General features: G+C 47.5%; 11 protein-coding genes, 2 long non-coding RNA genes and 3 pseudogenes across 19 annotated transcripts; 10 read left to right on the top strand and 6 right to left on the bottom strand.

Moving 5' to 3' along the window:
• The first annotated feature begins 8,449 nt into the window (after window positions 1–8,449).
• On the top strand, window positions 8,450–14,530 carry LOC120707449. The gene is made up of 5 exons (XM_039992353.1): window positions 8,450–8,705; window positions 8,857–10,982; window positions 12,079–12,139; window positions 12,218–12,441; window positions 13,970–14,530. Exons 2-5 carry the CDS (start codon window positions 8,938–8,940, stop codon window positions 14,022–14,024), a joined length of 2,385 nt encoding a protein of 794 aa, XP_039848287.1. The 5' UTR covers window positions 8,450–8,705; window positions 8,857–8,937; the 3' UTR covers window positions 14,025–14,530.
• Window positions 14,531–31,672: 17,142 nt separating this feature from the next.
• LOC120707448 (probable GABA transporter 2) lies at window positions 31,673–35,883 on the top strand. Its single transcript, XM_039992352.1, has 6 exons — window positions 31,673–32,037; window positions 32,141–32,371; window positions 32,691–32,788; window positions 33,558–33,744; window positions 34,550–34,680; window positions 34,976–35,883. The coding sequence occupies exons 1-6, from the start codon at window positions 31,926–31,928 to the stop codon at window positions 35,600–35,602; spliced, it is 1,386 nt and encodes a 461-aa protein (XP_039848286.1). The 5' UTR covers window positions 31,673–31,925; the 3' UTR covers window positions 35,603–35,883.
• A 2,389-nt stretch (window positions 35,884–38,272) lies between these two features.
• On the top strand, window positions 38,273–40,080 carry LOC120707446 (hydroquinone glucosyltransferase-like). Its single transcript, XM_039992351.1, has one exon. It carries the CDS (start codon window positions 38,347–38,349, stop codon window positions 39,826–39,828), a length of 1,482 nt encoding a protein of 493 aa, XP_039848285.1. The 5' UTR covers window positions 38,273–38,346; the 3' UTR covers window positions 39,829–40,080.
• Window positions 40,081–43,379: 3,299 nt separating this feature from the next.
• LOC120707445 lies at window positions 43,380–50,448 on the top strand (annotated as a pseudogene).
• A 457-nt stretch (window positions 50,449–50,905) lies between these two features.
• Window positions 50,906–57,997, bottom strand: LOC120709927 (annotated as a pseudogene).
• A 4,024-nt stretch (window positions 57,998–62,021) lies between these two features.
• On the top strand, window positions 62,022–68,346 carry LOC120707442 (protein SEH1-like). The gene is made up of 8 exons (XM_039992348.1): window positions 62,022–62,236; window positions 62,807–62,918; window positions 64,505–64,605; window positions 64,946–65,023; window positions 65,185–65,340; window positions 66,056–66,168; window positions 67,390–67,516; window positions 67,787–68,346. Exons 1-8 carry the CDS (start codon window positions 62,093–62,095, stop codon window positions 67,925–67,927), a joined length of 972 nt encoding a protein of 323 aa, XP_039848282.1. The 5' UTR covers window positions 62,022–62,092; the 3' UTR covers window positions 67,928–68,346.
• A 2,093-nt stretch (window positions 68,347–70,439) lies between these two features.
• Window positions 70,440–71,983, top strand: LOC120707443 (MYB-like transcription factor ETC3). 2 transcript variants are annotated; one of them, XM_039992349.1, is made up of 4 exons: window positions 70,440–70,745; window positions 71,346–71,396; window positions 71,478–71,565; window positions 71,658–71,983. In XM_039992349.1, exons 1-4 carry the CDS (start codon window positions 70,679–70,681, stop codon window positions 71,740–71,742), a joined length of 291 nt encoding a protein of 96 aa, XP_039848283.1. In that variant the 5' UTR covers window positions 70,440–70,678; the 3' UTR covers window positions 71,743–71,983. The 2 variants fall into 2 exon arrangements, with proteins under 2 accessions (XP_039848283.1, XP_039848284.1); XM_039992350.1 differs by lacking the exon at window positions 71,346–71,396 and having other exon boundaries at window positions 70,473–70,745.
• On the bottom strand, window positions 71,972–76,144 carry LOC120707441 (chitinase domain-containing protein 1-like). The gene is made up of 8 exons (XM_039992347.1): window positions 75,805–76,144; window positions 75,591–75,664; window positions 75,154–75,234; window positions 74,992–75,073; window positions 74,542–74,639; window positions 74,375–74,462; window positions 73,287–73,641; window positions 71,972–72,517 (listed from the first exon to the last, which is right to left on the bottom strand). The coding sequence occupies exons 1-8, from the start codon at window positions 76,072–76,074 to the stop codon at window positions 72,267–72,269; spliced, it is 1,299 nt and encodes a 432-aa protein (XP_039848281.1). The 5' UTR covers window positions 76,075–76,144; the 3' UTR covers window positions 71,972–72,266.
• Window positions 72,517–73,798, top strand: LOC120707444. The gene is made up of 2 exons (XR_005689005.1): window positions 72,517–73,159; window positions 73,258–73,798. It is a non-coding gene; the product is annotated as an uncharacterized LOC120707444 (long non-coding RNA).
• Window positions 76,145–76,220: 76 nt separating the features above from the next.
• On the top strand, window positions 76,221–81,364 carry LOC120707440 (polypyrimidine tract-binding protein homolog 1-like). Its single transcript, XM_039992346.1, has 11 exons — window positions 76,221–76,358; window positions 76,458–76,665; window positions 77,307–77,516; window positions 79,026–79,088; window positions 79,207–79,280; window positions 79,357–79,452; window positions 79,654–79,711; window positions 79,804–79,893; window positions 79,973–80,051; window positions 80,134–80,246; window positions 80,415–81,364. Exons 2-11 carry the CDS (start codon window positions 76,483–76,485, stop codon window positions 81,123–81,125), a joined length of 1,677 nt encoding a protein of 558 aa, XP_039848280.1. The 5' UTR covers window positions 76,221–76,358; window positions 76,458–76,482; the 3' UTR covers window positions 81,126–81,364.
• A 9,324-nt stretch (window positions 81,365–90,688) lies between these two features.
• On the bottom strand, window positions 90,689–92,245 carry LOC120707439 (annotated as a pseudogene).
• A 15,183-nt stretch (window positions 92,246–107,428) lies between these two features.
• LOC120707437 (ATP-dependent zinc metalloprotease FTSH 9, chloroplastic/mitochondrial) lies at window positions 107,429–113,264 on the top strand. Of its 2 annotated transcripts, none has more exons than XR_005689003.1 (13): window positions 107,429–107,588; window positions 107,721–107,840; window positions 107,984–108,034; window positions 109,462–109,523; window positions 109,807–109,864; window positions 110,438–110,563; window positions 110,647–110,727; window positions 110,837–110,966; window positions 111,256–111,404; window positions 111,513–111,794; window positions 111,867–111,956; window positions 112,360–112,492; window positions 112,601–113,264. XR_005689003.1 is itself a non-coding variant. In XM_039992344.1 (13 exons), the coding sequence occupies exons 1-13, from the start codon at window positions 107,469–107,471 to the stop codon at window positions 112,739–112,741; spliced, it is 1,464 nt and encodes a 487-aa protein (XP_039848278.1). In that variant the 5' UTR covers window positions 107,429–107,468; the 3' UTR covers window positions 112,742–113,264. The 2 variants fall into 2 exon arrangements, 1 of the variants encoding a protein (XP_039848278.1); XM_039992344.1 differs by having other exon boundaries at window positions 112,439–112,492.
• Window positions 113,265–113,586: 322 nt separating this feature from the next.
• LOC120707438 lies at window positions 113,587–114,140 on the top strand. Its single transcript, XR_005689004.1, has 2 exons — window positions 113,587–113,817; window positions 113,925–114,140. It is a non-coding gene; the product is annotated as an uncharacterized LOC120707438 (long non-coding RNA).
• Window positions 113,813–117,331, bottom strand: LOC120707436 (phospholipase A1 PLIP1, chloroplastic-like). The gene is made up of 2 exons (XM_039992343.1): window positions 116,489–117,331; window positions 113,813–115,521 (listed from the first exon to the last, which is right to left on the bottom strand). Exons 1-2 carry the CDS (start codon window positions 117,125–117,127, stop codon window positions 114,154–114,156), a joined length of 2,007 nt encoding a protein of 668 aa, XP_039848277.1. The 5' UTR covers window positions 117,128–117,331; the 3' UTR covers window positions 113,813–114,153.
• Window positions 117,332–119,003: 1,672 nt separating this feature from the next.
• Window positions 119,004–122,200, bottom strand: LOC120707435 (transcriptional-regulating factor 1-like). Of its 2 annotated transcripts, none has more exons than XM_039992341.1 (2): window positions 121,761–122,200; window positions 119,004–119,223 (listed from the first exon to the last, which is right to left on the bottom strand). In XM_039992341.1, the coding sequence occupies exons 1-2, from the start codon at window positions 122,138–122,140 to the stop codon at window positions 119,211–119,213; spliced, it is 393 nt and encodes a 130-aa protein (XP_039848275.1). In that variant the 5' UTR covers window positions 122,141–122,200; the 3' UTR covers window positions 119,004–119,210. The 2 variants fall into 2 exon arrangements, with proteins under 2 accessions (XP_039848275.1, XP_039848276.1); XM_039992342.1 differs by lacking the exon at window positions 119,004–119,223 and adding an exon at window positions 120,221–120,448.
• A 6,632-nt stretch (window positions 122,201–128,832) lies between these two features.
• On the bottom strand, window positions 128,833–132,237 carry LOC120707434 (DEAD-box ATP-dependent RNA helicase 25-like). Of its 4 annotated transcripts, none has more exons than XR_005689002.1 (6): window positions 131,792–132,179; window positions 130,731–130,837; window positions 130,586–130,641; window positions 130,269–130,401; window positions 129,716–130,179; window positions 128,833–129,548 (listed from the first exon to the last, which is right to left on the bottom strand). XR_005689002.1 is itself a non-coding variant. In XM_039992339.1 (6 exons), exons 1-5 carry the CDS (start codon window positions 132,088–132,090, stop codon window positions 129,952–129,954), a joined length of 789 nt encoding a protein of 262 aa, XP_039848273.1. In that variant the 5' UTR covers window positions 132,091–132,237; the 3' UTR covers window positions 128,833–129,548; window positions 129,716–129,951. The 4 variants fall into 4 exon arrangements, 1 of the variants encoding a protein (XP_039848273.1); XM_039992339.1 differs by having other exon boundaries at window positions 130,765–130,837; window positions 131,792–132,237; XR_005689001.1 differs by lacking the exon at window positions 131,792–132,179 and adding an exon at window positions 131,290–131,773 and having other exon boundaries at window positions 130,269–130,641.
• Window positions 132,238–139,023: the final 6,786 nt, after the last annotated feature.

Genomic DNA, 139,023 nt, shown 5'->3' with positions numbered 1-139,023 from the left:
CACCGTCCCACCGGTGCGGTGCCATCCCTGGCAAGCAATGGCCTTGTCTATGCTAGTGAGTGCTAAAAAACTTTGACCGTTAATTACGCTGTTAAATAAAATTAATTTATAAAAAAACTTCAGAACCTATGCGTTAGAAATTCTGAAGAATCTAATGAGGCATTTGACCGCGTGATTAGAGGATGATTATTGTAGCATCACTGGAGCCAATAATCGATTAATTACCATCATTAGATTCGTCGCGAAAAATTATATTCATCCCTAAAAAAGTTTTACAAATAGACTTCATTTAGCACTCCATACGTGCGAGATTCCTTTCTCGGCTTGTGTGCGCTAGGAGAACCAAACAAGGCCATTGCATTTGCCTTTACATATGAAAAAAAAGTCTATATCACCCCCAACTATTGGGGTTGGACTACATAACCCCTCAACCTATGAAACAATCTATATCACCCTCTGAACTTTTCAAAACAGGTCAAATCACTCTAAAGTGGTTTTAAAAAATCATAGTAAATCATAGAGAAATCATAAAATGGAAAATCCAATTGTATTAGACTCCAAATGAATAGATCTACACAATGAACATATAATACGGTATGCTTTAGTAAAAGTTTTTACAGCTATAAAGAAAAATATAGATCTAAAACTGTAGCAAAAAATATATTAAAACATACCATATTATATATTCATTGTGTAGATATCCTCATTTGGAGTCTAACACAATTAGATTTTCTATTTTATAATTTTTCTGTGATTTATTATGATTTTTTAAAACTGTTTTAAAGGTAATTTGACCGATTTTGTAAAGTTCAGGAGTGATATAGATCATTTCATAATTTGGGGTTATGTAGTAACAGATGAGGGGTGATACAGACTTTTTTTTCTTCCATAGTACTCTATGCATTGACCTGACCTCGGGCACGAGCGGAGAGCCGGAGAGGACAGCGGCAAGAGCAAAAGCACCGAACCTCGGCCATGTTTGGTTTAGATGTGAAAATGTTTTAATGAGAGAGAAACGATGCTTTGACCACAAATTAGGGGTATTAAATAAAGTCTAATTACAAAATTAGCTCCACAACTATGGTATTGTAGCAGTTGCTCTATCTGACCACAAATTAGGGGTATCAAATAAAGTCTAATTACAAAATTACCTCCACAACTATGATACTGTAGCAGTTACTCTATCTAATGAGGTCTTTGACCGCACGATTAGAGGATAATTGAATGCGGTTACTGTAGTATCACTGTAGCCAATCATGATGAAACTTGGCTCATTAGATTCGTCTCGAAAATTTACACCCATTCCTAAAAAGGTTTTGCAAATAGACTTCATTTAGTACAGAAATAAAGGGTGTGTTTAGATGAAACGCAAATTTTTTTTGCGACGGAATCTTCCTAATTTGAAGTACTAAATAAAGTCTATTAATAAAAATTTTTACACAGATGGGTTGTAAATCACGAGACGAATCTAATGATGCTAATTAATCCATAATTAATCAATAATTAGCAGATGTTTACTGTAGCATCACTGTTGCAAATCCTGGCTTATGTAGGCTTATTAGATTCGTGTCGAAACATTCGATGCAAAAAATTTTGTAAATAGACTTCATTTAGTACTCCATATATGTGTCGAAACATTCGATGTGATATTTTTTATTTACGGGGTTTATGGGGTGGGAACTTAACGGAGCCAAAAGCCGGGGTTGAAAATTCAAGATCAGATATTGGGGTGGGAAAACAGGGCCAAAAGCCGGGGTTGAAAATTCGAGATCAGATATTTTTTTAAAAAAAGAAAATTCGAGACAGAAAGCTGCGCTCGTGCACGCGCCTTTGGTCCGAACAGATCTCAGGTACAGGAATCTCCATCGTCCTGCTACGAGTACAAGGAAGCGGGAAGGAATGCACGGCTCCAAAATTCAACAACTCGTAACAGGGACGGCGAGAGCACGCCCACCGGCCAAACGCCCTGGAACACCAAAAAGGGCGGACACGCTCCCTTTTTTCCTTTCTTTCTGATTTGTTGATTTTTCAAAATGGCAAAAGGGTTTCTAGCTAACTTGGTTAGATGACTCCAATAGCACTCTTTAGATCCTAATTTTGATTTTCGCCTCTCGTTGGTCAGTGAAACCAGAGTTATACCAAGAAGCCTAAGTCGCTTCCTCGGCCTTGTTTAGTTCACAAATTTTTTTGAATTTTGGTATTGTAACACTTTCGTTGTTATTTGGTAATTAATGTCTAGTTATAAACTAATTAGACTTAGAAGATTCGTCTCATTATTTATAGTTAAACTGTGTAATGAGTTATTTTTCAGCTGCAATTAATGTTCTATGCATATGTTCGAAGATTTGATGTGATGAATACTATAAAATTTTTTTGAAACTAAACATGGCCTGCCGGGGCGGTCGAGTTTTTTTTTTACTGGCCAGGTGGAGTTTTTCGATGGGTTCGGTAGCGAACGCCCTGAAACACAAAAAAGGGCAGACACTGCATCGAATTAATTTTGCGTACGATGCCCTGAACGGAGCAGATAATCCAACCTTTCACCACTTCAGGATGCGGTGCGCAGCACACTAGCTGGCTTTGCTTGCCGGTGCCGGGACAAGCAAAAGATTCAACAAAGCAGAGGCTGGATTGTAACACCTGCCTCTCGCGGACGGTCCGCTCGGGGCCGGCGGACGGTCCGCCAAGGCAACGCCCAGATATTTATCTGGACGGATGTGGGACCCACTTGTCATTCTTCTCTTCCTCCTCACTTCGTTCAGAGCCGAGCGGAGCTCGAGCGCTCGTGCCGTCGTCGCCCCCTTCCGTCGATCTCCCTTCTCTGGCCACCAAACCTCGATTCCTCGCGCGAGAACGTTCCTCGGCACCTCTTCCACCTTCCCAAACCCCCAGTCCGGCTTCTTACGGCCGGAATCATCCCCCGCCACCGCCGGTCACCATGGGAAGTGCTTGAAGTTTTGCTCCACCGTCGATCCGCCTCTCCGGTCGTCCTCCACTCGAACCGACCGCGGGAATGGATTCGTGGTGAGTTCCTCGTGCTCCCCGGTCTTTTTCCCCTTCCGTGGTGTGTCGCCGGCGCCGGTGAACGGCCGCCGCCGTCGCCGCCGCATTTGCTGCCGCCTGTGGCGCGGGTCAAAAGTTATGCATCGCGGACGGTCCGCCTGGGAGGTGCGGACAGTCCGCCGGTCAGATTAGATTTCGTCCAGAGATGATGTTGTCTCTGGTGGTTTAGCAGAACTGAACTGCGGATGGTCCGCTATAGGGGAGCAGACGGTCCGCGTTGAAACTTGGAATTGTCCAGAGACGATGTTGCCTCTGGTGGGGTTCGCAGGATTGAATTGCGGACGGTCCGCTATTGGAGAGCGGACAGTCCGCCGTAGAGTCTAGGATTTTGTCAGAGACGTTGCCCTCTCCGGTGGATTGGATACGTGAACTGCGGACGGTCCGCCAGGGGTGAGCGGACAGTTCGCCGTATAGGTTGAAGTTTGTCCAGAGAGGTCATTGGTTCTGGTGGGTCGGTAAAATGGTATGGCGGACGGTACGCCACTTGGGCGCGGACAGTCCGCAGGGCATTCCAGTTGAAGTAAAATAGTCACATCATTGAGCTGCACTCATTTTTTTCATTTGCATACGTGTAGCATCCGCAGCTGAGGGCGCCGTATTTGAGGTGATTGCGGCACCGCAGGAGCAGCCGGCGCAAGCCCAGGAGGAGATGTGTGAGCACCCGGCCCAAGGCCCGTCTGACCCCAGCTCTGTGCAGCAGCCCGAAGGCAAGCCCCGGTGCACATTCTATTAATTTAAATTATGACACTTATATATGTATTTATTACTTATGCATTATGTTTAGTAGTTGTTTGAAACCCTAGTTGCATGAACCCTAGGTGTCCTTGAGTTGTACTAGTATGCATAGGACGATAGAAATACTATGCTAGATAGGGTTCGGTAGAAGTCGAGTAATTCTTGGTTACTCGCGAGATTTAGGATAGTTTTATATTTCTAGATATGAGTTACTAATTTATGGATGAAAGTCTGGGAATGAAAGAAAGAGTAGAATCTGAGACCGAGCGGGAAAAGTGTAGTTCCGCCTGTGTCGGTTAAGGACCGAGCCGTTGTTGGCCCTGCTGATCATGTTTGAACTGTACTAACCGCATGCCGGGAGCAGGAGGTAGTCGAAACCGGTAAGGCTAGTACTGCCTCGTTTCGAAAGTACAGAACTTCATCACCACCCCGTAGGGCGAGTCGAGTAGTTGCGGAGAAACGGGATGCATATGTTTACTTTTGGTGGTCTCTCGTTGAGCTCAGCTACTATATGAAGGTGGGGTGGTTCTGTAATTCGAGGCGGGGAGGGGAAGGGTTGGTGCGTGTGGTCCGACGGGGCTAATGTGTGCCGTGTTGGTTAGGTCCACCTTGCAAGGTTAAATCGAATCGATTCGCCGTCAGTCGCTCTCGGATATGAGCACCTTGGTTACTGTGTCGCAGCATAGTGTTGTGATGGAATGATGGTTGTACCTATATTGATGAACATATGAATTATTATTTATTGCTCCACTTGTTTGCTCTAGATTTGGTTATGTAAATATTAGACTATGTTATATATATATATATATATATATATATATATATATATATATATATATATATATATATATATATATATATATATATATATATATATATATAACGGGCTAAAATAAGAAAAGTGAGGAATTTCTTTAGTAGCAGTTTTCTGCGAGATAACCACCAGCCAAAAGCTTTGCATGTCTAGATATGTGGGCTAAGTTATACCCACTGGTCGGGTAAGTCTGGCTGAGTATTAGTATAGTCAGGGTTTGTTGCCACCATTATTTCAGGACACGCAGACGTAGACTTCTGTCCCTGCTGCGTCAAGTTCATCCGTCGGGACGCAGAGGGATGAGAGGTTGTGGAGCCAGACATTTAGTTAGGGACCCTCCGAGGTTACTCTTTTGGTAGTTGTATGCCCTTTTCTCTATTCGAACTCTAATTTCGGTATTGTAAAGTTTACAAACTATGGATGTATTCAAATGGGGTTTGTAAAACTTAAGGTGGAAGTGTATGTATATTTTGTTGTATTTTCAAATATGTGTCGTGCTTGTACCATCTGCGCCCACCTTCGCGTGGGACTATCGGTGATGTTTCAATCGGGACGTGGGTTGAGAAAGAATGGCCAAATTAAGCCGTTAAGCTAATGAGCCCGATGTGTTCAAATGACGGCTATTACGCTTAATTAGAGTTTTAATTTAACGGTTCCGTCACATGCATTTACAACATCAACTTTTTCTTTTTTTTTTTGTTCGTTCCCCAGTCGGTTGATCGCTTGCGCCTCGCGTTTTTTGTTCCATTCTCTCGTGTCAATTCTCGCTGACCCCGACCCGCTGAAAGCCAAGCGCCGGCAGCATCGATCGAGACGGCGCAGCGGGAGAGCATCGGTGCTGGTGGCGACGGAGGGAAGATGCTTTTGTCAAGGTTAAGCGGCAGGGATCTTGGTGGCCGCAGAAAAAAATCGCTGTTCCACAAGGCAAAAGGACTGAAAAATACTAAACAGCGTACGGCCTCTCTTAAGGAAACGGTTCATCGATCGTAGTAATTAGTACTGTCAAGTGTCAAAGGTTTCACATTACAAACTCTTAGGCCTCAAGCCGTCGAGCGTTCTTGGCTTCTTGCATTGCATGCTCCATAAATTCTTTTAGGACCTCCGTCTACGGACTGCCGTAACATAAGTAACTTGGGATGAAGGAAACACTGAAACATTGTTTGTTCAGACAGGCACATGCCCAGAAACGCTTTTCGTTAGGGCCTTTTAGTTCGTGAATTTTTTCTGAATTTTGGTACTGTAGCACTTTCGTTATTATTTAGTAACTAATGTTCAATTATGAACTAATTATGTTTAAAAAATTTGTCTTGTCGTTTACAGTTAAACTATGTAATGAGTTATTTTTTCAACTACATTTAATGTTCCATACATATATTTAAAGATTCGGTGTGATGGGCAATTGCGGCGCCAGGGGTATGCCCCTGTATGGCTAGGCATACCCAAGATTTGGGAGAAAATACTAATATATATTCATAGATATATACTACTCCTTCCGTCCTATAAAGAGTGTAGTTTTAGAAAATTTCAGACACATTACTCAATCAATGAAATGACTTTGTTACCCTTAATTACTTCTACCAATTGTGATTGAAAACCGTGTTATTTATTTGGTTTTCCGGATCCTCAATGAATGCATACACATTGAAACTAGAAAATTAATATGTACTAAATATTTGATTGGCTCTATACGTTTTTCTATGCAATGCTTTCTTAGTATTTGGTATTGCGCTTTAATTAGATGGATCTTATGACAAGCTAAAACTACATTACTTGTGGGACAACATTTGAAAGCCAAAAACCACACTTATTTTGGGACAGAGAGAGTATCATATACAACTTATGGTCCCAGTTCAACAAAGCTCAGCAAGAAAGCCCAAAATGCAAAAGAATCGCTCTCTCTATCTCTTTGCTTGCGGCTCGCCCCCGTCCCATGGCTTCACGTCTGCCCCAGTGCGCCTCCGACCCTCGGCTCTCGGCCCTTGGCCCTCTGCCTGTCCCCAGACTGGCGTCCGACAGTTCGGCTCCCTCCTCCCGACCTCCCCATCTCGGCAACGGCATCGGCAACGGCAACTCCGGCAGTGGCAGACCCAAGGCGCCTCGCCGCCCCAGCACCACCAGCACGAAGGAGGCCGCCTATTATAGATTTGTTATGGCTGTTATAACTTAATCATTCATTATATTGCGTATTAGCTTCGATTTTTTTATATTTGGCATATCCGGCCGTAAATTCCTGGCTCCGCCACTAGTGATGGGTACTGTAGATTTTTTTTTTGAAAACTAAACAGACCCTAACTGACTCGCTGCCAAGTACAATAATCAGTGTTCTAGGAGTAAGGGCGTGGAACTTGAAAAAAAAGAAGGAAAGAAAGAAAATGAACCCTACTCACGCACCACCACTATCCTCCCGTTGTCATCCTTTTCCAGCATCCTGCACGAAAAACTGTGGTACAGCTGCGAAAGGTCATGGTACTCAATGTTCATGTCGAACGGCTCACATGCGAGCTCCACTCGCGTGCATATGGCGGCCCTGCACAGCACATGCTGCGCCCCCACTCCGTCCCGTGAGAGCCGTGGCACAGGACGGTGTGGTCCACTGAAACATGTTGCCTCCTATAGCGGCTTTAAATGTGCAACGCCGTAGGTCGCAATAGTAGTCATTTTGGCTGGAAAGTTAAAGTTCTTTAAAAAAGATAATAAGATGCTAAAGATTTAAGTTACATTTTGGAAGATCGATTTCCAGTACTTTTTTTCATTGACAATTGAAATGTACTCCCTCCGTTCCAAATTATAAGACATTCCAACAATCTTGGAGAACCAAAATTTTTTATATTTGATGAAATTATATAATAAAATAATAATATTTATTATATAAACTAAGTACCCCTTTCCCAGACCCCGCACAGTGTGGGAAGCATACGGCACTGTGTACGCCTTTTTTTATATAAACTAAGTACCGTTAGATTTTTTATTAGTTATATTTTCATAGTATATCAATTTGATATCATAAATCTTTATATTTCTCTCTGTAATCTTTTCAAACTTAAGATTGATTTGACTCTCCAAGATTCTTGGGATTTCTTATAATTTGGAACGGAGGGAGTAATTAAACAGTGGACGGGGGCGCCGGAATCTGACTCGGATTCGGCTGTTTTATCAGCATCCCTTTTGTTTTCCTGAACATGGGTGCCTGGCGCGTACCATTTCTCCGGTAAACGGCATCATACGTACAGCTACGAATCCACTGTATAAATACCTAAAAAGGAGAGAATCCACTGTACAAATCAGTACAATGTGAGCGCTATTATGCCTCCTCCAACGCCCAACCAACACATGCAAGGAGGGCAAAGGCCCCGAGTCCCTTTCAGTTGCCGCACCCGTATTCCCTCCTCCTCCAAGCAACCCTCTATTTAATCCCGATCCCGTTGCGACGTTTACGCTAATCATGGGGGAAATCGCAATCGTTACCGAACTGGTAAAGGCCGTACCACGCTAACAGAGACCACTGCATGATCATGTTCGTACCATGGGAACCTGATTATAAAAAATAATAACAAATAAACTATGAGATTCTTATTATTTTCTTCTCGTTGCTTAAGCCAGAGAGAGAGGTTGTGAGAAGGAACCGAAGCCGCCGGGGCCAGGGCTCCGCCAGCTGTGCGCCCGTGGCCCACCGCGGGCGCTCGCCTCCAGGTGGGCCCGCGGATTTGACCCCTCGCGTCAGCGGCGCGGCCCGGATCGTTCCAATAGGCAGACCACATCCCCACGTAACTCCGCGCCGCACGGGGGCGGGGCCCTGCGGGAATCCAGATATAGCGAAAAGGTCCCTGGGGAGCCCGCGGCTATATAGAAGCTTTCTTTCACTTGGCTCCCTCGTCGTCGTCCCCGTTACAATTACAAACGCGCACGCTGCCGCCGCTCCTCGACAGAGTGCCTCTGCTCCTTGCCTCTTCCTCCTCCTCCTCTCTCTCTCTCTCTCTCTCTCTCTCTCTCTCATGGCGGACTCCTCGAGCTGTGGAGCGAAACCCTAATGGAGAGCGGGCGGCGCCGCCACGCCCACGCGCCGTAGCCTCACCGCAGCGAGCTCCGTCGGAAGGTAACCGCCGTGCTGCATCCCCCGCCCCTCTCCCCCGCGTACAAAACCGACAGATCTTACTCCATTCCCCACCTCCTCGGGAGAGGGGGAGGCCCTCTGATCTGTTCCTCCGCCGCCCTAACCCACTGCAAATTTCGCGCGGCTCGTGCAGGACGACGCCGGCGCTTAGCGATCCGGGTGGGATTGCGGGAAAAAGTGGGAGGAGTCTCCCCTCGGCGGGGAGGCGCCCGCCATGGGGAGCGATCTGAAGGAGTTGAAGTACAGGAGGAGGATTGGAGTGGAGGAGCGCGCGCAATGCAGCGACCCGAGGGGCGGCGCGGACTGGGCCGCGCTGCAGCAGGACCCCGTGGAGCTGCTGCGCAAGCTGGACGAGCTGAGGGACCAGATCACGCGCTCCTGCCATGTCGTCGGCCAGCCGCGGGATCACCGCAGGTTCAGCCGCCGCGCGGTCTCGGTGCTCCCCGAGCACCTTGAGCCACCACCTCTGCCGGGGTACCACCGCTCCCGCTATGGTGGCCGGTATGGGCTCGGCTTGCCACCGCCCAGCCCACACACCCCGCTGCGCCCTGAACATGGGGAGAGGTATGTGAGACAGTCTAGTGCGCACTACCGCCAGTACCCTGGGAAGCAGTGGGAGAACGGTGGGATAGGGCCTGGGAGCTATCATCACTATGGGTGTGCCTGTCCGCACTGTCTGCACGGGCAGAGGCCTGTGCCGCAAGAGGAGAACATCCCGATGGCGAGATACTTTGCTGGGCAGCATGAATCCTACCGGTTCGAGAGGTCACCATCCGTTTCGTCTGATTATGATCGAAGATCTGTGGCATCCTCACTTTACTCTCATCGGTCGGTGTCGAAGAGGAGGGCAGAGTTCTTCAGGAAGAAGGCAGAACATATCTGTCGTCCAGTGGATGGTGCTGCACCTTTCGCAGTATGCAGTTCATGTTATAAGCTACTGCAGATGCCTATGGAAAAGTGCATAGGGAGGAAGAGGAATCAGTTTCAATGTGGGTCTTGTTGTCAGATAATTAGTTTGAAGCTTGATGAAGGAAAAGGAATTCCCTTGGTACCATCATCATCCTTATATGTGCCTGAAATGGAGCAGAGCTCAACTGATCAGATGATGCAAGATTCCACCTATCAGCGCCACAAAGATTTCAATTATGCGTTCTACAATTCAAATGAGCATAGCAGCATGCAATTCGACATGGATTTCGCTGATGATAACTCACTTTCTTCTACCACTAGTCATGGCAGGACCGACAAAGAGTATGGGTCAAACAGGAGCATCCAGTCAAAAGCAGAGGGTCTCTCGTTCTCTCCAAGAATGTCTCTGGAAATTGGGAGCCCAAAGGATATATTGTGTGAAAGAGATACAGGCTGTGAGGCAGAGCCTTTAGTACATGGTCCAGTTACCCCACGATCTCCAGTTTTGGAGGACAAACTTGTTGACCCATTGTGCACCCAAGAAAAAGGTAATGATGAGGTGAACCAAGGGATTGCTTACATATCAAACCTAACTTGCAAAGGACAATATGATGTTAATCATGAATATGATGAAAGTGTTATTACAAGAAGCAAACATAATGGCAATGAAGATGATAAAGTTGCCACTGAAGATGAGAGCTCATGCAGCAGTTATGAACAGAAGAGCAAGGAAGATAACTCTTGCAACCTTGAAGATGGTAGCAAAACACACAAAGAGAATAGTGCAAAAGATGACACTAGTAGTCTTGAAGATGAAAGTGAAAAGTATGAGTGTACAAACATTAAAGATGACATCAGCCCTGGAGGTGAGAACATGAATAATAAATGTGAGCTGAAGACCAAAGGAGATGAAAAATGTGTTCCTGGAGCTGAAAACATTAGCAACAACTGTGAAGAAAACAAAAAAGACAGTTTTACCGAAGCTGGAAGCACAAGTGAGAGACATGAGGAGCTGAAAATGGAAGAAGATCATGTGAAATTGCAGCAGCAGCCATTTACTGAAGATGCCAATTCACCAGCAGAGAGTGGGTCATCAGTTAATGGGCGCACAAATTCTGGGTTTTCTCGTGGTTCATCAGAGGCTGGGTTAGATGAAGATCAGTCCTCAACTGGAAAGAGTGGGGACTCATCATTTTTTGCTGGTTTATTGAAGAAAGGTTTCGAGGACCTTTCTTTATTAAATAAGTCAATGGATAGTGCTAAGGTTTCAATTAATGGTCATCCAATCTCTAAAAGAGCCCTTAAGAAGGCAGAGAAGAAAGCAGGTCCTGTCGACCCTGGTTCATACTGGTAAGTGTTTGCTATAGTAGACTAACAGTTTGCAATATTTGTTTTTGTTTGCGTTGCTTGGACTAGTTTATTTTGTTCTGGAGTGACGTGGATTCACAATTAGGGGAAGCAAAAACTTTCACCATCTATTTAGCCAGAAGAAAATCTGATTTGTTTACAGAAAATTATGATGAAGGACATCTGAAAGGAGTTATTATGGACATTTAGTTCTAGAAGACTAGCAGCTCCTTCCAAAACTCTTTCCCAAGTTTACAGCACATATTTTGTTTCAAGTCCTTAGTGTGGATGTGCCTGATCTTGGTGTTGCTTTCTACACGTATTTCATATTTAATCTGTAGACATGCAGGCTTTTTACCCTCCTGCTTTTTGCTAGAGGCCCATATTACTGGTGAAAGCTTCATTCCTGGTTATGTTGCTGGTGCCCCCCACCACCCAAAACTAAATGCCTGTAGATCAATGCAATACATCATAAAACCTGCATATTGATCCCCTTCCCCCTACTATGGATTATGTTAAGAACTTACTAAGTGTTGCATTAGCATATCACTGCTTCTTGTCACCAAGCATGCAAATGTTTGCTTGGATGCAGTGTCTACTCTTCTTATTGTCTTAGCCGTTACCTCCTGCAACATAATTATCTTTTTTAGCAAGCTGAAATTAAATTTGCTAAGCATCAAATACAGTTGCAATAATCGTGTTGTATTTTCAATATATTCTGTGCAGTTATGTAAGTAGCTGTTGAGATATCGTATTTTGTCAGCATTCCGAGCTTTTTACCTTTAGCCTGATCAACTGTGACACAGTTCACATTAACAGCAGAATGGATGTTTACCCGCAACTGTTGAATTTGCATTTGTAGCTTGGCTAGAGAATTGTTTTGGCAATGACAATGAAAACACATTGATTGTATTATTGTATATTGATTGTATTATTGTATATAATCTCTAGCTTGTGTTACCTAGCTAATTATTTATTGTGTGGGGTGTTCTATTGAACCCACACGACAGATGCTGTTGTATGATTAACTTCTGTTGGTGCTTTTGGAATTTCTTTTGTTTGAGAGAATGCTGACATCTCTCTTCTGATCATAATTTAGGTATGACTACCATGCTGGTTTTTGGGGTGTCATGGGCAGAGAATGCATTGGCATTATCCCTGTAAGATGAGTTCTTTCTATATATGGCTGCTCTACTGCTTCTAGATAAAAATTGTACTCACTTTTTTTTTATTTGCAGCCGTTTATTAAAGAATTCAATTATCCGATGGCCAGAAATTGTGCTGGTGGGAATACTGGTGTTTTTGTCAATGGCAGAGAACTTTGTCAGAGAGATTTAGATTTGCTTGTAGGAAGAGGACTGCCACGGACATCTGGGAAGTCATATTCTATTGAGATATCTGGAAATATAACTGATGAAGCAACTGGGAAAAAACTGCGTAGTCTTGGAAAACTTGCTCCCACGTAAGTTTCTTTACATGTTTTAATTCTGTGCTAGTGTGGAAAAGTTAATTTTTTGTGGTTGAACATTTATAGCTCCATTTGTTCAACATTCATTTTTTTGCCTGCTGCAATTTTCTTGGATACGAGGACAGCCCATTTCCATTATATGAAACAAGAATACAGATATCCTTTGGTTCAGGGAACCAACAGAAGAAAATAATGGTAGACAGACAGGTGTACTCCCCCCTAGGCTACTACCTTACTTCAACCTAACAGCCTAAGAAAGGTTTTAAAGGTTCTGGCCTATAGAGCAGGCATGATACAGATGCTTGTTGCATGTTATTATATACGTGAAACTTCTTTATATTTTTTAAAGAATAACTAGGAGCTTCATGCGGTCTTGCTTCTAAGGTCCTTAATTTCATCTACCACCAGAATTGATGTAGTGGCTTATGTGAGAAGAAACATCTGATGGGTCCCAGAAAACAACAGAACTTACATTGCTATGAGTTTCTCTTTTTTTAGAACATAATCCTTTTGATCTTGTAACATTCCCATTTCCTCAGATTTATGATTTATTAGAATGGCTAGTGTCGATTTCTTGCCTGTTTGAGTCCAGGCCATGAGGCACAACCGCACAAGAATGTCCTGAAACCAATTGATCATACAGACTCAACATGATGGAAAGTCTCACATATTTGGACATGGATTTCGTTATTAGTCTTGGCGAAACCAACATACTCAAGATTGCCTTCCACTTAGAATGCCTCTTAAATTATGATGCACTCTAACCTATATCTGCCAGATAGATCTCCTTACGAATTATGATAACTTGATTAGCTTCCAATCTTACCCTTCCCTGCACACAAGCTTCCATATTCAATGCTCCATTTCACCTAGAACATACATTTCACCTGTCCTCCAAGTCTTCAACCCCAACCAAAAGAATTAACTTTCAAGTTTTATTTCTAGCTAGCACATGAATTCTTTGTAGGTTAGAATTGTTGGATCGTAAAGGGCCTGCTGATCCAAAAGCCAGCCATTAGATGTGGTCTCCCCCAATTTTAAGCCATATCTGCCAAAACCGTTGTGGGGTTTCCTGTCATAAAACAAAATAATCATTGTTGGCTATTCCAACCAGTCACCAAGCCCAGCCTCACAAGTGATGATTGAATCCACTGTAGATGTGCCATGGCATCTGCCTTGCCAACTATGGAGAGTGATCTGTTCTTCGAAACTGATATCTTGATATCTAATATCTATTTTCCTGTAAAAGCATATGTACACCATAACTCAAGATCCTTAGATCAGTTTGTGCCAACTATGGAGAGTGATCTGTTCTTCGAAACTGATATCTTGATATCGAATATCTATTTTCCTGTAAAAGCATATGTACACCATAACTCAAGATCCTTAGATCAGTTTGTGCCAACAATTTTCTGAGGCCCTTGGTTCTATCTATTTAACATTTGGCACATGCATGTATTTATTTGTCAGGCTGCTTCCAATATGGTCATACACTTACAGTTATCTGCTTTCTATTGAATAGGATCGAGAAGTTGAAGCGTGGTTTTGGCATGCACGTCCCTGAAGAGTTTAGATAGATGGCTCTTATCTCAGGGAGTCAGGGTCTTGGTTTTGCTAATAATGCACTGTTCAAAGCTGACCATGGGAGGACAAATCTGTGACTTCTGCGGGTTATGATATTAAATCTCAGATTTCTCCAAGCTGGTTGGAGTGGAGCTCTACAAGTAGTACTTAAATCCTTGGTGCACAGAAAATGGTGCTGATCAAGAAGCAGGAATCAAATGGTTTAGTGGTTTTAACTACCAACATTCTCCCTCGTGCTAATTCCATTTCTTTAATGGAAGCTAAGTTTACTAGTTACTCGCGTAAATCAATCAGGCAGCTCTAACTTCACTGCTCTCTGCCTGTACATGCTATTCCTCATGTGTTATTATTGTCAGTACATTGCCCCATCACAGGCGCATAAGTATTTTAGATGTATGAGCAATTATCGGCTTGTAATGTATTGGTAGAGAGCTATTCTTCCCCTACCATATGTGTATATATTTGCTCTTGATTCTTGAGATTCCTCTTGCCGATGTGATGGAAACTCCCCTCAGCTTATTCTGTACAGTTTGTGCTAATGTCCAGCTGCAATTCTGATGCCTACTCTAGCTTTCCAGACCACGTCCATGGCTGCAGCTGCACAGGCACAAGTGTACACCAGATCCTATTGTATATTAACTCGCTTCACATGATTGTGCCCCTTGCAGCTATGCATGAAGCTGCTGGATCTTCAAAATTCCTGGAAACTGTACTCGGGAGCTGATGGGCCAGTTTACTGAGAAGCCCATGTTTCCTTCACCTGTGGACTCGACAACAATACGAATCATGCAAGTACACTGGTTTCCGGTGATGAGCGATGTTGAGTGCCAGACCAGAATTGACGTTGTGGTTTGGATGCCGTGGGGAACAGCCTATTGTTACTTTTACTGATTGAGCCGGAATTGGATCCATCTTGCTACCTCTCCAGATAAGCCTTTGTCCCTCTTGTGCCTCCTGCTACCTCTCCAGATAAGCCTTTGTCCCTCTTGTGCCTCCACTAAGATCGCTGTCATTATATTCCAGTGAAGCAACTAACGTCGCTGGAGGGAGAATTTTTGCAGGAGTACTCTGCTTCGTCGCCGCTCCATTGCAGATGAGCAATCTCATTCTCACCTAGTAGCACATCGACAAGTCGCGGCGAAGTGCGGTTCAACTGATGGAGCGAGTGACCTCTGTGTTTAAAGAACGTTATCGGCCGGGAACATGGAATCGCCGTTTTTTTTTCCCCACGGCTGCATGCAGGTAGTGCGGGCAGATTCGAAATCGCTCGCTTTGCCACCTCCGGTTCGGGCAGGGTCAAGTCCGGTGGAAATACGCGCCCCATTGTCGCTTGGCAGGGATTCTTCTTGTCACCGTCTGCTCATCTTTTGTCCGAATAGCTTTCAATCCACGAACAAAATTGTCCACGCATGAATCAGCAGTGGGAGGTTGCATTGTCGCACTCAGGACTTATCTCATTAATTTCCTCCTAAATGGTCCTCTTCCATCCCCACCAAACTGAACAAGCTTTACAGAGTGAACACGTGATAAAATTTTAATGGAAGGTGCCTAGGTGAGCTCTGAGCTGCGCTAAGATGAGACATACAGACAATGCCTGTGTATCTCAAGAGAAATGTGATACATACTGTAGGTTATATTTGGGGGGGGGGGGGCACTTCAAGGGTCTGACACCCTTTGGATTGTGACCAGTGAATCCGCCCCTGCCAAAATATTTCCAGCTTTTTAAGAAGAAAGTGCTTCTGTGTCAAGCTCTTTTGACGTTCGAATCTACAATTCTACATAGTTCCAGAAGCGCAAGTAACACACTGGATGTCATCGGTCTAATACATCCAAATAAAAGGTATAATTGGTTTGCTTCCAAAATGTGCTATACCAAAATGTGGACAAGCACATAAATTTTGGCACCCGTTTGGTTGACGAAAGAAAAAAATAGGACACCAAACCAAATGCTATTCTAAACCTGTCAAGATTTTGGCAAAAAAAATTTGATATACTCAGATTTTGGCATGCCAATATTTTAGTATGCAACTAAGCAGGCCTAGGGTTCATAGAGTTCATGGTGGACCGAAAGATTACTTCACCCCACTTGCTGAGCTGCTCTTGTAATGATCAACCAAATTTGGCAGCTGATTTCAATGTTGGAAACAGAGGTAGTTAATTTCAAGACCAACAAGGCAACAAAAGCTCAGTTGCAGTTAAAAGACTATTGTACAGTAGAGCTACCGGCAGGCGGACGCCTAACTGGGACCATGACTCCACGAGACTTACTGATAACACAACGCGTAAGGTACCACTAGGTTGGTTCGGGCTTCTTCGTTCACCGTACAAATATAGACTGACTGAGGCTAATGTTGAGACGTACACCACAATAGTGTGCACCTGTTTCCTTCGATAGAAGAACCAAGATACAGTGGCCTAGAAGTCTTCTTCAACCTTTGTCGGCGTACCGACCCGGGGTCCGGATCCCAACTAGTAAATGCTGCATGTTTCCTCGTCCCAGATGTTGATGCAAGAGGCAACACAGTAACGCACGGGTTTATCCTGATTCCGGCCACAGGCCCGTACGTCCAGCAAAGGGTTGTGCGAGGGCACTGTATTATCTTGCACCCGGAGTGCTTGTAGTAGGGGGTACAAGCGATGCGAGAGAGAGAGGGAAGCTCCCAAGTCACTGCTAGAAGAGGGGTTGAGCGTGGCGAATAGCGATGTCGGAGCTCGGAGCGAGTGCGTGTGCTCTGAGTGTGGTGTAATGCCTAGAGAGCCGATAGACCCCTTTAAGGGATGCCTGCCTCCTCCTTTTATAGACACAAGGAGGGACGAGTACATGCACAGGGGATCGCGGAGGTTGTCGTTTCTCCCCGAGTTGCGGGGATACAATGGTCGAACATTGTAGGAAGTACACTGTGGGGCATGGCGTCGGGCGTGGCGGTCGTCCTGGATATCGTCCTTGGTCTTGCGGAGATCGCACCGGCGTCCTGCCAGCCCCAGCAGGCGGCGTGGTCGTCGCTGTAGGGTGTACTGTCCTCCAGACGTGGCGTGATGGCGTTTTGTGGGCCCTGCAGGTCAGGATCTCGCGTGCACCGATGGTGGCGGGGCACGCTGCGGTCCCGGCCCCCTGGACGAAGTGCTGGCGTGCACAAAGGAGGTCCGAGGGTTGCGTGGAGGTCCCGAACGGCCGGAGTTGGCAGAATAGTAACGGGAGCAGTGTCGAACGCGTCTCGTCCCGCGTCGCAGGTCTCACAGTGCTGCCACAACGTCCGGGATGGTGGAGCAGTGACCGGAGTTGGCGGATGGGATTCCGGTCACAGCCACTGTGGGGAATGGCGGCCTGACGCCGTCTGTCCTGAGCACTGTAGAGGAGTGGTTGGCATTCAATGCCTCCGTACGGCGGGCGGTTGAGCGACAAGGCCGTTTGTCCCTTATGCCGAGGGGTGGCCTCGAGCGAGGCAGAGATGAGTTACCTGCTCGAGGGAGGTTCGCTGCCCTCGAGCGAAGCGGAGATGATTTGACCGTTCGAGGGTAGATTCGCTACCCTCGAACGAGGCGGAGATGAGGGGCGCAGTTCGAGGGTCCCGATGGGAGCCCTCGAGCGAAGCGGAGATCGTCCCGCGGGCCCGAGTGGGGTGCGAATGGGCCGCATGTTGGGCTTCTTTTGAGTCCTTTCCTTTCTTCCAGATTGGAAGGAGGCTGTGGGCCTTCGTGGGCCCGGTTGCCTGACATGTGTTCGCGTTTGTCTGCGTGATCTTAGTACCCTGATTAGGGTCCCCCTAATCACGGTACCCGACAGTAGCCCCCGAGGCATTGGTTGAGTCAAGGGAATCGGCCAAAGGGTATTTCGGCGTTTTCCCCCCTTGATGTGATCGGTCGGTGCTGCGCACCCGCCAGATGAACCTGGATGCCAATCCAGCGAATGCGACAACTCATTGGTCGGGGTAGTGCGCCTGCGAGGTAAGTTCTTCGAGGCGCGTGCCTTTTTTGGTTTGTTCTGGGGACGAGACGTGTCCGTGCGCTGAGGGGGCTAGGGCGACGATGGCGCCTGCTGCTCAGCAGCTGGCGCTTTCATCGTGCTGTCCCGCGCTCAGGGCCTTGGCCCGGCTTTCCCTGGTTGCCTTGCGTCACGCCGTTCGAGGGCGGTCGGCCTGAGCCGATGCTGTGCCGCTTAGCGTCCAAGGGCTCAGCTTCGCTTTATTTTGTTCGGTCGCGTCTCGGCGCGGTAACCGAGGGCGTCCTTTGCTCGTGGAGTGCCGCTCCATCACGGGCGGTCCAAGCCCTTGTCCTTTGACTGGCTTGAAGCTTGGCGACCGACGCAGTTATAAATATGGGTCGTGGGGTTCCCTTTCTTCTCCAACTTCCCTGCCTTTTCTTCCAGCATCGCCTAAGTCTTGTAATGTTTTCCTTTGCCTTTCGTGACCGGCCCCCAGATGGGGTGGCCGGGCCTTTTTAGGCTTTGGTGCTAGAAGAATGCTTGCGAGCGGCGGGGGAAGACCGGAGAGGGCGTGCGCACCATCCCTCAGCTTCAGTGAGATCAGCAGAAGAGCATTGGGCCCGTGGGGTCATGCTCCTGCGATGTCCCCTAGCCTGAAGAGGGATGGAGATGCCTAACCATGGCATTAGTGCCAGGTTTGGTGGCTGTTCTTCGCATCGTCCCCCCCGGCAACAAGGTTGCTCGCGGGGAGACGGTGCGGAGGGTGCTGTCTGCCAGCTCGACCCCCCGCATAGTCTTCGGTGGAGGAGATGCTAGAAGAAAGCTTACGAGGAGAGCATCCCGCTGGACCCGTGAGGTCTGGGGGCTGTTCCTCGCATCCCTAGCAGCCTGGCCGTTGCGCCAGCCAGGGGCTCGGTGCCTTTCTTCATCGCTCGCTCCTCCCCAAGACAGGGAAAATTGCCACGCAGGTGGCAATGTGTTTGTATTTTTCGACGGCTTCGCGCCGGTAACCCTTTGTAATCTTTATTTGCATCGAGCAATAAAGTCTCTTTCTCCTTCTCGAGGAGGATGATCAAGGGTATAGGGGTATACAGAGGGTTTCAGCCCTCGAATATGTGTGAAGTTTCCTCCGTAGGGGCGCGTCAGCGCACCCGCGGGTGTAGCCCCCGAGGCCTTGGAGGAGTGTTTGCACTCGTCCAAGGGTTATGTGCGTCGCCCCGCTGGATTGCTTCACTGGGGTGGCCGCCCAGCGTCTTTTTCAGCCGGCATCGGCACTCTTTCAGCCGCCCTCGGCATTATTAGTGCTGGTACAGCGACCCGGCGCTCAGCTTAACCATCAGGCGGGCGCTCGTTAATAGTAGGGGATTTGGTTGGACACGCGGAACTTCACAATCGATAGTTATCCACTTATTCGAGGGTGCGGCCTAAGCCGTGGTGTGCGAGGAGCCCCCGAGCCCAGGCCTGCATGAAGGCGTTCAGGGGTGCCCTCGACTTTGATTACGACCCTCGTCGCCCTTTCGCAGGGAGGAGGGATGAAGCGCACCATGCTACCCATGCCCGGGCCGCGAGCTATGGCTGCTTCGGTGAGCTATTAGCAGGTAGTTCAAGCGGACGTCCGTGCCCCGTTCGATGAGGGTCGGCTCGTGGTCCATGGACACGTCACATAAAGCGCTTGCGAAGGTTCGCTAGGCGTGGCTCGGACCCGTTCGATAGGGTTCGAGGACTCGATGCTCTCCCTCAATGGGATCCCCCTACTAGGTACCCTCGACTGGCCTTGAACACTGCGTAGGATGTCTCGAACTCCGCGTTCGAGGGTAGCTTGTACGACACATCCATGTAGTCCCTGACTCTGGCGATCTGGGGCGCCTGTCGAACCCTCGACGGGCCAGGCTTCGAACCCCTGATCAGTAAGGCCTCGGAATGCGATTCCTTCGAGGGTAAAGAGCCCCTGGGAGGAATATTCCGTCACGATTCGAGAATGGCGCGGAGTCGCGAGTCACGCGCGTGGGTCTTCCGCTGATTGTGGGTGACGTGGCCCGATTCGTGCGGTGCGGGCGTGCCTTTTCAGGCGGCAGCCTCGGGCAGACGAAGCGGCGTGGGCGGCGGCTGACGGATGGGACAATGCAACAGTCGCGCCGCGCCCGCCGGTTACCATGCCGCAGTTATTGCTGCGTGCGCGCGTGGGAGACTTTGCGGTTGTGGGGCCCCAGCCGTCAGCGACAGCAAAATCTACCGCATTCAATGCGGTAGATTCGGGTTGTGGCTGCGGCCCCGCCCGTCGTGGTGAATAAAAACGAAGAGGAAAGGGTTGTTTGGGCTCACCTGGCTATTCGCCATCGTCTCACTTTGCCTTCTCCGCCTCCCCTGCATCCTGAGCCCGCAGCCAAGAGCGAAACGAGGAAGAGGAAGGAGAGTGAGAGCGCACCTTAACCGTCCCGGAGCCCTCATTCCCACAACCCCCCGCGACTCGAAGAGATGTCGGATGTCCAGGAGCCCTTGCCGTGGGGGAAATCCTCCGCCACCGTGGCGGTTCTGGAGCAGTTGGTCGCCGATCGACTATTGCCGCTGAACCCCGACTCGGGAGCGCCGGCGTGGATCTCCCCGCTGCCAGAGGAGACCGAGTGTAGGGTCGAGATGGCGGACTAGAGGGGGGGGGGGTGAATAGTCCTTTCTAAAAACTAATTACGCCGGCTAACCGAAACTTATGCGGAATTGAAACTATTCGCTTAGCCAGGACTTCACCTCTCTAACTATGACTCTAAGGCACCTCCAAAAAGATCCTACACAAAGCAAATGGAGTGCCAATCTAGTAAGAGCTCTCCTAATAATTCTAATGCCAAGTCATACAAGCCTAAGCACTAGTACTTCACAAACCGGGGGAGCTCATACACAATTCTAATGATCAAAAGCACAAAGCCAAAACCTAAGCTCACTAGATGCTTCAAGGACAAGGATACACAATCCAAATCCAAGAGCTCAACTTGATTAACAACACAATCTAAGCAAGAGCAACTAATTAAGCTACACAAGCTAACTAGTTACACTAGGATCTCTACTTCTAGCTACACAAGCAAGAAGATGATTTGCAAGCTACACAAGCTAACTAATCACTAGAGAGCAACTACACAAGCACAAGATATATATGAATGTAAATATAATGCTTGTGATTTGGAGAATGCAAACCACCGAGAAGAGTAGACAAAGTTGACACGTTGATTTTTATCCCGAGGTTCACTTGGTTACCACCAAGCTAATCCCCGTTGAAACAAGCTCCAAGGTTGCCGCCGATCCTCTTGCTAGTGGTGACTCTCAAGTCACACTCTCCCACGTGGAGTGCTCACACCGAGCTCTAGCACATGATCCGGCCAAACCACTTGTTGCTCTTCACGTCTCGCTCAACTAGAGTTGCTCTTCGCGGCTCCCGCGGGGTGAGCACAATACCCCTCACAATCTCTTCTCCGGAGCACCGCACAATCTTCTTGCGGGCTTCAACGGAGCCTCTTGCCACCAAGCCGTCTAGGAGGTGGCAACCTCCAAGAGTAACAAGCACACCGGCTTGCAACACGATCACCTAGTGCCACTTGATGCAATCTCTCAAAGCAATCGCACTAGAATCGCTCTCTCACTCGATCGGATGATTACTATCAAGTTAGAGTGAGTAGAGGGCTCTCAAGCACTCTCACACATGGACACCAAGTCCCCAAGGTGCTCTCACTACTCAAATGGCCGGCCACACCCTCTATTTATAGAGGGAGGCCCCAAACTAGCCGTTACACTCAAATCCCGTGAAAACTGAGTTTTCGCGGACTGTCCGCCTCACAAAAACCGGACCGTCCGTCATTTAAAACCAACGGCTAGAACTGCAATGATTATGTGTCAGAGTCGACCGTTAGAGCCCCGGGCGGACTGTCCGCGCCCCTGGGGCGGACTGTCCGCGGTTCAAAACTTCGAACCAACCGATTTGCAAACGTCTCTGACTAAATCTGGAAGTTACCGGCGGACTGTCCGCTTCCCAGGGGCGGACTGTCCGCAGTTCAAAACGTGAGCACACACAGAAACCGCAGTGTTTCTGTCCCAAAAATTTCAGTAGGAGGCGGACCGTCCGCCCCCAAGGACCGGACGGTCCGCAGGTCATTTTGGGCACCCAAGACAGAACAACCAAGTTTCTGCGCCCGTTTCAGTTTTTAAAGGCAGACCGTCCGCCCCCATGGACCGGACGGTCCGCAGGTCATTTTGGACCACCCACAGAGCAAAAAACGGTTCTGTTTGAGCTCAACCGAGATAACGGCGGACCGTCCGCCCCTGAAGGGCGGACCGTCCGCAGGTCTAGGGCGGACCGTCCGCAGGTCTATTTCCAGCAGAAATGTACCTCGGTAAAACGACCATAACTCTTAGCTCCGATGTCCAAATTAGGTGATCTTGGACTCTATGGAAAGCTAATTCAGAGGGCTACACAACCCAACTGAATTCTTGATCCAAAACACAATGAATCAAAGCAGTATTCACTCCAAGAGACAACCTAATTTCCGGAGAAAAACAAAAGACCTTTCTTGCTTCCCAAAGTTGATCAACATCAACTCCAACTCTTTCTCCTTTGAAAATGTGCCAACACAACCACGTGAACAACACCATGTGCATGTGTGTTAGCATTTCACAAACATTTTCAAAGGATTTTCACTTGATCTCACCACGCCACTCGATCCTAGCAACATCGCAATGTTAGATCGCTCAAGTGACACTAGATGACCGATATGCAAACAAGTTTGCCCCTCTTGATAGTACGGCCATCTATCCTAAATCCGGTCATGCACTTCTCTACACAACCTTTGACCGGTGAAATGAAATGCCCTACAAGTCATACCTTTACCTTGCGCATTCCATTTCATCTTCCCAAATGTTGATGCCACACAAGCACCAAACTCCATCAAGTCTTTTGATCATCATTATGAGTCAACACTTGGCTTGATCTTTCTTAAATGATATGATCCACTCCATATCATCACATGACCTCTTTGGTCCATCGATCTTGACCTTGCTCGCTCTTCACCGTTGCCTCGGTCCATTGGTGCCAAATCTTGCCCAAGATTCACCGCCTCGCGGTCCCTCGCTTCAAAGCCTTGACTTGCCGTTCTCCATTGCAACCGGTCCATCAAGCCAAGCCTTGTCTTGATCTTCTCCACTTTGGTCACATAACTCCATGTCATGTCTCATATGCAATGAGCTCCTCGATCACACTATATGAGCATAGCATCAACACTTAGCCATTTCTCCTCCATGGCACATGTTGCTCATACTAGTGTCTTTGTGTGGACTAATCTCTTGTGTATCTCAACATAAACACTTATTAGTCCACCTAAGTTGTCACTCAATTACCAAAACCAAACTAGGGCCTTTCACCGAGCCGAAGCCTCCGCAGGGCTACGTTGTAAGCTTTGTGCGTCTTCATGAGCGAGGCTTCGGCGTCCCCGTCAGCAGGTTCATGCGGGCGTTATGCGAGTACTATGGAGCGGAGCTGCATAACTTCAGCCCCAACTCCATCTCGCAGGCGGCGGTCTTCGTCGCCGTCTGCGAGGGGTACCTCGACATCGAGGCCCATTGGGATCTTTGGATCCATCTATTCCGCGGCGAGCTCTTCGTCGAGAACGCGCGGGGCCAGCCGAAGCGGTTCGCGCGCGCCGGTGGCCTGACGCTGCACGTGCGCCCGTACCGGAAGAATTTGTACATCCCCAGCAAGATGACGACGAACAACGCCGGGTGGAGTTGAGAGTGGTTCTACCTTCGGAACTACAGCGGCGCGCTCCCGGCGTTCACCAACAGGGTACTCCGGGAGCGACCACCTAAGTGGGACTGGGGGGTGTCGCCCCCAGCACAACTGGCCAAGCTCGGAGTCCTCACCGACGCGCTGGCGCATCTGGCGAAGAAGGGGTTGACGGCGGCGGCCGTCATCGCAAACTTTCATCGGCAGAGGGTGATCCCTCTCATGGAGAGGGCCCTGCCGATATTCAAGCTCACCCCCAGGACCCAGGCTTCGGGCTCGAGGACGGCGGTCGAACTGCTTTCCCGCACCGTCGCCGCCCGGAGGGCGAGGTACGCGGTGGCGGAGTCCCCCCACGACCCCGAGGATCTTTGGAGGATCAAGATGCGCCCCGAGCCGGGGTACATTTCATTGGTGAGTTTCGATTCCGAATTCGTTATGTCTTGTGCGGCCCCTTTCCTCGCCCCTGACTCTGTCTTGGTCGTATTTTGCAGGGGTTAAAGTGCCACCCCCTCGAGGCCTCCGGTCCCGGAAGAACGCCAGATGAACCGCCTGCACGCCGAGAAGTTGAAGAGGCAGAAGGACGCGGCGGAGGCGAAGGCCGAGAGGAAAAGGAAGAGGAAAGCGAAGACGACAAGGCATGCAAGATTGCATGCTCGGAGGGGAAGCCGCGGCCTACCACGCCCGAGTCCATAGACGAGGAGGAGGAGGAGGCCTCGGATGCCGAGGGCCACCTTTTGGGGGACGACGGGGCGGCAGCGGGTGCGAGCTCCCCGCCCACCTATCAGTGGGATGCCGACGAGGGGGCGTTGGAAGCGCCGGAAGAAACAAGGACTGCGGCGGAGTCGTCCCCTCCGGCGGCGGGTAAGGAGACGCCCGTGCCCCAGGTGCGGATTCGTGGCGACGAGTCTGCGGCGGGCGCGGTGGCGCCCGTGCTGACAGCCTCGAATTCGCACCAGGTCGACCCGAGGGCGGCGCCCTCGGGACAGTCTTCGAGGGGCGGCGCGGTGCCGCGGGCCCAAAGAAGCGGTACGAGAAAGCGGAGCATGCACGCTCGATCCGGGTAAGTGGACTTGGACTTTATTTCTATCGTCTGTTTGGTCGATTTCTCGATCCCGTTGTCCTCAGCTTTTGTTCCTCGATTTGCAGCCCCGGGGCCGTTGCCAAGGATGCGGTCCAGCTCGCCCCAACAAAGGCCCTCAAGACCGGGGCACGCAGTACGCCGCACACGGCGCCGCAGCCCCTGCCTGCCGTGGACCTCGTGGCGGAGGCCGCGAAGCTACGGGAGGCGATGGCTCGAGGGGCCTAGGCGGCCCAGCAAGCTCGAGCACAGAAGGAGGAGGCGACGTCGGCCAAAGCGGTGCCGAAGCAGCCGCTCAGGCTGACGACGTCGAGGAGACCGGCCGGGGCGGTGCGGATAGCGCCGCCCGACCGGTTACAGAAGGAGAAACTGGTGGTGGTGCGCAAGAGCGCCCCACCGACCATGTGGAGGTGGAGACCCTCGTCCTCGAGCCCCCGAGGGCTGAGGTCGAGAGCGTCGCAGAGGAGGAGACGGCGCTAGGGGCACCGGGGGTGGAAGGAGCCCCCGTCTCGGAGCCCACCGAGGCCCGGGACAAGGGTATCATCGCGGTGGTGCTGGTGGCAACGGCGCAAGGGAGCATGGTGCCGGTGGTGCAGCTGCCGGACAGCAGCGAGGAATACGGGGATTCGATGGACATCGACCCTGCTGCTGCGGCAAGCGCCGCCGCGCACATCGCCGAGTTCGCATCGGCCAGCGCGGATGTGCTCGAGGCGGGGACGTCCGAGGGGCCTCACCACGGGGCGATCGTCCCGTCCGGGCTCCCCTCGGAGTTTCTCCGCAAAGAGCAAGAGGAGGAGGAGGCCTGGAACGCGCAGCTCGACGTCGGCCGCGAGATCCAACAAGCCCTTGACTGCGCCTTCCAGCTCCATCAGAGGACGGATTACCAGGTCAGCAAGGTAAATACTTTCCCTTGAGAATTGCTCGGATTCGATTTGGCTTTAACGTGCTTTTACCCACGCCCTCCGACTTGCAGCGGCTTGGGACAGCTTGGGCAGCACAACGCCGAGCTAGTGCTCAAGAATATCGAAGCCAACACTAAAATGGCGGATCTGGGAGCCCGTCAGTAGGCGCTTGAGGAGGATTTGGCACGGGTTGCCGATGAGCGGGACGTTCAGAGGGCCGCATCAGAGCAGAAGGCTCGGGAGGCCGAGGCGCAGGCTGCTGAGCTGCAACGCCTCCGGACGGCGCTCGAGGAGGAGGCTCGGGAAGCCGAGACGCAGTACACCTCGCTCGAAGAGGCCGCCCGAGTCCAGTGGGAAGAGGCGCAGAAGAGTATCACGGGTAAGTACCTTCGAGTTTTCGTTGGTTTGTTTCTTTTCGCAGCTTACGTTGATTTCCTTTGCTCAGAGCTGAGACAGAAGGTGGCGGATGAGTCCGCGGCGAAGGAAGCATTCCACACCACACTCACGGCGGCGCAGGTGGAGTTCGCCAAGCTGGAGCAAACCGCCCTGAGCTCGAGGGGGAGGGTGCTGTCTCGGGCAGTTCGGTGATCAGCCGCCTGCGAGCGCTAGGCGGTCGAATTGCTGAACACGCCAAGAGCACCTTCTGCCTCGGTGTCCTGCGGGTCCTCGCCGTGGCCTCAACAACTACTCATGGATCTCCAGAGGGTGTCGTCGGGGTACGTCGTTCCCGATGACGCTGATGCGGACGCCGCGTCGGCCATTATGGACGATGCTGACGCAGCCGCGGAGGAGTTCGCCACAGTCCTCGCCGGGAAGCTCGAAGCAGACATCCCTCCCATCGCCGAATTCGACGCCACTGAAGACCCGCAAGGGGGGGATGGTAGCCTGTAGGAAATCTGGGCCTCGAAGCCCATGTAATAGATTAGCGTTTGTTGTAATAGTACTTTGCAATCGTGCTTATGAATATAAGAAACTCGTTTTGGTTAAATCGACTGTGTGGCCCATCGAGGCCTTGTGCGTTCGAGCCTTCGTTTTCTTTACTTTATTTCCGTGTTCTCGTATGCGACTTAGATAAACTTCCGCGAGGAATTTCACGTTCATAAGCAACGTAGGCGTGGGGTGGTGAGGGGGGTGCCGTATCCCGGAGGCGTAGGCGGCCCCACGACTCGGCTGGCCCCGTACCGTAGTTGCTTACGCCTCGTGTAACACCCCTGACCCCTACGCATGCATTTTGGTGTCCGCGCGTCGAGCATCCTCGCCGGCGAGCGCGTCGTGGCCACGCGCCAGCCATCCGCGGCGTCGCCCGTCCTCATCCTTATCTCTGAGTCGGCGCCCCGGATATTTTCCTTCTCTTCCTCTCCCTACTTCTTTCTTCTTCCTCCTCATGCTTCCATTAACGAGCTCAAGCTCGACCTCGCCCCGTCGCCAATACTCCTCCCACAAGCCACCAAAGTTCGATCCCTTGCACAGGCAGCAGCCCCACGAGCTCCTCCTTCGATGCCCCCACCCGGCCGGTCGAGCCCTCGCCGGAGTGGCTTCCCCAGCGACCCATACCTGTCTTTGATGGCCATTACGCTTAATTAAGCCGTTTAACTTGGCGGTTCTGTCACACCTCACGTCCATTTTTTCCAAGGATACGAGAAGCTTAGGGGCGAGACGGAAATATTTCGAAAAAATGTTGGCGATTTTTGGGGACGTTCGGGGGTTCCCCCCGTAGTAGCCCCCGAGGGAGGCTTGGCTTTGCCGAGGGTAAAGCCAGGCGTACCTCAGTGTTCGTGCGCATCCGAGCCTTCGAGGGTCCGGAAGGTTCCCAAAAATAAACAAGTAAAGCGTACTTCTTTATTATTTCGGGAAATCGAAAGTGCGAGTACAAACGATGTACAAATAGCTCGGAATTCTAAGGATAGAAGCGACGTAGCTGTTGTATGTTCCAAGCGTTGGTGAGGGCTTCGCCTTTTTCGTTCGCCAGCTTGTACGTGCCGGGTTTGAGCACATCGGCGATTATGTACGGTCCTTCCCATGGTGGTGAGAGCTTGTGGCGGCCCCTGTTGTCCTGTCGGAGCCTCAGCACCAAGTCCCCTTTGTCGAGGTCTCGGCGCCGGACTCTCTGCGCCTGATACCTTCGTAAAGACTGCTGGTAGCGCGCAGAGTGTAGGAGCGCCACGTCTCGAGTCTCGTCCACTTGATCCAGCGAGTCCTCGCGGGCTCGCTGGTTCTGCCGCTCTTGATATGCCTTGAGCCTCGGCGACCCGTACTCCATGTCCGTAGGGAGTATGGCCTCGGCGTCATAGACCAGGAAGAACGGGGTAAAGCACGTGGCTCTGCTTGGGGTCGTCCACAAGCTCCAGATAACCGAGGGTAGCTCCGTGAGCCACCTCCAGCCAAACTTGTTCAACTTGTTGAAGATTCTCGGCTTCAGTCCTTAGAGGATCATGCCATTGGCACGTTCCACTTGCCCATTCGTCTGTGGGTGCGCCACAGCCGACCAGTCCACACGTATGCGGAAACGGTCACAGAACGCCAAGAAATTCTTGCCCGTGAACTGGATGCCGTTGTCGGTGATGATCGAGTTTGGGACCCCGAACCTGAAGACGATGTCGGTGAAGAACAAAACGGCTTGCTCGGATTTGATCTTGCCGATGGGTCGAGCCTCGATCCATTTGGAGAATTTGTCGACTGCCACCAGCAAGTGGGTGAAGCCCCCGGGCGGGATCGTAATCCCCCTCGTTGGAGTCCTCAGAGCAGGTGAGGCAGTAAGCCGTCGCCAGCTGGAACGAGCGGAAAGCGCCGTGGGGAACAGCCTATTGTTACTTTTACTGGTTGAGCCGGAATTGGATCCATCTTGCTATCTCTCCAGATAAGCCTTTGTCCCTCTTGTGCCTCCTGCTACCTCTCCAGATAAGCCTTTGTCCCTCTTGTGCCTCCACTAAGATCGCTGTCAATATATTCCAGTGAAGCGACTAACGTCGCTGGAGGGAGAATTTTTGCAGGAGTACTCTGCTTCATCGCCGCTCCATTGCAGATGAGCAATCTCATTCTCACCTAGTAGGACATCGACAAGTCGCGGCGAAGTGCGGTTCAACTGATGGAGCGAGTGACCTCTGTGTTTAAAGAACGTTATCGGCCGGGAACATGGCATCGCCGTTTTTTTTTCCACGGCTGCATGCTGGTAGTGCGGGCAGACTCGAAATCGTTAGCTTTGCCACCTCCGGTTCGGGCAGGGTCAAGTCCGGTGGAAATACGCGCCCCATTGTCGCTTGGCAGGGGTTCTTCTTGTCACCGTCTGCTCATCTTTTGTCCGAATAGCTTTCAATCCACGAACAAAATTGTCCACGCATGAATCAGCAGTGGGAGGTTGCATTGTCGCACTCAGTGGCGGAGCTCGAACAAAGATCTAGGTGGGGCGCATTGCAGATAAAATTTTTTAATGACATCGAAAGGACACACATCAATAACTAATCTGTGGCAAATTCAGATAATGATTGATGATGGCACCTCTCATTTGAAGATAGTAGTCCATTAATTCAATGAAGACCAACTAAACAAGAACAAGTGTCCAAATTAAAGACCAAAATTCAACAATCCAAGAGCTAACATAGCTGTAAATTTGAAGAACAGATCAGTTAGTGACTTTGTGTGTAATATTTGAAGATGAAAATTCAACAATCCAGTGCCAACATCACCCACCTCCTCCATCAGAGATTCAGAGCAGCAGCCTGCACTGCAGCCGCCAGCAGCAACCTGCTCAGCCTGAGCGCCGGCTGGACCCTGGCACTGGCCGGCGCCCGGGCACCCGGCTGCCTGCCTTGGCGCCTCCCTTGCCCCTTTCGGGCTCCGGCCAGCGTGCGGCAGCTTCGGCGCGTCTGCCCAGCCTTCGTCCTGCGCGACAGCCACGAGCACCGCGCGGGCAGCGGCGGCGCGCAGCGCGGGGCAGCTGAGGCGAGGCGAGCGGCGAGCCGGCAGCCAGCAGACTGCAGGCGGCAGCAGCACGAGGCGGGCGAGCGGATACGGCGAGCAAGCGACCAGCCACGCGGCGTGGAGTTCCTAGTGCGGTGGCGGTTGGCAACCCCGAGCGCTCGCTAGAGCTGGACAGGTTGTCGAGGTCGAGGTCGAGGTTGAGGTCGAGTGCCGCTGGGTATAGGGTTGGCCTCTGCCGGTTGGGGGCACTTCAACTTGGGGCGATTGGGCCTTATTGGGCCCTTCTTCCTTTCCTGAATGGCTGTAGGCCGAACTGCTGAAGCGTATTTCCTTCGTTGGACGCGGACGGCTGTGCTCTCGTCTTCTCGGCGCATCGAACGCTGGACGCCGCCGCTCCTTCGTTGGCCGGAGGGGAGGAAGACAGAGGGGTACTAGGGGATCTACTCCGGCGGTAGGTGGGGCAGCTGCCCCACCGTGCCGTATGGGGAGCTCCGCCTCTTGTCGCACTCAGGACTTATCTCATTAATTTCCTCCTAAATGGTCCTCTTCCATCCCCACCAAACTGAACAAGCTTTACAGAGTGAACACGTGATAAAATTTTAATGGAAGGTGCCTAGGTGAGCTGTGAGCTGCGCTATGATGAGACATACAGACAATGCCTGTGTATCTCAAGAGAAATGTGATACATACTGTAGGTTATATTTGGGAGGGGGGGGGGGGGGGGGGGGGCGGGGGGCGGGGCACTTCAAGGGTCTGACACCCTTTGGATTGTGACCAGTGAATCCGCCCCTGCCAAAATATTTCCAGCATTTTAAGAAGAAAGTGCTTCTGTGTCAAGCTCTTTTGACGTTGGAATCTACAATTCTACATAGTTCCAGAAGCGCAAGTAACACACTGGATGTCATCGGCCTAATACATCCAAATAAAAGGTATAATTGGTTTGCTTCCAAAATGTGCTATACCAAAATGTGGACAAGCACATAAATTTTGGCACCCGTTTGGTTGACGAAAGAAAAAAATAGGACACCAAACCAAATGCTATTCTAAACCTGTCAAGATTTTGGCAAAAAAAATTTGATATACTCAGATTTTGGCATGCCAATATTTTAGTATGCAACTAAGCAGGCCTAGGGTTCATAGAGTTCATGGTGGACCGAAAGATTACTTCACCCCACTTGCTGAGCTGCTCTTGTAATGATCAACCAAATTTGGCAGCTGATTTCAATGTTGGAAACAGAGGTAGTTAATTTCAAGACCAACAAGGCAACAAAAGCTCAGTTGCAGTTAAAAGACTATTGTACAGTAGAGCTACCGGCAGGCGGACGCCTAACTGGGACCATGACTCCACGAGACTTACTGATAACACAACGCGTAAGGTACCACTAGGTTGGTTCGGGCTTCTTCGTTCACCGTACAAATATAGACTGACTGAGGCTAATGTTGAGACGTACACCACAATAGTGTGCACCTGTCTCCTTCAATAGAAGAACCAAGATACAGTGGCCTAGAAGTCTTCTTCAACCTTCCATCGTGAGCGAGAGCACCTTCGAGCTCTGTTAGCAGCGATTGTCTCACCGTCTCGTTGTTCAGTTGTCTTCACCGTGTCCTATCCTCCTCCGGACATCACGTCTTTCCTCCCAAAGAGAGTTCTCTCTAAACCTGGCAACCTATTGAACTCCGCCTCCTATCTACTCCTAATCGAAAAATATTTGATAGAACAATGTCTTCAAAATCATATTGTTCTCTGAATAAAAGTCATGTATTTGTACCTGGACGGAATGATTTGAGTTGTCAGGCTTATTTCAGGAGCCAAGATCAACAAACAGGATGACTAGTCAGTAGCGAAGTAAGAGCATCTTCAAGAGCTCTTATATCCTAGATGAGTTAGCAAAGGGGGGCAAACCCAGCGCATCAATTCAACGACCGCACTACCGGCAGTTGGCCAAGGTTTTCCCCGAGCCGCCGAGGCCGATCGCGACAGCGCGGCGTGCCCCAGGCCCGTACCGCGGCCAGCCGCGGCAGCCCGGCGCGGGCAGCTTAAATACGGGGGCCAGCGCCGTTGCTGCCCCGCCCCCACAAAACTCCAAAGAAACTACCAGCCTATACGGCAACGGAGACCCCCACGCCACGCACACTCATCTCCTCGCCCATCAGCCGGTAACCAATCAGGCAATCACCCCGTCGGATTTAGATTCGAACCGGATCCTCGCCTCGCCGCGCAACCGACTGCTTCTGTCTGGTGTGTGTGTGCGCGCGCGCGCGCCCGCTCACAGTACAGCGCCGGGCCCACGCGCATCGAGCGCGGCGGGCGAGGCCATGGCGCCCGCCGCGTCCGACGCCGAGGCCGGCGCCACCAACGGGCACGGCGCCAAGCCGGCGCCCGCGGCCGGGGCCGACGCCGGCGCCGCCTTCGTGCTCGAGTCCAAGGGTACGCATGCACGGCAACCCTGCTCTCGTCTCTTCCTCCCGAGTTCGTTCCACCACCAGCTGATTGAGGATCGGATCGGGCGCCGGTGGGTGCCTACCTGCAGGGACGTGGTGGCACGCGGGGTTCCATCTGACGACGGCGATCGTGGGGCCGACGGTGCTGACGCTCCCCTACGCGCTGCGCGGGATGGGGTGGGGCCTCGGCCTCACCCTGCTCTCCGTCATGGCCGCCGTCACCTTCTACGAGTACTCCCTCATGTCCCGCGTCCTCGACCACTGCGAGGCCCGCGGCCGCCGCCACATCCGCTTCCGCGAGCTCGCCGCCGACGTCCTCGGTACGTACGCCCTCCATCGATCTCGATCGGCAACCCGACCGGATCAACCGCCGCCCATCCACCGCACGTCCCGCTCGGCCGCTCCACCCCCGCATCCCACCCCACGTGTCCGGCGCATCGCCGCCCCACGACCACGAAGTGGTGGGCGCGCGACAGCGGCATCAATGCCGTGCGCCCGCTCCCCCCCACTTTCCTCCGATCCCATGGTGTCTGCGTGCACGCCATGGGCACGGGGCACGGCACTGTACCAGCAGCTTTGCCGTGCGTTGGTGGCCGCTGATTGAATTGCGACTTGTGTTTGGTGGGCGTGCGCGTGCAGGGTCCGGGTGGATGTTCTACTTCGTGGTCACCGTGCAGACCGCCATCAACACCGGCGTCAGCATCGGCGCCATCCTGCTCGCCGCCGACTGCCTCGAGGTGCGCCGCCGTTGCAACCGAGGAATCTCATGCTCACAAATCTGTCAGTTCGTGCTAGCTTGCAATGTCGGATTAGTTTACTGTTCTACTTCTAGTAGCGAGCTGTGCAATTTGTGGTGTCCTTTTGCTCGTCGTCTCCATCCATCTTGGACAGAAGTATCTAGTACAGTCAGCTAGAGTAGCCCTCACTCTCTTTAAACTAGAGATATCCGGTTGCCGTCCGGAATGTAGAACTGGTCGTCTTCATCCGTGTGAACGTGCAGGATCTGCGATAGGTTATCACGCGTTTGGTTAGTCCGCCTCAAATGGCTGGCTCTGCTGAGTCGGCATCCGTTGCTTCAGAGAGGATCAGCTCTCTGTATCCCCACTGCTGCATGACTAAATCCGCACGCACAAACTTGATGTGGGAAAGTCAGTTCACACCGGAAAAAAAAATGTTCAGAAAGTTCACACTAGAAAAATCGGGACGGAGGCTGTTCTTGGACGCAGGAGTGACGTGCCAACGGTTTGGCACACTGCAAATAATGCCCTGATTGGCGTTGCTTGTGGGTTCTGCACTTTGTAGCATGCCCTCTGATTGGCACACTGGCAGAAAGTAGTTCACTAGTTGATTCATCACATAGGTGTTTTTTTTTCAGTAAATTTTCTAGCCTGAGAAAACAATCACTAAAATTATTGCATTATAATCCTTAACTTATGTCAAGAAATTGAAACAAAAAACCTGTTCTTCTTTGTCTGCGCTTTCTAATGTTTCATGGTGCCCAAGCAGATTATGTACACGAGCCTTGCTCCCCACGGCCGCCTAAAACTGTACCACTTCATCATCATCGTGGCCGTGGTGCTGGCCTTCCTCTCCCAGCTACCGTCATTCCACTCGCTGCGCCACATCAACTTCGTCTCGCTGCTCCTGAGCTTGGGCTACACCATCCTTGTGGCTGCTGCTTGCATTCGTGCAGGTAATATGGCCTGAACTCTCCCTGTTTCGTTGCAGACTCTACAATCGAATCCCGTATCTTCTAGAGAACCATATGATCCTGATGGAGGAATTAGATTCCTCAGAGGCTAAGACTACTTAAGACTCACACAATTGACGAATCAGATGCCTTAAATCTACCTGTAGTACTTCTTGTTGTGGTTTAGGTGTTCCTTTGCGTCTGACAAATTAAAGGAAACAAATTAAAGACAAGATGCTATTTACAGCCGCAGCTTTTCCCATTATGCTTTGACGCTTCATCTGCATAACTCACCTGCAATGGTATGCCGACACCTTAGCGCTGTCTCACAGGCTTCAACAAAACACAACTGCGATGCTTACTGATGTACTAGCTATTTACAGTGGTCATCGACGGGAATGTCTACGTACAAAATCGAAAGTCCTACACGGGAATGCTTTTAGCATGATTTGAATTGAGAATTAGGGAGGTTTTCGGGGAACATAATTAAGGAGGTTCATGCCTTGAAATCAATAAAGTTTCCCTTTTTCAAAAAAAAAAGGAGGCTCATGCCTGAGATTTTAGGTCTCTGAAAAAATTATAAGAATTTAGCCATTAGTTGTAGTTCACATTTTTGAACTTCTGCCAGAGTATCTCAGGTCTCATTGGTTGTTGCAGCTCTGGGCGTCTGAGCACCAGTTAGAATAACGTATTTCAGATTATTTAGCTTTTAGCTTTTGTTTTGCTAAGTAAAGTGTACCCCATGGCAATCGTTAACTTTCCATCCTGGAGTCTGTTTAGTGTTTAACTATGTTCACATTATCGACAGGCTTGTCCAAAAACGTTCCTCCGAAGGACTACTCGCTAAGCTCCTCCAAGTCCGAGAAGACCTTCGATGCTTTTCTATCCGTTTCCATCCTTGCCTCCGTCTTCGGCAATGGCATACTGCCTGAAATCCAGGTACTTAATACTGCACATTCTGAGCTACTTCTTGATTCTTCCTTGTTAGAAAATTAAATCAAGATCTATCCATAATTTCATTGCTTTCTTGCCAAATAAATACATTTCTTGTCCCAAACAGAATGATATTGGGCTGTATGTAGTAAAGCTGACATTACGGGCTCGGCTCCTAGTGTGCAGTGCATCGAGCTTCCATCAGAAATAGGCCCATAAACAGAGCCCAATTAGTAAATAAATCTTCACTACCAGCCCAACCGGCCCAACCGGCCCAACAAGTTTGAACTCGTTTCCGCAGGCGACGCTGGCGCCACCGGCGGCGGGGAAGATGGTGAAGGCGCTGGTGCTGTGCTACTCCGTCGTCGTCTTCACCTTCTTCCTGTCGTCGATCACGGGGTACTGGGCCTTCGGCATCCGCGTCCAGTCCAACGTGCTCAAGAGCCTGATGCCGGACACGGGCCCGGCGCTGGCCCCGACGTGGCTGCTGGGCGTCGCGGTGCTCTTCGTCCTCCTCCAGCTCCTCGCCATCGGCCTCGTCTACTCCCAGGTGGCGTACGAGATCATGGAGAAGGGCTCCGCCGACGCGTCCCGGGGCCGCTTCTCCCGCCGCAACCTCGCCCCGCGGCTGCTGCTCCGGACGCTGTACCTGGCCGTGTGCGCGTTCGTGGCCGCCATGCTGCCCTTCTTCGGCGACATCGTGGGCGTCGTCGGGGCCGTCGGGTTCGTCCCGCTCGACTTCGTGCTCCCCGTGCTCATGTACAACATGGCGCTCGCGCCGCCGCGGCGGTCCCCGGTCTTCCTCGCCAACACGGCCGTCATGGTCCTGTTCGCCGGCGTCGGGGCCATCGGCGCCTTCGCCTCCATCCGCAAGCTCGCGCTGGACGCCGGGAAGTTCAAGCTGTTCAGCAACAACGTGGTCGACTGATGACTAACACTTTGAACGCAAGTACGCAACGTGCATGGTTGTCGCGTCGAGATGTGTCTAGATTTTGCTATGCATCTAGATAATTATCTATCTAAAAAAACTAAAACGACTACCAGTATAGGATGGAGTACCTCTCTCTACCTCTTCCCCTAGATACCTAACTTTGAAAGCTCATCATCAGATCCCTACACACTGCTGGTAGAGAAGAAGAGGAAAAAGAGGTAGCTGGGATGTATGCAACTTTCACTGGAGCGAGGAATAATAGCTTTTCCTATCACGAATAGCACTCTCGCGCACCTTCCATGCCGTGCCGTTATTGCATGATCTCGAGTCCCCGAGGGCACCACGTGCGTGGATGGAGAAAACGAGAGCGATAGCCGGTCGACAGGGCAGCACAGCACTACCACACAATGCACCATACACAGCAGGCAGTGTCCAATGCGCTCGTAGCAGCAGTCTGTGCGTAGATTCGAGGTGCGTCTCTTCTTCTTCTTCGAAAATGAAATCAAACCAACCTCTTATTCCTCAATCATCAGTGCTAGCTGGTCTGCAGGATGAGATTGTTGGGAGCGAAAACTACACACTACGTCAGAAACCCCAAAATTAGTGACAGCTGTACCGATATACACTAGTGATAGCTAAATTTCATGTCACTAACTTTTCTTCACTAATGTGAATCACATAGGTGGCGCGAAGCGAGCAGGCGAGGCAATACCGAGGATGAATCGAGGAGGAGGTGACTTATTACTTGAGCAGGTTCTGGAGGCAGTTCATGGCCTCTCTCCGCTGGTGCGTGCGGAGCGGCATGGAGGCGGAGGCGACGTGGGTAGAAATATCTGGCGACTCGCGAGCTATCGCACTCGTAGTGGCCGATGAGACTGTGTGGGGCTAGAGATGGGCGCGCCCAAATCCTAGCCAGCCGCCACCATGGACGACAAGCCGCGCAGCCTTGGAGGCCACCATCACCGAAGATGCACCCCCAACGCAAGTAGCCTCCACTGCGCCGAGCACACCCCGCCAACACGCCCGTGTGGATCTGGATCTCGAAGAGGCCGAGGGGTGGGGTGGGGTTGGGGGAGGGGGGTATCACCGTATTTGCCTTTCCTAAATCAATTGCAACCCATGGATATATGGCGCTGGAAGCACCTCGCGCCATCATGGCACGCATAGAAGAGGCGAAGAGATGAGAAAAACGCGCAGTTCACGGACACGAGTCCATGCGAACTGCATTTCATAAAAATTTCGAATCCGAGCTCTAGACGTATATACCGGCGACATGTGGCTCAATAATGCGGGTATGATGTAGTAGAATATCAGTGACCCGGTTTAAAAGAACATGTCACTACTATTGTATATCTTTGTTATACGTGACGTGCTTTATTGAGTCGCGTCACTAGTATATATACATTTGAGACTTTTTTGTGAGATAAACAAACTATTGACGTGTTATAAGTCACTAATCTTATATTAGTGACACATTTATTTTTCCACATCACTATTGCATCTTTAGGTCCCCAAACTTGTCTTGATATATCATTTCCGTCCCTAAACTCTCAAGGTAAATTTTCAAATCCCTAAAAATTACTATTAATTAATTGTATTCAAAATGGATTGTTTATTAAGCTATTTTTTTCAGCCAATTCATTCATAAATCTTACCACTAAGACCATTTTAATTTTGAATTAGCTGCTTATTAGTCATACATCATGGGTCAATCTAGATCAATTGATATCAACGATGTATATTATAGTTTTCCCGTTTAACATGGAGATATCATTGCTAATTCTAAATATTTTCTACTAACTATTTTTATTTTGCATGCGCTTTGTGTAAGTTTATTAAGATAATTTTGTTCTCATTCTCAATAAAAATTAAAATAGTAATTCTTTTTATTAAATTTAAAGTAGCAAAAGAACTTTTCATTAACTCAAAGTAGAAAAACAACATTTATATTAAATTAAAAATAGCATCTTGAGAGTTTAGGGACCTGCGTGAAACTGCGAGACAAGTTTATGGACCTAAAAATGCATTTTCAGATATTAGGGACCTATGTCTATGTGACATCTTGGAACAAATCTAAAGATCTGAAAATGCATTTTGAGAGTTTAGAAACCTAGATGACACCTTAAGACAAGTTCGAGGACCACACATGTATTTTACTCTTTACTACTCCCTCCGTTCCAAATTATAAGTCATTCCAAGAATCTTGCAGAGTCAATTTTTTTTAAGTTTGACCAAATTTATACAACAAAATATTAACATTTACGATAACAATTAAGTATCATTAGATTCTTTGTTAGTAATATTTTCATATACCTATTTGATGTCATAAATTTTTGTATTTCTCTCTATAATTTTAGTCAAACATTGAGATGATTTGACTCTTCAAGATTCTTGGAATGACTTATAATTTAGAATGGAGGGAGTACTATACATAGTGAGAGGCTGATACCTAACCAATTTTCCCCGAGCAAATAATTGATGGACGACGTACAACAACAGAAGCTGGCCACAACGAGGAAGATGAACAAACCAACCACGCTAATAGCACAAACCAACCACGCTAATAGCACACGTGCTATCCTTGTTTGATACCTCACGCTGGAGTGCTGGACACTCTACATACACAGATACACATACACTATATATATACCCCACTGCTGTCCCTGCAGCCGGCAGCCCTCTGCTTGCAGCAGTGTACGTAGCACTGGTAGGCTAGCTGCAGCCACTGACCGTTGCTTTCAATGGGAACGGAGCCGGCCGCGCACGTCGTGCTGCTTGCGAGCCCCGGTGCAGGCCACCTCCTGCCCATGGTCGAGTTCGCGCGGCGCGTCGTCGCGCACGGCGGCGGCGACGGTGCCGAGTTCACGGCCACGCTCGTCACCTACACCAACTTCTCCTCGGCAAGCCACCACTACTCCTCGACGCTCGCGTCGCTCCCGCCGTCCGTCTCCACCGCCGTGCTCCCCGAGGTGCCGCTCGACGACCTCCCCGCCGACGCCCGCGTCGAGACCCGCATCTTCACCATGGTCAAGCGCGCGCTCCCGCACCTCCGCGACCTCCTCAGCTCCCTGCTCGCCTCGTCCCCCGCCGGCGTCGCGGCTTTCGTCCCGGACATCTTGAGCGCGTGGGCGCTCGATGTCTCTACCGAGCTCGGCGTCCCGGGCTACGTCTTCTCCCCGTCGAACCTCACGGCGCTGCACTCCCTGCTCTACATGCCCCAGCTCGACGAGACCACCGCCTGCGAGTTCCGGGACCTGCCGGAGCCCATCCGGCTCCCGGGCTGCGTGCCGCTGCGCGGCGCCGACCTCGGCGACCCTTTCCAGGACCGCGCCAACCCCACCTACGCCTTCATGGTCGAGCTGGGGAGGAAGCACCTCCTCGCCGACGGCTTCGTCGTCAACACCTTGGACGCCCTGGAGCACGACACCATAGCGGCGTTCCGCACGCTGTCCCACAGCGGCGTGTACCCTCCGGCCTACGCCGCCGGCCCCTTCGTCCGTACGTGCTCCGGCGGCGAGGCAGCTGCAGCAGAGCGCAGCAGCCTCCTGCTGCGGTGGCTGGACGAGCAGCCGGACAGGTCGGTCCTGTACGTGTGCTTGGGCAGCGGCGGCACGCTGTCCACGGAGCAGATGGCCGAGCTTGCCGCGGGGCTCGAGGCGAGCAGGCAGAGGTTCCTGTGGATGGTGCGGTTCCTCCCCAGCGACAAGGACGACGACCGCAGCGCAAGCTACTTAGGTGGCGGCCACGGCGACAACCCGCTGGGCTACCTGCCGGAAGGGTTCGTCGAGAGGACCAGAGCCACCGGGCTCGCCGTGACGGAGTGGACCCCGCAGGTGGAGGTCCTCAACCACCGGGCCGTCGGCGGCTTCCTGTCGCACTGCGGGTGGAACTCGACGCTGGAGACCGTGGCCGCGGGCGTGCCGACGCTGGCGTGGCCCCTCTACGCCGAGCAGAGGATGAACGCGGTGATCCTGTCCGAGCAGGTGGGGCTCGCGCTGCGGCTCGGGGGCAGCGGTAACAAGGGGAAGGATGGGGTGCTGGTGCCGCGGGAGGAGGTGGCGGCGGCGGTGACGGAGCTGATGGTGGGGGAGAAGGGCGCCGCGGCACGGGCAAGGGCGCGCGAGCTCCGGGACGCGGCGGCGGAGGCCTGGGCGCCGGACGGACCGTCGCGCAAGGCGTTCGAGGCCGTCGCCGGCAAGTGGAAGAAAGTGATCAAGGGATAGCTTGCTACCCTAGGCTTGCGCGCGTGACTTGCTGATTCTTCCATGCGCGTGACATTGTTGGATCGTCGGCCCGTGCCTTCACTCTCCGATGCCGCGTCTCTATGTTTGCATTATCACGTTTGTATTGTATGTGTGTGTCGTATATTTCGTGAAATTAATAAGGGCATACAGCCGGACATGTCGGTCCTCTAGTGCATGCACCTTTTGTTGGAATATATATAAAAGGGCCGGTCCCATTTATTTATAAGATAATTAAATTGAGAAATAAAAAACATACGAGTAATTGCTAGGGAGTTATGAGGTGGTTAATACCACTGGATATAGTTAAGGAAAATCCTAACCAATTTAAATGGTGAACTGAGTGCAGACCACTTGTAAAGTTGGAAAAAGGAGACCTCTAAGGCCAGTCTGGGGATTTCATAGAGGATTTCATGACATTAAATATCATCAATTTTGCTGACATGATATGGAAAGAGAACGATGGAGTTCCATGAGATGTGAGGAGAGTTTCATCACCATAAAACTCATCTGACACAGTTATCTAGTTCTCAGTCTAGATAAATCACTACTACAGAATAAGACTTTGTTCCAGGTCATTTATCCCGGTTACCTTTGGGCCCGGGACAAAATGTGGCTTTTGTCCCGGTCCAAAGGCTAGCCGGGCCAGCGGGGGGACAGGGGCCTTTTGTCCCGGGTGGAGCCACCAACCCGGACAAAAAGCCCCCCTTTTGTCCCGGTTGGTGGCTCCACCCGGGACAAAAGGTCCAACCCCTTTTATCCCGGTTGGTAACACCAACCCGGACAAAAGGGTGACCCTTTTATCCCGGTTGGTGGTACCAACCCGGACAAAAGGACCCTTTTGTCCCGGTTGGTGTTACCAACCCGGACAAAAGGCTCCTCCACGTGATAGTTCAAAAGGGAGTTATTCTTTACTGAGTCACATGTACTACTTAGTTGAGTTGGCAAGGAAGCCATGCGCTAGCCAATAGGTCTTGGGTTTCAATCCCGCAGGGCGCAAATATTTTTTAGCGCGAGGGACATTTTGTCCCGGTTCTACCACCCGGGACAAAAGCCTCCAGCGCTTTTGTCCTGGCGGCCGAATCCCGGTTCCAAAACCGGGACAAATAGCCCTTTGGAACCGGGACAAATGGCCCGATCTGTAGTAGTGAATGTTCCCATAAAACTCCCATTGAGACTGGCATAAGAGTATCTCGAGCAGATTGCTCAAATTCATCCCTAATACCAAAAAAACTACCATTTGAGAGATTTGCCTGCGCCGGCGACCAAGCGCATGTCTCCGGTGGTGCCCCGCCCCACCTCGCCGGGCGTCGGAGGCGCCACGCCCCAATGAGGGAGGAGGAAAAAAATGAGTAAAACCTTCGACGTGTGGGGCCGACATGGTTGTGATGGTTTTGGAGATTAGATTTTGGTAGTCTGATGTGGGGGTGATCACAAAAAATGCAAAAGTAACTATTGGAGATGGAGAGAGAAGGTTTTTTGGTAGTGAAGGATAAACAATCCGCTGGAGATGCTCTAAGCCTCACGCATGCTAGCCTTATCGGCCGGTTTGTGGCAAGGCCGGCCGATGAGGTGGGTGGGGGAGCGTATTAGAGCACGCCTAATAGTTTTTCATCTCTCTTCTCCATTTTTAGTTTTTTTAAATATTCTCCAATAGTTCTCCATCTCCTCAAAATTGGTAAATTGACCTCTCTTGTGCGTAAATATATGCACGCCTCCTTGGCTCCCGATCGGACTCCCGCGGCTTTTTTTTACGTTGTGCCTCTTCTTTTTCCTCGCGGTCGTTGTGATCTGCTGTTTCGTCTCGCCTCGATGGATTGAATTGGGCTGGTGGTACTAGCACTCACCTGTGCGGGATGTACTTGAGGCAGCTCCACATGATCTCGCCGCCCACGGAGAAGCCGATGAGATGGAACTTGGGCCCCTGTTTCGACACAAACCAGACCGCCGTTACTTCTTTCTGCACCGATTCTAGCCGCCACGGTGCATCAACCATGTAAGTAAGAAGTAAAACGGAACCCTCTCGTCGTCCTCTCCTCCTTCCCTCCCAAATTCCAAGCCCTCTCGTGCCCTATAAATCGCCGGCAATCTAACTTGCAATAAGCTCCTGTCTGCCAGCTATGAAAGTTTTTCGTGGAATTAATCTTGTGGGGCCACAACTTCTAATTTTTGGGGAGCAAAAATAGGCTGCCAGCTATGGAAGTTTTTCGTGGAATTAATCTTGTGGGGCCACAACTTCTAATTTTTGGGGAGCAAAAATAGGGAACTGAGCATCTCCAAGAGTTCTCTATTTCTCTTTCTCATCCTTAGGCAAAAAAAAAAACACTCTCCAATAGTTCCCCATCTCCTAACAATTGGTAAATTAGGCTCCCTTGTGTGTAAAAATATGCACCCCTTGCGGCTCCCGATCGCCCCTCCCCCAATGTTTCTCGCAGAATTTTCCTTGTGAGGCCATAAACTTCTCATTTCTAGGAGTAAAAATAGGAAACTATTGGAGATGGACTTTTTTTCCTTCCCGATACTTATTTTGGGAGTTGGTAAATAATAAGATTTGTGGAGTATTTTTTAGGAACTCTTAGAGATGACTCTTTTTTATCTTTTCATATCTATTTGGAGAGTTGACAAATAACAAAATTTAATAAAAAAATTAGAAACTATTGAAAATGCTCCAAGACCTAGGCTGCTATTTTTTATACCGGTTTTCAAACCCACAGACACTTAGCGGCCGAAGCTGTGGCCACAGTACGAACTCGGAAGACACAATCAAACGGACCTTACACTGTTATTACACATCGAGATTCGAGACCTGTTATGGGCCGCAACGGTTCAAGCCCAGCTCATCTTTTTATTCAAAAGGAAATCATCGTACTAGGACTATTATCACTTTATTATCAAGCATCGCAGCTAATGAGAATCTTACATTATACACCCTCCATGTTTGGGTGCTAGCGCACCGGGTTCTGAGAAATACTCTACAAAGGATTAGGGCTGGCAGTGCGCAAGCATCGTATTCCAGCGAAGAGATGTACGTACAACCATCAGTTCAGAGCTCCGAGCTGCCACCTTTTGAGCCTACACAAAAAATATCGAATCCAGATTAGATTTAATACTCATCATACTTTTTGTAGGTGCATTTCAACAGTTTTAGAAAGTTAGCTCAAAAGTTCTAGAAAGTTGTTCTTTTTTAAATCTTGGACGCTACAGTAGCCTCACAAATAGAAAAGCATAAATTTTATGCTATCTGGGTGATTCTTAGAAAATTATGTAAAAAAATTAAGATACACTTTCTTTCCATCATCTTTAACATAGAAATAAAAAATTGCGTGACCATAGCATCTCACGGACCATTACCTAGTCACAAACAAAAAAAAAAGAAAGTGAGACAGCTACCACTCTACCAGCATGGGACGAGTGCCTGAGACATGCCTGTATAAATGCGGGTACAGTGTTATCACAACATAATAAGGTAGCACTACTATTCATAGCAGCAGTAGTTGTTCCTACCCAACCTCTGGTTAGCACGTACAGGTGCCATGGCACAGGCGCACGCAGGAGCCCACTCGCCGCACGTGGTCGTGCTCACCAGCCCCGGCGCGGGGCACGTCCTCCCGGTGGCCGAGCTCGCTGCGCGCAGCACGGCGTCACCGCCACGATCGTCACCTTCACCAACCTCTCCTCCCCCGAGCACTCCTGGGCGCTCGCCACCCTCCCCGCGGGCGTCTCCGTCGCCAAGCTCCCGGAGACGCCCCTCGACGACCTCCCGCCCGACGCGCACCTGGTGACCCGCATCGTCACCGTCGCCCGGCGCACGCTGCCTCACCTCCGTGAGCTGCTGCGGTCGCTCCTGGGGTCCCCCGCGGGCGTCGCGGCCTTCCTGACGGACATGCTCTGCGCCGCGGCGCTCGCCGCCGCCGAGGAGCTCGGCGTGCCGCGGTACGTCTTCTACCCGTCGAGCCTCGTTGTTAAGGACCATATTATCAGTGGCGTTGTTAAAGACCATATTATCAGTGGCTAGTTAAGCTGTGCGCCTCTTGAGTTGAGTTGTATCCGGCTATGGGCCGCCTTATTTCGCTTTGGGCCGTGAGCTCGTGTAATGAGCGGATGACTCTGAACAATATAACCGCCGCACGGCAGCTGTCGTCGGCAGGAATGGCATAACCGAAATCCCTCCCGATCTGTCTCTGTTCTTCCCCAACCCCCGTTCTTCTTGCTGCTAGCCTTTCCCCATTCTGATTCTCCTCAAATCTATGAAATCTGTCGATTGATTTAGGCAGGACCATAACAACTGGTATCAAGAGCCAATCCACCACAGTTTCCACCATTTTTTTTCAATTCGGCGAGTTCTGACGACCTGGCGCCGCGCAAGGCCAGTAAATTCGAGACGCTGATGACCGCCACCATGGATGACCTCTCGGCGAAGATCAACGGGTTCGAGTCCCTGATGAACCAGATGCTGGACAAGCTGACGGGTCTCGAGGCCTGGAAGTCCACCGCGGAGGAGGCCTCGGATCGACTCCTCAACCAAGCGGAGCGCATGGCGTTGCGGCTCCAGCGGCTCGAGCAGCTCGAGGCGCAAGCGCCGCCTCCCCCATTCCAGCAACCTCGCCCGTCGACGGCTCCGCCCCCGCCACCATCCCGTTGGCCGGACCCGTTCGACCTCAACACAGCTCCTCAGCAGGAGACGCGCCCATCTGCGTCGTCCTTGGAGCGGCCCAGCGGGCACCATGTTGCGCCTTCACACCGGGATGCTGGCGGAGGGATTCTTGGATCCCATCCGCCACACCCGGTCACGGGTATGTTCCATGACCTCAATCCATCGGATTCGGATTTCCGCAGCCATCCTTCATCCACTTCTGTTCGTGCGCCGCACTTACCTAAGTTGGAGTTTCCTAAATTCGATGGTGATAACCCTCGCCTCTGGCGTGATCATTGCAACATGTACTTCGAGGTCTACTCGGTGACTCCGGACCTGAAGACCCGATTCGCGGCTCTGAACTTCAAGGGTGCAGCGGCAACCTGGTTGCAGACGTTCGAGCGACGCGGGCGTGTCACAGATTGGGACACATTCTGTTCTGCCGTGTTCGACCGCTTTGACAAGAATCAGTACCAGCTCCAGCTTCGGCAACTCGATGCCCTCAAGCAAACCGGGTCAGTATCTGAGTACTTGGAGCGCTTTGAGCAATTATCACACGGGGTGCTGTTGTACAACACACATTATGACGACACATACTTTGTCACCCGGTTCTTGGGAGGTTTGTCTGAAGAGATCCGATCAGTTATAGCTCTGCACCGCCCCAAGGATGTACAAACAGCTAGTGCCCTGGCTTTATTGCAAGAAGAAGAATTAGAACTCAGAAAGAAGAATGGCTCCAGGGAGTTTGCAAAGGCCAATTATCGCCCTCCAGTGCAGGTTGATAAGTTCAAACCAATGGCTCCTGACAAAACTGCCTCCTCAAAAAGCAAGCCTGACAAGAGTGACTCAGATGAAAAGTGGAAATCTCTTATGGCCTTCAGAAGGAAAAATGGATTATGCTACAAGTGTGGAGAGAAATGGGGTCACAATCATAAATGTCCCCAACAAGTGTCTCTGCATGTTATAGAGGAATTGTGGGATGCCCTTGAACACTCTGACGAAGATGATACCATAGACAGTGATGATGAGCCTGAATTGGAAGCTGTGCTTGCAGTGGACACCAATCTGGATCAGTCAGTAACTAAGAGGAGAACCATGAAGTTAAAAGGCAATGTGGGTAATCAAGAAGTGCTGATCTTGATTGACTCAGGTAGTGTTGGAACATTTGTCAGTGAACACCTGGCAGACAAACTGCAAATGCCAACAAGCTGTTGTCCTCCAACAAAATTTATTGCTGCTGATGGGAGCCCAATGGCCTGCACTAGAAGGATACCGAAATTACAGTGGGGAGTTCAGGGACACCTGTTTCTGTCTGATGCTGGTATCCTTCCATTGCAATGTTATGATATGATTGTGCGCGAGGATTGGTTGGAAGAATGCAGTCCAATGTGGGTTCACTGGAAAAAGAAGGTGATGAAGTTCACTTATCTGGGTAAAAGGATAACTCTGTTTGGTGTTCAACCTGAAACGACAAAGTGTGATGCCATCAGTGCAAGGAAACTAAAAGGATTGATCAGGAGGGGAGCTATCTCACACTATATTCAGATGAAAGTTGTACCTGCCAGTTCCACAATTCAGAATCAGGATAGAGCTGTTCAGTCTGTGCAAATGTCTGATCCAACTCATGATATTCCAGAAGTGCAACAGCTGTTATCTCAGTATGCTCACCTATTCCAGGAACCAACTACACTGCCTCCAGCAAGAAATTGTGACCACAATATCAGCCTCATTCCAGGAGCCCAACCAGTCAATGTCAGACCATATAGGTATGCCCCCTTTCAGAAATCAGAAATTGAGAAACAACTGTCTGAGATGCTAAAGAATGGAGTTATCAGACATAGTTCTAGTCCATATGCCTCTCCTGTTTTGTTGGTCAAGAAAAAAGATGGGACCTGGAGATTTTGTGTGGATTATAGGCACCTGAATAGCATAACAGTTAAGAACAAGCACCCTCTACCAGTGGTGGATGAATTGATTGATGAATTAGCTGATGCTAAATGGTTTTCCAAATTAGACTTCAGGTCAGGTTATCATCAAATTAGGATTGTGATGGGAGATGAGCACAAAACTGCCTTCAAAACTCATAGTGGACTGTATGAGTTTCTTGTCATGCCATTTGGGCTCACTAATGCCCCAGCTACATTTCAAAGTGTGATGAACAACATCTTTGCTCCTCTGCTCAGACATGGAGTTCTGGTTTTCATGGACGACATCCTGATCTATTCTGCAACCTTGGAAGATCATGTTCAGTTACTTGCTCAAGTGTTTAGCATCATCCAGCAGCACCAGTTTCTGATCAAGTTGTCCAAATGTTCCTTTGCTCAGAATCAAATAGAATATTTGGGGTCACTGTATCTCAGCACAAGGAGTGGCCACTGAATCCTCTAAAATAAAAGTTGTGCAACAATGGCCTGTACCAACAAACCTTAAAGAACTAAGAGGATTTCTAGGTCTGACCGGGTATTACAGAAAATTCATAAGGCATTATGGTATGATCAGTAGACCCTTGACACAGCTGCTAACAAAGGGAACACCATTTGTGTGGACTCCAATTACTGAAGAGGCCTTTCAAGTGCTCAAGAAAGCTATGGTTGAGGCACCAGTCTTAGCTATTTCAGATTTCAGCAAGATCTTCACTCTGGAAACTGATGCATGTGATTATGGATTGGGTGTTGTACTGATGCAAGAAAATCACCCTGTGGCTTATCTTAGCAAACCTTTATGTCCCAAGAATCAAGCACTGTCAACATATGAGAAGGAGTGCATGGCCATCCTTATGGCAGTGGAAAAATGGAGACCCTATTTACAACATAAGGAATTTATTATCAAGACTGATCACAAAAGCCTCCTCTATTTGACTGAACAAAGAGTACACACAAAGCTGCAACATAACGCTCTCTTGAAATTGATGGACTTGCAGTATAAAATAGTTTACAAACAAGGTGCCACCAATATGGCTGCTGATGCCCTGTCTCGACGCCCAACACAGAATGGTATTATGGCTGTGTCTTCATGCTCACCTGCTTGGATGGATAATTTGCTACAAGGCTATGAGGATCATGAGGAGGATAAGCAACTGTTAGCCGAGTTAGCTGTGACTTCTCCTAACAGCAAGGGTTTCTCATTATCAGGAGGCATAATCAGATTCAAAGGTCGAGTATGGCTGGGGCACAACAAATTGGCTCATCAACATGTATTGCAAGCATTCCATAGCAGTGGCATTGGAGGTCACTCAGGATTTCATGCAACATATCACAGAATTAAGGCATTGTTTGCCTGGCCCAAGATGAAGGACTACATCAGAACATTCATTCAGCAATGTGATGTGTGTCAGCAAGCAAAGGTGGAACATGTTAAAACCCCAGGTCTGCTTCAGCCATTGCCAGTGCCCTCCACACCATGGACTGTGGTAAGCTTGGATTTCATTGAAGGACTGCCCATCTCCTACAAACATGATGTTATCATGGTAGTTGTGGACAAGTTTACCAAGTATGGTCACTTCATTGCACTCGCCCATCCCTTCACAGCATTGCAAGTTGCACAGGCATATATGAACAATGTGTATAAACTGCATGGGCTGCCACAATCAATTATCTCTGACAGAGACAGGATCTTCACAAGCAAAGTGTGGCAAGAATTGTTCAAACTATCTGACACTCAGCTGCTGATGAGTTCATCGTATCACCCACAAACCGATGGTCAGACAGAAAGACTTAATCAGTGCCTTGAAGCCTTTCTGAGATGCACAGTCCATTCTTGTCCTAAACAGTGGTTTAAGTGGTTGTCAGTTGCTGAATATTGGTACAATACATCCTACCATTCAGCATTACAGAACACTCCATTCGAGGTTCTTTATGGACATCCTCCCAGGCATTTTGGCATTAGTAACTTGCAGGCGTGTTCTGTCCCTGAACTGGAACAATGGCTGACTGAGAGAGAATTGTTGACTAAAGTGGTTCAGCAACAACTGATGAGAGCACAACAACGGATGAAAGCACAGGCCGACAAGGGGCGTTCTGAGCGGGAGTTCGCTGTGGGCGACATGGTGTACCTGAAATTGCAACCTTACATCCAGTCCTCAGTGGCAAGCAGACTGAATCAAAAACTTGCATTCAGGTTCTTTGGACCGTTTCAGGTATTGCAGCGCATTGGCAAGGTGGCATACAAACTAGACTTGCCAAGCGACTCCAAGATTCACCCAGTGGTGCATGTTTCACAATTGAAGAAGCACATTGCTACTCACCTTCAGGTTAGTTCAGACCTGACTGTTATCCCTGATGCTGACTCTCCACAAGCTATGCCTATAGCGGTGTTGGATTCAAGACTGGTGCATCATGGATCGTCTACTGCTACGCATCTATTGATCCAATGGTCCGGTCTTCCTTCGACTCTGGCGACCTGGGAGGAACGCCAAGATTTCAGGCGCCGTTATCCAGCTGCTTCAGCTTGCGGTCAAGCTGATTCTCGTGGGGGAGATAGTGTTAAGGACCATATTATCAGTGGCTAGTTAAGCTGTGGGCCTCTTGAGTTGAGTTGTATCCGGCTATGGGCCGCCTTATTTCGCTTTGGGCCGTGAGCTCGTGTAATGAGCGGATGACTCTGAACAATATAACCGCCGCACGGCAGCTGTCGTCGGCAGGAATGGCATAACCGAAATCCCTCCCGATCTGTCTCTGTTCTTCCCCAACCCCCGTTCTTCTTGCTGCTAGCCTTTCCCATTCTGATTCTCCTCAAATCTATGAAATCTGTCGATTGATTTAGGCAGGACCATAACACTCGTGTCGCTGTCCTCGGTGCTCCACGCGCCGGAGCTCTCCAGGACCACCGCCGGCGAGTGCCGCGACCTCCCGGAGCCCGTCCGCCTGCCGGGGTGCGTCCCGCTGCGCGGCGCCGAGCTCCTCGAGCCTCTCCAGGACCTCGCCAGCCCCGCGTACGCCCTCGTCGTCGACTACCTCCGCGCCGACGGTTTCGTCGTCAACACCTTCGACGGCCTGGAGCACGACACCCTGGCGGCGTTCCAAGATCTCGGCGACAAAGGAGTGTACCCTCCGGCGTACGCGGTCGGCCCGTTCGTGCGATCGTGCCCGGAGGAGGCGGCCAAGCACCGCTGCGTGGAGTGGCTGGACGGCCAGCCGGACGGCTCGGTCCTGTACGTGTGCTTCGGCAGCGGCGGCGCATTTTCATCCCGGCAGACGGCGGAGCTCGCCGCCGGGCTGGAGGCGAGCGGGCAGAGGTTCCTGTGGGTGGTGCATGTCCCCAGCGACAAGGACAGCAGCGCGGGCTACTTCGGGACGGCGAGCCGCGGCGAGGACGATCCGCTGAGCTACCTGCCGGAAGGGTTCGTGGAGAGGACCGGGGGCATGGGGCTCGCCGTGGGGCAGTCCGCGCCGCAGGTGGAGATCCTGAACCACCGCGCAGTGGGAGGGTTCCTGTCGCACTGCGGCTGGAACTCGTCGCTGGAGGCGGTGGCAGCGGGGGTGCCGATCCTGGCGTGGCCGCTGTTCGCGGAACAGCGGACAAACGCGGTGATGCTGTCGTCGCCGGAGGGCGCTGGGGTGGCGCTGCGGCTGAGGGCACGGGAGGACGCCGATGGGGTGGTGCCGTGGGAGGAGGTGGCCGCGGCGGCGAGGGAGCTGATGGCGGGGGAGAAGGGCGCTGCGGCGCGGAAGAAGGCGAACGAGCTGCGAGCCGGGGCAGAGAAGGCGGTGGCGCCGGACGGGCCGGCGTGCCGGGCGCTCGCGGCCGTCGTGGACACGTGGAACGGTGGGAGTGCGCCCGCGGCTGCTAGTCTCGCGGATGAAGCTGTGGTTGTGTCTTGTGTGAAGCTCGTGTGACCCGAATCGTTGGCGTGTATGTATCCCGTGTTTGTGTCGTACGTCCTCAGCAGTGTGATGGTGTGGCCACATCAAAACAAATATGCTGCCATGCTGGCATGCATTGAGATCTAATAATCACTGTTTTTTTCTTTTTGTCTCCGCCTTGTACGGTCCACGAATATGTGCCTTCAATAATTTTTTTCTCTCTCTTTCTCTTTAATATTGTTTTTTTAATTACACAGTTCAATTCAGACACTCATAACGCACGCACACTCACACTCCTATGAACACACGTACGCAAACTCTACCTCTATGAGCATCTTCGAAGACTGAGTCGGCAAAACTTGAACTCTTTTACTTTCAATAAATTCCTGTAGGGGCAAGCCCCTCCATTTCACTTGGACTAGTCTCAATGGGAGTTTCATGACATTAAATATCATTATTTTTGCTAACATGACAATGAGAGAGAAAGATGGAGTTTCATGAGATGTGAGAAGAGTTTCATCACCATAAAACTCATCTGGCACAGTTACCTAGTTCTTAGTCTAGATAACTGTGTCCATAAAACTCATACTGAAACTGGCCTTAAAAAAATATGTGCCTTCTATAATCACCCATTTTTCAGTGAGAAAGTAACGGACCATGTACTAGCTTTATCTATTTATTCAGTGCAGTTAGTGTTTCAGATGAAAAAAGGATTCACAAATCACAAAGCGTAATTGCTTTCCTAAAGATTTTTTGATCAACGCGTGGAACTTTGCTTATTCAAGACAAGAACCTCGAATTGGACACGCTGTTGACGTATAAGTTTATCGTAAGTCAAATTTGCTACAACCAGAGATGCTAAGACCAGTCTTCCTATACTAAGGGAGGGCACGTGAGTCTCGATTACATGTACAATCATATAATACAAAAAAAAATGAAAATACATCGCAATAAGGTGATCATTTTGAGAAAGATGCATTCTTCAATAGAGGTGATGTGGTTGTCTCGTCTTTTTTGAGAATCCATCTGTTTCATCATATTGTGCAGCCCATTTAGGCCACCCAGCTGATTCAGCATATTTGGAGGAAGCGCATTGACTAGTGGCTTTAATGAGTCACGGTTGTTAGTTAATGGTCTCCTGATGTTCTGAAACGGCAATTTGCTCCACATTTTGACAATTCGCTTGTGCTCCTCCAGCATGTCCACCACTTCCTTGACAAGTCTGCCAGATCCTCGAGCGATACGGTTGATCCGCGACTCGTTCATCAATTTTGGGTTCGTGTTGTCAAGCTCTATAGGTACACAAGAAAAGTTCTGGGATACATGTCCTGCCTAAACAGAAAGTCTTGCATTAGCTCACCTTTTTCAGTCATGGAGTCTATGATCGTCATGTACCGCTTAATCTTTACTTGACCTTCCTTTTCCTTTTCTTTTTCAATAAACTGGGCACTAAGACCAGGTATCATAGAAAAAAGCTGCAAGATAGAATTAGATTGTTAGGAACGATTAAAATGTTATAATGAACTAAAATCTTGTATGTGCTTAGTATAGTTCTTGCTTATGACATGTTACAGCTAAGCTATAGACAGCTCAAATCTTCCCCTTGCTAACAAAGAATTTACTCTGAAGCTAACTACAATAACACAACAAACAAATTTATTCAAGATCAAATCAATAAAAGGATAGCTAACCTGTCCAAGAGGACCCATATTCTGGAGATTCTGGAACATCTCATTAGTGTTGACTGCATATGAAAAAAAGGGATAGCTAACCTGCCCAAGTGGTACCAGAGCCGTGTTGACTATAGGACGTCAGCCTAGATAGTAATGGTTGTTAGCTAGCTTTGCTTTAACTACTATTAATGTTGTTCTTGCTTTTAATTAGTTAATTCTTATTCGTTGGTCATTTATCTCCTCCTTGTTGCTAATAATTATTATTTATTATATCCTTGCACTGCTCATTTATATCTTATCATTATTCTATATCTATTTCTCTTTGTACTAACTTGCCTAACTATCCACTTATAGATGGTTCTCACTAGAAGCGCCGCCCGCAGCCTGCTTCCCGCTGACACTAGCACAGTCGTTCCTGCACCTGAGCCTGTAGCCGCACCTGTACCTGCACCTGTAGCTGAGGAAGACCCTCAAGAGGAGGAACCTAAGGAGCTGGTACTAGTAGAGGACTGGGATAAGGAAGATGATAAAGTTGAGGAGGTACATGCTGACGAGATCCACCTTGAAGACCCACCTGAAGTTGAAGAGGTACCTGAAGCTGACGATGCACCTGAAGCTGAAGATGCGCCTGCTGAAGCCGCAGAAGGTGAAGAGGAAGATCAAGATGGACATGGAGGGGCACTTGGACCTGGAGCTGTACCGCCGCCGCCGCCGCCACTGCCTCAGCCAGAGAAGTGGATCGTGAGGTTCCACCACCACCCAGGGGACTGCTAGTTCTTCAGGGCATTGCGTATGCTGTTCCACCGCCTGCACCTTCTAGTGGAGATCGACTACGACTACGCCTTGTCAGCCAGAGCTACTTTCGCAGTTGGGATCTCCACGGTCCCTCCATGTTCGTAGTCTGGCGCGAGGATGCGAGCTGACACTATCCACTCCTCTGGATAGCGCGGGTGAGTCCTCTGAGCGCCCACGTAGTCGATCTCCACTAGAAGGTGCAGGCGGTGGAACAGCATACGCAATGCCCTGGAGAAGTAGCAGCCCCCTGGGTGGTGGTGGAACCTCACGGTCCACTTCTCTGGCTGAGGCGGTGGCGGCGGTGGCGGTATAGCTCCAGGTCCAGGTGCCCCTCCATGTCCAGCTTGATCTTCCTCTTCACCTTCTGCGGCTTTAGTAGGCGCATCTTCACCTTCAGGTGCATCGTCAGCTTCAGGTACCTCTTCAACTACAGGTGGGTCTTTAAGGTGGATCTTGTCAGCATGTACCTCAACTTAATCATCTTCCTCATCCCAGTCCTCTACTAGTATCAGCTCCTCAGGTTCCTCCTCTTGAGGGTCTTCCTCAGCTATAGGTGCAGATACAGGTGCGGCTACAAGCTCAGGTGCAGGAACGCTAGCGCAGGAACGGCTGCGCTAGCGTTAGCGGGAAGCAGGCTGCGGGCGATGCTTCTAGTGAGAACCATCTATAAGTGGTACAATTAGACAAGTTAGTACAAGGAGAAATAGATATAGAATAATGATAAGGTATAAATGAACAGTGCAAGGATATATTAAATAACAATTATTAGCAACAAGGATGAGATAAATGACCAATGAATAAGAATTAACTAATTAAAAGCAAGAACAACATTAATAGTAGTTAAAGCAAAGCTAGCTAACGACCATTACTATCTAGACTGACGTCCTATAGTCAACACGGCTCTGATAACACGGCTCTGGACCCACTAGGTTTGGTTTCTGCATATGAAAAAAAGAGATTCAATTCTCATTGGTGTTGCAAAAGTCCACATCGAATATAACGGAGATTATGTAATTGGGAATACCGTAGCCTCTGAAACTTGGCACATTTCTTCAAATAGAGCAGCTTCTTGCTTGTGACGTCCACTTATATCTATAATAATGAGATCACACTTTTCTTTTCTGAATCTATCCACACCCTCAACAATAATTTTCACAGGATCTGACTCGATGTAGCTGCAAGAACAGAATAGCTCATCTCTGTAAATTTTGAGTGCAGATTTTTATATTAATAATAAAAAAAATATTTGGAAGACATTAAGCACCTTCCGTATAAGGGTATCTTGGCTTTTGCTACATTTTGTTTCAACTAATCAAAAGCAACAGCTCGAAATGTATCTGCACAATCAAGTGCTGGATTAAACCCTTTCCACCGATAATAATCTGCATATTTTGTACAAACAGTGGTTTTTCCAAAATCTACAGTGTTGAAAAGTTGATCAATTTTTTGTTAAAAAGAAACATCAATATTACGTCATAAGAAAGAACACGAAAAACTGATAAACAAAAACAATGACGTTTTAAACATCTAAAGAACAGCCAACATATAAACTTGACTACTATTTTTCTGCAAAGTATTGATAAAACATAGCAAGAGCATATACAAACAACATCTCTTGACAAATCTACTCTTGTATCGTTTTCATGTATCCAAACTTCACACGTAAGAAAGTAATTCATGAGACAAGAGATACAAGAGGTAGAACGGAGCAAGCGATTGGCCAAGTGGATGATACTGACCCTCCAAGCCGATGAACATGACCACGCTGGGCTTCCCTTTGCTGGGGGTGAAGGCCGGCTTCCCTGGATCCAGCATTCTGCATAGCTCACCGACGACAGCTGAGAGAGAGAGAGAGAGAGAGAGCAGCCTCCGTATGTTCCTGCTCTATTAGTAGTTATTAGCCCCCCGGAGTAGAGGCTTAGGGCCAGCGAGGGGTTGTTCTCGATCGGGTATATATATGCAACGTACCTTGTGTATGATGCGGCGCTTGTCGGTGCCCGCGGCGAGCGCGTCGAGGTTGACGATGCTCTTGATGCTGGCTTTGACGTCGTGCACCATCTCGAAGTGGACGTCGGCCTGCAGGCCTGCGAGAGCTCGTTGAGGCAGTCCGCGAGCACCTTCTCGTCCACGACGGTCGCTGTGAGAACCGCCCAATTTGATACTATTTTAAACGAACCGCCGGCCATTATCACCCAGATGAGAGTTAACACGTGCTTGCCGGAGAGCGTGCCGCATGTTATCCCACATCTAGAGACACGAATAACCGACACGTCATTCATCCAAAATAATATCAAATCTGGTAGTCCCGGTATGTGCTCCAACATACGCCCAGGATCAGCATATGCACGTACCGTTTACAATCGAATACATCGCCAATAATCCACAAAGAGCAGTTTTACACACTTAATATTACAAGTTCAATATAGGTGTGTTTCAAACTTCACTTACAAGCCTTGGGCTCACGAAAGTCATATTAAACAGAAACATAAAGTTTATTGCCTTTACATGCTCTCGCGAAGCTCGATTACGATAAGGACTTACTAAAGTAATGACGCCTTGCTCAAGGACATCATTACAGCCACCACGACCTACTCTTCCCCCGCATTTGGACCAGCGGGGTAGAAGTGGCCGAACACCACTTCGGGCTCACCTGCAACTAGGTTTAGAAAGCAACCTGAATACAAAAGGTACTCGCAAGACTTACGCGATTACATAAACAAGGATCATGCAATGGCTCAAGTACAGGCTTTAAGGTTAAGTAATTATTGCATAAGCATGAGCTTCCTAGAATATCTCCTAGCAAAATTAATTAGTGTTGCCCGAAACCCCCAAATAATTTTAGTTGATTAAAAGAGTAACATAATAAACAACAGATCATTGACAAGACATGATTCCAAAGCCGACAATACCGGAACTCTCTAAGAGGAATTCGGCAAACCAAGAGCTTGCTCATATCCGAGAGCGCGGCAATTCGAATTGATTATAACCTTGCAAGGGTGTACTACTTTACCCACACGACACGAGGACCATGCGACTCACCCAACCGATCACGCTGGGCAAGGGGGTACTCACGTCAATCGTTCCCAACAAGGCTCGATCATTGAACCTCACACCTAGATTACGAGTAGAGACTTAGTTCCACCAGAGACATCTCTAAACTTTCCTACACAAAGGTCCACCTGGGGACACACTAAGCCTCTCTGCATAGCCTGTAGCCACGTATCTAGGACTGCACATCAATGATCAAGTCAAAGAAGGTAATTGGCTTATCTGTTCCATTATATTGGATATGTGGTAGCACAGAAAGGTGCTCAAGGTCGATGGCATCCACTCGGTCCTTAATCAATCCAAGCGGACTATGCCCATGTGACTTTATTCTCTAGGCCCTACCATTCCGCTCGAATCTCGATACTACCAAACTCTTAACAACCCATCCGAACCAGTGCGATCAAGGTTAAATGGTAAATGTGATCCTCCAAACCATTCCTGTCTAGCGAGCAAAAGAAGTATTCTAAGCAGAGTTAAGCATCTAGTCAAGTTAAGTAATTAACTATCTAACTAGTGCCAAGAATAGGGATAACAAATCAAGGAAGGATCATGCATAAAGATAGGCATAAAAAATGCAATACATACATACTACAAATATAGCCCAACAATACCCAAGTGGAATAGCTATACTAAATCAGATTAGATAGGTGCAAAGTGGATGCTTAGCTGCTTGCCTTGGTTAACTTCCGACTCGACCACGAACGGGATTCCGGGTTCAGGCTCCACGGACTCGGTGGGCTCCACGGGTTCGACCTCCGATGGTTCGGTCACTAAAATGCATGAATGTGATGCAAGAATTAAGAAATAAACTAAACAACAAGCATAAATCATGAAATAATTGGAGCATGCAGAGAACCAAACAAGGAAATCATGAAATTTGGTTTTGCAGCAAAAGCATTTCCTATAAATAACCATAAATAGATCAATTTTTAGCTACTCTAAGCAAGATAAATCAGAAAAGAAATGCAAACTAAACTAAACAAATCCAAGAAAATTATCTTAGATACTAGGCATGAAAACAAAGCTAACAAAACTGGTTTTGCCATTTTATCACTTTCCAGCAAGAAGTTCTAGAATAAACCATTTTCAGACAAAGTATAAGAAAACAAACTAAAACTTTAATAAACAGCAAGGAACCATATGAACAAGTTGCACCAATGAAAACTACTCCTCACAAGGAGTCTAAAAAAATTTTGTTTGATATTTTTAGACTAGTATACAAATAAATAAGCATTAAACTCACTTTTGCAAGATAAAACTATAGATAAATCTACAACAAAGTAACATGCACAACAATATTTTTCCTAAGTATATCTCAGCTAGAGAAATCCAACAAAACAAGTTTCATAATTTTTGGAGCTACACATGAATTTCCACAAATTTTGCAAGATTGCAGATATATGAAACCTAATAAAACCCTAGCTAAAAGCTAGGCGCACCCGAGGGCAGCCACCCCGGCCACCGACAGGTGGGCCCAGGGGGCCGGGCGGCACCACCAGGCCGGGTCAAGGCCAAGGCCTGCCTTGACCCCGCGCCTGGGCGCGCCCACACGCGCGGCGTTCTCGACACGGCGGCGCCGGCGGACGGCGGCGCGGCGGGGCGAGGCTGGAGGGGCTCGGGGCGAGGGCGCACGGGGTGAAGGAGGTGGCGGCGAGTCTCACCGGCGATGGCGCAGGCAAGGAGCGACGACGAGGAGGCGGCGCGACGACGCTAGGCGGCTGCGGGCGAAGGCAAACGGCGGCGGCCCTGTGCAGCAAGGAAGGAGGCCGGGTGAGGAGCGAAATCGAATGAGGGAAGGGAGAAGACGCTCCCCGCGCGAGGGATTGAGCCACGGCTCACCGGAGCGGGCGAATCGCGGCGGCGGGCGGCGAGCAGAGCTCGGGGGGCGGCGGCAATGGAGGAGGGGAGCGGGCTAGGGTTTGAGGGGGAGCGGGGGCCGGTCATGCGCGGATAAGGAGAGGCCGATGAGAGGAGGGAGGGGTTGGCACGGAAGCCGGGGATGGCTGGCGCGTGGCCCGGAGTTGATCGGCGGCGACGACGCGCGGCACCGAGCAGAGCAGGGGAAGGAGAAGGGCGGCTGACATGTGAGGCCCGGCGGGTTTTTTATTTTCTTTTCTCTTTTTTTTCTGGGTTGTGACAGTCGCGCCCTTCATCCGCGCCAGCGCGCGGGCGATGCTCCCGCCCAGCTGCGCGAGCACCATCTCGGCCGGCGAGGCGATATCGCATCGAGCGATTGCGGCGGATCGAAAGGCGCGGATTCGCTGTTGCGACTTGAGTTATTGAGAGGAGAGAGGTGCGGGTACGCGTATATATATGGAGGTCGAGGGGCTGTTGGGCTACTCCTGCGAAGTACGACTCGGTTTCCATCGAATACTAGAAACTGGGGCGCACCGTTGGTGCACCAGTTTGAGCTAGTCCAGTGGATGCCGTGTGATAGTATTAGGGTAAGCTATGTTTTGCAAATTTAAAAGGCTATGTAACTATTGGGAACAATCTGGGACGACCTGATTTTTAACTTTTATTTGTATTGTATGAAACTTTGAATATTATTTTGCGTATCGATTTTTTTTGTGGTGAAAGAAGGGATAAGATAGTTTATTAGGGAGGGCGGAGCACAATTAGTCTGATACTTAATGTATCTGCGAAAACATGTTGTGATCAGTAGATGTGTCATTTTTTTAGGAAGTAGTGGTTACATTTAAATATGATGCGTTATTGTGGAGGTAGCATGAGAAGCCATAGAAGAATAATGATTGAATTATACGTATATTGTTGCTATTGTAGTAGTAATAACACGGCCTTGCCGCTGTAGCACCCCAGGTGTTTCATTAGCTAAACCAGGGTCATTAGCACCAAATCATGTACCTTAACCAAGAAACGTCGAAACAAATGCATGTGTGAATATGTGTATGTGTGCCTAGGTCAGGAACCTCAAAATAACTTTCACACCAATGCAAATAGGCTTATGAAAATGAATAGACATGTTCACCATGAAACGATTAATAAATGTCTAGTTGAACTCTAGTGGTAAAAGTGACAAAAATCACATGAAATGACAAGTCATTTGAATCATAGTTTTCGAAAATTTAAAATAACTTTTAAATCATTGCTCGGATAAACTTTTTCCTGAAATAAAAGTTGTAGGCTTTTAAATTCTCTACAACTTTCGTATTCAAAGTTTTCTATGTTTCAAAAGAATTTTTTGAGAAGAATTCGAATTTGAATTAGTCAAAACCCTCTCTCTCTACTCTCTCTGTTCCCTCTCCCTCCCCTGTTCTGCCCGGCCGAGCAGAGGCCGCCGGCCGCGTGCCGCCCGCCGCCCGCCCGCTAGTTGGCTATGCTAATTGTTCGGTAGAAGTCGAGTGATTTCCTGTCACTCGCGAGAATTATAGGAGTTGGTTGTTTACTACCTGCTGCAACTATAAGGCCTACGGGCGGGGCTGTGGTACTTGTGATGCCCCGTCTGTTTAGTAAAAATTGATAAGGCCGCAGTGTGTGGTAGTGGTGGTTAAGCGTTTGAACGTACTAACCACATGCCGAGAAATATGGTAATCGGTAAGCATAAGTACCTGATTGGCCCGGCAAGTGGACTTTACTTTCACCTTCTTTGAACGTCGTTTCTCATGCGCGCACATGCGGGTGCAGAGTCGTCGTACTCTGTAGTCGAGGACGGTGACCCTGATCCACAACCCGGAAAGAAAGGAGAAATGTTGCACGTGTGACTCTGGGAGTAACCACGTGATGTGTGTTTAGGTCTGCCTTGCAAGGTTAACAAATTCGATTCGAATCATCCGCCTCTCACGGATATTGGGACTGCTTAACCCTTTTACCACATAGAGTAAGAAGTGGAACTTGATGATGATGATGAATATGGTTGATTGATGAAAGATAAATATTATTCACCATGTATGTTATTGGATAGATGCTCACTTAGAATGGTTAATTGAACTAGAACCTTGAAGCTAAAATTAAAAGTAAGAACCTACACTCTATTGCTGTTCGGCAAAACAAACCCCTCAAGCCAAAGGCCTTGCATGTCTAGATAAAGGGCTAAGTATACCCTTAGTCGGGTAAGTCTTGCTGAGTATTAGTATACTCAGTCTTGCTTGTGGCTCAATTTTGTTTCAGGAGATACTTTGGAGGACATGTTTGCCAGTCTGACCTGGCCTTGCACTCTCCCGCCTGGTTGGTCCGTGGAGTGGGAAACGTCCCCGGCCAACGATGACAAGAACGAGTGATGTCACGAATCGGACTTCATCGTGACACCCATATCGTCGGTAGATATCGTGTATGGTATCCGCTGCAATAAAGAACTCTGGAGTTTTCCTTTTATGTTGGCTTTGCGAAAAGTACTTTGTTAAATTAGGAACTTGGTTTGTAATTCTACTATTATGTTAAACTCTGTGGTGTAATATATTGTGAGGTGTTGTAATCTCTGGACTCGCCTTCGCGTGAGTTATGCTGCTTTGTTCGATCCAGGTTTAAGTGGTTTTATCGGGAATTTACCTGACGGACCTCCAATGTGCTCCGTCTGCTGTGCGAGTTAAACCTAATTGCCTTTGCAACGATGGTTAGCGCACTTAAGCCGGTTTACGTCGGGCGGTTCTGCCACAGCCGCGTGGACCTATATCCCGCGTTGTAGTACGGTAGTTGATGCGGATTTTAGTTTATGCATGTGGTGGTTATGTACAGCCAAATGTATAATTTTTTTAAAGCAACGTAGTTAAGTTGAATCCACTATTCCATTATTTTCGCATAGATGTCATGGTCTGCAGTCCGCTGCTGCAATTGGTATGATTTGAGCATTCAATTGTCGTGACGTTAATATTTAAGTACTATAGTATGTATGACATTTGTTGCTGTATTTATTATGGTGAAAGAAAGGGTAAAATAATTTATTACGGAGGGTGGTGGCGCGGAGCACAATTAGTCGGATACTTAATGTAGTTTGTGAAATTATGTGATAATTAATATATGTGATGTTTTTAAGAAAGTTGTAGATATATTAAAATATATCATATTATTGTGGAGATCGCATGAGGAACCGTCAAAAAGGTAGTACAATATTTTTTTTAACAAAATAATATGCTATGTTGAATGGATTATAGAAATAATTGTGGTGAAAGATGGGTTAGATAATTTATTAAGGAGGTTGGAGCACAATTAGTCGTGTACTTAATGTATTTGCGAAATTAGATTGCAATTCATAGCGCATTTTTTTATAAGAGAACGGTGGTTGTACTAAATATGACATGTTATTATGGAGGTAGCATGAGAAGCTATAGAAGAACGGTGATACGATATTATATTTTTAGTAAATTAAAATATTATGTTAAACGAATTATGAAAATGCTTTGAATTTAAAAAACTTTGCTATACAGTGAAGTTGTAGATTTTGAATTTTTAAGCAACTTTTGTATTGATCACTTTTTATTTAAAGATATTTAGGTGTCAAAATTATAGGTGCAATGGGTCGCATGTAAATGTTTGTTTAAATGAATTGTGAAAGCATTTTGAATTTTAAAATTTGCTCTATAATGAAGTTGTAGTTTTTTAATTCTTGATTAAATTTTATGTTGAGCAACTTTTGATTCCAACACGTTTTGGTGTTTAAATTGTACGTATAATGTTGCTCGTGTGGAAGTAATGGATGAAACAGGTTGTGGTTTGATTCAATTAAAATCTGAGAGTTTTTTTGAAAAAAAAACCTGAGAGAGAATAAGCACGGCGGGTTGATTTTATAAAAACTTAAGGTTTTATTTGCAAATTTTCTTCAATCAGCACTGCTGGACTGCGGGTTGATTTCGAGAAAAACTGAGAATTTTTTCGTAAAATTTTCTGAGAGAGAAACTCGATCCGCGGGTTGATTTCTCTTAAATCGAAGAGTTTTTTTTATAAAATGATCGGGGCCTGCTTTCATGGCTTCGGAATTGGCCGTGATTCATAGGTAGAGATACGTGTAGCCTGACCCAGTTTCCGTGCGGGTCTCGGCCGCCGAGTCCGTGCCGTGCATGCCCTGCGGCCCCGCCCGATGCGAATACAACAGGGCAGGGGCGAGGGCCTTCGCTTTCCCGTACGAGGTGATTAACACATATCTTATTCATACTGGGCCTTCATTTCAGGCCTTCTGACAATCCCCAGTCCACAAACACAAGCCCAATAAGCCCAGAAACAACGTCCGAGCAATCTCACTCGCATCATTTGCCCGAACGCCAATCCGGGCCCGGCGCAACCCAATTCCGAGCAGACATTCGCCGCCGCCGCCGCGACATCACCAGAGGGCACCAAGCGGGGGAATGGCGGAGCGGCGGGTGGCGGAGCTGGGTCCCGGCGCGGCATGCTGCGGCTGGAACCACTGTGGCCGCCGCCTCGCCTCCGGCGCCGTCGACGGCTCCGTCTCCGTCTACGACTCGCACCCGTCCCCCTCCTCCAAGTGGCAGGTCAGTTCCGCGTCGCTCCTCCTCCTCCTCCTTCCCCCCAAAACCCTAAACCCCACATGAAGGCGACTGCCCCCTTCTCGGACGGTAGCTTCCGCTCGAGCGCTGGTGCGGTAACAGGTTACAAGCTGCTAAGAGGTTGGCTGCCTCTAGTGCGTGCTGCCGTGCTCTGAGCTTTTTTGCTTCCTAGTGCGTGCTCAGTGATTTTTGCTGCTTAGCATTACGTTCTTCTTTCATAGGATGATAGGTAGGGTGCATTTATTGGTTAAATTACCAAGTTCCTTCTCTGGGTTTTGCTATTAGTTTGCAATCAGCAAAGTGCCTTATTTATTCACTTATTTTTCTTTTTTTGGTGAGTCAAGAGTTTGGGTATCTAACATTTAGTCATCTACCTGGGGTTTGTCATGTAAATTATGGTGGATATGCAGCGCTTTAGGGGTCTAGATAACACAATGACCAGGCGATACCTGATTTATCCATGATATTCCATGTTTACTTTGTTAAACTCAATTGTTCTTTTGGTTCTAACCAGTTCGTGTGTTCTGGTGTGTGACCTTGTTGGTGTTGGTTCAGGCCCATGAGCAGGCCATTGTGAATGTTGTCTGGCTTCCTCCGGAGTATGGGGATGCTGTAGCTTGTGCTTGTGCTGATGGGACACTGTCTTTGTGGGAGGAGGTTGCTGAAGGTCAGTTACTTTTTATCCTTTTTTCAGGTTTCATGTATGATGTTCTTTATCTGCAATTATTTCGTACTTTCGTGGAGCATATATTTGTGTTGCTATTAATTTTTTTATTATTGGAATATTAAACAGTACCCAATATTCATGACAGAGAGATTTGCAAATTTTATTATTTTTTTGTATCAAAATATTAGGCAGTACCTTGTGTGCATTGATCCAGACTAATATGGGATTTGCTTAGCAATCGGTTAAATTTTATTATTTTTTTGAAATAAATCACTTAATTTTTATAACTTACCTCTCTATAATGCATAGTCAGCTCATGAACTTAGTTTGACCGTAGAAACTCTAAATATTTGCAAATGGTGGCTAGCCGGATTGGTTAGGTGGCCTCGTAGCACTCCTCATGTCCTGAGTTCGACTCCTGATGGGAGCAAATTTTAGGCTGGGGTCCAGGTTATTAGCACGATAAAACGTTGAAACGTTGGAGAGCAGATTTCGTCTTGTAAACGTTTAAACGAACATTTAAACGTCGTGACAAATAATATAGAAAAATATCAATATAAATAATCAATTCACATAATATACAAAGTTTAATACCAAACAACTAATTAAATACCAAACAACCAATGTAGGTTCACATAATAATAGTTCCAAAATAACATGTTCACAACCAAAGCAATCAAGCAAACAACAAAATAGAATAGTAGAATGACAAGTCCACAAGCACCCTAATTTCACGAGATAAAACGACCATGCAAGCGTCATTTAACCGAATTTCACGAGATAAAACGCCAAAACGCCTAAAACGAACGTTTAAACGTCATAAAACGTCGTTTTACGTGATTTTGGCAAAACGTTCAAGCGTTTCAAAATCCTCCAACGTTTAATCATGTAAACGACGTTTTCACGACGTTTTCACGACGTTTTAATAACCAGGCCTGGGGTTTAAAAAAATCCCCTCGCCTGCCTACACGCCAAACCACATGGAAAATAGGTCCCGGCCCGCTCTCACACGGGTTGCCGTACAGGAAACGGCACCCTGTGTAAGGGTGGGGCACGGGTTCGGGGGTTTTCTTGGCCTGAAAGTCTTCTTCTTAGTCAATGCCCGGGAGCTGTCATACCCCCCTCAGGTCAAGTTTTTAATCATGAATATTTGGATATATGGACTAATTAACAGCATTACTTGTAGGGCCACAACAGTATTATTTTACTAGGATATGGTGGTTGGATTGCCAAAACCGATCCTCAGATTACTTCAAGGCCTGTTTGCATCCTGGGTTTTGTAATTTAGCTCCATAATTCAACAAACAACTAAAAATATGCTTTACTCCTTTTCTCTCAATAACCATATCACTTTCCAAGTTTTCTAAAAGTATGGGTTTTACAAATCTCTGCTTGCAGAAGTGTGTACTCAGTCTCAAAAGTGTTGTGTTATGTAACATGTTTGAATTATTCATTCAACCTTGAATTGAATTAAAATCATTTTTTATTAATATTCCTTGCTATCTTGTATTGCATTAATGCATCCATCGATTTATCACTGGAATAGAATATGCCAAAGCCCTTACTCGTAAAGTTTCTGCCTACAGACGATCAACTTCCAGCCTGGAGAAAGCGTAAAGTCTTTGAGGGTGGCAACTGTCGCATACTAAATGTACATTTCGGATTACATCTAGGAAGTCTGAAAATGGTGAGTTCTAACATCTGATGTAGTTATTTTACATTGGTACCCCCATTCATAATTTCTTGCTATGTGGTACATATTGTTCTTTTATGTTGCTGTATTTATTATTTAGCAGAATTTTGCATATACTTGATTTCCATGGCACATCCGCACAACCGGAACACCCATAGAGTGGATGGTTGTAGAGAGCACTATCTCCCCACTTCCCAGACTAGAACAAGGCACAAGCATATATACAAACACTCAGATCTAATGCATTCTGTTAATCTTTTACATTAATTTTGACTCATAATATGTTGTCTGTGCCCCTCATATTACTGTTAGTAACCCTTATTTGTCTTTATAGGTTACTACATACTCAGATGGCCAAATCAAGATCTTTGAGCTCTTGGATTCCTTGGAATTGGACAAGTGGCAACTTCAGGTTTATCTAGCTATTATTCACCCTTTTTCAAAGTTCTAAATTAATTTGTTTTTTACTTTTGATTTACAAACCAAATTGCTTTACGATTCAATCTGCTATAGTTAGCATATGATCTTGGTTAGCAAAATAAACTAATAATTTGATTGCTTGCATTCTTGTAGGCAGATTTCCAAAATGTGATGGATCCAGTCTCTAGATTTGGAAAACCTGCATGCACTTCTGCATCAATAGCATGGAATCCAAGAAGAAGTGTAAGCCAACAAGCTAGTTTTGCAATTGGCTTCAATTCAGATTCTCCTCATTTCAACTCTTGTAAGGTTTGTGAAATTTGATTAACCTTTGTTTCTTTCCCCTTTTGTTTACCCTGTAGAAGCTTCTTCAATACCCTAACTGCACAACATCTTAAGTTCCTATCACAGTTGTTCTCTGTGATGAGATTCTTAAATGAAAATCTGCTCGAATAGAATAATTTAAACAGAAAATAGTTACTGTCTAGACTGCAACTCATTATTTTATTAAAGCTTCATTTATATGCCCAAAATCAGCTTTTGTAATTATATAAAAGAATTAACAATCTAATGTCAGTGTCTTATATTGTTTCTACACTTGGAGGTGTAATATCCAGCCCATGGGTCGGTTGGGCCACAATTGGAGTACCGTGCATGAGGCATGGTAGCTCAAGAATAGTCCCAAATGAGAAGTTGAGAGTGGGATGAGGTAACTTAAATAGCCAACTCTAGGAAGCATTGCAACCTTGGGTTAACAAGAGCATAAGCAGGTTGCCGTGTAGGTGTGGTCCACTCAGTGGGCATGAGCTGTTTTCCTGGGTTGGGTCGTTACAGGAGGCAACTAAGAAAGAACTGTAAATGGGGAGATTGCTTTGAATATACTCCATAGAAGTCCTGTTCTGGTACCTTGCATGATGTTGTTCTGGCTTTATGGTTAATGTACCGTCACATTATGATTTCTTTCATCAGTGGATGAACTGTTTGGTGTCTCCACCTAGATTCTAATATACCGGAGCATGAACAGATTTGGGAGTTTGAAGAAGCTCATCAGCGCTGGCTTCCACTTGTTGAGCTCGGTTTACCCGAGGATAAGGGAGATAGAGTGTGTGCTGTAGCATGGGCTCCTAACATTGGCAGGTTATTCTTGCAAACAAGCATTACATGGTTTTATGCTGCAATCATATTGCATTCTGAACGTTTTTTCATTGGTCGTTTCTGTTATTAGCATCATTTGGTTGCTAGCCTGCTATGCTCAATAAGTCATTTCTTAATAGAACATTTTGGTGAGGTGATTATTTTATGTGGGAACACCCATGAATTTCATTATTTTCTAGTGCAAGATTGCTTTGTAACAAATTGTGGGCATGAATAGACAAATGAAATCTGACTGATACATCTACACTACTTGACTACTTTGTAAATATAAGATCAGTACCTTACAGGTACATTTGATAATAGAAACTCTTAGAAAGGAATGGGAGCTATGTTTTTAAAGCGTAAGGCGAGGTAAGGTGAGCCACCACCGCCTTATCGCCTAGGCGATGCCTACGCGGGCTAAGGCGGACTAAGGCGACACCTTAGGCAAGGCGAGCCACCACCGCCTTGTCGCCTAGGCGATGCCTTGAAAACGCAGAAAGGGAGTCTAGGGTTGGGGAATTCTCTTGGTTAGTGGAAATGTGGGAATAAGTGGAATGGGGAACGGAATTTGAGAGCTCAACTCCAACCCTTCTAAAACCAAGGGGAGGGATGTTAATTAGATACGAATTGTTCTTTAAGTGGAAGATGGAGGCATCAGCACTGTTCATGATGACTTCAGTTACAATTTCACGCCCAAATCCACCAACCAATCAGAGGAAAAGGACTCTTTGAAAACCCTATCTTAATTTCCATCATATGCCAAGCAAAGAAACTTGACTAAAAAACTAAGCTCCATACTTTATCCCCCCACTGACTCCCACCTCCCATTCCTATGCCTCTTCCATTGTTTGCCAAACGCGCGATACATGTTCTCTTGGTCAACCATTTCTTTTCCAGACCCTGTTTTGCACACTTTGATGTTAAGTTTCTGCCTTATGTTTTGTCCATTCAGTCAGTTCTGCCAAACATCATCCTCTGCTCCCTGATATTACCTGGCAATCAGGGAGAATAGTTAAAGGTCAGATCAGGCTGCTTGATGGTTTTATGGGATTTAGAAGGTTTGGCAATTGGAGCTGTCCCTACTGACAACTAAATCAGGATTTGATTGATCATACTAGAGCATGAGAGCCAACTGTTTCTTAAATATCTGTCTCAGTATAGCAGTTACCCTTTTTTGACAGTACTGATATGCTGCTAATTCCTTTGGTGTACTCTATTCAGACCATATGAGATTATTGCAGTTGCAACCACCAAAGGAATTGCAATCTGGCATATAGGTTTGAACACCAACTCTGATGGCAGACCTTCGACAGAGAATGTTGCTTTACTTTCTGGTCACGATGGCGAGGTATAAGATTGAAACCTGTCCTTTATGTTGACACAAAATTATTTATGGAACATTATGGGCTTTCTGGAGAACTTGGTACTGGTAGTTCCAGACCCCACATGTTCAAGAATTGAAATATTTAGTAATAAGGAAAATAGCATGCTTCATGAAGTTATAAATAAGACATATGCTCTAGTACTTCCAGTTGGATTTGTCTGAGTCTGTTTCCTGGCATGCTAAGCTGCATTTTGGTGACTGTTTACACTTGCATCTTGCACTGAACCATATTAGGTGTGGCAGCTGGAATGGGACATGGGCGGTATGACACTCGCATCCACCGGAGGTGATGGCATGGTTAAGCTATGGCAGGCCAACTTGGATGGAGTTTGGCATGAGCAGGCTGTTCTTGACTGTAGTGGATCACGTGTCTAGGGATTTTCGTTCCCCTTGTGCAAACATGACACTAGGTGTTGCTGCTCTTGCTGCAGATTTCTTCGGTGTTTCTTTCTTATCTCGTGCGGGCAATTATTGTGTGGTTAGTTTGGCGCTATCGAAGTCCGGTCCCTCAACGACGGCGCTTGTATTGCTCTAATGACATATCACGTGCGCTATCACGTGCTCGATGTAAACAGTTTTTATGGTGTAACCGAAGCATGATTGTAACTCATCAGTGCTCCGGGGACCACCATTGAGAGGTCCAGAAAAGGAAGGCACGCAGGTTTGTATTGGAAGTTGCACAACGTTCACCGGAAGCTATCGCTGGGCCGAGGCCGTCCACTTGTTCACGCTTCCGCTGGATATGCATCATGTAACAACTGGTTTGAAATGTTTGGCGTGTCCTTTCAAAATAACACTGATGTGCATGTGTCATTAAGAGCAGATAACCCTGTTGCTAGCTATGTGCGGCGCTATCACTTTTAGATGTACAAACTCCCGTTGCTAGTCAAGTTATTTCAGAATGCATGTAGTGTGGGATTAAGAACTTGGTGTTTCAGAAGTGCTCACTTGGTGCAGTTTGGGAAATGGGAATTGTGGCAAAGCGTGATAGGTAGTTAATGTATACCGTAACTACAGATGGGATTAAGAACTTAAAACATGAACTGCATATCCTAGCTCAGGTGCGAAAAAGTTGACACTAACTGAACAAAGCCCAGATTATGCGTGAATTGGGTCCATTGTTATTATTGTTATAGTTGTAATATGATTGTGGCAAACTGAGGGAATATCAAATCCAACATGTCCACTTCTATTCCTGGAAATATCAAATACCCATAGGTGAAGCACCAACAGGCAAACAAAGAAAGTTACCGAGCGTTTTAAGTGCACAGCGTGGGTAATCTGTAAGGCCTGTACAGAAATTCCAGTCATTTTAACATATTCCATTAGATATTTGTAATGGATTGTGTTAAGGGAAGAAAAAGAAACTGAGAGCAAGAGCTAACAACTTTGGTTCTGCACAGTGCTGCAAATATGTGGTGAAAAAACTACTCTCTCCATTCCAAAATCTAGGTCATTGGGACTATTAGGTTCATATATTTTGTTATGCATCTAGACATACTCCCTCCTCCCAAAAAACAAATCACCCTAGGATTCAAAATTTGTCCCAAAAAATTAGTAACCTTAGGATTCAAAATTTGTCCCAAAAAAAAGTTATCCTACCCTATTTAGAAAGTGCATGTGCATGCAAAAATCATTAGTGCCAAATATAAATAATAAATAGGGGCAAAGATGATCATTTTACTTTCTTGTTAATTTATCCTAGAATTTCTAAGATGACTTGTTTTTTTAGAATGGAGGGAGTACATTATATCTAACATATACATAGCAAAAAAAGAATACATATACTATGAATCTAAAAAAAGCTAAAATGATCTATATCTTGGAATGGAGTACCACAGAAATACGAGGGGTGTGGTGTGTCTGTTGGGACTAGAAAAAAAAACTTGACTTGCAAGGGGAAAGACCGCCCCCACGGCATTATATTAAGAAGAAGATCTTCTCACGCAAGTCAAGAAAACTCCCGAACCCCTGTCCCCACCCATACATAGTGTTTTCTGTCGCCTTGGAACTACGAAGAGCAGAAAACATATTCCTTCTGTCTAACATAATAACAGTAGAGCTCCATGTTACTTCGGAGGCTCAAAGACTTAGTTAAGTTCTTTTCGACCTTTTCCCTTCTTCGCAGGGGCGGAGCCAACGGTGGGTCTGGAGGGACTACAACCCCTCCTACCGCCGTTGGACCCATGGAGCCCCTCCTAAGCCCCTCCTATAACTTTTTGCCATAGATGCACTGCGAGAAGAGACTGAAGTTGTCTACAGGTGGAAATAAACCCCTCCTAAGAATTATCTTGGAGCCGCCACTGTTCTTTGAACCATGTTTTTCACTGTACACATCAGTCATGACAAGGTACACCAACTCTGCGGAAAATAGACATTATTATCTTCTCTGCCGATTGGTTCTGAGAAAGAGGAAAAATCAACATCCTAGCCTTGTTTGGTTCACACTTGGATTCCTAGTGCACACAAGCCGAGAAAAGAATCTCGCATGCATGGAGTGCTAAATGAAGTCTATTTCCAAACTTTTTTAGGGATGGGTATAATTTTTCGCGACGAATCTAATGACGATAATTAATCAATAATTGGCTACATTAATGCTACAGTAACTATCCTTTAATCACGCGGTCAAAGGCCTCATTAGATTTTTCAGGGTTTCTAGCGCAGGGGTTCTGGAGTTAGTTTTGTAAAATGACTTTGTTTAACACCGTAATTAGCGGTCAAATTTTACTAGTACTCCCTAGCGCGGGGAACCAATCAGGGCCACTATGCGATATGGTATCAGTCGTAATCAGCACAGCTAGATCAGACATGCAACCAAGGGCGGAGCTACATTCATTCTAGGGGTGCCCGGACACCCACGTCGAAATGAAAACTCAATGTTGATCATCAAATTTTTACCTTATAAATTAGAGAGCTAGCAACAGAACCATGGACATGGCACCCCCCTCGATTCAGCTCTAGCTTCGCCCCTGCATGCAACTACCAACTCCATCTCTTTAAAAGACTGAGCTTTGCTCATAAGTTTATGTTTATCCTGGCCAAGGATTCACAGATACAGAGGCCATTATAGGGGTTGAAGCCAGCTCAAAATAGCCTCACCGTTCCAGGTGACAACTGGCTCCTCTAATGGATAGCAGCAGAAGCAGCAGCCGGGACAAGAAGTCCAAAGATAACGATCGTCATGAAGCAAAAGGTTCACCATTGTTGCTTCCCTTACCTGGTTTTGCTTTACCTTTGCTCTCTGCCTCTTCTAAAGTCTGAATTGCATTTTATTGCTGTCATTATGTTTAACAAAATGGCTTACATGATTTAGGCCTCGTTTAGATACTTAAACTTTTGTGTGTAAAGTACTATAACACTTTCGTTTGTATTTGATAATTATTATCCCGTCATAGGTTAATTAGGCTCAAAAAATTTGTCTCGCAAATTATAGACAAACTGTGTAATTAGTTATTTTGTTTAGCTACATTTAATACTTTCTGCATGCGTTGAAACATTCGATGTGATGAGAAATCTTGTAAAGTTTTGGAATTTTGAAGGCAACTAAACAGGGCCTTAGCTATTTTAGGAGATCTTTCACCAAGATATCCTAAAGCTTCATGCTTTATTTCCACGTAAAAGAAAAAAACAGAAATTAGAAGGTGCACAGTAACCACTATAACTGCAAAAATTTGAGATGACAAACAGAAGAATAGGCTAATTTACTATCAGACCAACCTAGTGAAGATGACAAACAGGAGAATAGGCTAATTTACTATCAGACCAATCCTAAAGCTTCATGCTTTATTTCCAGCACATGAAAAAATCGCTCCACATTCCATTGGCGACAATAGGATTGGTGGCGGTAATATATTTCCACATTGCTTGATACTACATTCTTTTGCTTACTTTCATGGTCAATTATATCCTTACATAATCATTGCAGAAGCTAATAGCACTGCACAGAATTTTGTTGACTTCACAGAAGCAGAGGAAGATCTTGTTTCCAGAATGCACAGGCTTGTGGGGAACAGGTACCGTATATAAATGTGTGTTACAAGGGAAAATAAAATATAATGTCCCTCATTCCCCATAGTAGTGTTACTCATACCATGAAATTTTGTAGATGGGAGCTTATAGCAGGAAGAATTCCAGGAAGGACAGCAGAAGAAGTAGAGATGTTTTGGTCCAAAAAACACCAGGAAAAATGAAAACGGGGCCATTACTTTATATTGATCTATAAACTATGTATTAATATCACTTGAAAATGTGCTTATAAATAATGTTAACCATGCAAAGATGAAAAAAGCCATATAGTATTATGAGCTCACTCGAGGAGCGATGTGGATTGGCACTTCCAAGTTAAGTTAGCAGTGTTATCTGTGTTCATTTTGTAATTGCATCTTGTTATAACATGATGTCAATTTTACAATAGCAAAGTATTAAAAAACACCAGAAAATGCGCATTATGTGTACAGTATAATATGCTACAGATAAAGAGATGAGTACAGCTGGCTCTTAACTTCATTTGTGTGTACTCAAGGAGGAGAATACTTCAACACAGCAATTTCTCATGGAGGATGTGAACTATTATCAGATGATAATATCAATGCTGAAAAGAACGCCCAAAGTGCATTTAATACCAAAAGGCCATACGGATGAGGTTCTCAAATACTTCACAGCAGTAGTTTAACTGACACACCTCCAAAAATAACAAAGGCATGTTGAGGCATTCCTATAGAACATCAAAAAAGAAGTCCAAACCTTGTCCAATCTCCCAAATTGAAAGACCTGTTCCCCAATTTCGCGCTTCATCCAAACGTACAGAAAGAGACATCAGTGTTGGGAAAAATACAGCATGCCTCACACCTTCATGCGAATAGATGAAAAAGTGCTCTAAACTTTTCTCATCCCACTGCAAAGATGGCTTGTACTTCTCGAGCAAATGAACAAAATCTCTCCCAGTGATAGCACCACCACCGCTGCCTGCACGCAAACATAAATAAGACGTTCTTCAGTCCCCTCCTGGAAACTAAAATATAAAGAAGGTGAGCTCAAAAAATAAAGTTGACCAGTCAACCATCCACAAAAGTACCCAACTATAGCAGAATGCTGGATGCCAGTTTGCACGAGTTAGCGGAACAAGGGCTAAATTAGGTTAGGTTACAGGTTATTGATTAATTTGGGGTGTGGGATGTTTTTTTGCCAAACCCTCTAACTTGTGGCATGGCTTTTGAAAATTTTCCGATTAAAAGGCACAAACTGCAGAAGATTGAGGATGTGTGGGCACTATGCCAAACAGTCGGTCACCTATCGTTTAGCAATTTATTTGAACTAAACAGCCATTTAAATGGATTAAACGGCTGATTAAACGGATACAGCTAGCCACTGTGTAGCATTTACATGGCGTGTAAACAGGCTAAATGGTCGTGTAGGCGAACAGTGACTACAGGACAAATGAAAAAAAAATTCTTTTCTGAGAGATCATAGAATCATTGTCAATAAGAAACAAATCTTCTCAAATGCAGGCCGAAGATAAACTTCAAGCAAGCATGATGCCATGTGGCACATGCTACCAATGGTACGTCACCATGATTGTATTGAAATTCACCATGTACAATATCATGTGTAAGTTTAGTGAAAATTCGACAAGCATACAGAAGAAACACGGGTGGACTTTTGTTGCCCATGACTGCACAAAAGTTTTTTTTTTATCATGTCAACAGCAAAGAGGAGAAAGATGAGTTATATGTACCTCTAGACAGTAGAAAATCATTCCCGTAAAAATTGATGCCAAGGAATATCATCCGAGAATGGTTACCAGAAGGCGAAGAACCTTTGGCTGAAAGGAGTGTTGTTAAAGAATGCTGTACCCACTTGAGAGGTGCACTGGGACCAGGATTTTGAGGCCCTGAGAAGTCATATGTCATAAGAGAAAAACCATCTAATGAGTCAGCCAATTGCAGGAGATCTTCTGGTCCAAAGTCCTGATTACTGAGCTCTTTCATTCTTGGAGCTGGGATAACATAAATTAGTTCCAAATGGCGGTTACTTGATTTAGAGCTGATTGAATGCAAAGCCTCCCCCAGCTGCTTAACAAATTGAAGTGCCTGTAGAAATAGCTCAATGTGATCATAAGGTATAACCATATAACTACCTGAAAAGGCTAGTTGTATAAACCTCATATGAGGCGGCATATGTAACTCCTAGCCATTCTTAATTAAGCTGACAATAGTGGTAAAAAAACTGGTGATGTTTCAACTTGAATGCTCTGAGCCTCTCAATAACCTTTACCTATTATTGGTCACCATCAGTTTGTGATACTCAGCTGTCAATGCACTGTTCTATCAAACTCGCAATGATCATAACATTAAAATGCAATAAAAACCATTATCACTTGTGTGGTTAGAAAAAATTAGTTTGCTTGCTAAAAGTGCTGCAGACAAGGTTATGTTTTAGTCATTCTAACATTGCTTTTTCAACATGTCAAACACAGCCTTCTACTAATAAAAATTTTAAAGTATGATGTTTGTTCAGATCTGTCAAGGACATCTAAACAAAGTTGATATGTTTCAATTTTCCTGTATTAGTTTCGAGCTAAAAGGTTGTTGGGCATGGATCCAAGAATCTAACAACCACCTGTCAAATATTGCCCTTTGTGAGAGAGGCTATTGGTGCAAATAGACTGCTAATTCAAAAAGGTAATACAATGATGAAAATAATAAAATCATACATATGATAAGACTCCATAAGTTCACGGGATGCCACATCTGGTAGCCTAGACATGATTGCACAAAATCATTTGTTAGAATAATGTTTGCTGCATAAAGATAAGTGAAGTACCATGTAACGTAGCTCTGGATCATCCAGCACACCATAAACAGCCCATCTTGACCAGGATTCTAGCACAATACCGTCATAGCCCTTATCCCTATTAACTGACAGACAGATGTCAAAATGGCTAGCACAAGCATAATTATATCTGATAAATAAATGGCAAATGAATTTACCTGCATTCACTCACTATTAGATCAATAGCTTTTGCTTTTTGCATCTTTTCCAATAGTATAACAGCAGGAAATGCTTCTAAGACAACTCTTGGTACTACCTGGAAAACACGGAGGGATACGAAAACTCTTACAGCAAAAAGTAACCATTTCCCCTAGTGTATGTATATGCAGTCAGTATAGCAAAAACGTCACTAGCCTATCATTTTCACCATCAGCTGAGCTAATCTGGCTCGAGTAGCACTTTCTGGTTTCATTTATATTTTTCATTCTATCAGCAACAATTCACAACTTTTCTGGGATTTTCTTGAGACAGCCTGGAGAATAAATTAGAAATCAAATCGCACCATAGACAATGCGAACTTGACCAACAGTCCAACACAGGACATAATAACATACTAAAGCCTATATAAAGAAACAGAGGAGGAAGTCAAGTACAAGTAGATGTTTTACCAGGGACCCATTGCCTTGAAGTTCAGAGACCCATGTGGCATCAAAATTATGCTCTCCTTCTAGAACTAACATGTTCCTATCACTGAAGAAAGTATGCATTAGGCAAACAGCTTGATGAAACAGGATACATGGAAACTACATTTTTGGAACAACTCCACGGACCTCTTCAAATCATACCACACTGGTGATATGTGAGTAAGCTTTGCACTGAACAATTTTGCCATGTCATAACCTTTGGAGTTCCTGCGCCACAAGCTCCCACATTAATGGAACAAGCATGGCAGCTAATGGCACAATATGCAAATGCAAGATCAATGTTGATGAAAAATCAAATTTAGGTAATCCTAGCATATATTTTCTCAGGCCAATTGGTATCTGTGACAACAAAAAGGAACACGTCTGAAAGCCAATTATCCATCCAAGGGACAATCTACATTTGTTAATAGCCTATATGAAATCCAATCTACCGCTAAACCATTTTGACGTAAGCTGAGTTATACAAGGAACGCAGATGCCATATTTGGATAGTGCAACAGTACATGTATCCACTAATGAAAGCAAATTCAACAAGCATGCACAGAATCGCAGAAATGGCGCACCAGGGTGTCACGTAGGCGAGGACAGGGTTCGGGAACTGGCGCTGCGACCGCTTCTCGGAAACCCTTGTGTGCTCCTGCATACAGAAGACCAGCACCACGCGATCCAGGATAGATAGAGAAGAAAACCACCAACGCGTCAGTGGCGACTAGCACTCTAGTAAGGAAGACTAGAAAGGCCGGATCGAGGCATCGAGCAACACAAGGAGCTGCTTACAGCGAGGATCTCGCGTGAGGAGATGTCGCGCTTGACGAGGCCGCGCTCGTAGACGGAGCGGGCGGTGGTCTGCAGCGTCTGGGGGTGGGGAGGGGACCGAGAGAGGCGGCCGGAGAAGCCAAGCACGGTGAGCACGAGAACCAGAACGACGGCAGGGGCAAGGAGGGTGATACGGATGCCTGAGGCGGAGGGTGGTGGTGCCCTTGCATCGGAGGGCGGCGGCGGCGACGGGTCGCGGGGTCTCCGGCGATCTCGCCTCCGCGGCGGCATTTCTCCGGCGGTGGGGTGAGCTTGACCGACGAGGAAGTGATTCAAGCTGGGCCCGCCTTCTGGCTTCCTGGCGATTTGGGCTTCTTGACTACTCCTAACAGCGAAGCTGGACGGAGAAGCCCATTAACTTAAGTGGGCCTTTCCACGAGGCCTACACGGAACCCTAGGCGGCTTTAAGCCCTAGACGATTGATCCCACCCGATACGTTCCCGAATCCAACCCGTCTTCCTCCGCTCCGGTCTCTCGTCTCGCCGCCGCCGCCGCCGCCTCTCTCCACTCGCGAGGTGAGGACCCTTGGCAGGCTATTCACTCCATGCTTACTTTCCTTTTCGATCGGAAAGCTTCGTCCTGATGTGGATTACTTACCACTGCTAACGCTGTAGGTTTGGAGGATAAGATTCGGGAGGGATGGCTTCCGGTGGGCAGCCGCAGTTCCGGTACACGCAGCCGCCGTCGAAGGTGCTCCACCTGCGGAACCTGCCGTGGGACTGCACCCCGGAGGAGTTGGTCGAGCTTGGGACCCCCTTCGGCAAGGTCGTCAACACCAAATGCGGCGTCGGCGCCAACCGCAACCAGGCATTCATCGAATTCGTGAGTACCACCAACATTCCTTGCGGCCCATGTTAGTCAGCCCTACTCGTCTCGTCCAGTCTCCTGTCACCGTGGACACGGTAATAATTGTAAACTTAGATCCAGCCTTATTTTGGTTCACCTGCTCTCTTTTTTCTCTCTCGATCATAAGCAGTATGAAATGAAATGCAACAAAGAGGGTGTAATTTACAAGCATGCTTTAGCCGTCCATTTAGTTTCTTGGAGGAAAATCTCCAGTGCCCTGCCTATGTTGTTTTGAAATTAACAAGTTGGATGAGCAAGCTACATGCAGCCTCACCATCCATTCATCGCTAGAGCTGTTTTAGAGTCTTGCCATTGGAGTTCATCCAAATGATTTCTGGCTCCGGAATTAGTGATTTTTGTAGTTTTATGATGTGCAGTAAACATCAACAATGTTGACCATCCCCCCCCCCCTCTTAAGACATCGTGGCACAAAGAAAAATCCATCGTTATGTGTATGACTTTTTTTTGGTAGATAAGCAAAGTGCGATGGGAAGACTGCTTATCTGGTGAAACAATAATCAAGCTTTAAATTTCATATGATATGAGAATGATGGAAGTGTAGTAGACCAATGGAGAGGGACTGGATGTTATTTTAATTTTTTAATATTATTTTGCAGGCTGACCAAAATCAAGCGATTGCCATGATATCATATTATGCGTCGTCAGCAGAGCCAGCGCAGGTAAGAGGGAAAAATGTGTATCTTCAGTACTCCAATAGACAGGAGATTGTCAACACCAAGACTACTGGGGAAGGTTCAGGCAACGTTTTGCTTGTGGGGATGGAGGGTGTCGCGCCAGATTCTGTCAGCATCGATGTTCTACACATGGTAAGGATGTTAACAGTTGCATTGGGAATTATGTTATTTAGGTCAACTGATTTTGTCTGCAGGAATATTCTGATGTGCCAGGACTGTCTTAGTAACTTCTAGCGCATTCATTTGCATGATCTGAATGGATTAGCAAGCAGTTATCACGGAGTATCATGGCAGGCAGCATCTGGAACACATGTGTGTGTTTGTTTCCTCTCCTTTACTCATCGCTGCCCCACTCCTCCTCCCCCTCCCCTTCGCTTTCCCCTCCTCTCCCATCTCCACCCTTCCCATCCCATACCCTCCCTCCCTTCCCCCTTTCGCCTAAGTACCCCTCTTAGGATGAATCATGTCTACCTTCATTAATGCCCTGTTCTTAGTTCATTGTGGTTGGCTGTGTTCTAGTCAGTGACTAAAGATTGATGTATGAATTTTGATCAATGGTGATCGTTCCATATCAATAGCTGGCATAATTATATGATTGTCAGTTCTCTACCCTGGATTGCTGGAGCTTTTTTTTTTGGCTCATATGATACTTATCTTATGGTGTATCCAGTTTACCCGGACACTACTTGTACTACTTGACTAGAAATGCATCTCCTGAAATTGGTCAGGGACATTATGAAGATTCTGGTTTTTGTAGGTTTATTTTATACATATAAACTATAGTCAGAACCACATTATTTTTCACAAAGCTGGAGCTTGATGGGCACAAATATGCCATTCTTTTGTCATGTCTAATTACACTGACCTATTGAAAGAACCAGGTATAAATCATCTTGTAAATCGGAGTTTCACTTGCTTATTATAGATCTGCAAGCTGCAGTTGATCTAAAATGTTACTTTGCAATCTTTTATATGTTGATTAGAAAATTATTTTATAATACATTAGAAGAATTATCTTTTCTTCATGCTCTGTAGTTTTAATTGATTGAGACACTTGTCTTAATACGCTGTCAAGACGAGCTTCAAGGTGAAAGATATACATCCGCTGTTAATGAATGTTTGAACAGTTTTGTGAGCTGACTCGCTTGCCCTTGCAAATATTGTAGATAAAATTTGGATTTTCCTGGGTAAAAGCTTAATGTATAGATTTGGTTCCCTTTGAGCTTAGCACATGAATGCATTCTTGCTCTGCTTCTTTATTCGACTATCTTTTCAAAGTGTAGAGTACTTATTGATTCTGTAACTTAGTAACAGCTTTGGCAGTCATGAAACCTAAGATAGATGAAAATTCATTTGTGTTGTCTTTACTAGCAGGTTAAAAATTTTCTACCTTGTACAGTTATCTGCTAGCTATTACCCTTGATCCATGTTGTTGATTTTTTTTAAAAAAATCTATCTTTTAGGCTTACGCTTCTCTGTAAATTTATTTAAAAATATACTGCACCTGGCATTGAGATATCAGTCCGCCTTTGTTTGGCGCTTGTCATATAAGCTCATTTTACTTTCCAGTTATATTGCATGCATTTGATTTTACTATACCATTTTACCTGTGGTCATAACAACTGAAGTTTTGTGTGCCAGGTATTTTCTGCTTTTGGATTTGTTCACAAGATTGCTACCTTTGAGAAGGCATCTGGTTATCAGGTGATGGTTTTACTTTTACTCGTTTTTTCTGTCATACTTTGTTGGTATCTTCTCTTTTTTTTTTTGGATCAGGCTGAACTGATTTTGTCTATGTCATGTTTGTTTATCTTGCTTGTAGGCGTTAATTCAGTTTTCTGATGCTGAAACCGCAACATCCGCAAAAGCTGCACTGGATGGTAGATGTATTCCTAGGTATTTCTCTCAACTATAATTTTCTGCTGTGTTACTTTTCAAGTCTAATGCATAATGACTTGTTCTTGTACTTCAGCTATTTGCTACCAGAACCGGATGGGGCCTGCACTTTGAGAATAAGCTATTCAGCACACAGTGTTCTCAATGTCAAGTATCAGAGCCACCGGAGTAGGTAAGAGCTGCTCGGTTGACAAGATGGACCATTTTTGCTATACTTCCTGGTTGATGGATGGATTCATTGGTTTTACCTGTAAAATTATTTCATTTTGTGTGGAAATTTTTTCCCCTTTCAAATAGTTCCTCAATTTGGTTGTTTTGTAGTATTCTAGCAATCACGCAACTGCTGATTATCCTTCTTTGCTGTTTCCTCTAGGGACTTTACTAACCCTTACCTTCCTTTTCTGGATTCTGCTAAAGATGGATCTGGAGCGGTAACACTTCTAACTTTTGAGCATGTATGATTTTATTTTTTGCTTATGCAAAATTGCTAATATAGTTGTTGTGTTCACATTGCTATTCCCAGGATGGGAAAAAGCAGGAACCAGAGAGCAATATACTTCTTGCATCCATTGAGAACATGCAGTATGTTGTTACAATAGACGTGCTTCATGAGGTAATCTGTTGAAGAAAAGAATGATGCTAAGTTAACATATGCAGTTTGCACTAACTTTTTGGTATCCTGTAATTGTCAGGTCTTTTCTGCTTTTGGATTTGTACAAAAGATAGCAATTTTTGAAAAGAATGGCTTTCAAGCATTGATCCAGTATCCAGGTAAGCACTAATTTGTTCCTACATGAAATTCAAGTACTCATGCATGACATGTCTTTCAAGTCCTTTATGCTTTTTCTGGTAGACATTCAAACCGCAGTTGCAGCAAAAGAAGCATTAGAAGGGCACAGCATCTATGAAGGCGGATACTGCAAGCTTCACCTTGCATTTTCACGACATACTGAGCTTAATGTTAAGGTAATTGTATTATTTTCTGACTATAATCAAATTTGTTGCGGGCAATGGTGCTTTGTCTTGCACTTTTGCTAGAAAATAGATACGAAATAAAATGTTTGAATGAACCCCAGGACTAAGGTGGTTTTTAAAAAAGCTCATTTATTGATTGTTTGCAACTCCTTTTTCCAGGTTAACAATGAACGAGGTAGAGATTATACAAAGGGGAACGTCACTCCAAGCAGTAATCAACCTTCCATTCTTGGTCCTCAGCCAGTACCAAGTGTTGGAGCCGCCATTGCACAGCCAAACAATAGTGTTCCTTCAGCGGCCACCAGTGCAGTAATGCCACCAGGGGTGCCCAGTCCAGCAATGCCTGGAGAACCATCAGTTACTCTACCTTCCCATCCTTCGAGTGAGCCGCACTTGCAAACTCCTGTTGCTCCCCTGGGTGGACCTCCACAGTACCCTAGCCAGGCAATCCTCCCAGGCCCCCCTCAGCAGTTCCCAGGTTATGGCTCCGCTCAAGCTCCAATGCTGCAGCCTTCAGGTCAGGGAAGTCAACAGATGTCCAACCATGTAAACTATCAGCTACCTCCTGGTTCTGCCCAGTTCATGCAGTATCTTGGCAATGGAAGCCATATGGTTCCAAACACACATGGCCCACAAGCAGTGGCGTTCCCTGGCCTCGGCGGGCAGCAGCTATCTCCAGGTGCCCAGATGATGCAAGCTCCAGGTTATGGAGGTCTGCCATTTTCACAAGGTCCACGGCAACCGATGGCGCAGTTTCCAATGTACAGCAACCAGCAGTTCCCTCCGGGTATGGAGCCCCAGATGATGCCCTTCTCTGAGCAGGGAGGTCGACAGCTTCCATTTGCTCCGCAGGGTCCCTATGGTCGTTAGCTACTCTGAAATATGTTAGATCATAGACGGATGTATGTCAATCCTTCTCTGTTGCCGTTCCCTATGAGGTGAAAATACTGTTGCTGTTCCCAGTTAGTAGGGTACTTGTTTGTTAATGGTCTGTAATATGGCGAAAACAAGTGTCCAATCTGGATTTGCCGTGGTAAATGTTTGTAATGGCCATTGTATTTTGTATCAATCGTTCTCATTGCAGAAATTCTAAGCATGTTCTTATTCTCTGGGACCTTTGTGTACCTCCTGCTACCCTTAATCAAGTAAGCATCTCTCCCCCTCGTTTATTGCATTGCTCTGCCTTAACCCAAAACATTCTTTACCTCTTGGCAAGTTCTTGCTAGTGCTCAATGGAGCAGACAGCAGAGGATCCTAGCCAGGCCCTGGACCTTAAACAAAATTTAGCAAACATGTTTAATTGATTATTATAGAAGATACACCATAGCTCTGAAATGAAACCGACGTTCAAGAAATCCAAAGAGTAATAGTACTGTTTTACTTGAACTTTACTGATCATTAGCTAGATTACATCAAACATTACTTAAAGATATCTTTAGCACGATTACATCAACCATAGCAGAGCAGCAGCTCAATTGCAAAACATTCAGACCACAAAGGGTGTTCCCAGCCTGTCTTGCGCTAAAAAGATACAAATATATCAGCCCTCTTGCAAACATTACTTGAAGAGTCTTGCTTTTGAACTAGTAGGTTCTCCTAGCTCTTCCAGTAAATCATGTTGTCTTTTGTCTTACTAGTTCCACACAGAGGAGCCAATCAGGATGCTCAATTCATCGCAACTTCATTTAGAAAGAAGTTTCACCTACGCGATTGCCAAAGAGATTACTCTAAGACTGGACGCAGCGCAGGACTCCAGAAGTCTGGCACCACATGAACTAGCCTTACGTCGGAAGGCAAAGCTCTGTTCACTGGGCCTTGCCTCGTTGCAGAGAACACTAGTCAGACAGCGTTCCAGGATCACATACCTTGCTGAGGTGATGCTAATACAAGATTCTTCCATTTGCAAGCATGCCACAGGAGTCGTAAGGGCCATATTTCAAAACTGAAAACTGATGAGACTGTTCTCTTTAGGGATGATGAGATGGCTGCTGCGGTTTTTCAGCACTTTGACAACATGTTGGGCACAAGGGGGATACAGCGAAATCACATCAATTTTGAGGAAATGGGTCTGCCTACAATTTGTGGATCCTTGCTGGACCACTGCTTCAGTGAGGAGGAAATTTGGCAAGCAATTAGTGAAATGCCAAACGACAAGGCCTTGGGCCGGATGGGTTCACGGGCCTTTTTTTCAAAACGGCGTGGCCGATAATTAAACATGATATCTTGCAAGCTTTCCAAGCCATTTGGGCACTTGATGGTCGGAGCTTCTACTTGGTAAATTAGGCGTACATGGTTCTACTTCGCAAGAAACAGGACGCATCCACCATTGGAGATTACAGGCCGATCAGTCTCATACATAGTTTTGCCAAGCTCCTGACCAAGGTACTTGCGCGTCGTCTTGCACCTCACATGAAGGAGCTGGTGAAACAAAATCAAAGCGCCTTCATTCAGACCAGGCTCATCCATGAAAATTATAAAGCAGTGCAACTTTCGGCCAAATTTTTGCACAGGAAAAAAATACCATCAGCTCTTATCAAGATTGACATTGCCAAAGCTTTCGACACTGTCAACTGGCGCTTTTTGCTACGGTTACTCCAGCACCTTGGTTTCTCGAGAAGATGGCTTGATTGGATCTCGCTGATTCTATCTTATGCAAGTACAAAAGTCATCTTGAATGGATCACCTGGGAGAAGAATTTGTCATGCTAGGGGGTTACGTCAAGGAGATCCACTATCTCCTTTGCTATTTGTACTGGTTATGGAAGGCCTCAATGCCCTTCTCAATTTGGCAGATAGAAAGGGGCTTCTACGACCGCTGCACCCTTTGATAAAGGAGAGAGCTTTCATGTATGCTGATGATGTTGTGATATTTCTTTCCCCGGTGCAACAAGATCTGATTCTAACAAGGGGAATCTTGGAGATATTTGCAGGCGCTTCGGGCCTCACAACAAACATGTCCAAATGTTTGATTTCGCCAATCCAATGCAATTTAGAGGCGACGGTAAAATTAATAGCAAACTTTCCTGGCAAGATTGACCCATTTCCAATTCACTATCTCGGTATTCCGCTTGGTTTAAGAAGGTTGAGCAAGGCCACTTTACAACCGTTGATTGATAAGGTCGTAAACAGATTACCATCTTGGAAGGCCGGCCTAATGAATCGTGCTGGAAGATCTGTTCTTATAAAGAGCACCCTATCTGCAATACCGACGCACACAGCTCTTGCTGTCAATCTTTCTCCATGGGCCATCAAATGCATTGATAATATCAGACGGGCATTTCTTTGGAAAGGATCTCAATCGGCCAAAGGTGGACATTGCCTTCTACCTTGGCCCAGAGTTTGCCGTCCTCCAGAACTGGGAGGGTTAGGGATCATGGACCTGCAGCACTTTGGATACGCACTACGCATGAGTTGGCTATGGTTCAAACGCACAGATGTCTCCCGCCCATGGACTCTGCTTCCGGATGTCAATGAGCCCATTGTAGATGCAATGTTTCAGGCCTCAATTTATGTTGAATTGGGCAATGGCAACACTGCTTTGTTCTGGTCTGATCGGTGGCTTAATGGGAAATCAATGACCGACATCGTCCCCTGTCTGTGTGCTGCAGTCGGCTCTAGAGTCAAAAAAATGAGAACGGTTGCCGAGGCCCTGCAAGATGATCATTGGATTGCGGACATTTCTGGTGCTCTCACTGTACAGGTTTTGCTTGACTATCTTCTTGTATGGGACATGACACGAGCAGTCCAACTGCAACCGGATCAACCGGACAAAGCCTGTTGGAAATGGACTTCCGACAAGGTATTCTCTACCTCGTCCGCCTATAAATCCTTTTTTATAGGGCAACAACCAGTTGAAGGAGCTACATTACTACGGAAGGCGCGGGCGCCGGCCAAATGCAAATTTTTCATTTGGCTTGTGTTGCATGATCGATGTTGGACTGCAGACCGGAGAAAAAGACATCGCCTACAAGATGACGATACCTGTACACTCTGCTCACAGTCACCAGAAACTATTGATCATATGCTATTGTGCTGCCCTTTCTCGCGTGAACTCTGGTTTCTCTTATTCCATAGAGTCGGCTAGTCCACCATCTCTCCATCAAGTCAGGATCAGTGGCTAGTCGTCTGGTGGATTAGAGCTAGGAAATGCATTCACAAAGGAAGACCGGCAGTGCTTCGACTCGGTAATCATCTTAGTATGCTGGATGTTATGGAAGGAGAGGAATGATAGAGTTTTTAATCGTAAGCTTAGGACTGTACAGGAGGTGTTACTCTGGGCGGTCGATGAGATTAGTGCTTGGTTCCAGGCAGGCTATAGTAAGCTTGAGCCGGTTCTCCGGGCTTTAGGTATATTACCGGGTTGCGAAACATCTAGCAATGTAATATTTTAGGGTGTGCCGGATTGCCGGGTTGGTTCCACTTCTCTGAAACCAACTCGATTATTGTAATTTTTTCTATTCTCCTCTTAATAAAAAAACGTGCTCGGTCACGGTCGCGAAAAAAAAACTCTGAATACAACCCCATACCATCTCGATATTTCTAGTGTTTCGACAGACAGAAGGATCTATGTATGTATACACACGAAGACAGAAAGGAATCCAAGTAACTAAGCATCAGCTATAGCCAAAGAGCATGGTTTTGTGGGTAAACAAAACGTGGAATGGGAAGCATCAGCTAAACAAAATAATGCTCCAGTTGTATCTCAGCATCGTCACAAATAAAAGGCTGCACTTTCACTGCAGTATCAAATACATCTACTTTCCCCATAGTACTAGCCGAGCCCGCTAACCGGGAAGGTCAGAAGGTACCAATTTTCCAGCGGATCAACGTAACGGCGAGGTATGATTTACTCCGCTTTGTACGTGCCCGTGCTGGAGTGTTGTTTTTAAGCTTTGGCCCTTTGGGTTTTGAATGCTCCGTGTCATTGATGGGTATTTTTTTTTTTTTGAAAGGAAATCGATGGTTGTCTCATCCATGTAAGAATCCTTCACCTTTATTTGTGGGTTCATTTACCTCTCCTCCAGTTTCAGTATGGATGTAATATCAGTTCCAAGTATGGGTCCATTCTACTTGCACGCTAAGTAAAACACGCATTCTCATCAATGTCAATGTCACTTAAGCTTTAGTCCTTATTAACGTAAAATGTTAACCCGAGGGTTGGAATACATTTGACATCCGGGCTGGAATGCAATGACGATGGCTTCTATCCGTTCAGTGGATTTAAGGTGTCCCTGCCCAGGGCGTTGTGTCATTAGGCCTGCTAATGGGTTGGGTTGAAATGAGTTTTATGGGGTGGGTTTTGAAATGGAGTGTGTTTGGATGATTTAAAATGGGTTGTATTAGTTAATGGGGTGGGTCGGGGCGGGTTCTATATAAATGCGGGTTGAGGCAGGTTGGGGTGGGTTGAAATGGATATTTTTTACAAAATAGTATAACTATATATAAATGTGGGTCCCACGTGAGAGCTGGACTCTGAAATTAAAACCACGTGTTTATATCAGAAAATTTTATCGAAATTGACTGAATTTTGTTGGAGATGACTCAGCACGACTGGCAGCTATTTTGTGCAAAGCAGTGTGGCTAGAACTACCTGTGGGCCCCACATGAAGAGCCGGACCCTGGAATTAAAACCTCGCGTTCACACTATAAAATTTTATTGAAATTGACTGAAATTTGTTGGAGATGACTCAGTACGACTGGCAGATACTCTGTGCAAAGCAGCATGGCTAGAACTACACGTGGGCTTCACATCAAGAGCCGGACCCTAGAATTAAAACACCGCGTTCACACTATAAAATTTTATCGAAATTGACTGAATTTTGTTGGAGATGACTCAGTACGACTGGCAGCTATTTTGTGCAAAGCAGCGTGGCTAGAACTACCTGTGGGCCCCACATGAAGAGCCGGACCCTGGAATTAAAACCTCGCGTTCACACTATAAAATTTTATCGAAATTGACTGAAATTTTTAGAGATGAGTCAATATGACTGACAGATACTCTGTGCAAAGTAGTGTGGCTAGACATATATGTGGTCCCCACATTAAGTGTAGAACCACTAAATTCCTCTGCATAGTAGAACCCATGGGTTTTTATGGGTTACCCGCTTATAATGGGGCGGGTTGGTTAGAATTGAGAAATTAACTAATTGGGTTGGGTGGGGTTGGGTATCTAAATATGTTAATTTTGGGTGGGATTGGGTATGGTGCGGGTTCCAACCCATTAGCAGGGCTATGTGTCATATGGCAGCACATGGCATCAGATGGAATTTGAGTGAAATTCGTATTACTAAAGTGATACGTATTACTGCTCTAGGATCGGAGATGATTCACTTGGCTTCTTGATTTACCTTGACTGTCAAGATTTCGGCAGCACCTGCAATTAAGTGGTGTCACATGCTGACTACAACTACAAGAGGTTCACAGATTCATAATCTCAATAAGACAATATTAGCACCGCGCTGCGTGCAGATGACAATTTTCTTTCTTTTTGGTATGAGTTGCAGATGGCTGATCCTGTGACCAGGAGGACCAAACTCGTGATAAGTTTGACTACCAGTTGCTCCAAACAGCCCCCACGTCTACACAACTACTCCCTCCGTTTTCTTATTGATGACGTTCGGACAGGGTAGATTAGTTCATTCCTAGTTCAATCCATGGTCGGAGACGTCAACAATTGACGAACGGAGGTAGTAGTAGATTGGTACGAGTCACATGCATGGACGGCCGAGGATGGTGTTGGCCAGCGCCTTGAGTCCTCGGCAGCCCTATCCATGGGTCAACTGCAGTAGCAGCACGCACTCCCGTGGGCCTAAATCACTCCGCCCCTGGCAATTTCTTTCGGGCCGACGGTTGCAGATTCTTCGCTCGAACTTTGGGATATCTATTTTTTTCTATACAGTATTCGCGGCGGTTGCTGCAGCCCTCCCGTTTCGCCCCTTTTCCGCAGCCACCTTCGACTTTTTTTTTAATGGTCACGGGGAGGGGAGCATCCCATCTGCATTGTATTCAAAAATGTGGCAGACCACATATCGAAGGTCTCATTATTGAGGAAAATGAAATAAAACCATACAACGCTTGGTTAATTTTGAAAAATCGGGCTAAAACCCTGAACCTAGCTAAACTAGGCCTACACACCCTAGCATAAGGGTAAATTGTGGCATATCCACAGATAACAACATCATGTTCTAGCATAAGGATGAAAATACGGCTTAACCGCGAATAACGCAACAACGCAACGCAAGCTCCAAGTTGTAGCAGCAATCACCATGCACATGCACAAGTTCGAGATGCCCATCTCCGAGACAATGCCTCCAACGAGAACTTGACGTTAAGACGCCAACATTGCTCGATCCAGCCGAGCTGGATCTTGGCTCGACCCACGCGTGCGGCTGGCATTCTGCCCGCGGCACGAGCAGTGACGGCGACGGCGTGCACGATGGGTGGACTGCGGCCGCCGTCAGCTTGGTGTCGTCGCTGGCGCACGGCTATTGCTCCGCCCGCACGACACTGAGGGCGGCCTTTGCTTCCTGGTGGTTGTGGCTGTAGACCTCGTCAACGTAGCGGACGCCGACGCGTCGTATGCCGCGAGGGGGACGGATCCAGTCCGGCCGCCAGCGGATCCGGCCACCAGGGCCTCAGATCCGCCCGCCTGGGCCTCGGATCCGGCCACCCCGGCCGCCACCGCGGTGCTCCCGCCGGCATACGACGTGCCTGCCTGGGATCCAGCTGTCGGAGCTCCCGCCGCCACCGAGGCACCCCGGAGGCACCGGATCTGGCCTCCAGGAAGCCGGGCATGCAGCCCCAGGCCGCCGCCTCCAAGCGGGGCGCCGGCGCGCCGAGCGGACGTGGGAGCCGAGAGAGGCCCCGCCGCCGCCTTCCCAGCAGGCCCCCGGGCTCCCAGTGCCCTGCTCCGGCAGGGCGAGGTGGAGGGGAGGCCGGGGAGGGGACGGGGTGGCGCGGCGGCGAGGCTGGGTCGCCGCCCGAGTCGCCTCCGGGCCGCCACCTTCGACTTAGAGTTCGACTTCGACCCCCACTCGGTCCCCTTCCGCTGCCTTGTATCGTCCCCTCACCGCTGCCGCCGTTCTCTATCGCCACATCAGTAGGCAGGCAAGGTTTCCGTTAGATCTCGTTTTCTGCTCGACCCGGAAGATGGTGGGTTCAGCGGCGCCTAAAGCTATCGCTCGCCTCCTCGCGGGGGCCGCCCCTGCTCTGCGCTGCGGATCCAAGGCGCCGCCTCAGCCCTCCGCAGCCGCCGCGCGCTCGCTCACCACCACCATCCGCGTGCGCGACGAGGGCCGCGACAGCGAGAAGTTCTGGAGGATGATCTTCGTGGTGGGGAGTGTGGCCTTCGCTTGCAGGGTCGTGCAGGTCTTCAGGAATAAGCATGCTGACATACGTAGAGCTAATGAGGAGAACAAAAAAGCTTGGGCGGAGTCGCGTGAGAAAGATGAGCGGATTAAGGAGCTGGAGCGGCGCTTTCTTCAGTCTCGGTAGGGGGAGGAAGATTAGGATTTTACTTTCAGGGAGCTCCGGAGGCATTTGATATGTTGGTAGTGATATCATCATATAAGGGCAGTCTCTATGGTAGAAACCATGCACGAAATCCAAGATAGCCACGTCAGTAAAAATTCAAATATAAAAACTAACCTACACAATGGTAGTTTCCTCGTGTATTAAATATTATCCTTATTTTATTCTCACAATCACCAATACTCTCTCCTTCCGTGCTTCTCTCCCAACCGCACACACCATCCGGACGGCGGGGACGTGGGAAGTTAATGCCAAGGACGTCGATAGTTTCTTCCCAACGCAGATTTCGCGGTTTCCTAGTGCATCGGTGCGAGGGAGGACTTCCGCCGTGTTTAGTTCAAAAATCAAAATTTCAAAAAAAAAATTCGGCACCTGCATGGAGACGCAAATTTAGACGAAATAAAAAACGCATTGCGACTGCTGTCTGTAATCGCGAGACGAATCTAACGAACCTAATTAGGATGTAATTAGACGCTAAATTGCTACAGTAAACAATATCTAATGACGGATTAATTAGGCTCATTAGTTTCGTCTCGTGATTTACAGACGAGTTCTGTAATTATTTTTTTGATTAGTCTATGTTTAGTACTTCAAATATAGAAAAATGCTCTTTCAAAATTTTACGGGAGGCAACTAAACACGGCCGAATTTCCTTCTCTACCTTCATTTATTAGGATGCCACATCGGATTTTTTTCCTTACGTGGAGGGTCATTAATGCCATGGACCCGACCTCATTAATTGACGTTGGGACTGCCCTAAGTATGATCCGTAGTGTCATATCTGTAGGAAAAGTACATGATATATAAGGCCGTGTTTAGTTAAAAAATCAAAATTCCAAAAAAATTTTCCGGCAGACTTAAATCTAGACGAAATAAAAAATACATTGCGACTGCTGTCTGTAAATGGCGAGACGAATCTAATGAACCTAATTAGGCTGTAATTAGATGCTAAATTGCTACAGTAATGCTACAGTAAATAACCTCTAATGACGGATTAATTAGGCTCGCTAGATGCGTCTCGCGATTTACAGACGAGTTCTGTAATTATTTTTGTAATTAGTCTATGTTTAGTATTTCAAATGTAGAAAGATGTCTTTTCAAAAACTTTACAACGCGCAACTAAACACGGCCTTAAAGTATGCGGATGTGCCAATGCGGGCACAAGTATTTGAAGTTCAATTCCTTTAGCTTTTGGCTCTGAATCATCGTGTTCGGCAGACTGGAGCTAGAGGCTGGAACTAGAATGCTGTGAGAGAAAAATACTGTTCGGCAGGCTGGAGCTGGAGGCTGGAGCTAGAAAAATGTGAGAAAGAAACATTGTAGAGCTATTCGGCTGGTGACCAGCCGAACATGGTGAATGTCTTGAGTTTCTGAATTCAAATGTTTACGGCTATGGCATGGCTGCTCTTGTCTGATTAGGAGAAGTGCCAACAGCCCCTCCAAGCAACAACAGCAGAACCCTATTTAAATTTCTAACTGAAAGCTGAAAAATCAACTCCAGCAGAACCCGATGTCTAAGAGTAACTCCAACAGATTGATCTTCCCCTTTCTCTTTTCCACTTTTTCTCAATATAGGGGATTGATGTTGAAAAAATATACTCTAGCAGATTGATTTTTCATCTCCCTTTCCCCTTTATTTTTTCTCAATCCCCAATAATTTCTCTCCAATCCCCAATATAAAGGGGAGAAATCACATCTCCCTTTCCATATATAAAGGGGGAAAATCAATTTGCTGAAGCACTTCTTCCATATATGTTGAAATTGAAAAAGGAGATTTCCCTATATGGTGAGAAAGGGGAAAGAGGAAGATCAATCTATTGGAGTTGCTCTAAAACAGGAAGGCACTCAAATGATCCCTCCCACCCCCATCTCCCACGGGAGTTAATTCCCTCAATGCCATCAAAATTTAAGCCAATCCCTTGAATGCCATCAAAATTTAGGTTATCTCTTCATTGCCATTGAAATTTTACTTCAATCCCCTCAGTGCCATTTCCGTTAGATTCCAAACAGTAACCGTGAAAAAACTGTTCACAAATATTAAACTTCGATCTATACAATTTTTGTGTTCCGATTCTACCCCACGAACCCTATCCCTAACTCCCAACCCCACCTCCCCTCCCGGACCGCCGCACAGCACCCCCCGCGCGCCGCCAGGAGGGGCGACGCACGAGCCCCCTGCACCCGTCGGGAGGGGCGCCGCACGAGGCCCCCGCGGAGGCTGCGAGGCCTGTGCCCCCGCCTACAGGAGGAGCAGCGGGAGGGGCGCTGCAGACGCCCTCCCCCCAGCCTGCCGCCGCTAGGAGCCCCCAAGCGAGGCGCCGCGAGGAGCAGGCCCCCAGCGAGGCGACGCCAGGAACCGCGCAGGACCACGGGCCTGGAGCAGGCCCCTCAGCGAGCGGCGCCAGGAAACGCGACACCGCGCGCAGAACCACGGGAGAAGCACCGCCAGCCCCCCTGATCCGCACGCCAGCACCGTGCGCAGGAACCAGGGAGGGGCGTCAGCACCCGATGGAGCGAGCGCGCGGTTGCAGTCCGCGATGGCGTCGGCGGGGCGGCCACCAGCCTGGAACGCAGCAGCGCGGCCGACGAGGCACGCGGCGGCGAAGGGGTGCGGCAGCACGCCACGGCGTGCCTCGAGGATCTTGGAGAAATGGCGGACTGCCTCGGCCGGCAGTCCGGCGTCTAGCGCGGCCATGGCAGCTGCGCGGCGGCGAAGCAGGAGCTTGACGTGCGCCAGCAACTGGGACACGGCCTCTGATTCCACGGCCGGGATAATGAACGCCGAACCGGACTTGGACGTTTTCCCCGACGGAACGGTGGCGACAGCGGCGGCGGCGGCGGACGACGAGAAGCTGTCGTCGGACCAGCACACGCTCTCTCGGCGGAACGCAGCTGACGCGAGGCGGCGGCCAGTCTGGAGCAGCACCATGGCGTCCTCTATGAGGCCGAGGTGGAAGCAAGCTTGGAGCGCGCCCTTAGCTGCAAGGCGGCCTCCCGGTCTCGGCGACCTCCCGGTACCGGCGCAGCGCGAGGAGCGCGCGCGCCCTTAGCTCCAAGACGGCCTCCATCCGCGGCGACAGCTCCAGCGCCGCGTCCACCAGGCCGAGCGCCGCCGCCGGCCTCCGGCGCCGCCGCGAGAATCGCCCTCGCCTCCCGCAGGTACTTGTCGATCACCTGGCCAAAACGCGGGAGCATTAGATTTCCGAACCAGAGGCTGTATTCTACCATGAACAGGGGAAGATTGACTAATCCGAGAGGACAAATCAAAGCAAACAAAACCAAAACAGGACAGGCGGGTAGGATGCGCTGGAATCCAGCTGTGCTTGAGCGAAACAAACAAAACGCGCGCTACAAATATTTCATTTACAGGGGTACTAACGTCTTTTTTCCCTTATTTAACAGTCAATCTAACAGCACACTCACGAAATGGCACTGAGGTGATTGGAGTAAAATTTCAGTGGCAATGAAAAGATGGCCTAAATTTTGATGGCATTCAAGGGATTGAATTAAATTTTTGTTGGCATTGAGGGAATTAACTCCTCCCACGGACCCATGGGAAACCCCTACTTTTTTTCGCTACTGTTTCTCTCCCTGTCCTCGCCGGAGCTGGAGCACCCGCGGACCCGCCGCCTCCGAGCTGTGGCACCGGCGGTGCCACCACCCCCGAGCTGCCGGCGCCGGCGGGTGGACCTGCGCGGTGCGACGCTGGAGCTGGCTCGCCCACAAGACGGCAGATCTCGCTTGCCCACGACCCCGACCGCACGCACGAGACGGAGCTCCGACCACGGCACCCCCGCGCGCCGCCGCGGCGGGCGGTCGTGCGGGAGCTCCTCCGCGCCGACGCGGGCCAGCAGCTCCTCCGCACTGCTGCCGCAGTCTCTCCCCTGCCACGTTTCTCTCACCTGCCGAGCTCGGTGTCCGAGCGCCGCGTCCTTCAGCCGTCCCAGTCCGCCACCGGATTCGCCTTCCCTGCACCCAATCTTGTCGTTCCCCCTCCGAGCCTCGGGCTCCTCATGGTGGATTTGTCTCTCACGTGCCACATCGCCACTACAAGCTCACCGAGAGCCGCCGTTTTGTCCGCCCAATTCGTAGTGATGGAGACACCCCAGAGGACGTCGATGGCACCAGGAGCACCACTCCGAGCAGAATCCACCTTCTTCCCGCACTCCAAGCAGTAGCAGCAACCGGAATCGACAAGTCGTCGAGCCAAATCGCAGCCGCAGGCCGGCAGCACCTCCGCCGTTCTATAGTCTGTTCACTGCGCCGGCGATGCCTGACTGTCTGTAACGACGATCCGGCGAGGCGGCAAGCAACAGGAGGCACGCTGGCCGTCGGCTGCTGCGCCGCCGCCTAGACCTTGTGCGACTGTCCCGGCCGATAGTTCAAGCTCGGCATCGGCCTTTGCCCCCGAAGCAGCGGCCGTCGGGACTGTTTGGAGCAGCGGCCATCGGGCCTGTTCTTGACGAAGCATGGAAAGAGAAGGGGCCCACATGTCATGAAAAAAGTTAAATACTGACATATGGGTCCCACTTATACTAAATAAAAGTAGAGGCCCAATATAAAAGCTATTGCTAGAGTTGAACATAAAAATAAAACCCTAAAAAATTGGGACTAGCCCCTACTTAAGAAAGTAGAGACTCTAAGTAGGGACTGTTGTTGGAGATGCTCTTAATCTTTCATGATCTGAAAGGTGACCAGTTCAAAACACCCAAGACTCCAAGGACTCAGAACAGTACTGCTCCCTCCCTTCTCAAGCCAGAAATTGTAATGTTCCTGATTCCTTTTTTTTCCCTCGTGCCAAACCTGGGCACATCAGCAGCTGCCCACTTCTTGAGGTGCTGCAATCTGTACTCTGGGATCAGTACGATCTCCTCCAGGTACTCTGTTACCAAGTGCTGATGAAGTTTGATATAAAAAAAACTAAAACCTTATGAGGTGTTTACTGAAACTAGAAAATCTATTGAAGAATCCTTTTTAGTGGTACACACTATTTAGCGGACGAAGCCAGGATGCAACTGGTGAGATTTTATATGGTATTAACGTAAATGAATTTATTTGGATATTGTATTGAGAAAAGGCAACATGATTCACCAACAGCGTCCGCCAATCACTAATTATTAGGGATATTTTCTTTCTTCCTATGTAAGAATCCTTCACCTTTGTGGGTTCATTTATCTCTCCTCCAGTTTCAGCATGGATGTAATATCAGTTCCAAATATAGCTCCATCCTACTTGCACGCTAAGTAAAACACGCGTTCTCATCAATGTCAATTAAGCTTTAGTCCTTAATAACGTAAAAGGTTAACTCGAGGGTTGGAATACATTTGACATCTGGGTTGGAACAAAGACGGTGATCTTTTTTTTAAAAAAAAAACTAAGACGATGGCTTCTATCCGTTCAGTGGATTTAAGGTGTCCCTGCCCTGGGCGTTGTATCATATGACAGCACACGGCATCAGATGGAATTTGAGTGAAATTCATATTACTAAAGTGATACGTATTACTGCTCTAGGATCGGAGATGATTCACTTGGCTTCTTGATTTACCTTGACTGACAAGATTTCGGCAGCACCTGCAATGAAGTGGTGTCACATGCTGACTACAACTACAAGAGGTTCACAGATGCATAATCTCAATAAGACAATATTAGCACAGCGCCGCGTGCAGAACTGCAGATGACAATTTTCTTTCTTTTTGGTATGAGTTGCAGATGGCTGATCCTGTGACCAGGAGGACCAAAGTCGTTGTGATATGTTGATGATCAGTTGTGGTGAGCACAACCAACATTTTGCTTTTTTTCTGAAAGTGGCGCGAGTCTGGTGCGTCATGTGAGATTCCTGATGGTCAGGGCCCAGGAGTTGGTTCATGCATGGGCTGATTGGGTGGTCACTGCTAGAAGCGAACACAAGTGCACCACCTTCTCTGGCATCAGTTTGATCAAACCTGCGAGTTTCAACTTGACGGATAGTTTTTCAGCAAGTCTGCGTTTTCAGCGAAAAAAAAAGTTCATACTTTGGTCTTGCGTGATAGCAAACAGAGCTCAACCATGCATCGATTTCCCAAAGGTTCTAGCCACAAGCCCACATGATCAAACAAAGTTGGATCCAAAACCGCCATAATAACCAGCTGCTGCGACACTACCAAATAGCCAAAAGAAAAATCGAAGTACTCCTTTCACATCCTAAAATAAATCTAAGAAGACGTCTTCGTCTCCTGCGTCCTGCTCCACCTCCTTGTTCTTGGCATCCTGCCTCTTCATCTCCGCCAGCTCCGCCTTGAGTCTCGCGTTCTCCCGGAGCAGAGCTTGCCGATCGGCCTCATACGTCTCCAAGGCGTCGGCCACGGCGTCGATGATAGAGAGCGCTGCCAAGAAGCCGAGGAGATGACGCATCGTGTGATCGTGGGGCGGCGGCCTGGGAGAAGACGGGCAGCCGGGCGGGTGGAGCCGGTGACGCGGTTCGCGACGAGGCGGATGCGTCGACTGCGAATTCGTTTTTGCAAATTTCAATTAGTAGGGTTTGTTGTTATTATTATATGATATGATCCTCGCGCGACGGGCGCACCCCCGCGACATCTTGCGGGGCAAGTCTGGTCTTTGTTTATGCATCAACCACCTGCTACTAGTAGTGTGATTGGCTAGATATTTGCCTCAATTCCAATTAGGATTTTTTTTATAAAAAAATAAAGGAAACAAAACTTCTGAATTAAAATAATCTAGTTAGGTATGAAATTATTAGAAATACAATGTATGTAACAAAGATTTTCAATCTAGGAACACGCACAGTGTGTTTTGGATCTTATAATGTTACTTCTATAGCCATGCCCATATGTAGGAGGGATTCAAATTTCAAGTCCCTATTTTCAATGAAACTAAGACGCTCTAGACCTTCATCTATATTTTTTAATTTTAATTTAGGATACAGAATTAGTCCCAAGTTAATCAAATCATCCCAACGTTCTGATCATTGTTATTAGACTATACTAACCACTACCATGCAGCGTGATGTTTCTACAACATGTTCAAAGCCCTTCACTTTGTTTGTTAAATATCTAGTTCCTTTTCAACAAAAGTAGCATAAGGTTATTAGAACTTATATGAGTTATCTGCAATCCGCCTGCCCCGCCTAAATTCAGCATAGGAGAGTGCTGCATCAAGCATGTGCCGTTATCTATCTTTCTCGGTTCTGTACTTCTCACGATGGAGATGAAGCCATCTTTTCGGGATCAATCAGATATATATCTCTACTGACAGCACAAAGGTATAGATAAAGTGTGAAACAACAGCCTGATGCCTTCATATGGGATTGTGCACAATCACAGCAAACGGAATAACCAAAGGCATTCAGACATCTCTCGCACTAGTTTTCGTGAACGTGCCTAAACACATATTTTATTAGAAGGAAGAGACATCTCCCGCACTAGTACAAAGTGTTTGAAATATCAATGGCAAGTGTGCATAATTGCAAAAATCATTCCAACAATCGTAATAACCAGAATAACTAAAAATGTCAAATAATTCCATATTTCCTTTTGACGATGGAATGAAAACAGTAAGGAGAATACCATGCCAATCCTCATGATGCCAGACTCGCAATCATAAAAGTAACATAATTGTGCAATTTCAACAATCACAACAATGGCTTCTTCATCAGGTTTCCAGTGCAACAAACAAAATTCATACACATCAATCTCCCCAGAAACATTAAGCCACCTTAATGCCAGCAATGCTTACATCGTAAACTAAAGTATGAAAAGAGAAATAATAAAATCCAATCCCTCGTTCGTCATTTTCTTTTTCCGGCAGCCCATTAGAAATTTGAACGGCCCAGCCCTATTCTTCCGTATTTTCTTTGTCCTTTTTCCTATTGCGAATTTGCTAGTCCCTCGGTGCCGCCGGTGCCAGGGCCGCGGTGCTAGGCTGCTCCCATTCATTTACTTTTTATTTCTTCATTCTATTTTCAGTTTTCTTCCTTCTATTTTATTTGTTATTTCTTCCTAGTTCTCATTTCTTTCATGTTTTCCGCGCTCCCTTTTTATTTCTTTCATTTCTAACCTTCCTATATTGTTCCTTTTCTTCTTAGTTAGCGTCTTTTATAATTTTTTTCATATTTATTCTTTCCTTTTCATTTCCATTTGTTTATCTTTACTATTACTATTGATTTGTTTACACTAAACAATTTTTAAGTTTCCCTATACTACTAACATTTTATTTCACGGGAACAAATAACTTTCATTTTAGTTTCTCAAGTGTTCGAAACTAAAGATTATACATTTGGTGGAATTGAACATTTTATATTTCTTTTTATTCCTCTGCTACTCAAAATATGTTCCAAATTAACAAACTATATCTACCTCTCTCAACCAAATTTTATTTTTGTTCCTAGTAAACAAATTTTATTTTTGTTCCTAGTAAACATTTTTTTGTTGTTGCGCGGCAATACAATTGATTTGTTTGCATTAAACTACATTTGTTCGTATAACATATTTTTAATTTTTGTTCCTCCATTGTTCAATATATGTTCCGAGGTAACACAATATATTTGTCTCTAGTAAACAAATTATTTTTTCCATGCAACATTATTTTAATTCATCATAAATGAATCAAAGTTTTTTCCCCTATGTCCTCCGGTTTTATTTACTAGAGACAAATATACATTTATTTTGTTGGGGTTTTGCCCCCGAACAGACAAGAGATGAGATAGAGTGAAGAGAGAGCAAACCAAGTGAGCAAATAAGCAAGAGGCCAAAAGTCCTCCGCCTCCTCCCCATGGGGGCTATTTATAGGATGGAGGTGGTGGTTGTTTATACTTATTCTCTTGGTAGGGTCGCATATTACAAGAAGGTCTTTGATATTTACAAACAAGTTACTAGAAGCTGCAAATAAGTCCCTAGAACTCATAAACTAGGCCTTAGACCCTCAAATTTAGACTTTTACACAAAGGGGTCCCTAGCCTTACGTGGCAGTCTAGATGCATCCCCAACAGCAGCCCCTCAGCTATTCGGTCTTGTCCGGCACAATGAGACCGAGTAGCTGTCAATGTCAAAAGAGGCATATTTGCAGGCCGGACTCGGGTTGCAAGGAAAGTCCTTTACAACCCACACATGTGCGCCTCACCAAAAACTCCATCCCAAAAACCCAGTGGGAAAAAAAGGCATGGAGAAAAGAGCACGCACATGCTTGGATTTACACAAGTGCCAGCCTTAGATCTTTAGGGATTTGATTTCGCAAGTAGCTTCGCTTCTGAGCTTCAACTGGCGAGTGGCTTCTTCTTTGAGCTTCGGGCAGAGCTCTATCTTCTAAGGTGAACTGGTCCTTCAGTACTCCCCCGTGATAGTCTCGGCTCCGAGAGCCGATGCAGTCAGCGTTGCCGTGGCCGAAGGGTGCCGCAACATCTTCAAGTCTTCTCACACGAGCGCCGGATAAGACCTCATCATCTAGGATGAACGGGTCCTCCAGTACACCCCCAGCCCCTCTTGGCTGGTGCTCGTGAGATAAGTTTCGCATGTAGTGGAAGTAGTCGATGTAGATGACGTAGAGGTTGATGTAGCAGCCAAAGATGGCGGCGAGCCCCTCGAGCCAAAGTAGTGGCGATGCCGAAGTTGTCGGCGAGCCCTTCAAGCCAAATTCGGAGGCGTTGCCGAAGTCGGAGATGGCGTCGAAGATGTCGGCGAGCCCCTCGAGCCGAAGGTCTCGGCGGAGACATTGCCGAGTTGGAGGCGATGCCGAAGGTTTGGGCGAGCCCCTCGAGCCGTCGTAGCGGCGGAGGCGAAGCCGGAGGTCACGTGGTGATGACATTGATACATGCGATCTTGCCTGATACCTTCGGTTCATGATGATTTTTTTGAATCCCGATTGAATCCACACCTTAGGTGGATGAGATAGACCTGCACGTAACCTTCGATCGACATTAGCAGAAAAAGCTAGTCGCTGAATTCATGAGAACAGAAGCTTAGTCAATCAGATTGCAGCCACTTTATATTTCCGGTTCGAAGGTCATGGGCGATTGTGCCTGCTGGATGGACGATCGAAGGTTAGGTGCGTGCCCATGCGGAGGTGCGGAAGTGCAGCTGCAGCTTCGCGCCTTATCTCAGGTACCAGCTTCGATACGTGCCGTCGGCTTCGATCCACTCGGCGTGCGGAGATATCGAAGGTGATGAGGCGATCACTTCACTACCGTCTACGTGTCCTGGCAGCTTCGATCGAGATTTGCAGAGTGGCTTGCTCACAAAAGTGTACAGTTAGTGCACCATATGGATCGAAGCTTTGTGAGACACATTAGAAAGTAATATCATTACTCATTAGGAAAAAGTATTTTCTATTCTTGCGAAGGCAACCGAAGGTGGCATCACTATTAAGTTAATATAACTGGAGAGGTGAGACATGACCTTCGACCTTAGATTTGTATCTTCCTTTGCACGGAGTTCAGCGCGAGCCGCGAAGGTTCTGCTTGCCGCGGGAGTCGCCGAGGGTTGCGAGGGTTCAGCTCGCTGCGAAGGTTGCGGACGGCCGCAAGGGTTCAGCCTGCCGCTGATGACAGCGAAGCTTCAGCTCGCCGTGGAGGTTCCGAGCTTGCCGGGGATGTGCTCTACGCTGAGCTTCATGAGCTCGCCGCGGGGGTTTATCGCGAAGCTTCAGTGCTTGCCACCGAGCTTGCTGCACAGGTTCAACACGAAGCTTCCGAGCTTGCTGCGAAGGTTTGCCGCAAAGCTTCATAGCTTGCTCCGGAGGTTCATCACGAAGCTTCAGAGCTTGCCACCGAGCTTGCTGCGGAGGTTCACCACGAACCTTCCGAGCTTGCTGCGGAGGTTAACCGCGAAGCTTCAGAGCTTGCCGCGGGGGTTATGGATGCAAGTTAGCTAAGTAGCTAGCCTATGATGGCAATCATGACTCTTCCTGCCCAATTCGCCTGGTGAGGTCTGCAATCCCTGTAAAAGGTGATGTATTTGCAACGAGTATAGAGTGGTGCGATGACCATTTCTCAAAATTGTCAATGAACATAAGTTGCATAATTGATATCTTTTTTTTAAAAAAAATGTCCTTGGACATGTGCTGCAAAAGTTGCAGAAAAGTAAGTTTGCGGGTCGTCACTCGACTTTTTTTTTGCCGAAGGTGTTTTTGCTTCATATTCCTTAGGATAGATAGCCCCTTGGCTTTCTTTTGCGAGGTATTCGTCCTTACGTGCAGGAAGCGATACTCGACTTCATTATTGAGGTCATAAACCTCTTAGCTCCTCAGAGCTTCTTCTTCTTCTTTTTTTTTTTGCCATGCATGATTATGTGTAAGGATCGTGGCCCAAGAAGGGGAAGTTGAATTGGGACTTTTTCAAATTTCTATCTAGTCCTTAACCTAGACTAGTATTGACCAATCTACAAATTTGAAACCTAGTCACTATAGCATGCTAGCAAAAGGTCCTTAGGTAGGTAAGCACACTATCATGATCATTTTGTCTTAAAGATTTCACACTAGCAAGATCAAACCTAAGCAAAAGATCACACTACCATGCAAGTTGTCCTAGTCAAACTACAAGCAATCAAAAGCAAGAATAACAACGAAAGGATTTAATTGCTTGAAATAAAAGTAAGGGACACGAGACAACCAGATTTTTTCCCGTGGTATCGAGGAGTTGACGCTCCCCCCTAATCCACGTTGGAGCACCCACACAAGGGTATAGCTCCCTTGCTTCACCAAGAAGCAAGTGATCACTAAGAATGCTCTTTCTCCATCTCCGGAACGGCGAGCTTCACACCGTGTACAATCTTCTTGTCTTGGGGGCTCCCATAAACTCCAAGAGCTCACCAAGAACCTCCCGATCACCAAGACCAGCTAGGTGCCATCAAACACCAAGAGTAACAAGCTCCTAAGCTTTCACTTGACCTACACTCAATTGGCCCTAGCTCAAGCACACTTGCTACACTTGCAAAGGATGGATTCTTCAAGGTTGAAGCACAAACAAAGTACTAGATCTTCTCTTATTTGCTCAAAGCACGTTCTCTTCTTCTCAAGGGTGGCCTCAAGTATTCAGGGTGTCAAAGGCAACTGAAATGAGCCATGGGGTGGCCTTATATAGAGTGGAGGAGGTCACATAGCCGTTGGAAGTTTACTGCAGAAAAACCGTGACCACCGGAAGAACCGACGGGATAGAAAGTATAAGCATCGGTTCAACCGGTCTCTCTGTGTCCAATTAGTAGCCGTTGGATTTCTGACACAGTATCCACGCTTGCGTCATTGCACCGGTGCATGCTCCGTAGGGGCATCGGTTCAACCGGTGCTGAAGAGGTTCACTGATCAACTCAAACAAGCGTTCTGGAACAAGGTACATCCAATGCACCAGTGCTTTGATTCTGAAGCGTCGGTTCAATCGGTGCTGAAGAGAAGTTGAAGTCTACCAAAACATGCTCTCTGGAACAAACTACTTCCATTGCACCGGTGCTTATCTTTTGACCATCGGTTCAACCGGTGCTATAAAGTTTTTGACTTGATTCCTGCCTTCATCCAGAGAAGATAGACCGACAGGGCATCGGTCCTTCCGCCAAGCATCGGATGCTCCGACGCTAGGGCACCGGTTCAACAGGTGCTGCTGTTTTTCTTTGTTTTCAGCTGAATTGACTTGGATTTGAATGTAACTTCGATTGTTTCTTCTTCCAGGTGTTGTGTTAACTTCTATTGACCATCTTGGGCTGATTTTGAGCGAGTGTGTCGATTTCTAAAGCCAACTTTATTTTGATCAAGCTACTAACTCATGAACCCCTCTTAATAGTACGGTCAAGAATTAAAAACTATAAACCCTAGCTAAATCAAGTGTCCTTCATCTCTTTGTGACACTTGAGTCTAGAAAGGTCCTTAATCTTTGAAATTGAGTCCTTGGCACGCATGGTTGTTCTGAATTGAGGGGTCTCTTTTCACATTCCATATGAGACGTAACTAATCATTAATATTTCCTTCAAAACATACGTTAGTCGCATACGGTTGTCATTAATCACCGAAACTTACCATTAGCATCTATCGGCCTAGATGCGCTTCATTATGCATTCATGCAATGAGATGATTTGATGTGTGTTTTTGCATGTGAATGAATGCATATAAATATAGCCGAAGGTTTTTTGGCCTCTCGTTACTTTCAAACCATGAGAACCCCTTGGCCGAAACACACTTTTTGCATTTTGGATAGCCAAGATTTTCTGGTCTTTGGCTTTCTCTAAATCAAGAGAGCCCCTAGGGTGAAAACCACTTGTTGATGAAGGCCATTATAGTGAAGGGCCAATGGTTGATGAATACCAAATTATCAATAGAGCTGAATCCCACGGATGGTGAAAACCCAAGGTTAGCAATAAATATTATCCAATGAACGCCACTCAATCTGTATTGTATAGATTTTTTTGGCTTGGTTAAGGAGTGAAAACCAATAAACCTGCGCTTCAAGGACAAAGGTCTAGTATACAAGGGTTAGCTCAAGTAGCAGAAGTACTCACATTGATGATAACCTGCATGTTAGAGAAAGCTTTTGATATTCAAGATGTAACTTCTCATAAGTAGTCCCTTGGGACCAAGTGTGCTGATCGAGTGAAGCCTAGATTGGAGATCATAAGATATTTAAATTTCGAGACCCTTAGGTCCGGAAGCCCTTTGGCATTAGATTGGTTATTGCAATTTTAGATAAGTATGCAAAGTTCGCGAAGAATGTGAGCTTTGCTGACTTACATAATTTGAGCATGCAAGATGCGATGGTCGATGTTTGCAACTCTTTGTTGCTTCGACCCATGATAAGATTGAGAATAACCTTCTATAAGGTCAATAAGAGTGATAACCTTCTCTGAGATCAATGAAGCTAGAAAAACCAATAAGATCATAATCTTCGTTATTGGCCAAGTATGATAACTCTGCTGGTTTTGGTTGTGGGCCAGATATTTGCTAGGGCCGAAGGTTGATGGACCCTTGTTATTGGCCTTCCGAAGGTGCTTGCCCATCTTCGATCGGCATGCGGACAGCTGAGCGAAGGTGACGTGTAGATGATCTTGATTCCTGGAGTCTTGCCTGGCACCTTCGACTCATGATTTTTTTTTAATTTTGAATCCACTTTTGACGTGGCTGCATGAAGATCGAAGGTAGTAGGGAATCCAGTGGCTTGCATCCTTGTCTGGAACCTTCGCCTGAGAAACTAGGTAGCTAATAGAAGTTAATCAAAATAGCCAATCATGTGCGGAGGTGGCGAGCGCGCAGTGCGCAACTGGACGACGGGCAGCCGACCATCCTCATGCGGAGGTGACGCATGCAAACGGCACAAGGAGATGCGTGTATGGGTAGCACATGCAAGTACAAAAGAGTTGAAGACATGCAAACAAGCTAGAAACGTGCAATTATTAAAAAAAACTTTATTAAAGGATACATCCTGCAACATAAGGGGGTTAGTGATAGAACTTTAATATTTGAGAGATGAGGAGCTTTCCATCTATTATTTGCTCATTAGTCTATAACCGGGCATCACCGAAGGTTGTAGGCCGGTTAAAAAGTATTGTTCTAAAAGGACTATGACCTTCGTACAGTGAGATGCTTGAGAATATTGATTCAATTGATTAAACAAAAGTCGTGATTACTTATTTGGCTCACCGAAGGTCTGGTAACTTCGCAATTTCTTGAACTCTGAACCTCTCTTTGTCGTTGCTGTCGAAAGCACATGGAGGTGACGAACGCAACCTGGCGCAAAGGTTCCGACCGCAGCTTGGCTGGTGCGGCCGTATCCGAGCGAAGGTTTGCAGCTTGAGTGCTTGGCGAAGGTTGAAAACTCGTCTTGGGCTCTTGGCGCGGAGGTTCCGAGCGAGGGTTCCGCAGCTTGGCACGCAGAGATGACGAGCACAATTTTGCGCGCGGAGGTTCCGCAGCTTGGTGTGCGAAGCTGGTGAGCAGTGAAATCAACTGAGGTGCCTGCGTTATTACCTAGCAGCTTCGTTTCCGAGGCATGAACAATCGAAGGTAACGACTGGAAACCAAAAAAGAGATGCATGCATAGGTAATGCATGCATGCACATGCACATACATAGCACATGAACAGAAAATAGCCCGAACATGCAATTTTATCTCTTGTTAATAGATATCATAGAAAATGCTAATTCTTGTCACAAAATCGAAGTTGTTGGACAGGTAGAGTGACTTTTTCTTTTAACTTTACGGCCTGGTGCTAAGTTCGGAACCCTTAGCAACATGACTTTTGCAAAGTTTGGTGGAAGAATAAGTTCCTTATCTGATCGGAGGTCCTTTGGTATGAGTATTGGACTTTTACAATTGATTAATAACCTTCGCTTGCTTGTTGAGGGTAGAGGTCACCTGGGTGCTTGCATAATGCACGTCGAGCTCATGCATGTGGAGGTTGGCGTTTGCCATGAGCTTGTTGGCTCATTGCTTGCCAGTGTTGTTATGCTAGCGAAGGTTGCTGCTTGCCGAGATAGTTCGTGTTCGCCGGCAGCCGCGAAGGTCCAGCTCGCCGCGGAGCTTCAGCTTGCCGAGGAGGTTCATGTTCGCCGTGGAGGTCCACGAAGCTTCGGCTCGCCGGGGAGGTTCCGGGCTTGCCGCGGATAGTTGAGGACGGCCGCGAAGCTTCAGCTCGCCGCCGACGATCACGAAGCTTCGGCTCGCCGGGGAGGTTCCGGGGTTGCCGCAGATAGTTGCGGACGGCCGCGAAGGTTCAGTTCGCCGCCGATGACGAAGCTTCAGCCTTCAGCTCGCCGGGAGGTTCCGGGCTTGCCGCGAGTGTTCTGCTATCTGCGGAGCTCGAGCGGGGGTTCCACAACTTGGTGTGCGGAGGTGGCGGACAGTGAATTCACAGGTGCCTGCATTATTGCCTAGCAGCTTCGTTCTTGAGAAAATCAAGTTAGTTAACAAAGTGAAAGGAGCTTGTTCCGATCCATTTTGAAAACCTGAGGCGCGTGAACAATCGAAGGTAATGCATATGGAGGAAGGAAACATGACCTTCGCTAGTTGCATGCATGATGTCACGTTGAACAGTGGTGGCATATCATTATAGGCCGCTTTAGGAGCTTTACAGTACCGTGGATGTGTTTGCCGCAGAGGTTGCGCTGGGGTCGATGCTCGTCATAGAGACGAAGCGTGCCCGGAGGGGTTCTCGCTGCACGCAGGTCTGCGTTCGCAGCTGTCCGCGGAGGTCGGCGTCTCCGCGAGGCTTTGATGCTGGTCGAAGGTAATAGTTGTGATCGAGATGTCTGCGTCATCAACTCTGGCAGCTTCGGAGCTTCACCATGGCTCGCCACAGACGAGGCCAAGCCTTGCTGCCGAACTTCTCGCGGAGGTTCGCGAAGGTTTGTCTTGCCGCGAAGCTTCCGTGATGCCATGGAGGATCGGCTCGCCGCGGAAGTTGCCGGCGACCGCGAAGGTTCGGCTCGCCGCGGAAGTTGCCGGCGACCGCGAAGGTTCAGCTCGCCGCGGACGTTGTGACGGTCGCGAAGGTTCAGCTCGCCGCGGAGGTTGCGACGACCGCGAAGGTTCAGCTTGCCGCGGAGGTTCAGCTCGTAGCTGATGGCCGCGAAGCTTCAGCTCGCCGTAGGAGCTCCGAATTTGCCGCGGAGGTTCCTCTCTACGCGGAGCTTCATGATCTCTCCTCGAGGCAGAGATTTTTTGCCTTGGATCCTTTGTGTATTAGCTTAGCATGGCAAGTCAAACGAGAAAGATGATTAGAAATTGCACTTTGCATTTATGCGAGAACATCAAGTGAAGGTTGTAATATTAAAATATTTTCATGAACAAGGACACGTTTGGGTGTTGCTTAGCCTTTGTAGTCTCGCACGGGGTAAAACGAGTAGGCTGCAGACTGCTTCGTCTGGACCTAGCTGTTCCGCCGCCTTTGATTGGGAAGGCTCGTTTTGTTTCAACAGAACCAAAACAGGTTGCACCACAGGGTAGGACAAAAAGGAAACCAGCGAAGGTACCCCGCGGCGCAGGCAACCAGCATGGCTTGCGCGCCGTCATCGTCCATGCCGCACGCGAAGCTCCGGCTGCCGCCTGGACGATCGCCGCCGGCGAAGCCCCAGGCTGCGCCAACGGCGCCACGAAGGATGCCGCCGCGCGGCTCGCTCACGCATGCCGCCGGCGTCGAAGGTCGCGGTAGCGCCTCCAGTCTCCGGACTAGGGCACCCGGCTTACCACCGGCAGGAGGTAGCCATGCTCCACACTGCCGTTTCGTGCTCCATGTGGCCTTGCAAAAAGTGGAAAACGACGAGGGTGGCAGGATAAAGAAAAAAATATTTTCTGGAAGAAAGGAACGGGACCTTCAATTGGGTTTTATTGGGCTGTGTTCTGTTTCTCTGTCTTGGGCAACAGCTTATTTTGTGCCCATGCGGCTTGCATGCATGCGGAGGTGACATGAGAAGCTGCCTCGTTGCTTGGTTGAACAGCGGGATCAGAGGTTGAGATGTCAGCGGGTCGCGGTTTGTCGCGAAGGTTGCCGCTCCCCGGAGGTCGAGCAACCGGCGGAGGTCGCGGTTAGTCGTGGAGGTTGCCGCTCGTCCCGGAGGTTGAGCTGCCGGCGGAGGTTGTGGCTGCCGCGGAGGTCGTCGAGGTTGCCGGCTGCTTGCCTTAAATAATTTTGGCCTTCGCAGGTAGGAAGCTTCGCCATGGAGCTTCGAGTGGTTCACCGCTTTCGGCTTCTAGTTGAGCGATTGCATGGCCCATGCAAGAACCATCGAAGGTTCCCGGGTCCTTGCCTCTCATCTCGTGGATGAACGAAGGTGCATGACCTCAAGCGCATTAAGCTTCGCTCCACCTCAATATCATCATCTCTCTAAAAAAATAAGATGTGCCGAGCACGGTGGGCACCAACTGTTGGGGTTTTGCCCCCGAACAGACAAGAGATGAGATAGAGAGAGAGGAGAGAGCAAGCCAAGTGAGCAAATAAGCAAGAGGCCAAAAGTCCCCCACCTCCTCCCCATGGGGGCTATTTATAGGGTGGAGGTGGTGGTTGTTTATACTTATTCCCTTAGTGGGATCGCATATTATAAGAAAGTCCTTGATATTTACAAACAAATCCCTAGAAGTTGCAAATAAGTCCCTAGAACTCATAAACTAACCCTTAGACCCTCTAATTTAGACTCTTTTACACAAAGGGGGTCCCTAGCCTTACGTGGTAGTCTAGGCGCACCCCAACATATTTCATTAGATAATTTCTATTTTCATTTAGTTTCTCAAATCTTCAAAATTAATGAATATCATTTGTTTTTTTATAAAACAAATTATATATTTTTTCAAAATATGTTCCAAGATAACATATTATATTTATTTATATTAAACAATTTTTTATTTGTAGAAAACAAATATTTTGTTGCACAGTAATAAAGTCTCGCAGATTGTCGTTTGAAGACTATACTACAATAGTAGTTCTTCCAAAAATAATATTTAATCCTAGCAACTGTGAATCAAATTTGTTCTAAAGTTTCAACCAAAAAGATTTAACTCAGGCACAGAATTGTCATGTCATACAGACTTCTGATGATTGATGATCATATTAGTGCATTCACAGTAGATAGTTGAGTTTTATAGAGAATCGAGAAACAATTTTGTTATTCCATTTTAAATGAATAATTTTATGAATCTGTTAATTGTTTGGGACAAACTTCTTGCATTGAACAGTTTATGTTACTTTGCTGATACTCACTGTCACTGTGCTATATTTTGTTTCAGGGTGATGGGTGCTGCTGCGCTTCAAAAATATATCGGTAGCTTAGGTGGAATTGGGGCATCTGGTGTCGGTTCTAGTTCATCATATTCCCCAAAAGAGATGAATAAGGATATCATGCCTGAGAAGGTAATAAAATATACATAAACTGTAGTGTGTTTTTGGGTACAATACTATTTTTATTGTGGTTGTTTTTTTTTATTAATGTGATGTCTCGGTACAGAAGCAAACACCATATTCAATCAAACTTTTCCGTTACAGAATGTCAAGACATTTAAAGACGTCAAAGGTTGCGATGATGCAAAAAAGGAACTTGAGGAGGTAGTTGAGTATCTCAAAAATCCTTCAAAGTTCACTCGCCTTGGTGGAAAGCTACCGAAGGTAATCATTCTATGCCATACTGCAAGCAACATTTTGTCATTAACTTGCTCTGTGAACTCCTCGAGATATACATGTCGTTTTTTATTGGCTAATTGAGCTGTTGTAAATCTTGCTGTTTAATAAATTCTCACTTTTTTTTGCAGGGAATACTTTTGACTGGTGCTCCAGGAACTGGGAAGACACTACTTGCGAAGGTAAACTTGTTTGGAGGTCTCATTAATTGTTTGTTGTGTTTTTTTTTCCTCTTGTGAGGGAGAAGCTCACATGGCTAGACAGTTTGAGCATGACTTAGCTATAGTACTTCTTGAATTTTGCACTATGATTTTTTGCTTATACATATCATGGTTCTTAAGGCGTCGCCTAGGCGACGCCAAGGCGTCAAGGCGCTCAGGGAGGCCAAGGCGTCGCCGACGCCCAGCCAGAAGAGAGGAAGAGTAAGGGGAAGGAGCGACCGGGATGAGGTGTCCATGGTCGCCTTACCATAACAGCAGCAAAGTGAGAGAGGGAGGGAGGGAGAAGGGGGAGGAAGAGGAGAAACAGCTTCCTGCTAGCTCTGGCGTCGATCCGACGGACAGCAGCCATCTGGAGAGCGTGAGGAAGGGAGGGAGAAGGGAGAGGAAGGGAAGGCTTCCCTGCTGGCTCTGGCGGCTGGCGCGGATCCAGCAGGCAGCGGCTCACCTGGAGAACTTGAGGGAGGGAGAAGGGAGAGGGAGAGGAGGGGGAAGCTTCCTGCTAGCTCCGGTGAGGGAGGGAGAAGGAGGGAGAGGGCGAGGGCGAGGAGGGAGAGGAGCGGAAGGCAGCCGCCGCCGCCGGCAGTGACTCGCGAGCGAAGGGTGGGCAAGTTTGAGAGTGTTCGGGAGAGGGGAGCTAGGTCAGGCCTGGTGGGGATGTGGGGTGGTGCTTGGGCTTTTAGTGGGCTGGGCCAAGTTGTCTCCTTTCTCTTAATCTTTTTCCTTTTCTCCCTTCTCCTTCCTTCTCTTTTTTCTTTTTCTCCCTACATCCTGCTGCTATAAGGCATCGCCTTGCTCGCCTAGGCGTCCGCCTAGGCGTCGCCTCGCCATGCCGACGGGGTCGCTCGCCGTGCCTCGCCTTAACGCCTTAAGAACATTGATACATATATTCCCTCCATCCGTAGAAACAAGTAATTCTGGGATTCAAAATTTGTCTCGAAAAACAAGTCATTGTCACCCCATTTAGTATGTCCATGTGCATGCAGCAGTCCAGTAGCACCAAATATAGTTAATAAATATGGGCAAGTAAGGTTATTTTACTTCCTTATTAATTTGTATTTGCCCTATAGTTCCTGTTCCTGGAATGCCTTTTTTTAATTCTTTTTCTTGATAGTTAAATAGTTAATAATTTGTATTAGCACCAAATATAGTTAATAAATAGGAGCAAGTAAGGGGAGTACCCAGTAGTGCCATCTCCAGCTGTTTCCCTTGAAGGAAGTTCCTTTCCTCAGTTATTGTAAGCTGTAGGAGCCTAGGACCATCACATGTACTCCTCTCACTTTCATCCTATATAGAGCAATTGGCTGTAGTTATCTGATTCTTTTTTTTTTTATGCTACTGCTGTTTCCTTGAACAAACAATACCTTACTGGGTCTGGCCTTTTGCTCTAGGCCATTGCTGGAGAAGCTGGTGTACCATTTTTTTACCGAGCAGGTTCAGAATTTGAGGAAATGTAAGATCTCTTGTACAGTGCTATGTGGCCTTATAATTTTCTTGTATTCTTCCGGAACTTTACCAGTTGTCATTTTGTCTTTCTTGAGGCAGAAAAATAACCCATAGTCGATGTCTGTGATTTGAATTTATTCCATAATGTTGTTGAAATGCTACTAAAATGATACATTCTTGGCATTCATGACAAATAAAAGTCTGTAACATCTGAAATTTAATATCACCAGGCTATTTATTACTATCAAAGTTTCCTTTTTTAACTATGACTACCGTGACCATCTTCTCAGGTTTGTTGGTGTTGGTGCTCGGAGAGTGAGGTCATTGTTTCAAGCCGCAAAGAAGAAGGTATTTACACATATTTTTCCTCTCAACTTGTATTTTTCTGAGCTTTTCCTTAAACATTTTCTCTGTGTCTATGGTTTCTCAATCAGAGCTAGCTACCTACCTTGGCAACCTTTTATTTACTTACTTTCTTTGACTACCCTGTGTAAAAGAGTATGCAGCAGCAGATATATTATTAGTGCATTGTTTTACATTAATTGATGACTCTTTGGTTTCTTTCCAGAAGGGTAAATATCGAACCTCCTTTTGCTTTCATCACAAAAAGAATAGTGCCATCCAGAAATATTATTTATTATTTGTCCAGTCGAAATTCCTATACTTTGAATGCGAATATGTTTTGCAAGGGGACAAAACTATTTAGTTTGGTAACATGAACAATGGTATTATATATATGTTATGAAATGTGCTTCTGAAATGCGATATTTTTATGTTTTTACTAACATATTATTATGAAAACTAGTGGTCAAAGTTATATATTGGAGACTAATCTTGTCCAAAGATTCATGCATTCTTTCTTTTTGCATGCATTCTTTAATACAGGGCACAATGTCGCTTTAACAATCTTTCTTTTTTCAGGCACCATGCATTGTCTTCATTGATGAAATAGATGCTGTGGGTTCAACTAGAAAGCAGTGGGAAGGGCACACAAAGAAAACACTGCATCAACTTCTTGTTGAGATGGATGGGTTTGAACAGAATGAGGTGAAGTTAGGCTATCATGTAATTGAATAAGCACCGTACTCCGACCTTTATCTGACACTCTCCAATTGATATGAATCTTACAGGGAATAATTGTAATGGCTGCAACAAACTTGCCAGATATTCTTGACCCTGCACTCACGCGACCCGGTAGATTTGATAGGCATGTAAGTCACCTGAGCAAATTCCTAATTCTGTTGAAGACTCAATTCCAAAAGTTCTATCAAGTGTGGTGCAAAAGTAAATTGATTAACTCTGTTGAGCTTTCTCTGCTAGATTGTTGTCCTAAGCCCAGATGTGCGGGGTCGCCAAGAGATTCTGGAGCTCTATTTGCAAGACAAGCCGGTGGCCAATGATGTAGATATCAACGCGATTGCCCGTAGTACACCTGGTTTTAATGGGGCAGGTACGCACATTTCCCCTTACTCCACTGCTGTGGAAGTAATATTTCACATTTCATTTTATAAAAGCATCATAAGGGATTTCATATCCGGATAGTGATGGGGTAATTCTTTTCATTACCAGACCATTTTCCTCATTTCCCTATAATTTATTATTCCAGATCCTAACCTTTCTTTGAGTATAAATACATATTAAACATTTTTCACTTTAAGAAAATATATCAAAGATGCCTTGAGTATAATGTTTTGGATCTTACACTGATGTTCTGACATTTCTTTGTTCATTTCTGTTAGACCTTGCGAACCTTGTAAACATTGCAGCAATTAAGGCTGCAGTTGAAGGTGCTGACAAGTTGACTGCTGCACAATTGGAGTTTGCCAAAGACCGTATTATCATGGGAACTGAGAGGAAATCAATGTTCATATCTAATGAATCGAGAAAGGCATGTTTATTTCTGTTGTTTTTCCTTTTTGGCAAGTTAAAAAGAACAAGTAGTTCTAATATCAGTTTTTGTTAATCTATATAATTAATTTCTTTTCTTTTTCATTAGCTTACTGCCTACCATGAAAGTGGACATGCTATTGTTGCACTCAACACCCAGGGTGCTAACCCCATTCACAAGGCAACTATCCTTCCTCGTGGGTCTGCCCTTGGAATGGTCACGCAACTTCCCTCACAAGATGAGACTTCTATTAGCAAGAAACAACTCCTGGCACGTCTTGATGTTTGCATGGGTGGGAGGGTTGCTGAAGAGCTGATCTTTGGGGAAGACAATGTTACAACTGGGGCACGAAATGATCTTCATACTGCAACGGAGCTTGCCCAGTACATGGTGATTATTTGTCTGCTGGGAAATTGATTGTTAGATGTGTTCTAAGTGGCTTAACTAACTATGACTTTACAGGTATCAAACTGTGGGATGAGTGATGCTATTGGTCCTGTGCATGTGAAAGAGCGACCAAGTGTAGAGATGCAATCGAGGATAGATGCTGAGGTATTTTTTCATAGGTCTTGTGCTCAAATATACTGATGAGTGATGACATTTTCCATTTTGCTAAACATTTAGGGAGTTCTGTTCCTATATTTTTGGGTAAATGCTAGCTCATGTTGTATGTTCTTTTCATTCTCAATATATCGCTTGTGTAAGCTAGTGATCATTGTCTGGTTTGCTTGTGCGTAGTCTGCATTAACTAGTCTAGTGTTCAATGTGGTTGTCTGCATGACATTAATGAAGTGGCTGCGATTGGTCGCTGGTAGTCCTACTGGCTGATTGCCCATGTAGAGACCTATGTTGGTCGTTTTGTGTTTATGTTGGGCGCGTATGTAACTTAAGTGTTTTGTGGGTGTGTGTTGTGTTATACCAGCTATTTTAGCCTCTTCTTCTATCTTAATTGCAGATATGCAGCTCACCTGCGTATTCGAGAAAAAAGTGGCTGCGATTTCCTCTTGCATTTTTCTGATAACATGGCCTTGCAGGTAGTGAAGCTTCTAAGAGAGGCTTATGGGCGGGTAAAGCGTCTGCTTAAGAAGGTTTGTCTCCCAACCATGATGGGTTCTGCCCCAGCATGATCACTGTCATGTAACTCCAGATCCTCATGCCTCACTTAGCATTGATTCATTATTCCCAACTTCTTTCAGCACGAGAAGCAATTACATGCGTTAGCGAATGCGTTGCTGGAGCACGAAACACTTACTGCGGATGAGATCAACAAAGTAGTTCATCCATACCAAGAAGAGCCCCAGTTCTCCTTCCAAGATGAGGAGTTTGCCCTCACTTAAAAGATTCTTTCGTTACATCCAGACAGCATTCACCAACTGTGAATTGTAAATCCATGTACAGTAAGTGGTGCCTAGATGAACCATGGAAGTTCTTTCAGACGTCTCCCTTCTGTAAAGTGGGGTACAAAACCTGTGGTGCATTTTCTTCTCGGCACCATTTTCCTTTGGTGAACAGGCAAGCATCAGAAGAAGATATTTGCAAAGGGTGATGCAAGCTTATCGATAATTCTTTCATTGGAAGACCACCATGCTCCCTTGGCAAAGCTTTGGATTGCAAAGCCCCTCCATACTTTTAGTTTAGCTAGGAGAGATATAGGTGTAACATTGCATGTTCTGAAGGCTAGGTTTCTGGCTAGGGAGACATCTTTTTACAATGTTCTTTTCACCTTTTTCTTTTTACATTTGTTGTAAGGAGCTCGTACATATAAAGGTTGGTGCCAAATAAACATTGATTCACTCTTTGTACTAAGTTAATCTTTTCTAAGTTTATACCAAATGAATGCATTGTCAAGATATTATTTTACGGTCGATTCAATGAGGCTACTTTTATATTGATGATGGTGTTTTTCCCTCTACAAACTTATTTAAAATTATACAACTTTGACTTGGGATAAAGCTAAAAGGAACTATAGCTTAAAAGAGTGAATATGATGCATATCAAGCTAGCATGGTGGTGTGAGGACACCGCTTGGGGGGCACTGTCAATCTTCTTATGCATATCATGATCCATACTTTGTTCTGAAGTTGATGGGGTGGGGCCAGCTCCATGGCCACCGGCCCTAGAGGAGGGGACCAGGGGCGGCGGTTGTCAATCTTCTTATGCATATCATGCTCCATACTTTGTTCTGAAGTTGATGGGGGTGGGGCCAGCTCCATGACCACCGGCCCTAGAGGAGGGGGCCAGGGGCGGTGGTTCGGCAGGCAGAGGGCGGCAGCCGGGGCGACAAGGCGGCGACGGTGGGAGGGGAAGGCAGGAGGGCAGCGTGCCATGACCTGTGTTCCAAAGCTTGTGCGATGGAGGCGGCAAAAATCGCTGAAAGCGATGAATAGATGCACCCTTCACTTGCTCCATTGAGGTATTCCAAGGTTTCATTTCCGTTAAAGTTTACAGGTGGAATTCGTGCTTCCCCTCACATGAACCCATGACAAAACCCATCATCGTCTTATTATTATTATTATGCAGCCAGCGGACCTTTGCCGGCCACCACGACACCAAGCCAGATGCTCCTGTACAGTGCTTACAATTTGCACACGAACCTACAACGCTGAAGAGATACCTGTACCCCTCTTATGTACCTCGTGCAGAAGAAACGAAAGAACCAAAGAATGTACACTGCTCAAGCCGTCAGGCGAGCAAAGCCAAAGGAATGCAAATATGCAATTGCAATGTTGCAGACCAGCTTGGAGTCTCTCTACGCCTCGGAGACCAGCTCCTTGTTGCTGATGGCAACCGGCGCCGGGATGACGGTGCCGGCGATCCCCGGCCACCAGTACTGCTGCAGCCGCTCGACGCCCGGCAGCTGCCAGACGATCTCCGGCTGCTTCCGGCGGCGCGGCGGCGCCCTGGCCAGCGCGCTGAGCGCCCTGAAGTAGTTGCTGGACTCGTGGTCCCGGAGGATGGCGCCCTCGGCGCCGTAGGCCGACAGGTCGCTCAGCGTCTCGAGAGGGTGCGGCGAGTTGAGGAAGGCGCGCAGCGCGCTGGCCACCAGGGCCCTCGGCGCGGCGCCGTCCGGGTCCAGCCGGAACAGCGCCGCGCCCTCCGGGAGGAACGGGTGCCGCGGCGACGCGCTGCTGTCGGGCTGCAGGATGTAAGTGGCGCCCATGGGCATGTACAGCGCCCTGTGGGTGTTGAGGCACGGGTGGGTGCGCAGCACGCCGTTGAGGCGCCTGAGCAGCGCGATGGCGTGGCCCGGGTAGCGGCACGAGAAGGCCCTGGGCACGATGTCCCGGTGCATGGCCACGGACCGGACGTGCGCCTCGCCGACGCCCAGCGCCTCCAGCACGCGGTGCCCGCCGCAGAACACGGAGGGCGCCCCGAACGTGACCGCGGGGTGGAGCGCCTCGGGCGCCACCACCCCGCGCGCCAGCAGCATCAGGCTGACCAGCACCGCGAGGCTGCCGCCGAGGGAGTGGCCCGTGAACCGCAGCCGCGCGCCGGCCCCGCTCGCCGCCAGGTGCGCCTCGATCTCCGGCATCACCTGCTCGAGGATGCCCTTGGCCGCCTCGTAGATGCCGCGGTGCACCAGCACCCCCGTGCCCTCGAACTCGGTGGGCTCGAACAGGAGGTTGGCCTGCCACGACGCCAGCGAGTCGGAGCCCTGGATGACGAAGCAACGGGTGCGCGCGTCCGCCTCGTCGCACGCGAACCACTCGCACGGCGACGACAGCGGCGACCGCAGGTCGCGGGCCGCCTCCTGCCGCGCCTCGTCCTCCGCGGCCACCACCGCCGTCACCGTCGACGCCGCCATGTACGCGGCCACGCCCGAGTTGTACAGCCGGCCCTGCCCCGCCGCCTGCTGGTGCTGCGGCGGCGCGCCGAACGAGAGCAGGCCGCGCGCGCGCGCGCGGACGTAGGACGCGGCCGACGCCGCCACCTCGTAGGCCAGGTGGGAACGGATCGGGCGGCGCGGCTGCGGGCCGGAGGCCACCTCGTAAGCCGGGGCGGTGCGCGGCCGGGTGGAGTCCGCGTCCAGCTTGGCGCTTATGATGCCGGCCTCGGCCTTCTTCTCCAGCGACGACGTCACGAACCGCAATCCGTAATGCTTCTTCAGCTCCTCGACCTGAAATCACAATACGAAATCAGTTGACCTTCTTCAGATGCTGCTACTCGCATCATCATTTACTGAGCTTCAACCAACTGATTAAAAGCAACAAAAGTCCATTAAAAAAATCGAGCATTGATTCAGGTTCTGTTGAATGTATGAGTACAAGAGAGGTGGGAATATCCAAAATTAACACCGAAAAGCATGGCAGCATCACATCACAATCAGAACCAAGTTTTGAATACGGATCATCATTTTTAGAGAAAATGCGGGACATCATTTGGCCGCGGTTTGCCGGTATATGGAACTTTCCAGCAACTACCTGGAGAAAACGTCAGAAAACTATACGTGCAAATCTTCTCCATAAATCCAGAAAACTACATGCAGGCTACGGCACAAACCTAACAGCTACCAGCTAAAACAGCAGCAAAATTATGTCCACTAATAATAAGAAAGAATCATGCTCTAGAAAAAAAAATAATTGACGCGCAAGCTGTTCTTAATTAGTGGGGCTAGCAAATTACGTGGGTGTTGCACCGAATATGCTGGCGCGAGGACAGATCGGAAGCCTTTGGTTTCGACCTAGCCGTCGGCGAATTGAAGCCGCCGGTCCTACCTAAATCTGGCAACCATTAAAGACGATTCCTCCATTACCCATACCGAGAAATTTTCAATTCGAGCCAGCCCCACAAAATTCTTTCCAAAAACTTAAAAAGGAAATGACGGGACAAGTGGCAGTGGCCCCCCAGTCCAGCCGTCCAGCAGGCCCAGCCTGTAGGCGCGGGGATTAGTTGAGCAGCACGGGGATTTAGATCAGCCGATCTCGGCCGTCGGGGCCCGAACGGACGGCTAGGGGTTTGTCATTTTGATCGTCGTTCGGTGGGGGTGGGGGTGTGGGGGCTGTTCGGCTAATTTAAAAGTCGGTTGATTTCGGCCCAAATTCGGGGAAAAGAGAAGCGAACAGGGCGCTCGCGCGGTGGCTCACCTTGATCTCGGGGATGACGTAAGCCATGTTGCAGAGGAAGGCCAGCTGCGCGAAGAGCCGCGCCTCGCCGAGCGGGGCCCGCGCTAGCAGCTTGCCGAAGGAGTGCTGGTCCCACCTGGCGTCCTCGGCCTCCTCCTCCTCGTCGTCGTAGCTCACGCCGCAGCCGCCGTCGTGGTCGCCGTCGAGGTGGTACACGTCGTCGTCGTCCAAGTCCTCGTCGCCGAGGACGTCGCGCTTGGCCGGGTCGTGGAAGCGCGACCGCAGCTCGAGGAGGCGCTCGAGCCAGTGCGCCTCGGGCCTCCGGGCGGCCGGCATTTCCGGCTCGGGCTCGGTCTCGGCCTCGGGCGGCGGCGGGTCGTCCGCCACGGTGAGGAGGCGGGACCCGTCGCCGCCGCCGTCAAGCAGCGGCGGCGGGCGCAGCGGCGCGGCGCCGAACTGGAACGGGAAGACGCCGATGGAGCGGCTGGTGGTGAGCGCGGCCCCCGCGGCCCCGCCGCGGCGGGAGCAGCGGAGGTGCGGCTCGGAGCGCGAGCGCCGGATGCCGGCGTGCATGGTCGCCGGCTCCCTCCTGCCCCCGCGCCGCGGCCCCGCCGCCGCCGCCGCCGCGGCTGCCCCCGCGGCCGCGACGCTCGCCACCATGGCGTCAGCGTCGCCTCACGCGCGCAATTGCTCCCGGATGCTGGAGGCGGGCCGGCGGGCGGAGTGAATTCGGCAGGTGCCCGCGGCGGTGGAGAATAGATGGTTGGCGTTGGTGGTTAGCTTCTTGGTGGCGACCGCTCCAGGCCGAGGCAGAGGCGGGGGTTCGGTTGGTCAGCCCGTGCGTGGGAGGGATCCCGAGCCCGAGCCCGAGCACGGGGGTATTCCGCAAGCGGCGCTGGCTTTAATAGCGCATAGACGCATAGTTCGGGCAGGGCAGGGCGCGCGCGCGGTGCCCGAAACCGCGCGCGAAAGGAAGCCCGAGACGCCACGACAGCAGCAAGGGACTGGTTGGGTAGGCAAATGACCGTGCTGACCTCGGGGCAAACTGCCGCAAAGTATATGAGATCTGAAGGGGGGTATTTCCGGGAATACTCATATAAGTAGGCTGCTGTACGCGAGTAAAAGTAAGCGCTGTTGCCCGGTCGCGCGCGGGCGGCCGAGGCCCGAGACCGGAGGGAGAAGGGGGCGGAAAAAAAAAAGATCGCGGCAGCGTCGACCGGCTTCGGGGTCTCCGCCCGGGCCGGGACGAAAGCGTGGCGAAGCAGCACGTTGCGGGGGCGCACGGGGAGCGAGGGGAATCGAATATGCCGGGCACGGCTCGGTTTCGGCGCCCGCGGACGGTGGGGGGAACGTGCCAACTGCTAAACGCCGCTGGGACGTGTTGCTGTCCGAGCGCGCGCGGCCGCGGCATACGATTGTTCTACTTCTCTTCTACCGTCGTCGTCCTCGGCTCCTTAGTTCGTTCCTACTTCTAAGTTCTACCGTCTAGACTAGACGGCTCTGCGGCACACGATTCATCAGCGCGGAAAATGTGCAAAGAGCCGGCACCATTGCAAACGAATCCGCCCGTAGAGGCGTAGATGCACGCGATGCAACCGACACGTTTGGGTGTGACGTGTGTTTGGGTTTTACAAGTCCTCGATCTTTTCCCCAAAACTGACGCACCGTGAACGAACTTGATATAAGAACTCGATGATAGTAGTTGCTCCAAACGCCGTTCTTTTTGGCCGAACCACGGGCGTTACCACTACCCAACTCCAACTCCAGCTCGGCTTGTTTTTTTCGTCCGGACAACAGGTCCAACAGCAGGAGCTAGCGCTATGCTCTTGAGGATTCTGATGAGCAAAATACGAAGCGGTTGGTTTCTTAAGGCGCGGTCGGAGACGACAAGGCGGAGACGCCGCGCCCTTGCGTGGACGCCAACGATGCGGAAACCTTGTAGTTGTAGCACCACCCAGCGGCGGTCGCCGTGCGCATATACTATAATAGCGGCGGACGGGGAAGCAAGAGAGATCTTGCGACAGCGATCGATTTAGTTGGACGGATCGGAGCATTTTAGTTAATTTGTATCTATCATCATCTTTTATGGAGAATGGAGCTGAAAGTTCACTGGAGCATCTTTTATTTAGAATCTACTACGATGAACATATATATAATGTTTGGTTAGCGAGTACTGGCTGCTAAATACTGCTGCGGCTGCTTGCGCAAATAAATCCCGTCGCAAATTGCAAGGAGAGCGATCTTGTCAGCTTGCTGCTCCGCCGATCGAGACCGCAGGGCCGGCCTCATCACCTGGATTACGAAACGCTCATGGTTCTCTCAGACGCATCGAGCGTGCCCCATCGTGGGCGTGGCTCCATGTGACAGAACCGAACCGCCAAGTTAAACGGCTTAATTAAATGTAATAACCATCATTTGAACGCATCAGACGCATTAGCTTAATTAAATGTAACCTGACAGTCTGTTTCCAACCCACAGGCCGATCGAAACACACCAGAAGTCTCGCGCGACGGCGAGTGCAGACGGTACCAGCATAATACAATTTTACAAAATAGTAAACAATATTAAGATATTTACAAAATGACTTTTACAAATTAAAGTTCACATAATAGATAATAGCAGCAGTAGAGAGAGTCTAATCTGAGGAAGATTTTCATTAGAAACCAACTGAAATAAAATGAAGTAAAACGATTACTACGGAGACGTGAGGACGTCACATCGAGCCCACCGATGTTAATCCTGGTTACCTTCTGTACCTGAAACAGGGTAAACAATAAACCCTGAGTATACTAATACTCAGCAAGACTTACCCGACTATGGGTATACATAGCCCACTATCTAGACATGCACGGCTTTCTGGCTGTGGGTTGTTTTGCGGAAAAGCAATTGAGAGTGAGTCCTTACTTTCAATATTTTAGCTCAAAATTAGGAATGAGTACCTATTTTCTACGGTTTGCATTTCTACACCAATCAGTGTGGAAAAACAATTAATTAGGTACAACCATATTGATCATTACATTCCCTTCCATGTTCTTACTACGATGTGATTCAGAGATCAATGTGCTCATGACCGAGAGCGACTGACGGCGAATCGATCCGATTTAACCTTGCAAGGTGGACTTAACCAACACGACACGTATTTGCCCCGTCGGACTATACGAGCCATCCATTCCCCTCCCCGCCTCGAACTACAGAACCGCCCCACCTGCATATAGTCAACCGAGCCCTACGATAGACCACCAAAAGTAAACATATGCATCCCAATTCTCCGCGGCCACTCGACTGCCCTAAGGGGTGGGTAGAAGTTCTGTACTTTCGAAACAAGGCAGTACTAGGCTTACCGGTTTCGACTACCTCCTACTCCCGGCATGCAGTTAGTACAATTCAAACATGATCAGCAGGGCCAACAACGGTATGGTCCTCAATCGACTCGGACGGGGCTAAGATACCCAGGAACCCTGTCCTGCTGCCATACCTATACATCATCATTATTCCCCGTCCGGTCTCATATTTCCATGTCAATTTCAAAAACTCAGGTACTGTATATAAGTATATAACATATATCTCGCGAGTAACCGGAAATTACTCGACTTCTAAGTATCCTATATCTCGCGAGTGCAAAAAGTCACTCGACTTCTATCGAGAAGTATTAAGCATAGCATTTCTATCGTCCTATACATGCTAGTATAATTCAGGGAAACCTAGGGATCATACAACTAAGGTTCCAATCAACTCCTGAAACGTAATGCACAAATAATAAATACATATATAGGTGTCATAATTTCAAATAATAGGATGTGCACCGGGGCTTGTCTGGGATTAACACTAAGTCAGTGTTAGTTAGATGATACTCGCTTGGCGAGCATCTTCCTTTGGCCATGCACATTGGGTTCCATCCATCCGTCTTCGGGATATGTCCACCAACATCGTCTTTGGGTTCGGCTCCAGTAGCACGTCCTTCATATGGTTCATCTATCGTATCTAAATGAGATGCATCAATGTGGATGTCTGAATGCAGGACAGTATAGTAGATGATACAGCAAAAAGAACAAGCGAGGCTGGCACAATGTCACGATTGCATGGACACGAGCATAATGCCATGTAATGCGATACAATTACAAGAAAGACATGACTGGGCAATCATTTATCGAGTAAACACAACAAACAAACTCAAAAGGCAATTGGGTTGGTGCTGAAATACTAGAGTTCACTTAATTTATTTTAACCTGAAGTATTTCCTTCAAAAAGTATTACTAAACTTGCTTAGAACAACAAAGCAAATACACAGAGCAAGACGGGTAACTAGAGATTTTTATTCAACTAAAAAGCACATAAGACCAAGTGGCATGAAAGTAACCCACAATCTGATCTTAGGAATTAACTTCAATTATGCAAAATCAATATGAATTATTGAAATTAAACTTGCAGAGAAAGATTGCCTAACAACAAGTATAACAGGAAAGCTATGGCTAGCAACTAATCAAAAGCAGAAACACGACTTACAGCTTTAAACTTGTAACCAAATTTTACCAACATGATATGCTACTGAGAAGGAGTGTAAAAATAATTAACCAACATTTATTGATAACATAAAGTATTTATTTTATCCTCAACAAGACAAACTGAACAAAAATAGATTTACACACATGTGCATAGCTTCCAGACATGAAATTTTTACAGTAAACTAAGAATGCAAATAATAAGCTACTGCATAAATTTCATAATTTTTGAACATCAAAAACTGCAGATATTAAATAGACAAGCGTAAACAAGCATTAACCATGATTAAATCAATACATCATGAAAATATTAAACAAATAGCAGGTTAAATATTTTTCCTAAGTTCTACATGCCAAATAAAAGCTAATCCAACTGGTTTTACATTTTTACCATTTTTCTACTATTTACTATGCATTTTCAAAGCTTGCAACCACTTAAACTAACATTTAAACTAGAGCAAAAACTATTTAGAAACTGAAGATCAACCTGTAAGAAAAGTTGTAGATCTTAGGACAAGGAATCCAACAAATTTTAGTTTGCATTTTTCTGACTTTTCTATGATTTACTATGATTTTTCAAAGTTTCAGCCAATTATTACAAAACAACCCTTCGCAGCACTATTCATATGAGTCACAGAGTTCGCAGAAAACACCCTGGAATTCTTTCTATTGCTGTCTGGGGTCCCTGGTCGCGAAAACAGGGGAGGGGTGAAAGGGGAACGGCGATTCCGGCCATGGGAGGTCTTGCTGGCGGCGAGGGAGGGGTGGAGGAGCGAGAGGAGATCGGCGCGGACCTGTAGGTAGCCATGGAGCGCGAGGAGACGGTCTGTGGCGGCGGCTCCACGGCGGGTGGCGGGCGGCGGCGGTGCTGTGCCGCTCCGGCGACGTTCCGGCGAGGCATGGAGGTGATGGCCGGGCCCGGGGGCTTCGTTGGGACGAGAGCAAGCGGATTTAGGGGTTGGTGGAGGGCGGGACGAGCTCGGTCGACGGCGGTAGCGGCAGCGTTCTCGCCGGCGGCGAGGCCGGTCGGCGACGAGGCCAGTGTGGGGAGGTCCAGGGGCGCGAGGCGCACCTCATGCGTGCGTCGGTGAGGTGGAAGCGGGCCGGTGGCGATGCGAGGCGGCGAGCGGGGCGGAGAGGCACACGTCGGCTCGGCTCGTGGCCGTGCGGCCATGGCGGGCGACGGTGCAGGGCACGCGGGCGGGTGGTCGCGCGCGCGGGCTCGGCGCAGCGGCAGAAGGAAGGGGCGGCACGGCGGCAACGCGGGACACGCGGAACGCGCGCGTCATTCGGTGGTGCCGTGGCCAATTTGACCTTGGTGACCCCGACAAAATATCGGGGCGTTACACTACATGTGTTCGATCGACCAAGGAGGATGAATCCAACGGACCCCGGCGATTTTGTATGTGCCGAGATGCCGCCACCGAGCGTGGTCTGCCATGTTTCCTCTGGCGCCGACGACAAAGTTACTCGTCGTCGCGCATCTCGATCGCTCTAGCTGCGGGCTTGGCCTGGGCTCGCCCCAAGGCTGTGAAAGGCATGTGCAATGGTGGAAGCAGTGGAGATGGAGCGAGCGACGAGAGCGACGAATAACTGACGGCCGGGTATGGCCCGGGATGCGGGGGCGACGACCCGGGAAGTCCATGCATGTACCCGTGCTGAATTGCTTGGCCCGACGGCGCCATCGAGTCTTCAATGCCGGGCTCGGGACCGGGCCGGTCGCTGCCCGGCCTCGCTCCAGCGGCAGAGAGCGCAGGCGCGCCAGAGGCCGTGCACACGTACCGCGACGCGGGTGCGTGCATGCAATCGAACGAACGGATTTAATGGCCATGAATGCTGAATGCCACCATGGATGCGTAAACCGAAAAGCTGCCTCGTCGCCGACTACCACGCAGGGTTCAATTTCCCGACCGGACCGGCCTAACCGCCGGGCTCCGGTACCGGTTTACCGGTCCGGTTAGGCCGGTTACCGGTCGAACCGGTCAAATGTGAATTTGAATTCAAATGTTACCGTGGTGGCGGTTCAGACCGGTATACCGGCCGGTTAGACTGGTTTACCGGCCGGTTTGGCCGGTATACCGACCGGTTGTGCGATACGGCTCCCAGCGGTATACCGACCGGTTACACCGGTATACCGGCCGGTTTGGCCGGTATACCGGTAGTTTAGAGTATTTTTCCGCCGCTTGAAAAATTGATCCCCGGTGTGAAATAAAATGAAATTTCGACATGAGCTATGCACATTTTAATATAAATGACCCTACCAAAGCAATGAGTTATAATCATGCATACAAATACAATAGTAATAGGGTGCATACAAATACGGAGTCATACACTTATACACATGAAATGAAAGTTCAACGTAGGAATGGGAAGACCCCCATTTGAGATGCGGTTTGGTATTCGGTGGTGGACATCAAAGCGATGCCTCGCACTCTAAGCAGCTCAGCCTTGTAGTGTTGCCAAGTTTGGCCCGTCCACGCCGATGTTGTCTGCCATTCCTGAACTAACATAGTGTAAAAATGGGGGTCTTCCCATTCGTACACCCATCTCGTCGGTGGCTGCATGCTGATGTCAGGAATGAGATAGTGAAAAGAGTGCCTCGAATCGCTGTAGGAGGAAGAAGAATCTGTGGACTGTCATAGTCTGTCGGTCCACCTGTTCTCCTCTGCGATTGCGGTGCTCCATGGTCGGTGTCCTGAGTAGCATGTGTGAACTGAGTTTCCCCTGCAATCAACCATATTTCATAATTAGTAGTCAATAGTCAGAAATATGTGTGTATTTATATGTGCAATATATACCTGTGAAACGAACACCACGAGCATGACCACTACCACCAGCAGCAGCATCAGCACCACTACCACCACCACCAGCATCAGGCTGAGCACTGTCACCATCATCACCATCATCGGCCGAGCTGCTATCCTCGGACTCCTGATACGGAGGACTGCGCTCACCTTCGCCATCATCAGTCTCGGTGTCGCTGCTCACTGGTTTTGCTGTTCTTTTGCCTTTTCGACGCTTCGAGTCACCCTTCTTAGGCCCATTGTGCAACTTTCTCTTCCCTAGGTGAGTGTCACCTATATTTTGACGTGCCCAATCGCTGATGGAATCATTCCCCGTAGCCTCACGTAGATCTGACACGTTTATTTGATCTCTGACAATATGGGAGGGATGTCGCCGTCATCATCATCCTCGTCTAGAACTGGAGCCCGGTTAGATCTACCATATTCCATCCATTCCCGCACCGGATTTTTCTCATCATAGAAAGAAAGATGGGCTAGCTGGTCAATGAAATCACCTTCTTCACGCATCAGTGGGCCGGAGACCTCCTCAAGTCGGAGACGAAGATTGTAGTTGACATAGACAAGCTTATTAAGTTTCTTGTGCGACAACCGATTGCGAACCTTTGTATGCAGCAAGGCAAAAGTACTCCAGTTCCGCTCGCATCCACTGGACGAACAACATTGTGAAACAAGCCTCATGGCAAGGTACTGCAGTTTTGGAGTACTTGATCCGAACATCATCCACCAGGACGCTGCATGTGCAACCGAGTATGTAAGCAATATTTTCGAATAGAGAAAATAACAATTTTATACGGAATAACTCTTACATGGGGATGTCTTTGGGTCCATCGCCATCCGCATTGCCATATCACTGCTATACTCGCCAATTTTCTGCCGAAACACGTCAAACTCCTGCAATGCCTGGACGGCGCTCTGGAGATCAGTCATGCGCTGAAATGTATCCTTAAGTCCACGAAACATTTGTTGAGTTAGATCCATCGTATAGGCATACCTCGGATTTAGGACAGCAGCTGCAAAATATAAATCACTTCAAATAAGCATTATTTCAATAGAGTTTAAAAATAGACGACTGATGTGTGCTTACCTGGACCCACATACGTGCCTATGAACACATCACCCAACCTCTCGTCCACCACCTCAACATACTCTTTCAGTGTGGAAAGATTTGTTCCAAAGAAAGACTTCAGCTCCTGTTTCATAGTCTGGTAGGCCATCACGACTTCGCACATGTTCGGCTTCTTGTCCTGATCAGCGAAGCGGAGGAACTTGTATATTGGTTGAACTGTGTCGATGATATATTTCAATGCATCCCACCACTCCATACTTGAAAAACTTGCATGAGTAAATCTATCATCTTCGGTATTCGCCCATTTGCTGTGTTGGAACTCAGTAGATGCCATCCACTGCATGAAACGATCACGTTTCCGATAGATGCTCTCTAGGAACATGTAGTTGGTTCCAAATCGAGTGGCATTCCACTTGACCAACTCACCACCGATTGCGTTCCTCATCATTGTATTCAACTGACCATGATTGTGTAACCAATTTGAAATTCGCTTGCACTGCTTGATGATAACACCATGTTCAGGCCTTCGAGCTATATCCTTCAACATCAAATTGACGGTGTGTGCTAGACAAGGTGTCCAAGCTATGTGGTCATACACATCACTTAGTAGTTCATTGCATGCTTTTTTGTAGTTCGAGCCGTTGTCGGTGACTACGTGCACGACATTCTCCGGTCCAATCTCTTCCACCACCTTTCGAATCTCCTGCAATGGAAGACGGATTTTTTAGTAACATGACAAAACATACACAATGTGAATGGAACAGGTTGAGGGACTACCTTGAACAAATATGCAGCATCTTGAATTCTTCCAGTCGCATCAACAGACTTATGGAACCACATGACCCCATTGCAATATATCAAAAAGTTGATGACACTCATCCTCGTCGGACCAGTCCATGAATCACACATTAACGTGATGCCAAATAAGGGCCAGTCTTTCTGAAACTTTACGTACCTCGTCTTCAAGTCTTGCTCATTCTGATCAAGGTACTTGCCATCAATATCCCGTCCAGTGGGTGATGCGATACCTTCACCTGCAACCATATGAAAATCATAAGATACAAAAATGTAAGCTTATAGGTATCATTGCAATGAAAGAAAACTTACCCCACTTCTGTGTCTCTCTGACCGCGCTGATAAAGTATGGACTGTCAGCCTGTCTTCCAGGTACTCCTGCAATATGGAAAAACTTTGACCAAGCTTTACCAATAGCTTCCTTTGCGTTCTTACCCTTCTGCGTCCAGGAGCCTGTATCAATCCTTGTTTGTGTCATTCCTCTTCTCCCACCAACTGCCAAGTTATAGTCCTCCACCACAGGACTCTCCCTCTGCGAAGTGGACTTTCGAAACATTCTCTGCATAACATTCCCCCTCGTCGAACCACTACCCCCTCCACGCTCATATGCACCTCCTCTCTGTTCCACCCCCCGTCGGAACTCTGCTTCCGCTCTCGATAGATCCATGGCACGCTGCACCTGAGCCTCCTCATCTTCTTCATCACCGGGATAGTTTCCCTCTACTGCAGCCTTCTCCCGTCTCAACCTCTCTCGGGCCCGGTCAGCAGTTGCCTTCTTTGCCCTATCCAACTCACGCTGAAAGAAGTCCCGCACATCAGGTGGCACATTCCTGCAATGGATCACCTCTGCCCCGCGCCCAGCCAAATGTTGTTTCAATCTAGTCGCACCACCTCCTCCTTTCTGCGTACGACAATAGTTACATCGCCATCCGGGATAAAGATTTTCACCGTGTTCCCATACAACATCTCTGCTTGCCATTGTCTATCTGCATACATGCACAACAAAAATATATCATATAATATTCTTACTCCTACCTAAGTTATAGTGTCAAAAATCATCTAATACACCTAAATTAAATCTAGCTAAAACCTACTACATAGTGCAAAAAATCATGTAATATAAATAAATCTTCCCTAAATTCTAAATATACCTAAGTCATACACATAAATCCTAAAACAAAACATCTAAATACACCTAAATCCTAGGAAAAAAAACTAACCTGACCGCGGCTTACCGACGCTAATAGGCGGTTTACCGCCTCCCCAGACCGGTAAACCGGTCTCCCCGGGCGGAAAACCGGACGGGACCGGTAGATCTGCTACCGGTCCGGCTTACCGGTGCGGGAGACCGGTTAGCCGGGATCTGAGGGCGGCTAGCCGGCGAAGGGTGGCGGTCGGGGACTTCTGGCGGCGGACTGGACTCACTGAGGGGGGAGCGGATGAGGGAGACGCGAGTTCTGGCGAAGGGTTCTCGGACGCCTGCTTAAATGAACGCTGCAACGCGATGGGCCCTTAATGGGCCGCGGCTTTTTTTTTCTTTTTTTATTTAACTTATAAATTCCGCAAACCATACTCAATGAACGAATTTTGAAGAAAATTTGACACCATTAGATTCATTGCATCTTGAAGTATTTTTAGGAATTTTTTGGGAATTTTTCATTTTTTTAATTCAAATTTAAAATTTGAATTTCGACCGGTTTCATATCAGACCGAACCGGTACCGGGCCGGACCGGTTTGACCGGTTTGGTTTGACCGGTAACCGGTCAAACCGGACCGGTTACCGACGGTTCCGTTAACCTTGGTACCACGACGGGGCGGCGGTGGACGCAGGCCCGGCCGGACGGCCCGCCCACTTTCGCTCTGCTCTGGGCGGTGCGGCGGCCTGCACGCATTCACTTCCCTCGCGCGCTGCCTGCTCCCCGGTCGGAACTGATGAACTGTGGCGTCTAGTAGCGCGCAGGCGCACATGCACCCGCCTGGCTGCCCGCCTGGCGGGGAGCCCGGCCTGGCCAGGGGCCAGGTGGTGCGCTGCATGGAGCGCGCGCTCCTAGCGCGCCGCGCCTCGCCGTGAGCCACTTGGCGCCCGGTTAGCTAGGGATAAAATGGGTACTTAACAGCGCCAACAGAGTCCGACTCCATCTACCCGGGACTTGAGCACAGGTGCATGCTGAATTGCCCATTCTTAGGGACCGTCTCGGTTGCAGCTGAAATGCATGCTGGATGGAACGATCAGGATCCTTGTTCCACGCAGACCACCCTTCAGTCTTCAGCTGTCAGCCTGTCACACTCACACTGCAAGGACACAAGCAATCCGACCTAATAATTCAGCCCATATTGAAAACGAAAAAAAAAGAACGAATGTTTTTATTTAATTTTTTTTTTTAAATATTTGAAGGAAAAACGTAGGCTCTTCGCTGATAATGCTATACTACTGTACTTCACTGTTCCATGATTCCATCAGTCCATTAGACAACAATGCATGCAAATGCTTTAGAAATAAAACACACCTCAATTGTCGGAGCGGGTGCATTAGCCAACGTGCACCATGCATGATTTGAGCCTTTGAGGAGCATAGATCAGGATGATACATCAGTCCGCTCATCGCCTTCAGAGTTCAGACCAACACAAATGTCGTGACGTTGACCGTGGCGCGCCCACGGCACCCGCGTGGCCGTCCACCAAATCCTTTTCCTACGGGCTCTCCACTTTCCCACGGCTCCCACCGTCCCTCACCACGAACACGTGACCACGGGAATTCCAGTGTATACAATTTGACCGTACCTTGCGACATGGGTTCTGTGCCAGATTCTTTCAGGGCATTTGCGATTATTGTTTTGAAACTAGTTCATCATGAAATTCTTTACTAATTCGATTCGAATTTTGCAGCTACAGCTCCTTCAACCGATATAAACGAAACTAGAAATGAACGAGTGCTTTGAGCCTTTGATGAAAAATACTTCGATTTGTCGTTTGTTGACGGGATTAAACATTTTTGTTGTCAAACGGAGCTTTCGATCGAGAGTGCACAGATCGCATCGGCGACAGGCAGGCACGGCGCGTACGCTGTCCTGAGATGGCCATAGAGGCATAGAGCAAGAAAAACGAGACAGCTGAATAAGGCAAAGCGCGAGGACCGCAGCATTACCTTCATGAATTGGCTGGTCATTGCCTGAGCACAAATAATAATTGAGATGGTATCATCGAGGAACTTGGTCATTGCCTGAGCACAAATTATAATTCAGATGGTATCATCGAGGAACGAGAAAAATGTGCACTCGTAAATAATAATGCTCGAATGGAAGAAATGGGATGATACTAGTATCTGATAAAGAAATGTAGTGGTACAATCCACGGATATCTAGCCTGAGGGGCAGCGTGCACACACACATCTTTTTCTCAAACTGGATCAGGTCATCAGGATCAAATCCATAGCCTTTAGAACAACTTGCTATATGAACAATAGTCATTGGTGGGCTGTTTGAACCTGTCTGCTGTGGATAACGGACCCGTCAAGATTCAGCTTCGGATAAGATGGAGCAGTCATTGTTGAAGCCATGGCTTCTGAACCTGGTGCATGGTCAGAAACTTCTGAACTTCAGAAAAAACAATCTGCTGAAGTGCTGATATCCAAAACCAAGCTGTGAGCAGTATGGTTTGGTCAAATTCTGCTGAATTTGGGTTATCATAGTTATGCAGACCGGAGCCCAGGAACATTGCTAAGGCCCATCTTCCGTAGAATGAGCTTGGGTATGGCTGGCGGGACTTCAAGCTCCATGCTCTGGCTGAACTCTTCAGCCAGCCTAACAAGTCTGGCCTTGTCTCGACTGATGGACTTGTTTGAGTTGTAGTACCCTAACCATGCCTGATAGGCTGATTCCTTGCTCTTCATCTCCACTCTTGTGACTGCATCTTTGACCTATAAAGTCGAGACAGAATATAAAAACATAAAGGCTGTTAATCTTTACAGGCCAAAGTTCACTTCAGATATCCTGAGCAGCCAAGATACGACCTCCCTTACAAAATTTGCACAAGATTGACCAAATCACATAGTGGGACAGATGACAAATACTATATAGAACTTACCACTGCCCGAATGCTTGAATCAACTGAAGGTGCCACAGCCTCTGATATTGACAAATCGTTAACCGTACTAAGAAAATGCATTTCCCAGGGAGCCAACAGTAAGATGCCCTGGCCTTCCTTGCCTTTCCGTCCAGTCCTACCAAGTCTGTGTGACTGTGTATATACTGTTCTCTATCAGCAGGCAGGCCAACCTACAAGATCAGATAAATTTCTCAATGAATACGCGTGTTTTATTTTTATATCCTTTTACAAGAGAACCTCTTCTGGAACAGTAGCAGAAAAAAGCAGTGTCTGCCTTTCTTTGGGAAAGAAACAATTATTTTCTCAATATCTCTTCTGAATCCCATATCCAGTAGGCGGTCAGCTTCATCAAGAACAAGAACCTTGACACCTTTAATTCGGGTCGAGAATCCAGGTGTGTTCTCAAGATGATCCTTAAGCCTTCCAGGGGTAGCAACAAGAATCTAGTTGAAGAATGCAAAGTATTAGTGCATGAGTTGCACCTAGATGTGCTATGTGTATGCACTGTACTACTGTAATTCATGTGTACAACCTGACATGGGTTAGCTTGCATGCTCCGTTGCTCTTGCGGTAACCGTATGCCACCTATTACAACCTGAACACCCAATAAGCGATGATACTTGAGAAGCTTCCGAGCCTCTGAAGCCACTTGGTTTGCAAGCTCCCTGGTAGGGCACATCACCAGCAAATTTATAGACGTTTAACGAGGTAATGCAGTGAGAACTTCGATGGCTGGAAGCTAAAGTAAACTCAGTCAGATGGGTTAATCCCACAGTTGTATCACTGCAATAGTTGAGTAAACTACTATGACAATCAAATTGACTAGTTGGGCTGAAGGGCAATAAATACCAAAAAGCCAACTGTTTTTCCAGTTCCTGTCTTTGCTTTTGCAAGGACATCTTTTCCTGTAAACAAAAAGGAATTGACATGTTATTTCCAGGGCTCCTAATAAATTGGTACCAAACCATTCGAAAGTAATGGCATGTCCACTGACATTCAAGAATTATTGGCAGAGTAGCCTCTTGCACCTGGGTCATCCTTTCATATCCAGCATCCTTGACAGCTTTCAGTGACAGTGGAGAAATAGCACATTGATCAAACCTGGGACATGCATAACAGTAACACAATAAAGCACAACAGCATTAAAGATGCAGGATTATAATATGACTCACATTGATAAAACATTCGACATGCATAACAATAACCAAATAAAGCATAACAGAAGTAAAGACACAGGATTATAAGATGACTTTCATCAGGGGCAGCAGTAATAAGATGACCCTCATCAGGGGTGTCCCCGGCACCCATTTTTTCAGCCATCCAATTACGATTTACGACATTAGATCTAACTTTGTATTAACAGAAAAGAATCAGGTATTATTCAGGGTTCTAACATCTTAATTTTATTATATCACCATTATCGAAAATTACAACGGAAAAATGATTCTAACTCACGTGTAAAGTTAGTGCAATTCCAATATAACTTGAATTAAGGTATAAACAAAAAAGGATAGATGCCAGGAGGCCATAAAAAACACATGATATTTTCTTACATTATTCACTTGCAATCCCTTAAGCACAAATTTGAGGCCAAAAAAATCCAGGCATCGCATCCCTCTAAAACACTCAAGGTGATAGTTAGCAGTTCCCATTTCAATAATCAGATGAGCACTGAGAGGGAAGCCAACAATGTTACAAACAACTTACAGTTAAGATCGAATTTCACATTTCAAAATAAGCTCCCAATTTCAGATGAACTCAATTACCTATAGCTCTTAACGCTGATGAAAACTTCTAAAAATTGACATGTGGTACTAGATATCTTACAAGCATCGAACAATTTCCTACAACATACTGATGAATTAAAAATACGATGAGGACGAAAGAATTAGACTAGATATCAAAGAATTACAATGTCGGTATCCCAATCGCTATGCTTTACCAGTAGCCATAGAATTAGAACAACACTAGAACAGAATCCTTCGTTCCAACAAAGCTCGGCAGGATTTCAGACACTCAGCCGATCTACTTCATGAGCGGGGGACAGGGCATTACCGTGTCTCGGTGAGGTACGAGCCATCGACGCCGCCTGCCTCGTGAGCGCTCCTACCAGCGTTCGACGCCGAACCCTCCACTCCGCGGGCACCCTCCCCGCCGGAACCTCTTCCCCTCGCAGTGGTGGCGACCACCCTAGCGGGCGGGGGCGCTTGCCTCGCGTCCCTCCGCGCCCCTTCGCCGCCCACCTCGTGGGCAACCATTGCCCCGACGACGGTGGCCACCACGGGTGACGCGGGGCCCTGCTTCGGCGGTCCCCGCCGCCGCCGCTTCGGCTTCGGGTTGGCGCTGGTCGACATGATCTGGCTGGCGGCGTCGGCGATTTTGACCTAGACGGCGGGCGGGAGAGGAGAACAGAGGAGTGCGGCGGTTCCCGGCTGAGCCGGACCAAAAAGCTGCCGGTTACCGGGGTCGGGTTGACCACTGCATTTGCCCCTTTCTCACACCCGACCGTGCCTGTGCAGCTCGCTCGCTCTCTCTCTCTCTCGAGTTACTCCAAATCTCCAATACATCACCTCTAAATCTGTGGAAAATCGAGGGAAGGTCCAAATCTTCGTCGTTGAGGTAACTAGGTATGTTCCATCCTGATCTGTCATATTGTTCCCTCTGCTTCAAATTATAATTCGTTTTTCAAGTTTGACCACTCGTTGTGTTAAATAATTTATGCAAAATATCATTTATTTTTGGAATTTGTTTTATTAATAAAAGTTCTTCAATAATTACTTTAATTTTACTATATCTTAATAAATTTTTGGAATAAGACGAGTGGTTAAGTTTAATGTTAAAAATCAAATAAACTATAATTTGAAACCGAGAGAGTAAAATGGATTCTTCGACCAATCTACTCTATAAGCATCAATTAAATATTATTTATAAGGTCTAATTCTATTGGCTATATATCTTGCACTAATAAATCTTTTGTCAGAATTTGCCTAAATCAAATCTAATAGTTTTTTTTAACTCATTTGATATTTTTCCTTCAGCACAATGCTTAATCCTATGCACCCTATGCATATTGTAGTGCTTATGGGCCGGGGCACTCTGATGGTCGAGCTCCAAGTTATGAGAAAGTGATTGTGGAGGATGATGAAATGGAAAGTGAGGAAGATGGACTGTCTCGAAATTTCTCTAGACATTGTCCTACTCAGAAGATAGCTGTATCTAAAGCACGGGGTAGTGGTATTGTTGCTATTGAGGTACCTTCTGAAACTCACACCGCTAATGTGGTGAAGGGTGATGCTCAAGGAATTGCTAGTAATGATGATGTTGCTTCACCTACAACAGTAGATGCAATGCTACAAGGATCGGTCCTTTGAGGCTATCTGAGGCTAAGAGGCAAGGACATGGTCATGGTCAAGAGATTCCTTCATTACCTTGTGATTAGTCTACTAACTCTAATGGAATAAAAAATATTCGCTTTGAGGATTCATTTGCTTATGCGAAAGATCAGTTTGTGGTGGACCACCGGTTCGTAATAATAATCTTTTTCATGTCGATTTCTACAATTATATCATTTTAGGAAAGAAAATCAATTCGGTTTTGGGTGAAAGGTAGATTGATTGGAAAGCATGTATGGATATGGAGGATGACTCTCTCCATCTTGCTTTAGATGCTTTAGAGGCTAAGAATGTGAAAGCTATGATGACTTTTAGGCATGATTGGAATGATGAAGTCATTGCTCAATTATTCACAAATCTATCTTTTGACAAATATGGCACAATCATGCATTTTAGGATCGAGGGGGATTGATACAAGTGTACTTACAAATAGTTTGCAAAAAAAATGGATTCACCAATGAGACTAGTCTTGGCAAGAATGATATTCATGATTTGATATTATCGTGAGCTCAAGGATGGGGAAATAGAATATACGCATCTTAGTAGCACTTCACTAGATGACTATTGCTAAACCTCGTATATGCTTCCATACTACCGCTATGTGAACCTATTAGCGAGGCAAACCATCATTCCTAAAGGAGGCAATGCAACAAGAATTCCAAAGACCCTCTGAAAGGACCTTAAGATGCCTAGAGGGGGGGTGGGGGTGAATAGGCAATCTGCAGCTCAAAAACACTTAAAAACCTGTCAGATGCAGACTCAGCCCGAATACTCTGGGTATAAGCCCGGATACTCCAGGTTTTGTGTCCGGAGTATCCGGAGCTATATTCATAGTCTCCGGGTATGAAACAACATGAATGAAAACTGCAGGAATCAGTGTATGAAAAGTAGATCGAGCTATAGAATGAGTGCCAGGGGTTCCTTAAGGTTGATATCCAACAAACAAAACTCACTAGAAACTAGTATATGAGTAGATCAAGCTTAAACCCTAGAAAGGAAGTCACACAAGCAAAAAGCAAAGAGAACAAGTAATACAACAAAAGAGAGACATAGATTTGTTTCCCGAAGTTCACACCCGAATGTGCTACGCCTCCGTTGAGGAAGGATTCAAGAGACGGTGCTCAAGAACCCTTATGTTCCTCTCCCAAGGGCGAGATCACCTCTCAAGCCCAAAGTCACTTACTATGGATTCCTCGGTGAGGAATGGAGCTTACAAACCTCTTGTGCAGCTCACAATCGTGATTGAGCAGTCACAAGCACGCCTAGTCGTCTAGGAGCACAAGGCTCCAAGAGTAACAAACATGAATCCGCGGGCTTGACCAAAACCAAGTGCTCAAGAGATGGGAATGAGGCTCACTAGCACGAATCCTTGCTCTTGCTTGGTTCTCACACAAATTCCTCAAAGAAATCACTCAAGAATGAAGAGAGGGGAGTGAGAGAGCTCTTTCTTGGCTTGGATTTGAGTTCAGTTTGTCAAAGTTTAAAGAGAGAGGGCAGAAGGGGTAAGGAGGGGGTGTATTTATAGTCTTCAGCCCAAAACTAGCCGTTGGGCGAAAGGGTACCCGGAGACTCCGGGTATATGTTCGGAGACTCCGGGCAACCCTAAGTTTCAGCCCGTGAATAGTCACCCGGACACTCCGGGCAATGGGGCCCGGAGTATCCGGCCCTATATCTGGAGTATCCGGGTTAGGCAGGAAAAACTTTGGTTTTTGTTCTTTTGAGTTGCTTTGTGGCTCACAATTGTTTGTCTAGGTTCTCTTGAGCACTAGTTTCAAATCAAAACCTTTAAATCAAGTCCCTCTTGATAGTGCGGCATTCCCATACTCAAATTTCAAATGTAAAATATAATTTCTTGAGTATGCTTAAACATCGCCTTTTCATTTCCTTCTTGAGGGGTCGTACATCGTCACTTGATTCACCTGTACAAATTTATCACCTGCACACATGCTCAATTACACGATTAAATGCACATGTGTTTTGTCATTATTCACCAAAACCCACTTAGGGGCCTAGATCACTTTCAATCTCCCGCTTTTTGGTGACTGATGACAACCCACATGTAGCTCATTTGATAATCATAAAGCGATAAACAACTAGCATATAAGAGCTCCCCCCCTAAATATATGCCATGAATTTGAATTTCAAATTTGACTTTACAGACGTCAAAAATGGCAAAATACACAACAGAACCACAGAAACCCTTATATCTTTTACAGTGGGGTGAGCAGGTATGTGCAAAACATGTGTGATGCATATGACATGTTATCCACTAAAAAAATGTGTTTTGGCAGCAGGACTCGGAGACTCCGGGTAGGAGCCCGGAAACTCCAGACAGAAAAATCCGGAGAATCCGGCCTGTGGCCCGGAGTATCCAGCTCAGCTGAATCAAAACACAGAAAATAAATACTCACACAGCTCAAATGTGTCACATACTAGCATAAATTCCTTAGAACAAACTCAAATTCGACAGCGAAGCACAGAGTAGCACACAATAGAACACGAGTTCTCACACCACATAGTCCTTACAAGCGATCACAGGAGTTCAAAATGGAATGAAGGACGACATAAGTTCGATACATGCCCAAATGAGTACATAAATGGCATTTTCACTCCTCCTTTGTCATCAAATGCCAAAAAGGGAATGAAAAGCGATATAAAATCCATCTACTCATCATCATCTTGGTCGGTGTCCTCGGAGGTGTCCTCATCTTCTTCGGAGTCGGGATGCTCTCGGTAGTTGAGGGGCACGTCTTCCTCGGTCTCCTCATCCTCATCAAAGATCTCTTGGCCTCGTGGAGGACCACGACGAGAAGAGGTAGAAGCACGGTGACGAGGAGAGCGAGCTTGGCGACGAGCACGAGGAAGAGGAGCATGTGCAGCAGCAATAGCAGCCTCATCGGCAGCATCTGACTCAGTGAATGGATCATCAAAAGCAGGCAACTCACGGTGCGGATCCAAAGGGAGCCCCATGTGACCCCGAATCTCATTGATCGACCTTGCATTCTCATGGACATCTTGTACAATGTTCCTGCACATCCCAAACAAGCTGCGGAGGGCCCTCTTCACAAATGAATCATGATGATGATGACGGGATGATGAAGAGGCACCCAAGGAAGATGGAGCAGGATCAAATCTTGGATTCCTTGTGGACCCGGCATTAGATGGAGGAGGAGGAGAAGGTGCATCTCCAGAGCGGGCACGCATGTGAAGAGGCTCATGCTTGACAATCTTAGGAAATGTGACCTTTGACACCCTCTCAATCATATACATGATATATGGTGCAGCAGGAAGTGACTTCTTGGCCTCAATCATTGTCCTTCTCAGCTCATTCTAAATGAAGTTGTAAGGATCACCGGGGTGTCTGACCCTAGAGGGGGAGGGTGTGAATAGGGTCGCTAATTCGCTTTCTAATCCTAGGGCTCAATCTACTTGCATAAGATAAACCTAACACGTCCTACACATGCTAGTTATGACTAAGGTTTATCTATGCTACTCTTTACTTACCCCAAAAGACTTGCAACCTATAGCCAATCCTAATCAAACTAACTAGGAAAGTAAAGGCACACAAGATAGAGTAAATGTAGAAATATAATATGGTAAGTAAAGAGGTAAGGGAGAGAATATGCAAACTCTCGAGAAGACACCAAGACACACGATTTAACATGGTTCGGTTAGGACACCAAGTCCCTCCCTACGTCCACGACCACTTGTCCAACAAGAATAAGTGTGATGCCAAGTCTCTTCGCTTGATCACCGTCTTGCGTTCGCGACCAAGGCTTCCGGCAAGCAAAGGCTAAGTGGCGCCAAGTCACCAAGACAAGGCCACCGCCACCGTCTCTCTTGAAGCGTCACCAACGGCACCGTCTTCACTATCGGAGCTTCTCACCAAGAGGGGTCTCCTTCCCCGCACAAAGTGTCGTTGCCTCTCCACACCAAGTCGGAGGGTCACACGACGAGTACACAAGATGCTTGCCGCAGCAAGGCTTTCACTCAAGCTAGTTCTCTCAAGAACTAAGCCTAATCAAGCACTAAGCACTCTCACAAGTGTGCTTAAGCCTATAGGATATACAATGAAGCTCTAAGGTGGTTGGAGAGGATCTTCAACTCTTTTATGCTTCCTTAGTCTTCAGCACTCTCAAATGAGGCATGGGGTGGCATATATATAGCCCAACCCCTCAAACTAGCCGTTGGGAAAAGTCTGACAAAATTTCTTAACGCCGGTTGATCCGACGCTCAGTTTTTGTCATCACCGGTTCAACCGGTGAATGCTTTTTCCCAGTAACTAGCTGTTACTGCTCCAACGGCTACTTGATCAATTGCACCGACGCTCTTGAAAAGCACCGTCGGTTTAACCGGTGTATGTAAGCTCAGAAACCCCCAAAAAACGGAGTCTCTGGACAACTGTACCGACGCTTGTCTTCAGGCATCGTCGGTTCAACCGACGCCAAACCCTAGCCTCAGCTTCTGGGTCCATTGCACCGACGCCATCATTTTTCCCATCGTCGGTTCATCCGGTGCACTCTGCTGACTGAGTCTTCTCTGAGCTCATTGCACCGGTGTATGTAATTTGCCTCACGTCGGTTTAACCGGTGAGTGCAAATTACCTCTGTCTTGGTCCTTTCGACCTGATTTCTTCGGGGTTTTGTATCTTTTCATCCCTTGGACCTATAAGTCTAATAATGATCATCTTAACACATATATTAGTCCAAGTATTGTGTGTGTCATCAATCGCCAAAACATTATATTGAAATATGGCATGAGAGACCATTTTCGCTACAGAAGTCCATGATGCAAAATGGTTTTTCGCCGGGCAAGGCGCAAGCCAGAAGATTGACAGCATAGTATCTAAGTGCCGCGGAATCACCATCCTTTGCATCAATTGTTGCTCTAAAGAATTGATTCATTGCATAATAGGCTGGAAGGAGATTGTTTGCCTTTCCTTCCTGAGCGCAAATAAGATTGAAAAATAAGGTAGGCACTTGATATGGCTTGAGTTGTTCCTCAACATGAATAGGATCTTGTTTCTCATCCTCAGAGCCAAGTCCAAAAATTCGAGAGAAGGTCATATAATCTACTCCATACTTGACTCCCTCGGTGGTCCAATAGAAGGCAATCTCTCTTTCATCATAGTAAAGAGAGCAATGAAATTGGCCTAAGATCTCCTCATTCAAATCATATCTAAAACCCATGATGTCATATAATCGCATCTCCTTGCACTTGTTCATGGCTTCATTGAAGAATGGATCATTCATATTCTCATAGTACGTCCAATCCACATACTTGCAAGGAACAATGGGTGCATGAGACTTACGCATCACGACTGAGGAGTAGAAATCTTCATGAAGCTTGCACCAAAAGCGTGTCTCAAGCCCTTCACACTTCTGATATTTGTATACTTCTTCCTTGCAAGCCTCCCTAAGAGCCACATCCTGCTTATAATAGTTTCTTCCCATCTCAACCTCGAATCCATAAACAATTCCGGGTCTCTTGAGCCTTGAAATGTGTGGATAGGTGCGCTGCTCTGGGCAGTACTCAACTTGCAAACGCGGAGGAGTACGAGGACATATGTCATGAGCAATGCCCCTCCTTGTTGGATTCGCACGGGATGGAGGAGGCATAGGTTGACCTTGCATGATGTAGGGAGCCTTCCTTGGCTCCTTCCGTGAGCTACTTCCAGCAGGTTCCTTGCCGGTACGTTGATGAGGATGAAGTTCCCTTGATGGATTTGGAGGAGGAACCTCCCTTTGATTGCGAGGGTCATGGCGGCGCTTTTGCCTCCTTTGCACCACATCATCCATGGTCTCTCCGGGACATTGTCTCACCATGCCTAGATGAAAGTGTACAAGATCAAGACCAAAGCTAGACAGGATTTGGAAGAAGAGATGTGCATGGGGT

Source organism: Panicum virgatum, chromosome 5K (assembly GCF_016808335.1).
Source record: "Panicum virgatum strain AP13 chromosome 5K, P.virgatum_v5, whole genome shotgun sequence".
NCBI lineage: Eukaryota > Viridiplantae > Streptophyta > Magnoliopsida > Poales > Poaceae > Panicum > Panicum virgatum.
The sequence above is the reverse complement of the archived record's forward strand: the minus strand, read 5'-3'. Positions and strand labels throughout refer to the sequence as shown.

Coding starts and splice junctions, on each gene's coding strand:
- LOC120707435 (XM_039992341.1), bottom strand. CDS start 122,140: ATGGCCGCACGGCCACGAGCCGAGCCGACGTGTGCCTCTCCGCCCCGC.
- LOC120707434 (XM_039992339.1), bottom strand. CDS start 132,090: ATGTCGACCAGCGCCAACCCGAAGCCGAAGCGGCGGCGGCGGGGACCG. Junction 130,838..131,791: donor TCGTACCTCACCGAGACACG/GTAATGCCCTGT, acceptor TGCATGTCCCAG/GTTTGATCAATGTGCTATTT. Junction 130,402..130,585: donor GAAAAACAGTTGGCTTTTTG/GTATTTATTGCC, acceptor GTGCCCTACCAG/GGAGCTTGCAAACCAAGTGG.
- LOC120707442 (XM_039992348.1), top strand. CDS start 62,093: ATGGCGGAGCGGCGGGTGGCGGAGCTGGGTCCCGGCGCGGCATGCTGC. Junction 65,341..66,055: donor CTCATTTCAACTCTTGTAAG/GTTTGTGAAATT, acceptor GAGCATGAACAG/ATTTGGGAGTTTGAAGAAGC. Junction 66,169..67,389: donor TGGGCTCCTAACATTGGCAG/GTTATTCTTGCA, acceptor TACTCTATTCAG/ACCATATGAGATTATTGCAG.
- LOC120707437 (XM_039992344.1), top strand. CDS start 107,469: ATGGGTGCTGCTGCGCTTCAAAAATATATCGGTAGCTTAGGTGGAATT. Junction 108,035..109,461: donor GGAAGACACTACTTGCGAAG/GTAAACTTGTTT, acceptor CTTTTGCTCTAG/GCCATTGCTGGAGAAGCTGG. Junction 110,564..110,646: donor ATGGGTTTGAACAGAATGAG/GTGAAGTTAGGC, acceptor TGAATCTTACAG/GGAATAATTGTAATGGCTGC.
- LOC120707441 (XM_039992347.1), bottom strand. CDS start 76,074: ATGCCGCCGCGGAGGCGAGATCGCCGGAGACCCCGCGACCCGTCGCCG. Junction 75,665..75,804: donor CCTCACGCGAGATCCTCGCT/GTAAGCAGCTCC, acceptor TTCTGTATGCAG/GAGCACACAAGGGTTTCCGA. Junction 75,074..75,153: donor GTGTGGTATGATTTGAAGAG/GTCCGTGGAGTT, acceptor TACTTTCTTCAG/TGATAGGAACATGTTAGTTC.
- LOC120707446 (XM_039992351.1), top strand. CDS start 38,347: ATGGGAACGGAGCCGGCCGCGCACGTCGTGCTGCTTGCGAGCCCCGGT.
- LOC120707449 (XM_039992353.1), top strand. CDS start 8,938: ATGGGGAGCGATCTGAAGGAGTTGAAGTACAGGAGGAGGATTGGAGTG. Junction 12,140..12,217: donor AATGCATTGGCATTATCCCT/GTAAGATGAGTT, acceptor TTTTATTTGCAG/CCGTTTATTAAAGAATTCAA. Junction 12,442..13,969: donor CTTGGAAAACTTGCTCCCAC/GTAAGTTTCTTT, acceptor TCTATTGAATAG/GATCGAGAAGTTGAAGCGTG.
- LOC120707443 (XM_039992349.1), top strand. CDS start 70,679: ATGGATAGCAGCAGAAGCAGCAGCCGGGACAAGAAGTCCAAAGATAAC. Junction 71,397..71,477: donor CGACAATAGGATTGGTGGCG/GTAATATATTTC, acceptor TAATCATTGCAG/AAGCTAATAGCACTGCACAG. Junction 71,566..71,657: donor CACAGGCTTGTGGGGAACAG/GTACCGTATATA, acceptor GAAATTTTGTAG/ATGGGAGCTTATAGCAGGAA.
- LOC120707436 (XM_039992343.1), bottom strand. CDS start 117,127: ATGGTGGCGAGCGTCGCGGCCGCGGGGGCAGCCGCGGCGGCGGCGGCG. Junction 115,522..116,488: donor ACGTCATCCCCGAGATCAAG/GTGAGCCACCGC, acceptor TTGTGATTTCAG/GTCGAGGAGCTGAAGAAGCA.
- LOC120707440 (XM_039992346.1), top strand. CDS start 76,483: ATGGCTTCCGGTGGGCAGCCGCAGTTCCGGTACACGCAGCCGCCGTCG. Junction 79,894..79,972: donor CAATAGACGTGCTTCATGAG/GTAATCTGTTGA, acceptor TGTAATTGTCAG/GTCTTTTCTGCTTTTGGATT. Junction 80,247..80,414: donor ATACTGAGCTTAATGTTAAG/GTAATTGTATTA, acceptor TCCTTTTTCCAG/GTTAACAATGAACGAGGTAG.
- LOC120707448 (XM_039992352.1), top strand. CDS start 31,926: ATGGCGCCCGCCGCGTCCGACGCCGAGGCCGGCGCCACCAACGGGCAC. Junction 32,372..32,690: donor GCTCGCCGCCGACGTCCTCG/GTACGTACGCCC, acceptor GTGCGCGTGCAG/GGTCCGGGTGGATGTTCTAC. Junction 32,789..33,557: donor TCGCCGCCGACTGCCTCGAG/GTGCGCCGCCGT, acceptor GTGCCCAAGCAG/ATTATGTACACGAGCCTTGC.